The sequence below is a fragment of the Ammodytes marinus genome, assembly GCF_949987685.1.
Source record: "Ammodytes marinus genome assembly, chromosome: 24".
NCBI classification, from domain to species: Eukaryota; Metazoa; Chordata; class Actinopteri; order Uranoscopiformes; family Ammodytidae; genus Ammodytes; species Ammodytes marinus.
The window spans coordinates 8,566,322-8,693,121 of record NC_137228.1 but is presented as its reverse complement, the minus strand read 5'-3'; the positions used below and the strand labels follow the sequence as shown (position 1 = coordinate 8,693,121).

Genomic DNA, 126,800 nt, shown 5'->3' with positions numbered 1-126,800 from the left:
TTTGTTTTCTTGTTCTTCCAACTTGAATGATACAAGTCATTTTTCATCGACTTTTTATTTTGATCTGCATCATTGACTTTATCTGTTATTCCAGAAATACCCAACTAACTTGACACAATTTTCTCCAATCATGTCACACAATTGGAAAACACCATCGTTGACAGGGAGTGGGTGAAATGAAACTGATCCACAAGCGTGTGTAATTTAATTGTCTTTTAGCTCCTGACGTATAACATAATAGTGGTCATGGTGATTGACTCCCATCTTTGGAGGAGCTGGGTGCTATTGTAATAGTGGCGTGTGTCTTGCTGACCTCTGGTCTCCACTTCATAAACCCTATTATCCAGCACGCCCCTCCTTCAGGCTTCTATTGTTGCTCAGTCAACTAGTCTATTACTGTCCCTGATCGGCTTGTGTGGAAGATGAGCATCCGGGCTGGGTGGGCTTGAGCTCATTGGGAACGCCATCATTGACCACTAATCATCTCCTCTGAACTGGCATTGTGGAGAGAGAGACATGTTTAGGGTCATTTCTACTGAAAGACGGTTAGTAATTTGAATTTGGCCAAAGCCCTTTTGTATTTTCCTGCTAGTTGTCTTATTATTTTAAGATGTTATTGGTCTCTGTGATGACACTGTGTGAATGCAGCCCAAGATGGGCTCCTTCTCCCTCCAGATCCTTTTCTTTCAGTGCTTTCTCCTTCCTTTTATCATTTTTGACAGAAAGATGTGATTTTTACGTTGCAGGCAGCACTGAGAGCTTAGCAAGGCTTCACAACTCAAAGCCAAAGAACTCAAAGTTTTACCAAGTCTTCAGACCCCTGATTCATTCATCAGGGCTTATAGTTGCATGGCAACAGCAAGAGCATATGTCTGTAGCATTGCTGTATAGAGAGACACGTTGACTGTGTGCCTTCACAGCTCATGCATGTAAATGTCCATTCAGCTCCCCAGTGGTCAGTCATATACTTATTTCAATAGAGGGAGATCAGACAGGTCAGGTGTCGATTCAACTTCTGACAGGATTAACTGGTGAAAGATGACACAAGCCATTGACTGTGTGTAGGCAGTGCAGCCCTGCTATTCATGTGCTCATTGTTTATAATTGACATAGTAAATATGGGATGGACATAGGGTTGCAAAATTCCGGGAATTTTCAAAGTTGGAAACTTTCCATGGGAATTAACGGGAATTTATGGGAATTAACGGGAATTTTGGGAATTAACAGGAATAAACGGGAATTTCCTCAAATTTAAGCGACCCACATGCACTAAACTCTCCTAACTATGTTATTTCAGTCCAGGCAAACGTTCTAGACAGTAAAAAGCAGTTTTTTCCACTAAGTTTTAATATATTTATGAACATTTAATTTCAAATCAGATTTTTTTTTACGTTTATTGAGACACCCAACTGGATATCTTATATTGATTTTTACTAGACCAGGCTTACAGAGGCTTAAACTGTGATTTTAAATATAATTGGGGAAAATATATTTTAGCATAATCTTGACTAAAACAACCAGATTTTATGCAAGTACACTTGGCAAATTGCACATAGCACACATCCTACTGCAGGGGTACTGAGGCCACGCCCCCTACATGCTCTTTGCATTCCTCCATCAAATGGGGGACATTTTACTTTATTTATTGAATGGGTGGGGTCAGACAGATGAGTAATATTTTACTCAACATTCATCTTTTTGTTGTTCAGTGAAATTATTGATTGTTCATAAAATAATCAAAACTTAAAGTTCTTCTTACAATAAATTTATTCAAATGTAATGTTTTTTAATTGTATTATTTTGCATGGATGTCTGCCTATGACCAAACATAGTGTTTAAATGTTTAGATTTATGTTTGGATATGAAAAAAAAATAATTTAAATTACTGCCATTTAGTTAATTCCTATCATTTCCAATTTTGAATATTCCCAAAATTCCCGAGCGAAAGTTCCCGTGGAAAGTTTCCAGAAACTTTCCGGTAATTTACCGGAAACTTTCCACCCCTTTGCAACCCTAGATGGACATGACTTCCTATCCACAGGCATGTTTTTGAGATTCCAGCTGTAGTTGAAGTGTTGGTAAAGTGCTTAAGCTATTTAATCCATTTCTGTCGGTAATGATTCTGTTTGAATAGGGTTTAGGTTGTTGAGAGGCACTATGGAATAACAGTGCTTATTTCAGCCCTGGGATGATCATTAGAGCCAAGAATATTGGGATGTGCGACTCACTCTAAACCAATGAAGTGATCAGCCCTCTGGCTTATTCTGGGTTGTATAATTAAATGACTTGGGCCACATTTAAATCTTTGATTTTTATTGATGGTTATATAGTTTTTATTAGTCTAACGTAAGTTTCTCCCCAAAACTGATGCAACCTTTAGCATGCAAATGTCACATGAATGCTTTGCGGCAGGAAGCTCAAATTGTTAAGCCACTGGAAAGATTTGCTTCATTTTAACGTCAAGCATAAAATGTTATTTGAGTAGCTTCAAGCTAAACTAGCAACACAGATAGACAGTAATATTTGATTTCACCCTTTTAGCTTCATATCGCCCTCATTATTTTTAAGGAACATTTGATTCTTTGATTATTACAGTGCAACGATACAATCTGTTTGTCAACATGACAGGAAGGGGATATCTTGTTTTCTTTAGTCTTTTTCATTTTAAAATGGCAGTGTCAAAATAACTTTGAATCTGTACATTTTTACAAAGGCTACAACTAAAGATGATTATTATGCATCTGTGTTTTTGATGAATCATTCAACATTTATCTATCACCAATACATACAAAACACAGGTCTGAGTCACCTGTTAATTGGCTTAACCTGTTTTTAAGTAAATCAATCACTTGCAGAGTTGTGTTAATTCCTCTCCGTTGTGACTTGGAAGGCCATAGTTCTGTAAATGGTTTTGGAGAGACTGTCGTTCAGCTGGTAAACCGAGGGTTCAAGCCCCCGCCTTGGCAAGCCAAGCCTCCACTCAGCTCAAGTCCTGCTTGGATTGATAAACTATCACATCATTGAATGTTTCATATTCCCGTCTGTTGTGTAAAGGAAGATATCATCAGATAGAAATGGTTGTGTCATTGAAAAGTTGTTTTTGGCCTAAACAGTCAAATATGTTCAGAGGGATATCTGTGCCAGACTGTAGCCTATTCAATCTAGTAATCTTCATTTTTTTTCGTGTACTAGAGCCCTTCTTGTCTTTCTTTTAAACTTCCCATTACAGTACAAGCTCCCTGGAGCTGCCCGCACACAGCAGGTGGTGGTTTAAGGTTGAGGCTTTCTCTCAGACTATGAGGCCAGACTTTACAGCATGGTTTAAACAAACATGGATCCTCTTCTGGCTCATGTAGAAGAAAATACTTTCTTCCAAAGCTTTAAATACTCCTGAGGGTATCACTGCTCCAAATTTCAGTTTGCAACCCGAATACTAATTTCCTCGCTAATATTCAAAGGATTGTTTGGTGTAAATTTGCATAAGCAAGCACCCTGAATAATTGCTGCTTAGACATTCACAGACTACAGTTGAACCGCACTGAACTTGTTAAATGAACAGCTTTGCACTTGAGCTCAGTTTGGGCTCGTTATTTCTTTCCATTTCAGAGCACATGCTTCCACAGATTTCTGAATGGACAATTGTCAGCTCTGTGGATATCCATAGGCATCACCACTAACTCATGATGCTGAGACAGATGCCGTGGAAGCTTGTCACTGTATGCCACGGATTAATGTTCACAATGGCACGGCAGATAAGATACAATTTACGTCGCTCAAGAACTGAGGAACAGCACCAATAGTTTACCTGCCTGACAAACTCATACAGATTGGGTTTCTGTACCCCACAGCTGTACAAATGTGTTTTCCCAAATGATTTGGACGGATTACCTGAGTGAATGATGCTAGGTTCTTGCCACAGTGAAGAGTAAAGAAGGTTTCTGTCAGTAGAACAGTACTGGTGCTGTGGAATGGACTACAGCCATAGATATGTCCTTACTCCTGTCCCTGCTGGGGAGAAACAGTGATACAAGAGGACATTTGGATCACGGCTAACATGTTAAAAAATGAACCTTACTTCCAGTCTTTTGTTTTGCATAGAGCAGAGAGTTTTAATAATCCAGGGAGCAGTGTGTAAAGATTGCCACTTTGGGCTAATGTTTGATGACGGCCGCTGTCGGATGTGAGCCATGTGTGGGCGTTTTGTATGAGCACTCTCTGCACAGCTGCAGTGATGTCAGTACAGCATGCAGCCTCTCGGCTACCGTGCTCTCTCTCTCTCTCTCTCACACTCACACACACACACACACACACACACACACACACACACACACACACACACACACACACACACACACACACACACACACACACACACACACACACACACACACACACACACACACACACACACACACACACACACACACACACACACACACACACACACACACATCCACTCTCTCTCTCTCTCCCTTACACTTCTCTGCTCTCTTATGATGCCTCTAGAATAGCTAGTTTGCTTGGCTGAATGGTCATTTAATTTCTTTTTATTCCACATGATGAGATTAATTGCATTCTAATTTATTCAATTAAATAGCAGCCCAGGCCATCTTTTACTTGCATTACACAGCTGTTGTAGAAACAGCCCTAATTCAGGAATTGAATTCCCATGCGTTTCCCTTGAATTGAACCCCATTTTACAAATGGGGTGCATAAAAACTGGCAGGTTCACCCCACCCCACCCCACCTCATTTCTTATTGGCTAAATTAGTTTTATTGACAGACATTAGATCAGTGCCAACATGGCCTTAACCCTCACTGCATTATTATTATTTTTTTTTTAAAGATATTTTTGGGGCATTTTTATGCTTTATTGATAGTGCAGAGAGACAGAGGTGAAATGGGGCAGAGAGGGGAGTGACATGCAAAGAAGGACCGCGGGTGGGAATTGAACCCGGGTCTTTATATTCCTGTTGTTAGCTTGCAACCTGTGACTTAACTCCCCCAAACTTTTAACAGTCAAACGCATATCTGAAACTATTGTGAGGTTGGTGCCAGGGGGTGTCAGAACCCAATGAACACCCTATAGTTCCTAGGCCTTTTGTTTAATAGGCCTAACAGCTGTTACAGCACATCAAGCCAGGAGGTCAAAGGTCTGAGGCCTAGTCAGTTAATCAGGATTCCTGTGGACTCCTAAGGGAAGAGTGGTGTGTTTTATGGTGGGTCCCACAGAGTTCACATGCTGCCTGCGTTTGTTTGTATGGGTTAATCATTACAGCAGATGTGAGAAAATTGTGAGGGCCAATCAGCTGCAGCTCCCACACTCACAGACCACGCTTTAGCTGGAGAGCTTTTACTGTTGGTTGGTGTGTGTGTGCTTCTCCAGTAGCATTGGTTTCATCTCTGTGGATTACATACTTGGAAGATGTGGAGACAGCTGTAACACTGCAGGGGTGTGGGGATGTGTGTGTGTGTGTGTGACTCAGTGGGTTAGGACAGGAGTTAGAAAATTTGCAAATGTCTCGGCTTTCGGTGTCTGTTCCTGCCACTTTATTACTTATTTAATCTCATACTTGGTGCTTTGGCATAATAACACAGTTTTATACACTAGATGTCTTTGACTTTTCTACATGGACTGTGTCATGTGAGGAGCGCCACTTGTTAGTATGGTGCTTGGACTGTTTGCAAAAACTCAGTTACAACACCGTGTTATTTCACAAGTAGTGTTCTAATGATTATTTGAATGACTATTGAGTCTGCTAGTCAATTGACAAAAAGAAAATATCTCATTAAAAAGCTTATGTCATATTTTTCTTATTATATAAATGATTAATTAATGTATTGATAAACAATAGATACAATGGACAAACTCCCAATGAGAAATATCATTAGTAATCCTTAGCTTCTTGGTGGGCTTTGATACATTAGAACGCACTCTTTACTAGAAGTTGACGAAGTGATTTGAGGCCACTGACACCCAACACTTCACAGTCCACTAGAAAAACAGCAGCTGTCACAACCTAGCTCATGAAAGGAAATAAATAAGATTTAAAGCCCTTTATTTATTAGGCAAGCCTTTTATAGATCTCCATCCCTGTTTAAATGTTAAGGTTCATTTCTGGTTGGTCTTTCTATCCTTGTTCTGTTTTATGTTGTAATTTATATTTACTGTATTCATTTATTATTTTCTTTTTTTCGTGTGTAACACACTTGGCATGTTTTAGCCTTATAGCTTCCATATTGTATATAAGGAAACCCACATCCTTACAATATATGCCACCTCATTTAAGTTGCCCAGAAATAAACCTGGTAGGGAAGGTCTCCCTTTCTCAGGTCTTTATTTTAGTTTTTACAGCTGTGCTGCACACCGCTGCTCTGTAATTCCAACTGGCTCAAGCACGCAGGCCGTGGAGCTAACCACCCTCTAAAAATCTATAATATGCTCAAAAATGGCAGAATGTCTGCTGCACTAGGCACTGTGTGTGTGTAGGTGTGTGTGTGTGTGCTTATATGTGTACATGTGTTTCTGGTAAGTGTTAAGTAAACTTGCGTCTATTCCTGTGTTTGCAAATGAGTTTCAGATTTGTTTGTGTATGTATCAGCTGGCATCTGTGACTAACTGAGCACGTGTGTTTGTATGTGTGTTTCAGAGGCCCCTTCAGCGTGGTTCGGCGCTGCATCAACAGGGACACGGGCCAGCAGTTTGCGGTAAAGATTGTGGATGTAGCCAGCTTCACCTCCAGCCCTGGCCTCAGCACAGAAGGTGAGAACTTTCAGCAGACCTGCTTTGAACTGTGGCTGCTATTAAACCTAGGTGTTTGTTGTTGTGATCTCTTCGCACCAGATGGGTGGAGCTAAACCTAGTATCAGCACAAGAGAGGATAGTTGTCATGGATGTTGTTAATCACAGAGATTTCCCTCCTTTAAACAGACTTACTTACATCTTTCTAATGTTTAGCACACTTGTTTTCTGTGCTCAACCCACCCACAGTGCTCTCCCTTGCGGCTTAAAACTGTAGGAATAATGTGCAAATACTCTCTGGCTCACATATCAAGCACCCAGGAACACACACTCTGTATAATGGACACACAAATAGATGAAGCATAATGTCACACAATGCTGCACCCAGATGAATTACATGTTTGTTTGTTTGTGTGTAAGGGTTGTGGTGTGTATTAGTTATGATGGTGAGTGTGTGTGATATATTGAATCATGCAATGTCTCACCATGTGCTATTTTGCTTGTCATGCAAAGGCCTATTTGTGTGTGTCTAAAGAGAGGAGAGAGAGAGAGAGCGACACACACACACACACACACACACACACACACACACACACACACACACACACACACACACGCACGTGTATGTGTGTGTGTGTGTGTTGGCCTTTTCTATGTGCCATCTGTGATGCCCCAGTGAGAGATTAGCCTGGGAGCCAAGCACAGCAAGACAAGGAAATAACCTAAGGGAGGAGAAACGGTACAAGGAGAGATTTGCACCTGTGTTTCCCTAAGCAAAGTCTGGTTCCATCATTTTGGACGTAGTATGTTACCATTATCCTGACTGACACTACATTGATTTTTCCTTAAAATTGAATAAAGATAAAGAGTTTGTCTTGTCATAGAAATTCTGAACAGTTTGGAATATTTTAGTATATGTTCACCCCATGTCAGTTGTACGACGTATCATTAAAACGTAGTAACATTCTCACCAAAGGTTAGAAAATACAAAAAATTTGACACTCACATTTCTGACATTTTAAAAGGCATACTAGATGAAATAAGCAAGGGGCCATGCAAAATGGGAAGGAAGCGAACTGGAGTGGGCCAATGGGACCACACACCTTAGCTTATTTAAAAAAAGAATCTGCATCTCCATAGATATACGTGAAAAGCTATAAGCTGAGTAACAAACATTCATAGTAATCTATGAAGGGATCTGTGGGTGTGTGAGCATGTGAGGGAACAAATGATTTATGGTGTAATTAAGAGTTTGAGTATATTGAAACAAAGATGAATATAGCAGGTGCATTATTAATCAACATTTATGGGTATTGAAATTCAGAGAGGAATACAATAGTGCAATTGCAGCGTTAAGTCAGATAAGTATTGTACGTTTAGGGGATACACATATTGGTAGTGTAATTCATCAGTACGCACACCGGCTAATAACCACAGCACATGACAAACCCTCTTTGACTTGTCAGTGACTTCCATGAATTAGTTTTGCGCTCACACTCTTAAGGTGTACATCCGAGATAAGAGGCAAGATCTTAAACCTCAAAACTATGTCATAAACAACTAAAGATTGCATCAAAAAAAATCTAGTTACTTCCATGAAAGCATTGATTGGACAAAGGCCCAAGTGAATGGCATTGGTTTCATTCAGACTGTTCCAGGCCTTTCTGGCTCTCTCTCTCTCTGGCTGAGTGCTGGACACTGGGCATCATTGTTAAGATCTAGAATACGTTCCCGATGAGACGGGTCAAGGATGAGTGTAAAGGGGAGAGAGGGAGAGAATTAATGAAAGCAAAGGAACAGTAGAATGGGGGCTCTGTAGTGCAGGGGACACAGCGTCATTTCTCTGTGTTGCATAATGATACTGGACTGTCACGACACAATGAACACACACACACACACACACACACACACACACACACACACACACACAACACTCAGTAGACTTGCAGATGGGGAGTGGAGTGCGTAAATGAGGTTTTTATGGAGTGAGGAGCTCAACAACAGCACGTTATGTCTGTCAGCCTTCCTCAGCAGGCTGTGTCGCTGTCTTTGCCGGTTGTAGATCATGCTATTGAACATTGGGAAATGGGCACCTCCTTTTTTAATAGAGAGAACACTATCCAATCCTGCTTTGGCCCTCCAATGTTTTTCTTTAAAGAGACAGTCAACACCGAACCCAACATTCATCTTGTAATCATATTTGCAGTGTCATCTGGATGTGGTGATAATGCTGATAATGCTTGATGAGTGCCATACAGACTCTTGTTTTGAGAATTGAATTTGTAGTAATATAAATAAAATGCTCTGTTACTCCCTCTGGTGGTCAAGTTGAGACGTGGCAGGTCTGCTGAGGCGTGGTGGAATTCTAGCCATGTCCTCTTTTGCTCTCCTTAACTTTGTCACCAAGCGACGTGCAATGACTTAACAAAGCACAGACAAACCTCAAATGAGCTTCATTTGTCCAATAAACATCAGGGAGCTGTCTCACCCAAAGGTCACTGATGCTTTTAAAATGATAGTTTGGTTTGTATCATTTGGTGAATTCCCATCATCATACTTTTCCACTTTTCAATGAAGATAGAAAACGAAATAAAAAAAATATTCAATCACTCTAAACGAGACAGCTGCTAAGGCCCCACAACATAATTCTACTGAGACTATTTATGCTGTTGCTGTGGTTATTCAGTTGGTATGCCACTAACAACATTTTGTGCCACTTCATCATTTTCATCAGCATTACAAATTCTTATTAGAGCGCCCCACCTCCTCCGTTCATAACTCTGTGTGTATTATGTTTGGGGGAAAAGCCATTTCTCTTACTTATGTGTTAAACTGTTGAAGCAGGTTTGTCTAAAGTGATTGGAGGAGATTCAGAGCGAAACACAGACAGGGACTTCTGTCCCTACTGAGTGAATGAGCAAGAGGAAGTTCACAATGAAATATGCCTTTTTGAAAGCTAGATGTGTGTGGTGAATAATTCATAATTGACAGTGTACCACCCTTTTTGTGTGGAAATGTTCCCTCACAACCTGTAACTGTATTCTAATTATGCTGGAGGGAAATTCTAATGTCTGGCTGTGAACAGTGTCTCACCATAGCCCCCCTGTCTTCATCTGTCCCTCCCAGATCTGAAGCGAGAGGCCAGCATCTGCCACATGCTCAAACACCCCCACATCGTGGAGCTGCTGGAGACATACAGCTCTGATGGCATGCTCTACATGGTCTTTGAATAGTAAGTCAAGCCCTAATGCGTGATGTAACCAGACATGTGCCTTTCACACCATCTTAAGCTTTTCTATCTTTCACTTGTCTTTACCAGGGCAGAACAGACCAGTCTTATCCAGCACCACAGCTCAGGTGCATCTAAAACAAATTTAATATCAGGAAAAGTTATCTTTTTAAAATGTATTTTTACATAAAGATAAATGTTTCAAGCCTCCTTTTTTAATATTTGGATGATCATGACAGATGACATGGCTAGCGTGCTGCTATGTTTTGCCGCTTGCAGCTGGATTTTGTTATGTTTCTACTGTAAACCATAAACTGCTAAATTAAAACAGAAAAAATATCTTAAATATTTCACTTTATGTCTAATGAATCTAGAATACATTTTTTGAATAAAATTACAGAAAATACATTTTCCGTGATATTACATTTTCTTTAGATGCACCTCTGTATATACTCATTCTATTAATCCACTGAATGTACCTTTTTTTTTTCCAAGGGTCGAGAACAATAGATTAATGGTGTGTGTGGTTACTGGTTTATTTAGAAGGAAAGCTAACACTTCTAAAAGTGATGTGTTAAAGCTCTGGAAGCAGACATTAGACTCATTTCATTCAAAGCATTATTGGTCAATTCAAAATCCACAGGAGACATTGGAAATGTTGTAAAAACTCATGTTCTTAATCAACTGGTTAGAAGCAGACATTAGACTAATTTCATTCAAAGCATTATTAGTCAATTCAAAATCCACAGGAGACATTGGAAATGTTGTAAAAACTCATGTTCTTAATCAACTGGTTAATTTGTCTCTGTGTGAATTTTATGGTGCAAATGTGTATCCCACATCTTCCCGGAGGGCTGAAAGTGCTTTGATAAGCACTTTTAAATGGCGATAAGAAAGGTGCTTTACAAATCAATAAAGAAAGTACAATGCCTCTGTCTTAATGCCAGTGGCAGCAGCAGCTCATATCATTTCTCTCTGATGTATGTCGATTTATGCACTCTGTTTTCAACACTATTTTGCGAGTTGCCCATTCATCTTGTGTTGTGTAAACTACTGTCTATAATCAGCCTTCTTGACCCTCCTCTTGTTCCTGTTTCTCTCTCTTTCCTCAGTATGGATGGAGCAGACCTGTGTTTTGAAATTGTGAAGCGAGCGGATGCTGGCTTTGTGTACAGCGAAGCAGTTGCCAGGTAGGACACACAGTCTGGTTAACGTGGGTGCTAGCATGTTTTAAAATATTAATAAAGCTAGAATACAAACAACACATTGCAAGTGCCCTCAATGATCTCCCTTCCACCTGTTCCTGCCTTCTGTCCTACCAGCCACTACATGAAGCAGATTTTGGAGGCCCTTCGGTATTGCCACGACAACAACGTGATTCACCGCGATGTAAAGGTGAGATATTTCCCAGTTGTTACCCAGATTTAACCACGGAAACCACTAAATGAGTCTCTGAAAAGTCAACGGAAATGTCAAGGGCAATACATGTGTGTCACACTTTTTTCATATCTTATAAAATACACTGTTTTGTGTGGCTTTAGTACGAACGGGTTACAAGTGAAACGACCTGGGAAAACCTCTAGTCTTGCAAAGCACTGCGTCATGCTTGTCCGCACTGCCAGTCAAGTGCTAGTCCAGTCCTTTTAAGAGGTGCTTATAGTCAGATTAGCATCAACCAGTGATTCCAGCAGGATAAGCCCTCTAACACTGGTGACATACACAACCACACCAGATGGAGCGTTCCTCAACCAGGCTCCTGACCCACACAACCTCTAGTCCCCAAAGGGATCAACACAGCCAGGTTTTCACTGTACAACTAGCATGATAGCTGGTGGATCAAATCTAGATAAAATAGTCTTTGCACTGGTATTTGTTTTTACTTAATGTACTTAAATGCACTCAGAACAATTGAAATAGTCTATACAGTTTTCAGTCCAAGTTAAATTGACTGATCTGAATAAACAAAATCGTATAAATGCTACAAATGTGTTGTGAGGTAAAAATATTAATTTTAACATGATTTATCAGATGCACCCAATCCATTATTACCAATGTAGAAATGTACTTCTTGAAAAGTTTTAGCACTCTCACACCCCTGATAGAAAGTGCAGATGTATTCTTAGAAGAGCTGTGGTCACAGTCGTCACTGAAGTGCATCTCCTCAGACATTACTGTATTGTTAGCCTTTTAAGCCAGATTTAAAACAATGATTCCAACTGAGCACAGATGTTCAGAATCTAACAGCTAGTAAGAATAGCTCAGAGTAGTAAAAAGAAAAAACATTTTATTTATTTTTTATTAAAAGATGTAGGTATTTGTATAAATGTTTTGCTCAGTTTTACAGAGAAGTGGGCAACCAGTCCAGCCTATGTTTGAAATGTCAGATATTTACTTCTGCAATGTTGAGGCAGGCCCCTGCTTTCTGTGCTCACTGTTGGCCAGTAGGTGGAAGCGTAGCCAACCCTGTTTGGCGGAGCGGGGAGTTGATGACACAGATACTTGTTCTTGGAGTGGCTGAGGGCGTGTTAGCTAAAGCCATGGGCACGGAAGGACGCCTGAACTCCATCGTCGAGCTGTTAGATGTGCCGTCGGTTAAGAATAAAAAGCGGTTCCCACACCTGTTACCCAGGGCTTGGAGGGCTGTTTTGCGCACTGAGCCCGATAACATAAAGTACATGACGGGATCCAAGCAGCTATTGAAGGCAGAGAACAACAGCATCACCTCGTTGGTCCGGTCCACTAGTTTCACGTAGTCCGAATCACATAGGGCCGTTGCACTGAGCTGGGCGAGGATGTAGACGGGGCGGAAGGCGTGATAGGGCCCGAAGCACACAGTGAACAGAAAGAGGACAAAGAAGGACTTCTTGGCGATGCGTTGGTACTTGTGCGCGTTTGGAAGGTCCGGCTTGTCCCGGGAAACCCTCAGCAGCTGGGACGCGATCTTTGCATAGGAGACCACAAGCATGATGAAGACCAGCCAGAAGAGAAGCACCAGCACCCCGTTGAAGTAGGCCTTCCCTTTGCCTTTGTCATTGCGTTTCTTGAACTGGAAGCATTGTTGATTGTCCTCTCTGTCTTCTTGTTTGGCGATCATGGGCACCAGCGCCAACAGCGACAGACCCCACAGAGCCCCGCAGGCCATCCAGCTCCACGGCAAACTGTGTCCCCAAAGGGTTATCCGCATGCCTCTCCGGGCCCGGCTCTTCCCCTGCAACCTCATGTATCTGTCCAGGCTGATGAGTCCCAGTAATGTAATACTGATGTACATGTTCATATAAAACAAGTTCCCCACCACCTTGCAGACTACAGGTCCCAGAACCCACTTGTTCCCATTCACGTGGTAGAAAATCCTGAAGGGCAGACACGTCAGGAGAACCAGATCCGCCACAGCACAGTTGATGAGGAACACTCGCACAGAGTTACGGCTTGAGTGTAGGAAAAGGAAAACCCACAGCGCAAAGAGGTTACCCACAAGCCCAAAGAGGAAGAACACAGAGTACAGCAGGGCAAGGGGCACACGCAGGGCCTCGTCATTAGACCGACAATCAGTCTGGGTTGGAGAGGCGGTAGAAGGAGAGAGAGAGGTGAATGATGTCATGGAAACACCGGTGGAGTTAGACCATGCAGAGGCTGAAAGAGTGAAGGAGAAAGGAGAGGTAGAGGAGGAGGTTGTCATTGTGTCGGAGGAGTGAACACTTCAGGGCCGTTGATCATCAGGCTCTGAAAAAGGAGAAGAAGAAAAACAACTGTCAGTTCATTGTTTTAGTCTCTGAATAAAGACAGAAACAAGCAGATTTTAAATCGTTTAATCTAAAGATATGGAGAAATAAAGACCCCTCCGTTCACTTTAAAACAGTTCCAAGATTTAATGAGTAATCCAGACAGGTGAGTAACATGTGGGCTGTAGTTTTAAAGGTCACACATGTTGTACAGTGCTTGAAATGGAAATAAGTTATTTACGTAATGCCATTCAAATGTTTAAAAAAAAAAAAAGTACAGCAGCATAGAAAAGGGTAGCTCAAATATGTTGATAAATGCACATAATTCTCAAAAACTATTCTCTTTTCTGCACTTCATAGATTAGTATTTTTTACCAGTGGGAGCCGAAGTCATGACTAATTGAAAGTGTCATGCCTATTTAACATTCCGGTCCCATGGTGTTACGATAAAGCCGAGGAGTGTAGATGCACACGCACGCTCACACACAGACACTCTCTGACTGCTACACACAGATGTTTGGATTAAGGCATGACACTCACCATCAATATATTCCTTCCGTGAGAGATTGAGCCCAGCTGCAGTTTACATGTGTGGGAAAGTGCAGAGAGGTCTGAGAGTGCAGCAGTCCAGTGAACTCTTTCCCTCCATCAAAATGTCATTTGTTTAAAAACTAGAGTCCGATATTATAAAACAGCAGTCTTCACCTTTTCTCTTTTGTCTTTAAATGAGTCATAAATCCTGCAGAGTCATTTTTCTTCACAACATCCCATTGACACTGTCTGCTCCAGCTGTCTGTCCCTGGCTCCGTTGTCTCTCTAGCTCTCACAGATATGATTGTGCCGATCCCCAAGTCTCTGCCTCTACTCTCTCTCTCTCTCTCTCTCTCTCTTTCTACCCGTCTCTCTTTCCCCCCCTGCGTCTCTGATGTCACACCGCATCCTCCACGCCCCTCAATTCCCCTGTTACGAGAAGAAATGTTAGACTTGTCAATACAGGAAGTCAGCCCACCACCACCACCCCAAACACCGCTCGCCCTCGCCCTTTTCCTCAGCTTCATCTGTCACACAGCTCTTCTCAGTCCTGCCCTGCACTGTCCATTTCAGAGTCAAATTACTTCTAGATGCAAGAACACTACATTTGAAAAGAATATATTCCCTCAAAGGGAGGTGGGGTGATTTTAATATTGCATGCCCAGATCTAACATTAATCCTATGCATGCACCCCAGGCAAGATTAATGTTAGATTATGATTGTTCTATTGCCTCAACTGAAGTATTGATTACGGTTCCATAAGCATGTTTTTCTGCACTCCCTTTGGATTCTTATCTGTCTCTTCAAATAATCTGATATGAAATAAACTTAAATAATAGTATTACCATGACAGTTCCTCTCCCTTTGTGGGGCACAGCGAATATTTTATCACAATTCTCTTGTAGTTTTTGTTGTAAATTGCGCCACAATTTCAACTGATAGAACACAACAAACACCTTTGCTACAAGGCTCTCTGAGATCTATTTTTTATTTTCCAAAAATCACTTAATGTTCATTGCCCCTATGCGCGGACTAAATCCTGTGGTGGGAACCATTTCGTGTCTGTATCGGCATCATAATAAAATTGCGTGTTGCCTTGTCATTGTGAAACCGAGATTCACTAACCAGCTATTGAACATATGGGATTTGCACTTTTGCATAGAAAAGCAATGCTCTGCACAGTTACTGTAGATTGCAAATGCATCAAAAGGTCATAATCACCTTGATAGTTTGTAGATGTTGTGCAGTGCTTACAGTTGAAATACATGGACCATACATCTACTGTTTTAATGATGTATTCCTGTCTTCCTCCGTAGCCTCACTGTGTGCTGTTGGCCTCGAAGGAGAACTCTGCTCCAGTCAAGTTGGGAGGTTTTGGAGTGGCCATACAGCTGGGAGAGTCTGGTCTAGTAGCTGGAGGTACAGTAGTTTCACATCTAGTGAAAGAATGGAACATTATCTATTTATACATTTTAAATTGAATGAATCATCTTATTCATTTACAATTAGCTTGCTTAAAATGGAAAATCCTGCAGGGTAAGGGTTACTGTGGTAACAAGATGAGCAATGTTTTAGACATGATTAAGTACTTTCCTTTGGGATTTTGTCCGGCGCAAGGATATGCAGATTAGGTGAATTCTAAACTTTGCGTAGATGCGGATAGGGTTTTGTAGTCTGCCTTTCTCCCAGAGGATGGTAGGATAGTCCCCAAGGCCTTAGCAGGACAAGCTGATTTAGATGGATGTTATACATTAAAATAATTAACCATTAAATCGTTCTATCTACAAAGTCATTAAGATGTAGATATTCAGAAAAGGAGTGATTTTAAGCGGCAAATAGTGTGCTGGTTTCAGCTTCTCCAGTACATATGGAGAATATGCTTTCTCTGTTTCATGTCATTGTAACTTGGATATCTTCGAGGACTATTGTTTGCAGACGTGAAGGGCTTTTTTTCACAATTTCTGACAATTGTATTGAAAAAAAAAAACATGGAACATGTTTAGATGAATCCTAAAAAGTACTTACATATATGCATAGCCTGTGTATCCTTATACCCTTTACAACCAATTATCTCCCCAGTTTTTCCACCATACTTCCATTTGACACTCTCAAACCCTGCTCTGTCCAGGTCGAGTGGGCACTCCTCATTTCATGGCCCCCGAGGTGGTGAAGAGGGAGCCGTACGGCAAACCGGTGGATGTGTGGGGCTGTGGAGTCATCCTGTTCATCCTCCTCTCTGGATGCCTGCCTTTTTACGGCACCAAGGAGCGCTTGTTTGAGGCCATCATTAAGGGCAAATACAAGGTTAGACAATGTGTTCACCACTGCACCACAACTTTAGCTACAGTTAAGCACATTAGTAGGCTCCTGTCATTGTGCTGTTATGCGTGTCGACATATTTAGTAACATATTAGACTGAATGACCCCAGGTCAGATCAAGCATCTTTAGTCTTTCTTGTTCTCAGCTATTTCTGCGGTTACCTCTTCATACGTGTCCCTCATTTGATGTTTTGCACTTGCATCAAACGGAGAACAGTTAGTTGCTTCTCATTGTGTTAGCAGAAGATATTGAGATAAAGGGTCTGTTTGATGTTTGAGCTGAGAGAATGAGTTTCCTGCTTGCTGCACTACTCTGCAGCAGATGCCTTGACTGCAGGCAGCTTGATGGACGACCCTGTGGTATCTTCCATCAAGCTGCTGTTGCTAAGTGGATAAATAATGAGGTCGACCAACACTGCAAGCTTGCTGTTGCTATAACATTAGAAACAGTGATATTCTAATCAAGGATGTATAAATATTCAAGCATATGTATTATAATTCTGTTTTATTTCTACTTACATGAAAGTGTGTGTCTGTGTGTGTGCATGTTAAGATGAACCCGCGCCAATGGGCCCACATCTCAGAAAGCGCCAAGGATCTGGTGAGACGCATGCTGATGCTGGACCCTGCAGAGAGAATCACTGTCTACGAGGCCCTCAACCACCCCTGGCTCAAGGCAAGGAACACACACTCACACACAACCACACACAACTGCTAGTAATACATTCACAGCCAAGGAGCTTACACTGTAGATGTTGCCAACTTTAGAAGGATAATATTATTGTTGAACATTATGTTTTGTGGTCATGTGTAACATTTACAAACCCATAAACAGACATTTAGTTTGAGGCAAGGCAAGTTTATTTATATAGCACAATTCAGACACAAGGCCATTCAAAGTGCTTTACAGGGGCAAGATTAAAATACACAATACACATTAGAAAAGCGAATGAATAAGACATTTAAAAGCATATTAATAGAAATTTGGATATTTGGTTTGTAAATGGAACAAACTTTGATAACTCAGAGTCACCTTTAGACCACCGGCGTTTCTGATACTTACAAAGAAACACTTCCTTCTGCTCGGAACCACAGCGCTGCTTTCACATCCGTTCTGTGACTGCTCTGATGTGTGTGCGTGTCATTGTGTGTGTCTATGGGCCAACTTGTACTTATGAGGCTTTCTGTTTTGTGTGTTCAGGAGAGGGACAGGTATGCCTACAAGATCCACCTGCCTGAGACAGTGGAGCAGCTGAGGAAGTTCAATGGCCGGAGGAAGCTGAAGGTCAGCACTGTGTTTGTGTTACAGACTCGATACAGTTCAATCACATCAGATAAGGGGAAGTGTTTCCTCCTCCACAGTGTGCAGCTGCACCTGAGGAATGACCCACATTCATTTTATCTTCAGATGCTTTTTAAGTTTCTCAACAGGCCTGTGTTAAGGCCATTCCCCTGACCCAACATCCACAAGATATTTCTCACAATGTCATTTAGGATAGTAAGCATCTGGGAGAATTCGGTATATTTATCAATCCAAATTAAAGATATTGCCATTCAAGTTTGATAAACTTAAATGAGGCGGGCTATGCTCTGGTTCTTATGACACAATAAGTATTTTGAACCAATCACAGCAGTTCTCTGCCAGAAAGTTCTATAGGAACAAGGGCTGTTGCCATGGAGACCGTTTGATACGGCCACACCCACACATTCCTGTCAAACGTTTTAGATGGTAAAATATGCAGTTTAGCCTCTCAGTTTGTTTATTTTTTGTAAAAGCTTATTGAGACACCTAACTTTGATATCATGTATTGAGTTTCACTATTTAAGACCAGGTTTCCAGAGGCTTCAAGGCTTCATACACACTCTTATAATTATTCAATGTATCCCTGCACATCATGGGACTCCATTGGGGCTTTATGTAATAGCTGTATTATCCCTACTCTGTCTCCCAGGGTGCAGTGCTGGCGGCCGTTTCCAGCCACAAGTTTAATTCTTACTATGGCGACCCCCCAGAGGAGCTCCATGACTTCTCAGATGATCCCACCTCCTCAGGTAATTCACACAACAGAGCCCTGTCCTGGTAGCCTGGAAATCCAGACCCTGATATCTTGAACGATAGAGGGTCTGGCCATGATCAATAGTAATTTCCAACTCAAGGGGCGGATCCTACTCGTGCATTTCAAATGCCACTGCACGCAGTTGGATAGCACTACAACCAATCAGAGCGATGCACAAGGTGACGTAAGCCCCTTTCGTTTAGCGAACAGCTGTTAAACTGTTAAATTAAACGTTTGCCGCTGTCGGTCGGCAAAACAGAACATTCCACTTACTTGCTAATGAAAGATTTGAGTGCCGTCTTCCGAGGCCAAACTCAACATATCCGCAGCCATCTTTGATGTTTACTATCACGGCTTCGACGTCGCATGCACGTCACTGTCGTCATCCGGTTACGTCCTCCCCAGAGTACCATATAAGGGGCTCTGGCGCGCCCATATTAGATAGAACCAATTGAAACCATAGCCAGATTTCTGGTTTTCTTGATAAAGCTTCAACGGATCCAGTGTCCAGTGTCCTCGTGTCCAGACCAACACACGCAGCAAATTTAATTTGCCAGCGCCTAGTGGCAGGTCTGGGAATGCCAGGCTACTGTCCTGGTTCAGCTAGATCCAGTTCTTTCCAAATGTCTCCATAACAGACAGATGTAGTTACTAGTATGTGCAGGTAGAATGAGCGTACAAAGAAGATCCGATAATTTTGAATTTTCAAATGATATAACCTTAAGGAATTTATTGTGCTGTGTAGGTTATATAGTGTCATTTAGATATGGTGTTAAGGTAATGTAGTAACTAAATGTTCAAATTCAAATCTACTTAAATACAGGTGCATCTCAAAATATTCTAGATTCATTACATATAAAGTGAAATGTATGTATGTACCATTTCTGTATTATAAATCCTTTTTTTGTTACATGTGTTATATTCTAATATTTATATTTTGAGATACTGGATTTTTTTCATTCCATGAGCTGTACGCTATAATCATCTAAATTCAAGCAAAAGAAAGTCTTTGACATATTTCACTGTATAATGAATCTAGAATATATTACAGTTTCACTTTTTGAATGAACTTTCCAATGATATTCATTTCTTTGAGATGCACCCGTACGTCCCCAGATGTATCATGTAAGGTCAAAGATGAAAGGTACATCTGCACCGAAGAGCACGTTCACTTTCTTGTTTTCTCTCCAGTTTCTATTCTAGTTCTTTCTGCTCTATAGTAATATATAGTAATGTGATCCCCAGCTGTCTGAGTAGGACTTCCTCTTGTTTGGATGAAAGCAGATGTTGCCCAACAGCCTCACTTCCCTGTCTCAGTCCCTGACTCTCACTTCCTCGACTAGAAGGCTGCAGGCCGTCACTGCCCTTATCTATCAAGCACACATATGAGCAGGGTGTTACTACATCACTCAATGGATGAGTGCAAGGAGAGAAGATCTTAACATGTTCTGCTCAGGTTTCCATGGAGCTACTGCAGTCACACATACTGCTAGCAGCAAGTCCTTTTCTGCTGAGGGAGGCAGTCTGTTGCAGTCGTGCTTCCGGCTTTATTTTTGCCTTTGTAGACCTCAGGAAAAGTGTTGGTTCATATACAGGTGCATCTCAAAACATTAGAATAGCAATGAAAGCTTCATTTTCTTTCTGTAATCTAATCCAACAAGTGAATCTTTCATACATCCTTTATTCATCACACATGAAGTGAAATAATCTAGAATAAACATTCTTTCCAGAAGGTCGATATTTCTGTATAATATGATGAATCTGGAATATATGAATGTTTCACTTTATGAATGGATTCATCCATGATATTCTAATTTTGGAGACACACCTGTACTTGTGTAGTATAGTAGATGCTTGGCAGATTATTCCTAGACCTGGCTGCTTTTGCTACTCTTTCTTCTATCAGTTCTCTGCCTTCTCCTCTACCTGCCCTCATGTTTCTCTCTCTGTGTCTGTCCTTCTCCCTCTGCTAGTGAGGTGTAGCTGCTGTAAACCTCCTCTAATCTCACCCTTTCTTTCTTTGCCGTTGTTTTTTCTTGTGCTGTGCTGTCTCTAGGACTGCTAGCCGCTGAAAGTACGTATCCCCCTCCCCACCCATAGACCGTTGGTGTGTGACATCATCATGACATCATCATCACCGCCACCATCATTACAGTGTGCATTTTCTTCTTAGTGTTGATGTGGACGGGTCTTCATCCTTTTTAAAATGGCTACTTCTGTGTCATCTCTTCTGTCTCCATTTGCTTTAATGAGTGTGCTTTAAATCCAGATCTAAAGATGATCCTCTGTTTACATGCATATCCATTATTCCAATATTAACACTATATTTAGGTTGTTACTCTGAGATATCATTATATTAGCATTTTGTCATTTGTAAGCTTAAGGAAGTAGTTTAACATGTGTATCCCTAAATGAAATGATATGTTGCATGTAAACAGACCTCTATCAATGTTTTAACATCTTAAACAGCATGGTTTCTCTTCTGCAAAATCTCTGTCACGGCCCATAGTAATAGTTGAATCAAATTGTCATTTGTTCTGTTCTCAAAGCTCATTATAAGCACAGCATTATACATGTTTGTAATTGGGATCATTTGCTCCATATCCATCTTTCGTGGGTTATTCCATTGCTTGTGTCCAGTCTCTCGCTGACCGAACTCCGGCAGTGTTTGTTGTCCTATTCCAAGCCAGAAAATCATAAAAATTGGAGTCGCTGCAGGATTAAAAAAAAGCTTCAAGGATGGTGTTATTCATAGTCTGTAAATTGAACACATTAAAAGAAGGATTAAAAGACGGAGGCAATGCCCTGGTTCGGCTGTGGAGGCCTTGGAAAGCTTGGAACATGTTATATCATCTCACATACCACTAACACATTCGGTGCTCATTTAAGGATCAGCTTGCGGGTACAAATGTATCGGTCAAAGCTGGTCTCTAAACGGCCGTCATTGGTAAACCTGATTTACTCTGACCACGCTGAATATCATTTAAACACATCACTCCCTCTCACCAAGGAGCTTGTTCACTATGTTGACCACATGTTTTTAAAGACCTTTTATTTGATGTGTTTTTTTTTTATACATACAATATGTGTTTAATTTGTGGAAACGCAACACATTTGGCCTGAGAACTTCTAAAGTGATGGTATATCAGATATGACTCCTTTTTCTGAATACTTTTTTTTTTCCAATTTTTTATTTTCCAATGTTTTCGGGTGTACTGCTCCTAACCCCACATCCACACTGTGACTATCTGAAGTGACTTTATTCTGATGTTTTATTGATGCAATGTACGCTGTGTCTCTGGTTTTGCTGCATGTGTGGGCGAAGCAGCAGGTACTTGGGGTTACAACAAGTTCTGAGTGTTTGTGTGTGTGTATGCTTGTTCTGTGTTTGTGTTGTATCGTTCGTCTTTCTTTTTTACTGTTATTTTTTGCCTATGTCGTTTTCTTTGCCTGTTTGTGGATGTGAAACAGGAAGCGTGTTTGTGTGTATGCGTCTGTCATGTTCAGTGTTTGCATTCTGTGTTGTGTTGAATGTTTGCAGGGACTGCTTGGTGTAGTGCATGGGATTCAGTCAATATCTAAATGTTCTAACTTCTTCGTGTGTGTGGTTTTGTGTTTGTGTGTGCGTGTGGTTTTGTATGTACAGGGGCAGTATCACAGGTTTTGGACAGCCTAGAGGAAATTCACGCTCTGACTGACTGCAGTGAAAAAGACATGGACTTCCTGCACAGTGTCTTCCAGGACCAACACCTCCACACCCTGTTAGACGTGAGTGAACCACAGTAGCGGAACCTCTTCCTCTGTAATGCCAAAAGTGTCCAGTAGGTGTCATGACTGCTCAAGAGTCAGCATACACTCGCTATTTGAGCCCTCGGCCTGCTATCCTGTACTCTTAGATTTGTTTTCTTGTCACAGTGTGCTTCTCCAATTGACTTCTGCAGTATCAATGTTGCCTCATTATATGTCGGCTGTTGTTTATCGTTTCAGCTTTATGACAAAATCAACACCAGGTCGTCCCCTCAGATCCGAAATCCTCCAAGTGACGGAGTGCAGAGAGCCAAAGAGGTGAGGAACGCGCTGCTCATGTTCAATGTATAACAAGGGACAATTGAAATGACAACAGTCATTCACAAACTGGGCTTTTAAACCACTTACCTTTATGTTTTATAATCTATGATGTCGTCATTTAAAAATGACGAGGTTGATTACTGTCTCCTTCACCAGGTACTGGAAACCATCTCATGTTATCCAGAGAACATGGAGGCCAAGGAGCTCAGGAGGATCCTCACACAGCCACACTTCATGGTGGGATGTTACAAAAAACACACACACACAGAGCAACATACACATTCTATTTCTTCAAGACAGGTTCATATATTTTGGTCTGGGCATGTAGAGCATGCTTGTTGGTGTGTGGGATTAGGAGGGGTAGGGGTCTTTTGACAATCCACATAACTCCCTCAGCCACAAAGCTGCTTAGCACCTGAGCTGGTGCGAGGTATAGACACCGGCAGGGGGAAAAGAACACAGCACATTATCTCTTCAACTGCTTGTGTCTGAGGGGCCTCTGCGTGGCTCCATTGTGGATATACAGGAACATTTGCATCAACCGTCCCAATACCACCGGGTTTGTCAGATGAGTCTGGAAGCTCAGACCTGGGACAAGAAGAACTGCTTGGCAAGATAGAATTGATGGACATGAAAACTGCAAACTGAGGCAGAGGAAATCACTGGTGGATTTCCTGTAAAGGTACATCTTTGGTGCCTGTGACTGATTGCCATTAACAAATGAGCGCAGCTTGTTTTGCGGCTGCCCTTTTCATCTCAGTTGATTGTAATAGGATGCAAAGGTATCATAACAAATGTATTATTATAATAATTTAATATATCTTATGTTTTATTTTAAGAAGTAGATGACTAAACTCTTAGCCTTTGTAAGTTGTAGACTTAATGTTTGTTGTTTAACTGTCACTTAAAAAAGTGGGCATCAGCTAAACTCATTTAGCTCAGTGAGAAGCTCGAGGGGTTGAGGTGTTTCGCTGTGCGGAATCAGACCATGACACTCTCTGGTGTTGTAATGCCTCAGGTTAGCTTCAATCCAATTACCCCAATTGCTCTCTGACCTGACTGGCTGGGTTTTAATGTTGCCACAGACAACGGTGCTACTAGCAGAATGGGTGGTTAAGGGCTTATGCATGATAACCGACGGAAGGAAACACATGTCTCACCTCTTAATTCTTTCACTTTAAACCTTTTCCTGTGCTAATTTAATAATGGCACATGCAGTCACTTTTTTGGCTGTAATGTCAAACTGTGGTTTGAATCCATTGTTGATGCTTTCTTAGACATCCTCTTTTTAATAGCCACACTCATGTTCACCACAAGTCCAAAGGTTTAAAGTGCCAGCTCTTACAGTCCTGCATCATCTGTGAACATGTTGATGAGCAGATGTTAATATTTGGCAAAGCAGCTAGTAGGCACGCTGTGTCATTTACATGATTAGTACCCAGAGAGGATTAGCGAAAGTCACACTCTTTCTAATGGGGTAGCCTTCCACTCACATACACAGCAGTGATACTGTCTGTGTATAACCGCTTGTACCTTCCTGTGTGTTTTCCAATAAGTGGTCATTCACCCATAAGCCTTTGTTCCTCTTTTCCAGGCCACAGTTCCAGTTAACTTTGCTTGTTGCCGCCAAACTGTGTCTACAACATTGCCTTGACTTGCAGTGTCAATGGTGGCTTCATTCCCACTGGCTTTATCAATAGAAACAATTGTAATATGTGCATGTGTCCTGACTGTCTATGTCCCCTCCAGGCTCTGCTGCAGACCCACGATGTGGTGGCCCACGAGGTGTACAGCGATGAGGCCCTGAGGGTGACTCCTCCCCCCACCTCCCCTTACCTCAACGGAGACTCTCCTGACAGCACCAACGGAGACATGGACCTGGAGAACGTCACCAGGGTGCGACTGGTCCAGTTCCAGAAGAACACTGATGAGCCCATGGTGTGTACACCCAAACATTGAGCACATCCATTCACTTTGCCCCTTCATCCGACCAGTTGTTCATTGACTATGTTTATAACAGATCCAGACAATTACATTTTAAGCGATCATTGTGTAATCAGTTAGTTTGCCAACCTTGGTGACATAGGAGCAACTTCAAGAAATTGATCTCCATACAAGGCGTGTGTGAAGACGCCCTAAGTTGACACTTCCTTTACCCATTTCACATGAAAAGTATTCTAATAAGTTGTGCACCATTAGAAGAAAGTGTTCCTTTTACCATAAATTAACTCTTGAAATACCAGCAGTACAGCTCCGTTGTTACAGAAAAGGGAAATAGTCCACTTTCAGTAAGATGAAAGTAACAATAATGCATGTTTGATACTACTCTAAAAACCTCAGTGACTCTTGTGTTAAACAAGAGCTAGACAAGAGGTGAATACAGCTGGCCTCTCAAAAATGGATCTTTCAGTCTAATCCCCCTTAAAGACTCAAAGTTGAGCCATCTGGTTTATTGTGGCAGCCTTGCTCCCAAGCAGGACCACAACTGTGCATTAGGGTGCCATTGGAATCAGGGCACAGTATGCTATACAGTAGTGTGCTGTACTGAGACGATGCTGTATGTGGCACCACACTGTTCTGATCAGTGAACCATCTGTTTGTCTCTTTCAGGGCATTACTCTAAAGATGAACGAACTCAACCACTGTATTGTGGCCCGCATCATGCATGGTGGAATGATTCATCGACAAGGTATGCATCCATATAAAACCACTACTCTATGTGCAGCATTACATCACAGGCACATTGAGCCATTGCTTTTGTGAAGTAGGTGAGGAAATGACAGTTGAGTAATTATAATAATGAATGGGATAATGTGTAATGAAACTGTTCCTTACATTATAAGGACTCCCTTTGGAGCCATATTTCTGGCCTCTTTGTGTAGCGCTGATGTTAAAACAGCCAAACCCTCATGTGTAGCCTTTGTTAATTGAATATTTGTGGGCTTCAGGGACTCTGCATGTAGAAGATGAGATCCGAGAGATTAATAGCATCAGCGTTGCCAATCAGACGGTAGAACAGCTCCAGAAGATGCTGGTAAGTCACATACATCACACTTTCCATGTTTGGACTGTGCAGGCAGATTTTCAGTCTGCAGCTTTGTCCTGGGCTTAAATGACTTTTACCTTCTCAGTTTCTTTATGCTATTATTGTTGGGTCTTTTTCCCCTTAAAAACATGCATCTTTTATTTTGTCCTTACAGAAGGAGATGAGGGGTAGCATCACCTTTAAGATTGTACCAAGTTACCGGTCCCAGTCCATGTCCTGTGAGGTAGGGTATTACAAACACACACACACACACACACACACACACACACACACACACACACACACACACACACACACACACACACACACACACACACACACAGGTATAGATTTTTTGTATCTTCAGTAGGGCAGTAAAACGTTATATTTTGTATTTTCTGTTGCAGAAAGAGTCACCAGATTTGTCCCAACAGTCACCTGCAAATGGTCATGCTAGCGTCACTAGCTCCATCCTGGTACGTATCAGTTTCTCCTTTCCAAGTAGCATCAGGTTGGCAGAAGGAAAATGCATTAAATATGTATTTTCTGCTGCTGTTGTTGTAATTTGTAATTTTGTTGAAGATCTTACACTGGGACAACACACAGATAAATGATAGCTATTCACAGTGTTAAGGTTCATACCAAAAACTACTTGATTTGACATACTCGAGTTTGTTCCATACAAGAGTACAATATAATGACAAATGCATTATTAGCTCATTTTGTCTAGTTTTGAATGTGTTGGTTAGTGTGCAATGCTGTGCAACAAATACTTACACAGAATCTTGTCATCCCAACTAGGACCTTCCATCCACGATCCAGCCCAAAGGCCGTGTGGTGAGATTTTCTAATTCTTTACTCCACAACTGCAACTGAGTGCTCCTTCCTATTGCCTTACAACCTGCTACTTTCATAACAAACTAACACTCATCCCAACTGTCCAAGTCTGCATGTCTGTACTGATGTCTGTGTACACTCATAAGTTCCATTTAATCTGTTCCTTTATTACGTCCCAATGTCAGGCCTCAGCTTTAGTCTGCTTTGGCCTCCCTCGAATGTTGTAAAGGGTTCCTACAGTTAAAAAATAAACGAAAAGAAATGTTTCGGAACCCTTATTTATTTAGATCACAACATCCTCTTTAAAGCATTTTTCATTGTTTATTTCGGCCATTTTTGTCTGTTTCATGGGTGCGTGAATAATCATGCTCCCAAATCACACATACACAGTAAGCATAATGATTACTCATATCTTTCATTTAGCATCCAAGTATGGGTCCTTCATCACACCCTCTGTTTATGCCCCCTCCCCCAACGTTTTCTTCTGCATGATATATGTGTAAGTGTGTGTGATGCTCTCAACCCCATAGATCGTCAAGTCTGCCATCAAGGACAAATTGTCCATCAAGGTAAGATGTCTCTAAGTGGACTCTTGGTAGAAGTAGACCCCAGCTCCTCCCACCCCCATGGCAAAGTTTGGTTCCTCATCATAGTGGTGTCCAGATCCCATGCTAGCTGCCCAGGCTTAGTCTTCATAGCTGGTTCGTCAGTGGACATAAAAGCCAACACTGTGGATGTATGCGCCGTATAAGCTGCCAATAACAGGGATACGCCCCCAGGCAGAGTTGTGGTAAAGGGCTTTGGACCATTTCGTCTTGCTGTTCATTTATCCAAGTGTCTGCGCTCTTTCCTGCTTTTGCTTACGCGACCCTGATTTCCCTCTTGCTGTCTTTTCATCTTTTACGACAAGTGTCAGAGCCAACTTTCTGACTGCTTATGATTTAGTTGCTAGTCTTCTTTCATATGGGCAGCTTGGCCCAGCATACTCTTTCCCATGCATTCTCCTACAACCTCAACACTATTCCTTGCCACTGTTTCTGCACCTGACCCATTCTTCTCTCACTGTCCCGCTCTTCCAGATTTATGTGCGTGCTCAGTTTGAGTACGACCCGGCAAAAGACGACCTCATCCCATGTAAGGAGGCGGGCGTTCGCTTCCGGGTCGGTGACATCATTCAGATCATCTCCAAGGACGACCACAACTGGTGGCAGGGAAAGCTGGAGAACACCAAGAACGGGACTGCTGGCCTCATCCCCTCGCCCGAGCTACAAGAGTGGTGAGAAGAAGCAACACTATTCATCTGTGCTTTATTCACAGCACAGATGTGAATAAAGCACCTTACATACACTATGGCTGTCCTATACTACAGCCCTGCACCAGGGTCAGTTTAAACTGTTTGCTATTATATTTTCTGAATTGTATGTGTTATATTGATGGGCATATATAAAAATCTTCTTTCTTCTTAGCACCACTAATTGAACATTATAACCATCTATGTCAGTGCAGCTAAACAGCCCTAATGTTGCTCCTAGCATCTTGGTGCATAACTATACAAAAAATTTACGTACTCTTCAGGTCTTGTAGTATGTAGTCTCTAGTATGTATATTAATGTAAAGTCACACAGACTAGGCAAGATCGTTTACCAGATCATGTGTTGTTTTCAGGCGTGTGGCGTGTATAGCCATGGAGAAGACCAAACAGGAGCAGCAGGCCAGTTGTACCTGGTTTGGCAAGAAGAAGAAACAGTACAAGGATAAGTACCTGGCCAAGCACAATGCAGGTAGGTTAACAAACACAGAGGTGACCAAACTAACAAGCATTTCATTTGATAGTTAAACAGTGGAACTCAAAGCAAAGAAGAGGTACTCCATCTGTTTGTGCAGTTGACCCTAGTTAAAGTAGGCAATCCACTCTCTTATACACTTGAGAGTTGCACTCCTACAACCCGTGATTGAATTTGGAGAACTTTAAAATGTGGTGTTTTGATTTCCATGGTATGTGGGATGAATAGTCCTAATATTCCACCCTTGTGTAACTGCTGCTCGCCTGTTGCGTTTTCCCTTCTGACAGACCTCTCCTACTTATGTCTCAATTTTCAGTAACTAACTTTGTTGCAATTAACAGCTTTTGATGTTTACAATTTTTATGTTATGGTGTTTTTTTTTTGTTGTTAAATTCTTTTCTGGTGTCTTTTTTATTAACCCTTCCACTCCCACCCTTTGTCCATATTTCATGCTGTCTCTTACCCAATGACATGGCTGCATGTAAGTAACTCCACACAGCTGGCGTCCAGCTTCTGTGTTTTCCTCCTCCTCTTTCTGCCCTCTTCCTAATGTCTCTTTGACTTTTGAATGGCGGCTGCTTTGTTTGGAAATATTACCAATGTAATCAAAATGGATAAGAATGCTAGTGAGCTTAGAAATGTTTGTTCAAGTTGTTTGACTCTCCATAGGTTTGCTTGGGGCACATAGCGTCATCTGACACCTCAGCTTTAAATATTTCAAAGCCATCTGATTGAGGCTTCTACACTTGATTGAAGCCACAGGGACAAAACATTGGAATTGGATGTTAATCTCAATATAACTGACATTGTCTGTATGCCCTCTGATTGCCAGTTTATTAAGAGCACCTAGCTTAAACTAATGCAGTCGGATACAACAGTTCTCTTATGAATCCTAACTTCATGTTTCGTTTTTTGTTAAACTATTTTTAGAGAGGTGCTGAATCAACGTAATAGTCATGTTAGTCTGAGCATGTGGTGCTATTGAATTGTATTGCATGATGCTGAAGTATTCTAAATAGTTATGCCAATGAGTTAAAAAACACCTCTGCATGTAACCCAATATATATGCAATTCAACCGCAATACAGCCTCCAAAGCTCAACAGTATGACCTTCCTGAAGTGGATTTCTATGTGTACTGTTCTACCAGACTCTACTAGGTTTAACTAGGTGTACTTAATGAGCTATTTTAACCACTTGCTTCACAATTGACCTACGGTTAGTCCGATTTGATTGAAGATTTCAATATAAATAGACGTTATTTTTTTGACCCCTTAACTAAACACAATCCACCATGTTAGCCCCTCAAAGCTGAGGCTGTGCTAATCGAACGTTTCTCCTCTGTCGTGCAGTGTTTGACCAACTAGATCTGGTGACGTACGAGGAGGTGGTCAAACTGCCGTCATTCAAGCGAAAAACACTGGTTCTGCTTGGTGAGTAAACGCAGCACAGTAGTCATTTGTTTGTGTGGGACAGGGAACACACAGTTTGCACCACTGATTTTGTAAATGAAGATTACATTAATACCTGATATCACGGTACAAATAAGCAAAGCATGGACAGTTTTTAACATTAAAGACTATCACTAAAGTATCACTAGCAACTAAGTCACTGTTTTGAAGTGTCTCTTACTGGATTGACCAAACCACTGTTTAATTCAATTGTCTGTGGTCTTTTAATTCAGGTGCACATGGAGTGGGCAGGAGGCACATCAAGAACACACTCATTACCAAACATCCTGACCGCTTCGCATACCCCATCCCTCGTAAGGACACACACACACACACTCATTTACACACACTTACACTCACACACTTATACTAACATAACTCCTGAAGTCCAACAAAACAGCGTGAGGTGGTTACATGTCATATCGTAAAACATTCTCAGTTTAAACAAGATCCATAAACTGACACATCTTAACACTCTCAAATCAGCTAGTCAATTGGTTTCAAGCTCCGGTGTTCAGCTGTGAATAAAATATTAGAAAAAGAGGAATGTACAAGAAACCAACGGTAACTAACTGTGCTGTGCACCCTATAGATATAACTTCACAAATATTAGAATACTAAGCACCATTTTCTTTCAACAACACTGCACAAGAGAGAGCAACATTAACAGGTCTGATTCAAGATGTCAACTGTACTCAGTAGTAAGCGTCATATACTGTTTTACCGTGAAAGAACAGAGGAGGACCGTATTCTATCAACTATTATTTTCTAACTATCTTTCCCTCTGTCTCTCCACTCAGACACGACTCGACCTCCTAAGAAGGACGAGGAGAATGGGAAGAACTACTTCTTTGTGTCTCATGACCAGATGATGCAGGACATCAGTAACAACGATTACCTGGAATATGGCAGCCATGAGGACGCTATGTACGGAACCAGACTGGAAACTATCAGGCAGATCCACACCCAGGACATGATCTCTATCCTGGATGTTGAACCACAGGTAACTTGGGACAAGAAATAAATACATTTCTAAAAGAAAATTCAGATGCACAGACCGTTTGACATGACAACTTCATGGTTATAAAAGAAAAAGAAAAAAGTCCTGGAGTCAGTTGTGCATACAAATCAAAACAACTGGACAAGTTTGGATCTAGCACCATCTGAATTCACTGCAATCGCATCATTGGAAATGTTCCAGCTGCACAAGGACAATATGCAGATGTATTCAGCTGCCCCACACAGCATCAGCATCAAATACGCCAATTAAGCAGCATATTATGAGCAGAGGAAACAAAAGCTATGTGATTTAGCCAAAAAACTGTTAACCACACAGCTTTAACATTACATGAAATTGTTAAGAAATAATGTGGACCAATATACATTGCCTTTTTATGAGCTCAACCTCTTGTTGACCAATCGTTTGGTCAAATAAAAATAGGCCAAATTCAGATGCAAAATACATTGGATAAAACACAATGTATTGAGGAACTGCTTTAACTGTCCATCTCTTCCATCTCATATGTTGCAGACGATACACATATGGAAAGAAAGGGGTTTATTAGGTGTTGCTGTGTTACTTAACCAGGGCCTCGCAGCGCTTTGAACTGATATGAGCTTTCATCTGTGAACAATTAAACCAAACTAAATGTTTCTCTCTCTTTCATCAGGCACTAAAGATCCTCAGGACAGCTGAGTTTGCTCCCTATGTTGTGTTCATTGCAGCTCCCACCATCACCCCTGGCATGACTGAGGTTAGTGAGGTATAGTCACAAATACTTTCTTCTTTCCTCTCCCGCTAATGCTAGTTTTTGCTGTTATTTGCACTTACTAACTTTCATTAACTTTACTTGCAATACCACTGGCATTGTAAACATAAAGTCTAATATGATTCCACAATATAATGAGACTATATTCTCTATTTTTCTTCAATCTTTTAATTGTAAACTGTGGTATAAACAACTTCATTAAAGCCACAAACCAGTCTGTAATTGGGGATAGGTTGCTCAGTTGACTTTAAACAAATCCAACCACCTTAACATCTCTTACTATCATCCTTTTTGCTTTGCTCAATGTTTCTCTCACTGCCCGTGCCCTGTCTGCTTTAAGCATGTTTGTATTCTTTGGCATGCCTATTTTCATTTGCACTCAAGGTTCCAAAGTGGTGCAGGAAACTGCCTGTAAGTACTGTAGAAAAGCCTGTCTGGCATCTGTGTTTGTGTAGCTCTAGTTGTCTAGCTCTTCATTCTTATTCCTCTCCATTGCCCCATTCCCTCCTATAATCCTCTTGATGTTGTTTTCGCTATTTTGATTGCCATTCAGTTTTTTCCCACAGTCCGACAATAGCTGCCTCGCAGGCTGAAATTTTAAGCTGACATGCCTATGCTATATTTAAATAATCAAGAGGTTTGAAGAAGACCAGTTGTTTACTTTTTGCCTGTCGTTTACACTTGGCAAATGAAAGTGAGCAACTAGCTTGGTAGCTATTTGTCTGACAATAGAATGTTGTAATCAGCTCACTCATTAATCAAGAGAGAGTCTCAGTATGTTGGTCTTATTTAATCAATGGGGGAACAACAAGCCAGATCAACAACATCAAAATGATACAATGCTGATCAATCTGTTGCTGAGCAGAAATCTTTGAAGCTGTAAACCAGACAACGGCCAAATGTTATATTTTGCCAATTTATATACTCAACATGTTACAGCTGACTCAATTAGAAATGAGCTCTTGCAGTTTTAAAATTGCACTTCCTATCACTTGGCTTATTATGAACATATAGCAAGACTGTAAACAGTGATTGAAGCTCCCTCCGTTTTCCCCAGGACGACTCTCTCCAGCGGCTGCAGAAGGAATCGGAGATGCTGCAGGTGACCTACGCTCACTACTTTGACCAGACCATCATCAACAATGAGATCGATGACACCATCCGACTGCTGGAGGAGGCTGTGGACCTGGTGTCCACCACTCATCAGTGGGTCCCTGTCTCCTGGGTCTACTGACACACACTCCACCTCTGATCCAACATGGATGCTAAACTTTGCTCTGGAGTCCCCCTCAATCCCCTCAGTCTCTCTCATCACAATCATACATTTCTGTAGATAAACTGTTGGTGAAAAAAAAGAAGGGAAATGAAGAAATGAATGACTCTGACGCCTCACTACAGAGACTTCATCCTGCCCCCACCCCCCTTTTCTCAACAGCCTCAAAGGCATATTGTTGTGTACATATATACATATATATATAAATGATAAAAAAACTAAGTGAATATGGTTCTGTCCTTATATAGTTGAAGGGTGGGAAGTGCAGGGGCAGTGTGGTAGATATTTTGTACTTTTCTTTTGTAATCGATGGATGGGTGGTAATATTGGAAAGGCAATAGCGAGCATGACCATTAAGCAGTCTTATGTGGGTGCCTGTGTGTATGTGTGTGTGTGTGTGATGACCTTTTTAAGGCACAGTACTTGTGGTACTCTTATGTCCTCCTCTGAAACGTCCCTTAATCATCTCGGCCCCTGTGACAAACAAGCCGAACTTTGAAGCACATTAGAAGCTGCTATAGTGGCGACAAGTTAACTCCCTCAGCTCCAAATGCAAGTTTGAGTGAAGCAAAAAGCACAGGAAACTTGGCAGTTTCTTTCTTCCTCGCCCACGCCCAGCCCTTTATTTATTTCACTGGCCCTCTGTGCCTGTCAGTATGTCGAAGGAGCACACTGCATCCCTCTACGCCGTCTTTCCGTGTGTCGCTATAGTCGTACCATGCTTTCCTTCCCAGCCTCTGACGGTCTTTGTTTACATCTCAGTTTGCACAAAATGGACAATGAAGAAGACGTGTACTGCATCTTGTCCCACAGTTTTGATTTTTGTCTTACCGGCCCGCTCTGGCTGTGTTCAATGGAACTGGAATATGCCTCTTGGGGCCTGGAAAGCTATGAAGAAACCCTAACATCCACCACCACCACTGGCTCCTGAGCTGGAAGACAACATAATACAAATAAAGGATAGACATAAACTGCCTTATCAGAGCCTCGGGGAAGAAGTCAGTAACACCTATGCACACCCCTGGTTTCTGCCAGACAGGCTACCATGACAACCATTCCCTTCTTCCCTCACACTGAAATAGTGAGCCATGCCTGGTAAAATGAACGCGTTCATGTCTGTGTAGGAGGGGAGGGGCCTCATCTAGGTGGGATCAATCCAATCCTAGAGCCACCATTTTGGAACTGTTATCTGTTGTCTTTGAAAATATAAGGAGTATTCCTGTTTTGAGGGGGAGAAAATAACTCTAAATTTTGTGTGTAAATGTTTCAGTGGTGCGTACGTCATACGAGTGAATTTATCAAGAGCCAGTGTATATTAATCCTTAAAAGAAGCTCGGTATGTGACATAACCTCTTCAGGCTTTACCTGAAGTGGTACAAAGCTGCTCCACCTATAGTTACTAAGTATACAGAATACAGACACATTAGTTAAAGGGTCTAAACAAATGAGTGTGGTGTGGCAGCTGTTCTTCCACTCCAGGTAATGTTTTTTTCATTTTGAGTCCTGTGTAAATTTCCCCTGCAGATGACAAAAGCAGCTCTTCTGTATGAAATGTTGTTCTTTTTTGTTATTTCATTTTTTCAAAAAATATATTTCCTTTTACGTGTTTAAAGTAAACCGCCTCGTCTTCCTTCTGTTACTTTTCAGGTGTGTGTGTTAGAGAGAGAGAATGTGTGCATGATAAAGTGTGGTTGTAGTAATGATTGATGGCCACAGGAGGGCGCCTGCACTCACGCTCTGAATAGGATTTAACTGACTCCATAAATGTCCGTTGGTGTAGTACCTCATTGTGGCCACATGAAGGAAGTAAAGAGGCGTCATTATAAAGAGATGTATGTCTTATTAAAACAAGTTCCTCTCACTGAAAATAGACAATGAACACTTCTTAAACATCGGGCAAATATACATATATAAATATAATCTTAATTTTTCCTTCATAATATGCTATGCCAGCCTAGGCTACCTAGCGCTAGGCTATGCTATGCTACTTTGCGCAAATGCCAGGTCCTCTGTAAAACTCCTGCTGGTCACATTGTTTGGGCCCATAACCCCTCATTTTTACCTCTCAGAAAGTCCCAGTTGGGGAAGCAACTTTCCCACAACTTTCGTATCCAGGCACTAGTGTTGCCAGCAGGACTTGAACCACAGTTCGTAGTGACGATGTTTGAACATGCACCGCCTCTACCTCCCAACGCTCCCACACAGCGCCACGAACCTTTCGTACTGGAAGTCTTTCTCGGATATGTAAATTCGTCGATGCCGTTTAGAAGTAGTAGTGGTGATGATGCTGAATTGATGTTCAAAAAGAATCGAAGTGAAGAGAGAGCCGTTGTGGAGCTGGACTTGGACTTGGGGTTCTAAGTCTCGAGCTGGGTTGGGGTTCTGGGTCTCGAGCTGGAGTCTCGAGCTAAATCTGTTGACACTTGGGGTCCGGCCTTACAATACAACAGCAGGGCTTAGATTCACCAACTGGTTATCATTCAGTGACTTATTGTACTAGGTTAGCATTCTGTAAATTGTAGTGTATTTATGCATTAAAAAATGTAGCTCTATGAATACAAGGAAAACAATGTGTGGCATTGTGGTATGAACATGTACTCTAGCTGATATGAACATACACTTATGTTGAAATGTAATGATATGTTAATGTATTACCTGCCATAGATTGGATGTCATGCTGATCTGTCCAAGGATTCGTGCCCGCTGTAAGGCTGGCTGATGAGGCAGGTGATGAGGAGGAGGTAGGTTTTTGTAGCTTGTAGCCTTCGATGTGAAACATATACTTTTCACTGTTTGTGATGCTTGACGCACGGCACGGCTCATGAGAAAGATAGGCTCAAACTGACGCACAGCCACGCGTCGTCGATAATAGTAATGCGTTTATCTTCCTGTCTGTATTATGAGATGATTGTAGGTCTTCTGCATTTTTTTTTTTTTTTTTTTATATTATTTATTTAATACAGGGACAGTGCATATTATCAAACATTTCTGTCAATATGCCAGAATTAGCCAGAAGGCTATTTTTCATCTGCAGTCCCTAGACAGATGGTAAAAGTCACCGTAAAAGAAAATAACTTACACATTTATATAACACAACACACCTATAGTAAAACGTACTATTAAAAAGTAAGTAAAGTAAAAAGTACTATTAAGCTAAAATATACAATAAAAACACAGCAGAGCAACAATCAGACAACAGCAGACAATAACATGAACAGGTTAATGATAATGTAAACAGCTCTGGTTATCAATGAGCCATTTCTTTAACTGGCATTTGAATGACCTATATGGGGTCAGATTTCTGATGGCTATGGGGGTGAGGTTCCACTCAGTAGCTGCACGAACAGAGAAAGAGGTATGGCCAAATACACTCTTCCTAAAAGGGATAACACAATCTCCCCTCGCTGATGCTCTAGTTCTGCTGTGATCAGCTGTTCGGATGTTGACAAACTGATGGAGCGGAGGGGATGATAAACCGTGAATGATTTTATAGACAAGACATAGATTTGAATAGTTGACCATGTTTTCCCATTTGAGTAATCTGTGCTTTTGTAATATTGGACAATGATGAAATCTACAAGGTTTCTTGTCCAGGATTTTAACAGTTCGTTTGTAAAGTGATTGTATAGGTTTCAGGGATGTAACAGTAGCTTGTGACCAAATGGGTAAACAGTAAGTGATGTGTGAGAAAATCATAGAGTGCATAAACATTTTTGCTGCCTCTATAGACATTTGATGGCGAATGTGTCTAAAGTTCCTGAGGTTGAATTTGATTCGGTTACAGACCCTTTTTACATGTGATGTAAATGACAACTTTGAATCAAATAAAACTCCCAGATATTTATATTCGGATACAATCTGCAGCCTTTCCCCTGAAACCAAAACATTCGGCTCAACATTTAACATTTATGGTCAGGTTTTTCCTCAGAGCTTTTAAGAAGAGTGCTACAGGTTTAGTTCAAATAAATCCAATATGCCAGTAGTAGCGCTAGATCTGCCAGCACTCAGCTGCCAGTCACAGCAGACAAATATGATGGTAATTATATAATTCCTGCCACTGAGGTGCTGTTCAAACGGTGAAAACGCAAAGATTTTCCCTTTTACATTTTCAAAAGTTTCCATGTATTGATTTGTATTGAACGCAATTGATTTGGAAACTTTCATCATGCCCACTGTTGCGAAGAAATTGGGCCGAAATCGCTGTAGTACGCATGCCAAACCAGTAGTTGGTGGTTACACTTAGCCTAGTAGAAAGCGCTTCCGGGACAATTTGATGCATAAAACCTTACGGTAATTGAAAATGAATGCCACTAAACTTAATGATGCGGTTGGTGTAAGCTTAGTGTAACAAGTATTGCAAATGACAAGCTTTCTTTTTTCACCTCGCACTCAGCATTAGTATATTATATATATATATATATATATATATATATATATATATATATATATATATATATACTGTATATATTTAATAAAAATATATAAATAATATTTTCTAAAACCTTATCTCTGTTATCTCAATCTCTCTCTCAGACCTGAGTCCAGCTGGACAAAGCAGAGCAAGAGGGCTGTCTCCTCCATCCCCCCCCTGCGGTGCACTGGTTCCTCAGCCATGTATTCATTTACAGAAGCTTTGTCTGCATATTTTCAGGTGATCGGAGATGGCAGATAAAACATTAGATGGAACCACAGAGCAATCAATTTCCGCACAATACCCAAGCAAACTAAATGCATATAATCCAATGGAAAAGCAGAAACCATTCCGATGCCTAGCCCCTGAAGAGGTGACCTAGAGTGATGGTGGTCTTCACCTGACATTTGTTCAAACTGAGTGTCTGTCCTCAGGCTGGAATGCATGTCTGGAAACGCAACTCTACCGTCAACATAAACACCATACTGTGTGCAACGCTCACAAGAACTGTAGCCACCATGACCTTTGACACATTTTAAAAAAGCTCTTGCTGGAGTGTCACAGATAAACGCATCTGGAAGTGCAACATGTATGTATATATATATATATATATATATATATATATATATATATATTACATATACACCTATCATGAACACATTTGCTCTGGGTAGTTCTAATATGACACTTATACACCCTCTGTTGTGATTGGTCAATCATAGCATTTTTAGGTCAGTTATTTCTAGCTGTGTGTGTGGCAGAGAGCTGCACTAACAAAGACACTAGCTCACAGCCAACCAGTCACAAACACACACCCCAGCACTTCTTTCATGATTTGCTTTATAAATGACTTGCAACACAATTGTGATAAGTTAACATGGCACTTATTTATCATCTAGAAACATACACTCACTTACTTATGCTCTCACACATAACAATTTATGTTTACTACAGTCCATAACAGATATGACACTACACTGTATCTTCAATTTCTAGATAGCTTTATTCTCCATGCTAGATAGTTTGAATTGAACCAACTGTCCTTTTGCAAACTGACAATTGATTTTCTCTTAGACAAACGGAACTTGAATCCAGCTCTGCGCTTTGATCGGTAAGTTGGATTGTTATTTTTGAAAAAGACAGAAGGGCAGCTAATGATTGTGGATGTGGGCAACTGCTGAGCATTCTTAGACGTTTGATATTGTTTATAACAATTAGGACTAACTATGATGTACACCTGGCAATGCTTCATTTAGTCAGTAAATATTTTAAATAATTACTGTATATATAACATTATTAATTCTCTGTAAACACTAAGCATATCTTTCGATAAGGCATATTGAAGGGAAACTATAAATATATATACTATATACTATAACAGTATGTTGTCAGTGAAAGCACATAACTTCTCTCCCTCTCTCTCCCCATCTTCCTCATTCCTCCTCCTGTCTCTAATTGCAGATAAGCTCTGTTGGTGAATCTTTGAAGACTCAGCAGTAAGTTCCCACACAGCAGGTTTCTCCCCAGAAAAGTTGTTAGGCATGGTGGCAATAATGCTGCCTGATTTGGTGAAATTGTGCGATTATTAGGGCTGGGAAGTATGACAGTATAAGTGTCTCTACTGGGGGAGATTTTACAAAACTGTTTATACAAGGAAGAGAAAAAAAGTTAAACTCGCCAGAGGCAGCTGTCCCTACAGTATACCGCAGCGCCTGCTAATTGAAGCTCTCCACAAGTGTCCACAATCTCTTAATCAATCTACTAAGTGTGAGTGAATGAATAAGGTAGACATTATTCTTATGCCAACTGAAGAAGACAAACTATAATTGGGTCTTTCAGCCCCATTGCAAATGAGAATTTGGATCAATAAGCAGGAAAAAAAAATAGCATGATTTGACGATTAGTTTACTATAGGCAAAATTCGACCAATCAGATTCGATTTTGTACATTTTTAGTGGAGGACAGCCCTACTACACATATGTACCTGATGAATGGTTTACACTTTAGATTAGGGGGATGAAGAAAGGTTTGTAAAAGACTGATTAATAATTTACCAATGAATGAGCATTTCATGATTTGCTTTATAAATGGCAACACAATTGTGTATATGTTAACATAGCACTTATTTATCATCTAGAAACATACACTCACCGGCTACTTTATTAGATACACCTGTTCAATTGCTTATAAAAACAAAAAGCTAATCTTCCAATCACATGTCTGCAACTCAATGCATTTAGGCATGTAGACGTGGTCAAGACAACGTGCTGAAGTTGAAACAGAGCATCAGAAAGGGGATTTTAAGTGAATTTTAAAGTGGCATGGTTGATGGTGCAAGGCAGGATGGATCCATGCTTTCATGTTGTTTACGCCAAATTCTGACCCTACCATCTGACTTTCGCATAGATTGGATTTCATGCTGATCTGTCCAAGGATTCGTGCCCGCTGTAAGGCTGGCTGATGAGGCAGATGATGAGGAGGAGGTAGGTTTTTGTAGCTTGTAGCCTTCGATGTGAAACATATACTTTTCACTGTTTGTGATGCTTGACGCACGGCTCATGAGAAAGATAGGCTCAAGCTGACGATACTAGTAATGCCTGTATCTTCCTGTCTGTATTATGAGATGATTTTAGGTCTTCTGCATTTAACATTTATGGTCAGCTTTTTTCTCAGAGCTTTTAAGAAGAGTGCTATAGGTTTAGTTCACATAAATCGGAGGGTGTTTGACATATATCCACTTGTTTACATAATACCGACGTTACTTCCTCAGTTGCGAATTATATGGAACTCTGCAAACTATATATATATATATATATATATATATATATATATATATATATAAATAAATAAAATATATGAATAATATTTTCTAAAACCTTATCTCTGTTATCTCAATCTCTCTCAGACCTGAGTCCAGCTGGACAAAGCAGAGCAGGAGGGCTGTCTCCTCCATCCCCCCCTGCGGTGCACTGGTTCAAGCCCAAAGTTTTTATTAACTAAACAAACTAAACAAACTCCACCACACTGAATGAGGGCATCCTGCAAAGTTCACTGAGTTATGTGCAGTGAAGCTGAGGCAAAGCCACAACCGTATTTCGAAGGGGGAATAAAAGCAGTGGTTTTGTGAAATCCTTGACTGGAGCACTGGCAAGCTGACCAGAGAGTTTTGAGAGGATAGAAATTCCAAGCGATGTTGACTCTATGGGGTAGTTGAAGAAACATGCCCCTGTCTCAGAAGCTTCATACACAACATGAGTTTCTCCTCGGCAATGCACAATGTTCCTTACAATCACAACTCCATACCTGCAAACTCGTCGCTTTTCGGCGAAAATCGCCGTTTAGAATCAAAATATATGACCCACGTGAATCGTATAGATCCGAAGAGTTTTTGTTTCTGGGAGGGGGGGGGGGGGGGGGTAGCGGCAGCTGCCAGAGAAGTCAGCCAGCGCTTCCCAGACTGGACTGTGTGGGCGAGTTACCGTAGTGTGAGACAAGGGAATATCGTTATCTTGGCAATAAAACATCTTTGGTAGACGTCATGAGTATTGTCCAATCAGCGTTAAGATCGGGCACAGTAAAGCATCACTGCTGCCGCTGTGTGTTCAGACTTTAGAATTGGCTAAAAGTCTCAATCAAAGCCCTTTTGATAATAAAAAATTAGAGGCTTTGATTAAACACTGTCAATGCTTCAGAGGTTAATGTAACAGCCTACTGAAACAGAAACTATACGGAGGGACGCAGCTCACTGTATTTAGTCGCGCTGTCAGTTTGCCGGCATGGCTCTCTGTTAGACTCGAGACATAGAAAAAGATCGCGGAAGCCGTTCCCGTAGACAAAGTTAACGGGCAGGATATCCCCGACTGATTTCATCCATCAAACCACAGAGTTTTTTCTGAGCGGCGTCTCACTCGCTCACTGGGTCTCCCGGGTCCCGGTGATTTTCACCGTCACAGCGATCGACTCGCTGCTTTGCTGGGGCGGAGACTTTGTGTGAAGGTGATTTAATAGTGATTCAATAGTGGAGAACTCTGGTTGTGTGAATGATATTTAACAATAGCCAATCGTTTGGAAAAACACCCGACCCCCCTAGAAGGGACGAGTGTTTGTCACCTTTTTCACCTCCTATGAGTTTGCAGGTCTGAACTCTGCCCCCCAGTTCAAAACAATTGCTACCACTGGTGTTTGTGATTATTGTGGCTTTGCCTTTATACATTTTATATTGAACACTCTGATGCATGGATAAATCTGTTGGCATTGGTCCAGATGCATGGGGCTGTTTTGGTTCAATACCTTCAGGCATTTCTCTTGCTATGTGGGGAAATAGTTGCCTTTCATACACACGCCTGACAATCTGTTGAATAGGGCCCTGTGGTCTTCTCACCATTTTTTTTAACTGTCCTAAATAATTTTCAAAGGGGAAACACGAAACTGAATCGAGAGGGCCGTATTTTTCTGCATCGTCTGCTAAATGTATGAGGTTGTGGGTATTAACAAGAAATTTGGTCCCATATATCTTAGCGAAGTTGGTCACAAAGCATCTTAACAGTTTTCTGGTATAGCCACAGTAGTCTCTACACAGAGCAGAAACCATGCAATGCCTAGCCCCTGAAGAGGTGACCTAGAGTGATGGTGGTCTTCATCTGACATTTGTTCAGCCCCATCAGCATCGTTCTCCATACCTTCCTCGGCCTGCCCTTCTTGGTCAATGGAAAAAAACAAAGTAGACTGTAAGTTGAGATTGAGCAACGTAAAGGTTTGAGTAATGTTCGTGTTATAGCCTTGCATCATACCTTTCTTATTGAACTTCTCTTTAACGCAGAATCAAGAATCCAATGTTTGAATCGGATGAGAGGGACAGTGACTGCAGGCGGGATTCCAAACTACCAAACCCTCCTGTAATGCGCACCTCCCATGCTCTCACAATGTAAGAATAGTAATATGTCCATTTCAGTGTAATTCTTGGTAGGATAACATAAGCGAGACCAGCCCTACAAACACCTGTGTTGTTGACTTATTGAAAATAAAACCAATGAATGAAATTAGTTACTGCGTGACCAAAATTCAGGATTGTCAGACAGTCACATATACTCTTTCCTCATTGTTTGTTGACTGCATTTCCCATTTACAGAGCTCGATAACTATATCAAAATTATATGGATTGCAAATACTCAAAAACAAGTAACCACTTTTAGAAAGATTCAACACATTTTGCTGTGACTTACATATTTGATTGAATAGGTATTTAAAACACCCTCCATCACCTATTTCTTATTTTCTGTAGGGGTTTCTGGAGAAGGCAGAAGACGATGCTCATCAGAAATGAGAGCAGGTAAACGTGAGTAAACCTAATGAACTGATTGTATCCTTTCCTTAAGAACCTCTGTCATATCAAACTCTCTTTCGCTACAGCTCTCAGCAAAGATACCACACCATCTTGGCCGAGGAACGACCGTCCCAGCACATGTGAGTGTTGTTGCATTCAAAAGAAGTAAAAAGGTAGAAAAAGATTAAAAAAATAAAACTGACACATTGAATTATTGTGATGTAATACTGTTCTTTTTCAGATTCTGAATGTTCAATTTCCCCCAGTTAAAGGGCTAGTGGGGCTCAGACAGTTCATATAACTTATAATGAGAGAGAGCAATGAATTAAAAGTACAGTATGAGGTAGAAATGTATCTCATAATTAATTATATGCCAACATTAAATCAATTTGATGCTCTGAAGGGACAATAATTGAAAAAAAAATATTCAGACATAAGCTCAGGCCACTTCGGGCTTCATATCCGAATACAGATACATATACAGATTATTTTGTTGGTTGAACAGATACAGATAATGACGTCTAAGCTGAAAGCAGAGTTACTGTGGTGTCTGAACACCGAGACAATACCTTTTTCCTTTGTGTTGATTGCGTCGTTGGTCTTAAATTTAATTTCCAGTTGGCATTAAAAATGTCTTCTATTAACTTGTGTTAAGCTGTAGGAACAATGATACCATAGTCACTTACTAAAGAAAATATTATTTAGACCACTAATTTTTTTGCCATCAAATTCAAACATAATAATCAATAACCTCCCCCTACTAATACTAATTCACAGTGTATGCAAACATTCTTGGCACTTTTGTTTATTTTATTGCAAACCAAACTATAAAACATAACATTTACCTTACAATAAAATTAATTATTTATTATTTCAATCCTATTACATTCCATTCAAACAATAATCAACCTGGGGCCGGTTTCCCGATAACGTCCTCTCTTAGCGAGCTACGAAGACTCCTACGTTATGACTTACCAAAGTTGTTTACCTCTGTAGTCGTGGTTCCCGAACGGTGTCTTAGGAGAAACACTTCTTACGTCGTTCGTACACTGCTGAAATCGGTTGCTCCGAGTTCGATTTTCCATTTCCTGCTCATTTCATGCGCAGCTGCATCTGTATGCTGTCTAACCAAATCTACCCGTGCATTTCTACTGTAATATAAAGTCATAAATTAGTTTGTTGAATCATCATCTGTGTTTTGGAACTCTTGTTTTATAAATAAGTATCTTTAAGAACACTAATCACGTTACTTGGTGGGTCAGTAATGAAACTGAAAGTAGACATAATATCGCCAATAGCCTATATAAATAAACAGACGGCCCAAACAGCGTCCAAATGAGCTAAAATCCTAAATACAATAAACAGTAACATGGCACACTTATTTTAAGGTAAGCTCTAATTGATTATTCATTCATTTTTTTGCACGTTTACATGTTTTGAGGCGGAGGATCCGACGCACTCTTGCCCGGGCTCAGCTGACAGCTCTCAGCTGTCAGCTGAGCCGGTGTGGAACACAGTGCGGAGGTTCTAGTGTTAACCATGTCGAACATACTACCATAGCCTATACTAATTTAAAAAAATATATAGAAAATATAGAAACAGCGGAGGAGATGAAGATTGTTTACAGCAATTATTTTCTTCATGAATGACTTGTGGCAGTTCCATGCGCAACAGGGATGTGACTCGTGTCCGTTTTACGCATGGTGCTTTACGGAAGGAAATGTGGGGGTTTGTATCTCGATGCCACAGCGATCGCAGGGACTTTCACTTGTGTCATTAAACTTATAAATCTGACTGTATTTCATATCACATTGAGACAGCGATGACTGTATTTAATAACAAACTGATAAAAACGATCCGACTGTAGGCTATAGTGTATCACTTATAAAGTAGGCCTATTTTCATATTGAGGGACATCGCATCCATTCAGTTAATGCTGATTGTCAAGTCAGTTAGATGACTAAAAAGTAGGCTACTTGTTCATATAGTTCTAACACTTTGTGAATCAGAGTTAATGGTATTCTGCTAAAATATATAATAGCCTAAGCATACTTTAAATATACGTGATATACACTATACAGTTGGATAGTTTTGAACAGTTTGTTTTAAATACAGTCATCGCTGTGTCCGTTTGATATGAAATACAGTCAGATTTATTAGTTAAATGACACAAGTGAGAGCTGAAACATCCCTACGGTAGAGCTAAGAAGGCTCTGAGGGCGCTCCAGACCAACCTTACCAACGTATGACGTACGAAAGAGATTCGTAGCAAAGAACGTTTCGGGAAACAGGCGAAATGTTAAGTAGGAACTCTACGTAGGGGTTACGAATGACGTAGCGTTAAGAAGGCTCTAAGAAGGCTTTGGGAAACCGGCCCCAGATCTTTCTCAACACTTGCTTTGTTTACTCTCTTCTAACAGATGACCATGTTGGCTCAAAGGGGTGGTGTGTCTCTGAAGGACTCAGTTTGGAGGCTGATGGGGCACCTCTTCACCAATAGATTTGCCAGGCCAATGAACTGGAAGGGGGTCTATGGCAAAGGAGAATTCAAAAACCTCTTGCTGATAGGAATTATCAATGGTAAATCTTGTTTGTCAATGGTTCTTTTGGAGAATGTGAGGAGTATCTATCATCTATAAAATGGCATCAACATGAAAGTTACAGTGGCTTGAAAAAGTATTCATACCCCTTGAACTTTTCCACATTTTGTCACGTTACAACCACACACGTACATTTATTTTATTGGGATTTCATGTGATAGACCAACACTCAGTGTCAGATTGGATGGAAAACGTCTGTGAACAGCAATTTTCCAGTCCTTCAATTGTATTTAGGTCTGGACTTTGACTGGGCCATTCTAACACATGAATCTGCTAGTAGTTGTCTTCCTTGAAGGTGAACCTCCACCCGAGGCTCAAGTCTTTTGCAGACTCGAACAAGGTTTTTCTGCCCTGTATCGGCTCCATCCATCTTCCTATCAACTCTAACCAGCGTCCCTGTACCTGCTGAAGAACAGGACCCCCACAGCATGATGCTGCCACCACCATGTTTCACGGTTGGATGGTGTGTTCCTGGTGATGTGCAGTGTTAGTTTTCTGCCACACATTGCATTCTGTCATTTAACTAATACATCTGACTATTTCACATCAAACGGACACAGCGATGACTGTATTTAATAACAAAGTGTTAAAAATTATCCAACTGTATAGTGTATATCGCATATATTTAAAGTAGGCTATTTGATATTTTAGCAGAATACCATTCACTCTGATTCACAAAGTGTTCAAACTATATGAACAAGTATTTTTTAGTCATCTAACTGACTTGACAATCAGCATTAACTGAACGGATGTGATGTCCGTCAATATGAAAATACGGAGACAACTGCCCTTACGCAGTCCCATGCAGTGCTCCTAAGTGGCCGGTGTGCACACTATTGAATCAGCCCTCCTACTCAGTTGCACACCATAAGCTGCACATTTTTAAGTGATTATATCTTTATTTTGGTCAGAGAAAACACTGCATTTGTATTATCTTCTAATAATTGTCCAACAAAGTCATCAGCTACCCGGCACAGCCTGCACTTCGAGTCCAAGCTGTTTTCAAATTAATTTGCGTACACGAGCTGAGAGCTGACGTGGGATTTGAGCGTACCCTACGCTCACGTCCAAATTGATAAATGGCGAGATTTGCGTGGAAATGTACGTACACCCATTTTTCTCGTCTACGCAAGGTTGATAAATGAGGGCCAATGTGTGGTGGAAAACTCACACTGCACATCACCCTGAACGTACTATCCCCAACGTGAAACATGTTGGTGGCAGCATCATGCTGTGGGGGTCATGCTCTTCAGCAATAAAGAAAGGAAAGTACTTAGAAATTAAAATGAGCTGTGAGTTTGTTTTTCGTATGTGAACTAAGACTCTCCTTCTCTCCCTCCCTCCACTGCTCCTGCTCCATGTCAAGTTACATGCATTTCCCATTACACGGACATTGCACAAGATCCAGTTTCTGGCTGGTGGTGTTCCGTCTTTCACTGCCTTGGTGACATTGATCAGGGCTGGTGGCCACCAGCATAATTTTCCCTCCTTCCCGCCTTCTAACCACTCGGATGGAATGATGTCCACCTTCTTGCAGCCATCAAGGTCTTAACCTTTTGTTGCGCTGTAGTTGGCGGTGAGTGATGCTTAAAGTTCGAGGTCCTGTTCTTTGTTGCCTTTAGCTTTAATTTATTTACTCTTGTTACCGGTTCAAATACCGTAGCAAAAAGATAAGTCCTCCTGTCATCATTTAATTCTCATCAGGTATTGTTTTCCCCATGAGTTTTCTAGTTCAACTGTCAGTTGAACTAGAAGACTAGCATACAAGACTAGCATACACAAAATATAATGTTAGACTAACACTTTGTTTCCACCCCTAGGGAAAGGCAGAACACACACATCTGCACTGGCACGTAAGTATAGCAAAAGGAACAATGAACCTTACCAAGACCTTTTCTAATTTCTTATACATATATTTCACAAGATATATATATGTATATATACAGGGTTGCCGCGGATCTTGAAAAGCATTAAAAGTCATTAAATTTAAGTTTCAATATTCAAGGCCTTAAATGTCTTAAAAAGTCTGGAATTATTGGGTGGGCGGCATTAAATTTACTCGGGGGCAGAATTAATGAGCTTGCCTTATTTGTTTCTTTCTAGTTTTCTAGTTTAATTGTTAGATTTCTATGTTTTTATTTTATCGATGTTTTATATAGGCTACTTCAAAGATATCCGGCATGTCCGACACCTACGCTAGAGGCAGTACGGCCGTGTGAGGCTGAGTACCGCATTTAAAACGTAGAAGAAGAATGTGTGTTCCCTGCTTTCGAATTTGAAGTCGGCCGCGGTAGAGCAAAAAAGGAGAGAACGACCCAGCGAAATGCATGCTCAGCTATTATAAATTCGGTGAGAGGTGGAGGGAGGACGACTGGCTGGCTTTTTTCACCCCGCGACCGCGACCACACACTGCCGCTGCTTGTAGGTGCGCAACCACACGTCCGCTGATATAGGTAGGCTACTGTCGCAAATCACACAACACGTTGATTGTGTTTAGTAAACAATGTTTATGTATCTATATTTATAAATAGCTGCTCATCAGACGTTCATTCAGCTCATTCAGGTCGCGTTGACTTGGCGTGAGCTCATGGAGTGAGACCCGGGTCTTTCTGTCACTTTCTTTCTCTCCACTGCACTCCCTTTCTGACAGCTAGATAAAAACTATTGCCGATCCTCCCATCAATCGCAGATAGTAGCCTACATTTCTTTTGCCAATCGGTACATGTAGCAGCTCCCCATTAGCCACTAGGCTGCATGTCGCCAGGTGTGTGACGCGTGCCTATAGCATACAGTTGACAGTAAACTTCGAATGTCCACTCTTCTTTTAGCGATTTAAAAGTTTACTTTATTTACTTTAAAACAAATGACGTTTGACTTGTAGGCTATATCACTACATTCGGTACAACTGAGCTTGGTGCGCACGGTCAAAAACTATTTGCCTTTCCGGCATGCAAGCCCCGGCTGGTGTGAGTGCACCTGCTAAATAGCCTATGCATCCGGTACAGCCCTGCCGCCAGGCGGTCGAATTGGGCATAGTGCAATACAATACAAACAAACAAGAAAGAGGGTCAATGGCTCTTACACTGGGCCCCTAATTGTTAGGGCAGGTAGACTTAACAATTATACAATGTCACAATAGAGCCATAAAGAAAAACCATAAAACAAAATGTTTACAGGGTCGGAGGTAACTAGCACATTGACAGTCAATTAGACATCTGAGGCTGCTTGTAATAGGCACAGCTAGTTAGTTACAGGGGTTTCGAAAACATTACTCTTTTTCTTTGCTTTTACTGCGGCTTTGAGATTTCTCCCTTTTTGTTGCCTTGTGTTTGCTTTGTGTTGGAGGTCCATCGCTCCCTTCTTGGAGCTTTAGCAGTCTCATCCTTGCCCTCCTCTTCCTCCACAGCGGACTCTTCCTCTTCCTCCGTCTCCCACTGCTCCTCCTCTTTTGGCTTCTGGACAGCCTGAGGACTCGATTCTCTGGGATGGTTGGTATTTCTTCCGGATGAAGCCAACTTTTCTTGTTTTTACAGGTCCTTTCATTGAAGTCATGCATGTATTGGTTGTCCAGTAGTTCGGTCAGTTCACAAGCAGAGATCCTATTCACAGCCGCTACCATGAGACCAGATCTTGGGTCAGTTATTTCGCTGTCTTTCCCGGGACCGTTAACCACCCAACCAAGCACAGTTTTCGTTGCGTAAGGGCCTCCTCCATGGCTGTTGACAATCTTCCAGGGCTCTAATAACTCTGGGGCGTTGCTACCAATCAACAAGTCAACGTTGGCGCCTATGCGAGGGACATCAATGGCTGAGAGGTAAGTCCACTTTTCCAGGTCTTCTGGCGTGATGATATTGTCCGCTGTAACAGGCATCTTCTTTTGAGTGAGCACATCAGGTAGTTGGTAATAGCACTCCTCGTTAAGACCAGACACCTCAAGACCAGTGAGCGAAAATGCTGGAACGACCTTCTCCTGTCCCATGGTGTGTAATAGGAAGTTTTGACGTCTGCCTCCAATATCCAGCTCATGCATCAAACTTTCTGAACAGAAAGTGGCAGAACTGCCAGGATCCAAGAATGCATAGGTATGCACCACTCTGTCTCCTTCGCTAGATTTAACTTGGACGGGCAGTATGGGTAAGGCGTACTTGTCTTTTCCGGCCCCTGTATGTCCACAAGTTCCTTGAGACACCTGTTCCTCATTGGATGGCGGCCCCTGTGCCTGTTCCAAACCTGAGCTCGATGTCTCCCTCTTGATATGAAGCACAGTGGGGTGGCTACGACCACAACTGTTGCAGGTAAGGCGCATTTCACAATCCCTGCTCATGTGTCCAGGACACAGGCAAGCAAAGCAGATTCCTTTCTCTTTTAGGAAGGAGATCTTGTCACGATGTTTCTTATTGCTTAGTTGTGGACACTCATCCAATGGGTGTTCATGAGAGCAGCACACACAGGTGCTGGGATCCCTTGCCTCGCTCATGGTTGGTTTCCATGGGGCATTTGCGTCAACTCCTGGTTCGTCTACATAGTCCACCCGTTGTACTGTGGTAGCGAAGCTATTCCCTCTCCTGTCGTTCCTTTGCAGCGACTTGTTCACGCTCCTCAGGTCAGGTTTCTGAAATGCAGTGTCTTGAATATCACCAAAGACAGGGTCAGACTGTATCCTGACTTCACGCTCAGTAAAGGTGACAAAGTCTGTGAACCGTGCCCTGCGTTTGTGCTTATCTAACACATTGTGTGCAGCGGTCCTCCATCTTTCCCTTAGTTTGAATGGCAGTTTTGACATCAGTGTCCTCATGGTAGTTGGTGTATCCATTTCGTGCATGTATTGAAGCTCCCCCATCACGTTACAACAACCACGCAAGAACAAGGAGTATGCCTGCAACGCCTTAACGTCCTCTGTTTTGACTGCAGGCCATTCCATTGCTTTCTGTGTGTATGCAGCACCAACCTTGTATTCATTTCCGAAGTGTTCATGTAGCAGCTGTTTTGCTAGTGCATAACCGGGTTCAGGAACCAGATGCTGACAGCTGCGTACGAGTTCCCTTGGCTGACCTCTGGTGAACTGCTCCAAGAAGTACAAACAATCAGCTTTGCTGGCTTTAGCTTCCACACCCTGCTCAAAGGCTCGAATGAAGGGTTTGTAATCGAGTGGGTTTCCATTAAACACCGGAATGTCTCTAGGTGGTAAAGACAGTGACTGTTGTTGTTGAACGAGAGCTGCCGTTATCTCATTCTGTCGTTGCATAATGTCGTAGATGCTTCCAAATGATTCCTCGGTTTGCAGTTGTTGAGGTTGCGTGAAATACTGTGGTGTTGGGTCAAAGGGAGCATAGTGGGCATGCGTTGTTTCCGGCACCGTAGGCTCAGGTTGATAGCATGTGTTCACATTGGCCTCTTGGTTTGGTTGAGATGAGGTTTGTTTCCCTTTTTCCTTAGGATGTGCACCCAGTGGTAAGTGATCCATCCATGTTGGCATTTGCTCCTTTTCATGCCTTACTGCTGCAGTAGGTTCATATTCGTTTGCCATGGGGTTGAGAGTGTTCCTTTTCAGGTAAGAATTCATGCCATCCTGGCTTTTGGCCACGCTGCTGCTCTCTGAAGCTTGGAGAACTGCTATTTTAGCATTGGAAGCACTGATTTCAGCTGCTAGCTTCAGCTGTTGCCTTTTTCTCCTTAGCTTGTCTTCTTGTTCCTCCAGCAGGTGTGTCTCTTTTAGCGCTGCCGCGCGTACAACTAGTGCAGCGTTCTCCGCCTCTGCTTTAATGCATGCAGATGCTATGGAGCTAGTACTTTTCCTGCTGCCAGAGCTGTGATTGCTATGATGCTCACTAGCAATATTTGACATACTGTCTTCTGGTAAAACATCATCATCCTCATTTTTATTCATTTGATTTTTGGTTTCAACCTGTGATGACCCCTTTTTGTCATCATATTTATTTCCACCTTTGATATTGTGTGTCAACCATATTTGAACTCTGTCAGTGAATTCATTGTTTGCAATCATTTCTGCTTTGAACCATGTTTCGTGTTTTTCTAGCTCATCACCATGCAGCAAACCCACAAATGACTTATGCAAAGATTTAGCCTCATTACACAGAGCGGAAAATTTGGAAAATGTGCATTTTACCTCGGACTGACAATCCTGTTCTTGCAGTAATTCCTCCACAACCTTTCTTAAATTACTTGCTTTGTTTAATTTAAACTTTCTTTCAGTTTGTAGTTTTTCAACTTTTTCACAAAATGCTTTTTCAGTCATTTTTATAACCCGTTTTGGTCTGCCTGTGTCATTTTTACCAGTTTCATCACCGTCTTTGAACGCCCCAACGTCATTCGCGTCATCAGCGGTAGCCGCTGTAGCCTCGTCAGGCAAGTTCACAACATTGTCAGCATTGTTTATGTTCTCCATAGTGGTGTTCACGCGCGAGCACGGAAGCGAACAGAGTAAAGTCACAGTTTTGTTTTTTGTTACCAAGCTTGGATTTACGTCCAAAATGTGTGCACACAGTTAAATGGCCATTAAGTGTTCAGTAGCGCTACTCGTACCTCGATACCCAGCTGATCGGCTTGCCTTTCACCGGTCCGGAACAAAGGCGGTCGGCGTCCCTCCTTCGATCCCGAACAAAGGCGGTCTGCGTCCTTCCTTACCCACGGCAGGGCAACTCCAGTCCGGTAAATAACCTCTTTACACGCGAAGCCAGTACACGAAGATGTTTAGTCCACTGGTAGCAAAGTTTTTGACTAATGTAGCAGCTCCCCATTAGCCACTAGGCTGCATGTCGCCAGGTGTGTGACGCGTGCCTATAGCATACAGTTGACAGTAAACTTCGAATGTCCACTCTTCTTTTAGCGATTTAAAAGTTTACTTTATTTACTTTAAAACAAATGACGTTTGACTTGTAGGCTATATCACTACATTCGGTACAACTGAGCTTGGTGCGCACGGTCAAAAACTATTTGCCTTTCCGGCATGCAAGCCCCGGCTGGTGTGAGTGCACCTGCTAAATAGCCTATGCATCCGGTACAGCCCTGCCGCCAGGCGGTCGAATTGGGCATAGTGCAATACAATACAAACAAACAAGAAAGAGGGTCAATGGCTCTTACAGTACAACTCTAATACCCGCGGTTTATTAACCTGAACGCCTGCTTGTTTGTTTGTCGATTTCTGTTACCGCGGTATTGGTATTATTTTTTCATTTTAGAGGTCTTAAAAAGGTCTTAAATGTCTTTAAATTTGAACTTTAAAAATGTGCAGATACCATGATATATGTGTGTGTGTGTGTGTGTGTGTGTGTGTGTGTGTATATATATATATATATATATATATATATATATATATATATGTATGTGGTATAGTTCATTATTTTTTAAGTGGGGTTGTATAAGGTACGTGTGCATATTTATTCTGTTACCTTATATAGATGGTTTGACACTTTAAGGAGTTTGGGGGAGACATCACTGTAGCAGAAGTCAGTCTTGTACTGATGCAGACAGGGCCAGAAGCCAAACGGGTAACACTTTATAATATTGTTCATTAATAATTATGAAACGATGATTTACAAAACAGTAATTTACAAAACAGTAATATACAGCGGGTGAAATATGTACTAAACAAGCTTCAACAAGCTTTTTTTCAGCATTGGAGTCTTGCTTGGTGAGATCACATACAGGCCATGGCAGTGGAGTGCATTACTTACTGTTTTCTTTGAGACAACAGTACCTGCTAATTGAAGCGCTCCACAAGTGGTCCTTGGCTCTTGGACATAAAAAAATACTTGAAACCAACTCAATCTCTTAATCAATCTACTAAGTGTGAGTGAATGAATAAGGTAGACATTATTCTTATGCCAACTGAAGAAGACAAACTATAATTGGGTCTTTCAGCCCCATTGCAAATGAGAATTTGGATCAATAAGCAGGAAAAAAAATACCATGATTTGACGATTAGTTTACTATAGGCAAGATTCGACAGCCCTACTACACATACAGTTGTGTTCAAAATAATAGCAGTGTGTTTAAAAAAGTGAGGCAAGATCAAAATCCTTATCATAGCTTTTATTTCCAAACACGCAAATGCATTGGAGACATTTGACAAATGTTTCTTCATATTTGGAGTTGGAATAGAATGTGCAATGTCCCCAATCCATTTGCATGTATGGAAATAAAAGCCATTATAAAGATTTTGATCTTTACTCAATTTTTTTAAACACTGCTATTATTTTGAACACAACTGTATGTACCTGATGAATGGTTTACACTTTAGATTAGGGGGATGAAGAAAGGTTTGTAAAAGACTGATTAATAATTTACCAATGAATTGTTAATGAGCATTTCATGATTTGCTTTATAAATGGCTTGCAACACAATTGTGATATGTTAACATAGCACTTATTTATCATCTAGAAACATACACTCACCGGCTACTTTATTAGATACACCTGTTCAATTGCTTATAAAAACAAAAAAGCTAATCTTCCAATCACATGTCCGCAACTCAATGCATTTAGGCATGTAGACGTGGTCAAGACAACGTGCTGAAGTTGAAACGGCATCAGAAAGGGGATTTCAAGTGAATTTTAAAGTGGCATGGTTGATGGCGCAAGGCAGGATGGATCCATGCTTTCATGTTGTTTACGCCAAATTCTGACCCTACCATCTGACTTTCGCAACTGAAATTGAGACCCATCAGACCAGGCAAGGCTTTTAGCGTACCATTTTTAACATTAACATTTTTTTGGGCAGGCATTTACATTTGGCGAAAAACTGTTTTCTTTCTTTCTCTTAAACTGAAAGAATAATGCTGACTTCTGTTTCAGCGGCATCTCCCCTAAAACTCCTTCAAATGGCACAGCCAGTGCTAAGTGGTTTTCCCACTGACCATGTGTAGACCTTTATTTAACCTAGGTCATTTATGATTATCAGAGGAAACATAAGGCTGTTTAATAGATATTTAAATGTTACTCGTAGCTGCTTTAACATGGTGTTTACTCTGTCAACACAGGAAGATGTAGTGGAGACGTCAGCTGAATAGATGCCGTATCACTGCGACCGACTAAGAGGTGGAGCAGTTGATCAGAAGGTGGCTCCATCTGGCTGGAGACAGGGATGGAGGACGCCGTGCCAGACAGCGAAATATTAATTCTGATTAATGAACAAATTAAAAATCTAAACATGATTTACATTAATTCAGTCTTTATTATGTCAGAGAGTCACACTGAGACCAAGGTCCCTCTTCTTTTTGAAAGACATAGGCTACAATCAAGATAACTTATACTGTATTCATACTGACTGGGTTTATTTTATTTTATTTACATTACAATTACTGTATAGTGCAAGGTTAAAGAAAAGGAAGCTAGCCCATCTAAGAAAAAATGTGGTAGTTTCCTTCAGTCAAGATCTGGTACACAACATAGACATCTGGGGCTGTATTCACAAAACATTTTAAGGCTATGAGTAGTTCCTAACGTGCTGATTTAGGAGTAACTCAAAAATAAGGGGCGTTTCACTCCTAATTTTAGGACTCCTAACTTTTTAAGATAAGTGTAATTCACAAAGCATTTTAGTGCTAAAACTAGCTCCTAAATCTATGAAAAGCTAAGAGTCCTTGAGAGGACTCCTAAGTCACAGACAACCATTTGATGGCATTTTGGAGAGATTTAATGCTAGTGAGCTTTACAAAAGGCCTTAATAGCTGTAAGGGTTTAATGATCTTAGTAAAGCTATGTTTAGAAAGTATAGACACATTTATATTTATATAAAAAAAATATTTATTAAGTTCCTTTTCCTGCAGTTGCTTTGGGTTTACAATGCACTGAAAGTTACTGTTGGTGTCACGTTTGGGTTTAATTTCCTACTAGAGTAGGCCTATTTGTGCCGCTTCCATCTCCTCCGTTCCACAGGTCATAAATTCACTCATGGGTTTTAAGAAATGACTCCTTACTAAGAACTTTTAGTGCTCCTTAGGAGTACTCTTAGCGCTAAGATAAAATGTTTTGTGAATACGGCCCCTGGTCAGTTAAAGCATATGGTTAATTTTTCTGGCCAGATCTGGCCCACATCATGGCATATAAGGTGTTGTAAAATTATTAATAAGGTTGACGTGTGCCAGAACAGAACTGCAGATGTGGGCCATACAAGGTTGACCTGTGGCTGACTTGAGGAAGCCGTACTCGCCGGAAGTCAACGCCGTACTCCATGGCCAAATGTCAGCCAAAATCAGAATACTAATACTACTTGCCAAGTGGGCCCCATGTCGCTGAAACCAGATGGGTCCCAGATAATGTTACCCAGTTCCACCCCATGCCCACTTTGCCCACACACATCCCTTACGGGGCCCATAGAGTCAACCCACATGGGTTTCCCATCTGGGGCCCATGTTACTAAACACATATGGGCCCCACACACTTTGCACATGTCCACCCCATGCCCACTTTGCCCACTCATATCCCTTACGGGTCCCATAGAGTCAACCCACATGGGTTTCCCATCTGGGGCCCATGTACCTAAACACATATGGGCCCCACACAATTTGCCCAGTTCCACCCCATGCCCACTTTGCCCACTCATATCCCTTATGGGGCCCATAGAGTCAACCCACATGGGTTTCCCATCTGGGGCCCATGTTACTAAACACATATGGGCCCCACACAATTTGCCCAGTACAAGCCCATGCCCACTAGGTACCCATGTAGCCCATTTGTAACCCATGTGGGGCCCACATGGACATGTTGGCTGGGATACCGTAACTACAACCGTGTATAAAGCCAGACGCAATCACATAATACTCCCGGTTAAACCTTTCAAGATAAACCGTTATAAAACTAGACACATTTACATACATTAAATTCCGGTAGAGAAGACAACCTAAGTAAAACGCATTAACCTGCAAACGCCAAGATACACCTGTAGGCTATTTCTCTCTTTAAAGCAACTGCTGCCACTCCTGCGTATGTGTGCGTGTGTGTGGGAGCAGTGACGTGCGTCACGCTGCCCGGTTTGATCATAAATTAAATCGTGCCTCATTCCGAAGAAAACCCCACCACGGATGTGTTTTAAAGCAACAAATTAAATCAAAAGGTGACCTCTGTCTTCACAGTGATAAAAAAGGACAAAACACAACCACCAAATAATATTGTCAAAACTGACTTCATACCTTATGTTTATTGTGCTGTTTTCTCTTGTGGTGGAAATAGACAGTAAGCTGAAAAAATATTTTTAACAATATCCATTTATTGATATATTCCAGAAATATTCTGATATGCTGTATTTTTATTACAACTTTGCACACACCCACACCCACACACACACACACACACACACACACACACACACACACACACACACACACACACACACACACACACACACACACACACACACACACACACACACACACACGCGTTAAAGGGAACTCAGATTCAACAGTTCAGTGGCTGTCCGTCTCTACTTATTTCAAGTATTTGATAAGATGTGTGAATATAGTTTGAGTTTTAGATTGATTTGAGATACAATTTTTTTTGCTTTAAACCAGGACAAGAAACATGTACTTACTGTATTGTCCCTGTTATGACATCAAACAGTTTGGATTTTAAATCCTCTAGAAATAGGACTAGGGCCTACTTTTTACTTGGAAAATAAGCTAAATATCTGCAGAAAGACACTCCTTTTCAACTGTATACAGAAATAGCACACGACCTCTGAATCCAAATGGTTACAATATTTTCACACACAGGTTTGACAAACCGTCAAAAAAAAAGAAAGTTAAAAACACCACTGACGTATAGTAGAGGGACACAGCGTATAACGAAACACTCACAGTGCGTTGGTGTGGATTATGGCACATGGACTCTGTTACGTGATGTACCATCATCATTATTACATGTAAAAAGTCAGTCATTGCAGGGAACAAATGAGCATGTTTAACAAAGAAATGATGTGTTTAATCCTAAAATAAATTATGTTTGCGATCTTTTAGGTAAGTGTTGATATTTTTCTGTTTAAGGCATGGAATGAGCAACGAGGAAACAGCGAAATTGACTGCATCGCTTCATCGCAGTTGCAAAAAAAAAAAAAAAGAGGAGCCTGCAAGCGTTAAAGACAACACACATTCACAGAAACAAAAAAAAGGAGCAGTGCAGCAACAATAAGGACGAATGGACAAGAGAGTGTTTAGTGAATGCTGGATGCTTTTGCAGAGTCTGACCACTCAAGCACAAGAGAGGAAGATAAAGTCTTTGGTCACAAATAAAAACATAGTGCTGAGACACCAAGCAGCACGAGACACGTTGCGTAAATTTGAAATGCACACCCTAGCAAGTCGACAATGGATAAACATCATCGATTTCTCAACAATGACAGAGAAAAAAATAAAATCAATGAAATACCATTTCCTTTAAAGGGCATAGTTCTGCTAAATATTTGGATTGAAATAAAAAACATACACTTCAAATAATCCTTTACAATATAAAATCTCTAATTTCCTGTTCCATATAATCACATAAATTATTTATTATAAATATAATATGTGGTATATTTATTGTATATCATCTACTTGATTTAATGAAAAGGACCTCAGTTTACCCATAGCTTCAGTATAATGTTTATAACACTTTGTACAAGTTAAAGCATCTCCTTTTTTAAATGGAATTCATATAGATATAAACCTACACAGTATAATTTTTTTTTAATAATTGTTTTCAATAGCATTATTAATGCTTTGTATAACATAAACTATGATTAAAAAATAAAACTTTGAACCTCTGTGTCGAGAAAACAAGCACTAAGAGTATAAAGTTTACATTCAACCCTCAGGGTATGAAACCTGCGAACAGATCATAATTTCAATATGGATATTCAATGAGACATATTTATGAGGAGAGAAATGAAGTTTAGAAGAGTGGAAAACAGTAGGGGTGTCCCCCCGACTAAGAATTTGCATAGTCGCATCAAATTGGTCGAATCTCGCCTATAATCATGTTTTTTCCCCCTTCCCGTTGATCAATATTCCTATTTGCCACATTGGCTTCAACTTTTTTTCCACACCAGACAAAAACACACATATACCGTTTGTCTTCTTGCTTTGGTGAATACATTTTATTGCGACTTAGTCTACCACACTGAGGAGATTGATTTAAAAAGCTCATGAGTTACTTTCTCCTTTTTATCAACAGTATACTAGTCTGATATTTCTACCACAATAGGCAATGTATCATGATTTATTGGGAGAAATCATCAGACATTCAGCACCCCATATGGCTGCTCGTATCATAACCAAATTGTGTGACTATACGACGTTGAGATTGGCAATCGAATCGGACCCCTTCCATCGAATTATCCAATAGTCGACAATTCGGGATCACCCCTAGAAAACAGCAAAACTACACTTCTCCTTTCTGTACATTTACGTCGTTTAGAACATTTAGATAGATATTTGATTATTTCTGTTTTACAATGTGTTCGCCCTCCCTGTAAGCCTGCAGGTATCTGTGTGGCATTTCGATAGAAAAATACAATCTGCCCGTCAGCATCCCCGACCGACCTCAGACGTGGGACTCATCCAGGTCCAGGTCTACGGGAGAGAGGGGCAGGGCGGGGGGCGTGCCCAGCAGCAGAGGAGTGAGCAGAGGGTTCTCCATGCCGTCGTCCTCGCTGAGCTGCAGCAGAGTGTCGCTGCGCGGCAGGAGCGCCGTGGTGTCCTCGTCCCCGGGACTCTCTCTGATCCTGGGCCGGAGAGGGGTGGCTGGCTGGGGTGGAGGTGGTAGCAGTGGTGGTAGCGGGGGTGGTGGTGGGGGGCCGGGGGCCGGCGCTGTGCCTAGCACAGGGAGTGGCGGAGGCAGGGGAGAGGAGGTGCGGGAGAGGGGCAAAGGGGAGCAGGTCCTGGAGAGGGGCAGAGGGGTGGAGGGCCGGGAGATGGAAGGGGGAGGGGAGAGGCTGCTGCGGAGGCCCCACAGCTCGCGCTTCTCCTTGCTGCTTATGACCGCAGGGACCTGGGGTGGGAAAAAACCCTTTTACTCCTGAGATACCTGTCCCTATGGTAGGTATAAACTTTCTTTAAAAAAATTTGGATTAGTTCTCAGTTTCATGGTTAAACTACATATATTAATCCGTATGATGACTTATTTAATGATGTTCTTCAACATATTTCTTTGGGTCTCCTAAGGGACAAGCAGTTCACATTTTAACAGGTACTTAGTGTTTGCTGTGCAGCTCCTACCGGTGTGTGAGCAGGGCTGTGCAGGTCTGCAGTGACCGTGGCTGAGGAGGCAGAGGGCACTTCCAGTGTCTGGGACTTTGAGAGAGAAGGACTGGCCTTCCTGCCCTCGGCCGGAGGCTCTGTAGCACTGGGAGTCTGCTGCTGCTGCTGGCCTTGATTCTCTGTGAAGGTGACTGACCTCTTTTGATCTCCGTGCGCTGTGGACACACATGCATGTATGTGGTAAAAACAGAGCTAGTGGCTAGTCGCCATCACAAAAGCACCAGCTAAGAGGGTGGAGGCAGGGATGGGACATTAGGATAGGCGGGGGGTGAGGGAGGGAGGGAGGGAGGGAGGGATGCAAGACAGACATGCAGAGCGCCCTATTAGGGTGAGGTTGCAGATTACAGGGGCGGAGAGGAAGGGTTAAGAGTCGTGTCTCACCTTCACAGTCCAATAAAGTTTCTTTATTTCGAAAAATAAGGCATGAGACAGAACAGAACAGTGAGAAAGTCAGTCTGGTGACAGGTCAAACAAACAGCATTGGAACAGACAAGAGGTAATGAGTGGGGATGATGTGTCACTTCAATTCAGCACAGACACTTTAAAGGTGGAGTCAGCAATTCTGGAGAATGCTTGTTGACAAAATGACTTTTTGTCAAAATCAGTGAACATCCTGCTACCTGTTCATACCCGTGTGTTCCATGAAAAAAAAAACTGGTGTTAATACACAGCCTAGCTATGGCAGGCCCCCTTTGTTTACATACCCTTTCATTACAGAGCCTAGGCTACCTACACAGGATTTATTTTTCAGCAAACACAGTACAGACAGGTGAGGAAATATTTACTGAATTTGCCAAAAAGTGATTTTGACAACAATCGTTCTCCAGAAATGCTGACTCCACCTTTAAATACAGTGTTTGAGTGGGAAATGTTACTGTCTAGATTTGGCCTGTTGAGTGATTGATCTGAAGTGCAAGGTTAAGTTAACTTTGTTTCAGTGAGTGCCTCCCAAGCTCTCATGGTCACTTAGCTACTAACACACACTCATGTTAGAGTCAGACACCCTGCACCACACACACACATGAAGGCATGTGTGCTGTTACCAAGTGGTTTGTTTTTGGGCTGGATGCTCCTGCGTGTTGTGGAGAGCCTGGCTCCAGATCGACTACGCGGTTCAGTCTTTGGAATGGACAGCAGGGGGCGTCGCAGCTGCAGTAAAAGTCACAATCAAATGCAGAGTTTGTGTGTGTCTTCATGCATTTTTAAGCAAACTGTTAGGCAACTAATGCCCTGTATGCATGCACTTGATATATTAGTAAGAAAGTTCCTTGAAGATCTATTAAACAACACCAAATGTATATTTATCCATATGTTCCTTGTGTGTGTGTGATACAGAAATAAATGTGAAAGACAAAGCTGATTCTCCACACCTGTCTGAGGCCTCGGTTCCGTCCCAACGGAGGCTGGATCAGGAGGTTCTGCTGGCCCGGCTCACTCTGCACACTGGCCACCCTGGGTCATCCAATCACATGGACACAAACACACATTTGCATTCACTCAAATATACAAGAACAATAAAAAAAGACACAGAGGAACATGAATGGACCAAAAGGCCGCTGAGCCAAACGAGATGTCCCTTCTGTTCTAACCATTCACTCACTACATGACACACACAGTATGTTACAAGAAGACGTCCAATCAAAGGGCGGGAAAAAACAGAGCTGCCATGATTTATACACTGAAAAACACAACAGGGGACAGTAAGGGCTGGAGCAGCAACAATGGCAAAATACTCTTGCGTGAAAAATTATGATTTCATTTTACTGGTGAGAAATAAAGGCAAAAATATATTTAGAAATATATCTGAAATTTGAAGTTCTCAAAAGCAAAACTGAACAAAACTATAAAAAGTGTTCTTAGGATACGGTTGCCACCCCAGTTCCCCCTTGCCCCGACAGATTGGTATCCAGAGTCGGACGGACCAATTTGATCAGCGAGAAGCCTGATAGACATGTAAAACAGAATGAAAACACCATGGCACGGATGGGACAGAGGCTTGACTTCAGTGATGACCCTGAGCTAACACAGGAGAAACAAGAGGGCCGAGCTTCCTGGCCTGGATTTTTTTAAAGGGGGGTTAGGATAGCACAGCAGATGAGCTGACACGATGAGGGGTCAGTGTGGAGCTCAGTAGGGTAGTGGGAGGGGGAACAGAGACAAGGCACACTGGGCCCAACACAGAAAAGAGCGAGAGAGAGAGACACATGTAAGTGACAAGGGGAGAGGGGTGAGGAGGCCAAGGCGATTTGATTGGATGTGGATGAAGAGGCCGTTTCCCGAGGCGGTGTCCCCTTCCCCAGCTGGCCAACAGATGCAAGAACGCACCAATGGGACACACACAGAGAGAGAGTGGCCACTATACCTAGAGAGGTTACCCTCCTGCAGAAGGCCCTGGGACTCATCTAGCACATTGGGTTCACTGTAAAAAGGGGGGAGGGCGAAGAATGGGAAGTTTAGGGAGTGTCATTTTGAGATCCGCCAGCCACCACCCAGGCTCCGACCGCAACTCTTTTTTCTTACCAAGATAAAGAGTCTTAGCTACTTGGCAATGCTGCTCTGAGACTGTAGAGTGAAAACGTTACAAGTAAACAGATATAGACAGAGAAAAATGACCTTTGTGGTTGTGTGATATGATTGGTTGATGCTTTTCAAGGTATTAAAAGGTGCAGTGTGTAATATCCGAATATTAGCATCAAATGGAGAGATTTCAGGTTGCAACCTACCTTTGAATCCCCTCCCTTTCAAACAATTACAGAAGCTACATTCGGCTTTCAAGGACAAGAAGCTAGTAAAAAGTTGCCATTATGGAAATTATGGTGGAAAAAATTCTAAATATTATTAGGACCCGTTAAGGAATTGCAGGGAACATAGGACCCTTTTTCAGAAAAAAGTGAGGCCAAACAGAAACTATGATCTGGTTTTTGGTTGTGCAGTATTCAGTTGCCTGCATGCCCCTAAAAAAACGCCACTTGTCTAAAATAGAAACTAAACTTAGAGCCTAGTAGTACATGTATCTGTCAGTGTGTCTGTGAGATGTTACCTGTGGCTGGGCAGCATGGTGGTGCGTGGGACCTCGGGCTGCGAGGCGGCCGAGCCTGTGGCGTGGCTGGAGAAGCGGCGCTGTGCTATCCCTCTGGGCAGATAGGCCTCGTGCTCACTCACCACACTGGGGATGCTCATGGAGTCATCTGGATGGGGGAGGGAACGAAGATGAGGTGAGTTCAGTTTGAATTCCCCCCCCCCCCCCCCACACAAAAGTCAAAACGTGAACGCAATATTAAATTGAACTAAATTGAACGTTTTCTGACTCTCTTCGTCGTCCTCGTCGGTGCGGCTGAGCGTGTCTTGGGAGGGCTGGCGTGACGGCTGGCTGTCCTGCTCCCACACTGTGCCGGTGCCCGTGTTGGAGCGCGACATTGTGGCCAAACTGAGGCGATAGGCTGATGTGGAGGTGCCCACTGTGCTGATGGACGTCTTGCCCTGGTAGGCTGTTTGGGTTGAGGCAGGCCAGACATAAAAGAAGACACAGGTCAAGATATTAGAGGACTCAGTTAAAAGTGGCTACTACAAGGAACTTTCAGGTTTTGTTGATTATAGCGACCCCTTTGGACAAAAAAATATTTTTATTTTTATTTTTATTTTTTTTTGTATTTGTTTAAGAAACTGAGTGAAAAAGAGAACGCAGGATAGTAAAGTGACTATATGTGACTTTGTAAGATCAATTACATTAAATGAAGTAGACGGTTTTAACCAAAGCAACTTAGACTTAAAACATTAAGTCAGCGGTGTTACCTATTGAGTAATCCAGCTGCTTGACAATAAGATGATGGTGAAGCAAAGTAAACTGTTATGTATTACTGTTTACGAAACACATTATGTCTGCCTGCTGTTAATCGGTTAGTCTGTGTTGGCAGGGATTCAGACCCAAGTTACGGAATTCATAAAAACAATATAAAAATAGCATTCTTTTCACTGGTCTCATTTTCTGATGATTTATGTTCATCAGAGAAAAAATTACACTGTTTCATAAACATCTAAAGGTCCTCTGAAAATGTAGCGTTCATTATGAATACGTTTTTGGTTTCTGACCTGAGCCGCTGTGCACAGCCTCCTTGAGAATCTTGAGTTCGTTGTTGAACTCGGCGAACAGGGAGCTCTTGCAGAGCGGTCGTGGGATGAAGCGTCGCTCCAGCTGGTCGGCGATGTGGTGACGCGCTGTGATCTCCTCCTGGGAGTCAGCGGGCTGCGTCAACAGCTAGACCAGACCACAGCAGTGTTTAGGAGTGAGGCAGACAAAGACACGTGGGGCAAATAGTGCACAAGGAGAGCAAACGCACAAATGAGTAGATAGTTCATTACCTTGCACTGTATGAAGGGTCTTAGCAGGACAAAGATAGGGATGCGGGTTCGGACTATGAAGTCAATGAAGTCCCAGAAGGCCAAGCCGCCCACCTTTCTCAGAGCCATCTCTTTCACCTGCAGGCTGAGCCGGTACCACTGGTTTCCCAGCGAGCGCTCGAAGCAAACCAGCACCACCTTGAGAGCTGCACAGGGAAGAGGATGAGATAGGGAAATGGGGGGACAATCACACATAGGCACGGCACGGTACGGGTCAACCAGGCCAAGTGTGAGTGCAGCCCTCATTCATTCGTACCCAGATACGCAGCCTGGCTGGTGGACTCGGCCAGTCCCTCCCTGCGCAGGTCCTTGCCCGTGTCTCCCGGCGTGGAGCAGTGAGCGGGCGACGTGTCCAGCATGAAGTTCTTGGTGCGGGAGGTGGAGATGATCCGAGGTGGCAGCAGGATGTTGATGACTGTCTGGAGGAGCAGGAATATCTCAGGCTGCTCCAGGTGGGGGCTATCTGCAGATGGTAAGGACAAAACAGACCCATATTAAAATGCGACTGAAGCGATCAGGTTCATCCGGTAAGTGGTTGCAGCCTATACGCTTTCACCTTTGCTTCCAGAGCCCACAGTGAGCACAAATGGAATGAGCAGGTTGAGCAGCATCCCCTCTCGCCTCTCCTGATTGGTGAACGGTGAGATCACATGGCTGAGAGGAAAGTCCTCCTTCAGGGCCTAGGAAGAGATTCAAAAAAAAAAAAAATGGTGGTGACAAATTAGACAATGGACAATAAATGTTCAGGTTTATTAGTATACATAAAAGGTTGAAAATGAACATATAAGGGTTTATTTTACTAAACACTGTCCGTATATATCTCCTATAAATCCATCTTTAACTAAAACAGTATATTTGATTTATATAATGAAAAAAGGCATTTTCTAAAATCTACTATCTTACTCAAATTGTAATACGAAAAGTAATTGTTTAAATGAAAGTATTCAACTGGCAAAGTTGCCTGATGATATTTGCGTATAGGTTACCATTTGTACCCCATTCAGAGGGTTTCTCCTTAAGCTGAGGCCTACCTGGATCTGTAGGGCCACCAGTCGGACCACTGCCGTGCTGAAGGGCAGCGGGGGGGAAAGGTACGGGCTGAGGTGGAGGAGAGGAAGCCCATCCGCCACACTGGAGGGGCCGACCACACCCATCACCTGACAACACACAAAAAGACTCAAATAACAGTCATTCTATGTGTGTGTGTGTGTGTGTGTGTGTGTGTGTGTGTGTGTGTGTGTGTGTGTGTGTTTCCATACCAGGTTGACACAGACATTGATCAGCGAGCGGAGGTGTGGCAGGAAAGAGATGATTGGCTGGCGCTGCAGAGTCAGGCAGATCCCCTCGATCAGACTGCTGGCCGCCTCCCACTCCACCTGTCTCCTGGAAACCATGCAGCACCACCCCACACCCAAAGCAAATTGTCATGAATTTATAGGGGTAAAAAAAAAAGCTTTAGTGCGTAATTTCTGTTGACCCCCCCGAAGAATTCTGAGTAATTACAACAACACTGTCTACATGAGGAAAGCCTTCGGTGATGGTGCATGGATTTTATAACTTCTGCTGTACCTTTTCTTAGCAGAAGAATCAACAACTGAAACATTTACTGGGCGCGTCTTGGTTTTTTTTCTGAGCTCCTGCGCCAGTGTCGGGGGACGACACTAGTTTGTAAACGCTGCCATACTGAGAAACACAAGGAGAGTTTTGTGGAGCTGATACGGCAACTCAACTCATATGGCAATGGCTTGACACTCATTGACTGACATTCATTTATACGAAAGAGTTATGCACTATAGCTTTAAAACCCAAACGCCATATTTGGGTAATGTTGGATGAAATGAAATCTATCCGTTTGATCTCACTTCTCAGCGGCGTCGTTTGAAATGAATTGAATGTGGCATAAGATCATTATTTTATGTCGAGAAATCTTTAAAGCGGAGGAGCAAACCATATGCTGAGTGTGATACCGGGGGAACACTTACCTCTCTTTTGACATTTCCCACCACATACCAACTGACAACAAATAGAGTATACAGCAAAAGCTCACAAACATAGCCAGCGAAACAGTGCAGCAACAGATCCTAGTGTGAAACAAACACACACCTCGCAAACAAGAAAAACACACCACAGCAGCAACTTACGGTACAGCACCCAACGGCAAAGGCAGCGCTTTTACAGAGGACAGAGTGCCAAGAAGCCAGTCTATCTACTGGACACACCACGGCGACCGGGCCCACAGCACGATACACTCACGGAGAGAAAGATAGTGGGAGGCTTTTCAACAGACCTGGTGCATAATGCCTGTGGGCGAGCGCACCTGAGCGTAGGCATCTTGTGGATCTTGTTGAACATGCGGTCCAGCCTCTTGAGGATGAGGATGAGGGCGGGCCGCACGGCCTCAGACGACCAGTCGGTGATGGGCAGCATCTCCATGATGTAGCGCCGCAGCCCTCGGCTCTCCATGGTCAGCGTGTCGTAGGGCGCCAGCTTCAGCAAGGCATGGGCAATCTCCGCCAGCCTGGGAGAGAGAGAGAGAGAGAGAGAGAGAGAGAGAGAGAGAGAGAGAGAGAGAGAGAGAGAGAGAGAGAGAGAGAGAGAGAGAGAGACAGAGACAGAGACAGAGACAGAGACAGAGACAGAGACAGAGAGCAGGGGAATAGGGTAAATTTGTAACTTAAATAGATCATGAAACTTTGCCAGTTGATTTCTTACATTAAAACAACAATGTTTGTAATACAATTGCTTCAGAAATGTTTAGATACATTTGCAAATGTTGGCGACATCTAACTCAGTAAGCGTACCATTGCATTCATGATAGTGCTGAGAATGATTATAGAAAGTGTAAAACCACAAAAAAAGCAACTCTCATTCACTCAAATCTTTCTACGATTTTTATTTTTAGTAAATTCGGGGAGCTGAAGTTAGCTAAAGAAAGAGAACAATCCACTGACGAGCTTGTATCAATAAGTCTAATACAATACGCCTTGGAGTCAGTCACAGGTAAATCTCCTCACCTCATGTGGGACTTGATATCCAGCAGCTCCAGGGCAATGACCCGCGGCTCACCGGCTACGTTTTGCAGTATCTTGAGTCGCGGGCCGCAGTGTTTGTAGAACTCAGTGCAGATGTTTAACAGGGACTCCCGAGGCCGGCGGAACTCCTCCCGGGCAATCCGCTCGTCCAGCTCCTCTCTGGGCATGCCCTGGCCCTCCTCCAACAGGTGCAGGTTGTCCCTGGACCACAAACAAGTGTCAAGAAAGGTGCTATACAAATGGATAAATGTAAAATGTAAAAATGTCAAGGGGAATTCAGTCTTTTTTGACCGATAGAACTGCACTGTAACATGCATCTTTTAAGGCAGTGTTGTCTAGTCGTGAATTAAATTTAACTACATTTTCTACATTTGCTAGTGGTTCAGCTACATTCATACTTGAATACTGATTCAAGTAGTTCAGATCCTTTTTTTTGTTGCCTATTGTTGTGTAGTTAACTAGCCTGGAAATCCAGACCGACATCTAGAAAAATTTGCTAGCGGAGAGTCTGGATTTCTGGGGTAATAGATCATTACTGAAAATACAAAAATGTTAGGGCCAAAAAAAGGAAAGGAAAACATTTTAGTTTGAATTTGATCATAGCTTCTCTAATCAAACCACTATTGAAGAGCCCCGGATAAAAAAAATTATTCAGATTTGTTTAGTCAGTGGTAGTTTGCAAAACTATGCTTAAAAAGTAGCTTCCCCAACACTGGTTATAGTCCTGACCTGGTGTTGACCCCTCCTGACATGGCGTGGTTAGCTGCAGTGCCTCCTTTATGGCCCTGATCACAGCGGGACAACTGGGGGGCTGTCATTGGCCTGCAGAAAGATACAATTATGAGGATTGTTAGCAGCTTAAAAAGAGTTAAAGGTGGAGTCAGCAATTCTGGTGAACGCGTGTTATCAAAATAATTTTTTTTTGTCAAAATCTGTGTATATCTCCTCACAATCCACAGTGAAGTATGCACGCTGAGAAAAACTGCTTTCAAAACACAGCCTAGGCTCTGTAAATTGCCATGTAAACAAAAGGGAGCTCGCTGTATCTAGCAACATGCCCGTTTACAGAGCCTATGCTGCAGATTGAGTCTTTTTTCATTGTGCACACAGAACGGCGAGGTAGCAGATCGTGAGGATATATTCACTGATTCTGACAGCAAGCATTCTGCAGAATATCTGACGCCATGTTTAATGCAGCTACAGAAAAAAACAGATTTTTTTTTAGCTAGGTGCACAGCAGACCTCGTGAGTGTCTCGGAGCTGTAGAGGAGGGCCTGCAGGGAGGTGGCCAGAGCAGCGATGGCAGCGATCTCATCCCTGGCAGCCGAGACAGACTCCATGGTCACAGTGTTGCTCTTGAGCTTCTGCAGGTGGCAGGGCACCAAGGCCTCCAGCACCATCAGCATCTGTAGACTGGACAGACACACAATGTTAAAGGTGCAATGTGTATCATGTATTGGCATTTTTCAGAGCCGACTTGGTAGAAATGGAATATAATTTTCACAAGTGTGCTTTAAATAATGTATAATCGCTTGAAAATAAAAGTTCGAGTGAGATATCTACATAAGAGTGGGGCTTAGCACCATTGAGGTCGCCATTTTGCACCGCCATGATTCTACAGTTGCACAGAATGGACAAACTAAATGGCCATATGCATTTTTAAAGTGGGTGTCCTGGGGAAATGCACCTGTTGAAAGATGAAGAAGTACTATAGAATAAATAACTAAATAGATCTTCACTTCATCACTAAATATATTGTGGAAAGACTTGAGGCAGTGGTGGATGATGCCATTTTACATAACTAGATTATTGTCCTTGAAGGCCACTGTAGCTTCTGTTATCACTAAATATTCAGATATTATACACTGCACCTTTAAGAGAATGAGGAAAATATGCTGTTGTAAAGTTTAAGATAGTTTAAGATAATAATATTCAATATGTTTCCGTACCTCCTGAAGGACTCTGGGGCGTAGGCGACCACGGTGACGCACAGCTTGATGGCCTCGCTTATGGTAAAGGCCAAGTCTTCGTTACCGTAGCAAAAATCTGCAACGCCAAAAGTAACAGTTTGGGTTTTGTTTCTACAACTCATGCATGAAAAGACACTCTGCAAAGTCCATAACTTCTTTTAAATGGCTTCTTTAAACAATTCTATTTGTGAAAGCGTTTGACTTGTGATTTTCTTTATTCTTTTTTTATACCAATTGTATTTCTTGTCTGATTTATTACAGTTTATTCTACTGTGTCTGTATTTTTAGTTTTTTCCCTTTGTTAAGCACTTTGCATCAGCATTAAGAAAGGTGCTATACAAATACTATATGTAAATAAATGTAAAATAAATGCTTTTACACACTGAAACTTAAGACCAGTGCTCCCTTCTTTGACTTACCTTTTGCGCCTTTGACAAAAATAAATAAAAAAAATTAAAGAAAGAGCAACTACAATACGTGTGTTCCAGGGGCTTACCTAAAGAGCGTAATGGTTTCTCAGCCTTGACCAGCTCCAGTGCATCCAGGGCATCCCGGGTCTCTCCCTCCAGAGAGGTGAGCAGGTCAAACAGACACTGGGCTGACACGCCTTTAGACAGGCCGGTGCTGGTACTGGTCTGGGAACAGTTATAGATAAGTGAAAAAAAATTAAACACACACACACACACAAACGTTAATATATAATAATGAATCATCTATGATATAACCAAAACATTTGAAGTGTGTTTGAATTCTTTTTTTTTTTTATTTATTTCTTTTTTTTTTACAGTCAAAGAAAGGAAAATGTCTTACGGTGAACTCCAGCAGCGGAGCCACACTAGCGAACAGCTGCAGGACGAAGGGTTTGCGGTGCAGGATGTAGAACTGTCTGCAGCAGAACTCGATGCCCTGCCTCAGTAAAGGGTCGCTCTCGTAGTCAGCGTACACCTAGCATTGAGTAGCAGAGAGGATGGTAGATGAATCACAATACTAGACTGGATATCATTTTTTGTCTTACCACTTTCCACAAAATGTAAAACATATTTTTTAAATGTTTTCAATGTATTAGTGTTTTTACCATACATGTTTTGGATACGGCCTTTTTTCATCAACTATTGTTGCGATAATGGCCGTTAAAGATGGTTGTATAGAAGAAATATACAGATGCAAACAGATGAGTAGTAAAATAATCGGCTAAATATAAATGTTGGACCTTTTATTAATACTATTAAGAAGACATGTCATGCAAGTAAAATAGACACAAATCTCAAAGTTGATCCATGCTTGTTTTCACTCATTTGACCATACCCTGGATGGACCATACCCTGGATTGATTGCAATTCTCACCTGCAGCATTGTCGGCAGGATCCACTGGTAGCCGCTCAGAGAGAAGAGATGGTTGAAGTGCACGGCGGTGTTGATTGCAGTGGCGGTGTACTGCCTGAGGAGGGCGCTGTCCTCCGGGTGCAGCAGCAGGGCTCCGTTGAACACATTGAGGAAGAGCATCATCTCGTCTCCCCACGGGTACTCACTGGGCATGCCCAGAAACATCTCCTCCAACAGCTTGATCCACAGAACCTTGTGCAGGGTGTCCAGACCAAACAGCTCCTTACCTGGACCAGAAAGATGATGGCAAAAAAAATATAGTTAATTTTTTTCATCACAAGTGAGTAATGATATGATTGGGTTTGATTGAAATGTATTTTAAACATTGTACAATAAAACAGAAAGGGTCATACAGAAAATATTATTACACAAAATATAAATCTTAATGACATACATGATTGACAAACACTTAAGGATTCCTTTAACATGTCATAAGAGTAGAATCATTTCTTAAATAACATTTGAAAAACATTAAGCGGTCTTGCATCGATGGCATACATATCTTCAACTTAGTAAAGATTACCATTTGTTCAAACAGGAGACACTACTTCGAATTCGAATTTTCCCTTTTTGTTTTGTTGTGTCAATACAATTATCTAAAATGATACTATATACTTATGACTGACAGAATGTATTTGATGTTGTTAAAATTGAAAAAAAAAATAGAGAAAATATATAAACTCATAATTATTCATAATATAAACTCACATATACAAAATAATTATATAGTCATTATTGATATCATGTATTATCAAAAATATTAATAATATATTTAAATATAAATACGATCTTTACATTGTATTATCAGATACATAAATCCATAAAAAAAATGAAATTCAAAATAAAATAAAAATAAAAAAACAGTTTGGAGTCTATCTGACCTAGTGGCTCATTGAACAGCGAGAACTCTGCATCGATGGCTGTCCGTGGGAAAGAGGGCAGGCGGAGGAGGTCTTCTTGCAGCAGGGAGACGTGGGACTGTTTGTGCATAGCCGGCATGTGTTGTGTGAGGGAGATGAGAAAAAGTACCCTCCCCACTTCCTCTAGTTTACGGGAAAACACCTAGACACAGAATGAGGAAAAGGTTAGACACTCTGACTTACGCTAGCATTATTGTTAATTCATTCGATGCATATTGTAATGTAGGGAATCTTTCCATACCTGTTTGTGGATGAGCTCCTGGCCTTTGTCAGGTAGCATGTGGACAAGGTTGAGCTGTGGCGAGACTGATCTCCGGAAGGGGTAGATGTCTCTCACGTATGTCTGCAGGGGGAAACAGAATTAAAAAAAAAATAATAATAATAATTGCATTTTTAAAGTTGCTATGAGGAACTTTTAAATAATTCTGAAACAGTCTAATTTTTTCTCTGATGATTATATCAGTGCAAAGAATGCATTTAATATATAGTTTTTCTTAATGCCTTTGTCATGGGTACGCTCACCCAGGAACAACAGCTGGCGTAGTAAAACCACTACCGCTTTTGTCCATAGGGGGTACAAGAATAAACACAAACTGATAGTTCCTCGGAGCACCTTTGATATGATTCAATGCTTGTAGATAGCAGTTGCTAACAATAAAAGGGCTTTAAATCATTGAGTAAATCTGAAATGGACCTTGCTATAATGGATGAGGTTCCATCGTTTGTCCATGAGGAAGTAGTGTGCCGATCTGGCTTCGGGAATGTTGAAGAATTCCAGGCACTCCTGGGGTGGCAAGAGAAAATATCATAAATATATTCATTTTCCATGTAACCTGAGTATTACCATATCATACTACCATAACCCTCCCCTCCACAACAGGACATTTCCTTATACTTCTTTCTCTTGTGTATTTATTTGACAGCCAGTTAATTTTCACAGTCTGATTTGTTATAATAAAAACCAGAGAAGCTCATAAAATACAATGTATTGTAAATGATTCCATCAATAGTTTCTAACTTTCTTTTTGGCTTGTGGAAAATTACAAACAAATATGGTGTTACCTTGAGCAGTGCTTCAAACTGAGTGTCTTCATGGACTGGGAGCTGTGTCGGGATGTCACATTCGTTCTGCCCGTGCACCACCAGTGTTTTGGTTCCTGCATTGACAATGCACAAGTACACCTTTAATTAAATTTGACATATTATTGATGTCCCCTTTGTACAGACAGTTCAAATCTCTTTGGGACCCCTAACTAATCAAACCATAGTGATATTGTCTGGCTGTATCAGTAGGTTTACCTGGCATGGATGCAGTGACCAGCAGTTTGACTTCACACTGCTCCTTCTTCATGGTCTGCTTGAGGTCCTTGAAGAAGAGCCCCTCCACGTAGCCCACCACCTCCCACAGGAAGGTCAACGTGGCTGAGATGGCGTCCATTCCCCACTCGCACGGAGTCCGCACAAAATACATGATCAATCCCACCTGGTAAAGGGGGGTTTTGATTGAGAGACATTATGTTGAACTTAAGAGTTATGAAGATAAATGACAAATAGAGAAAAAGTCAGTTCAATTACCAAGTAGTTGAATAGGATATGAGAAGTCTGGGCTGGTAGGTCTCCGATGTTGAGCAGGAGCTTCCTCAACATATACATGAGCTCATCCTGCCGTAAAACAAGGAATACAAAGGCTGGTCACATTTCACATTTCTTACTTTTAAGCTTAAAAGGTACAGTGTGTAGTAGCGGCGTATTTTTCGCGGCATCTGGTGGTGAGATATTAGATTGCAATGTCCAGTTGTCAACCCCTACCGTTTGGAGAATTTACAGAAGCTACGGTGGCCTTCAAGGACAAAAAGATATTACTAAAGATGGCATCATCCACCACTGCCTCACTTCTTTTCAAAATATCAAGTGATGAGGTGAAGATGTATTTAGTTATTATGGCTCCCATGATATATAAAAACGCATTAGGCAAGGGATTACACACTACCTAAAACATCCTAATGAATATTTTATTCCATTCTTACAAAGACTTCTACGAAAAAACGCTAATAAATTCTACTCACTGAGCCTTTAAAAGTCACTTCGGATCCTGTTTTCACATACCTGTCGGTTGCTCACTGTTAGTTTTTCCAGGAAGTGGCGGAGGACCAGGGCCGGATCTTCAATCAGGCAGTTCCAGAGGATTTGTTGGGCAACGGCACTCACTGAACAGACATCCAAGAACAATACTGTCATACTGTACCGATTGATTGCAATGCATTTCTAATTTAACAGTGTCAAATGTCACATACCAGCAACGCCGTCCTCTCGAACCTCCCCGTCCTCCATGAGGTGCACTATGGGTAGGACGGCGGCACAGATGCATGCTGGGAAGACGGCTTGGGGCGGCTGTAACATGTGGTGGGTGGGCGTGTGCTCCGTTGTTGCCTCTTCATCTGGCAAACACATTTTTTTTTAACTTATCTAATCTTAACTTACACAATAGAGATGGAGGGATATAAGCTTTTATCGGTACCTTCAGCGCTGGCCATTGAGCGTACGGACCACATCGAGCCCCGGCGGAAAGAGTAGTTCCTGTGGGAGTTACTAGAGGCGCAGGAGGGGCTGACGGACAGACGGCGCGATGCCAGGTTCACCACTTCTTCTGCTGGCGGGATCAACGTCCGACACGACCACAACACACACACAGGAGAAACAATATGCTATCAGGACACAGAGCTTAGAGAGGCACCTATGTGTGTTGCTGTCCTTGGTATTATGTGCAAGTTGTCATGAGGCTAAAACTATAACCATACAAAAATGCATCATTTTATTAATTCTAAGGCAATTTATTTAGTTTAGAACTGTTGATGTGAGTTCAAAAATATAATAACAGAATATCACAGGGTGCACTTGCAAATTCACATTTTATTTTGTTGCAAAAACTGTGCAGAGACATAAGATTAAAAATTAAAAAACAATGGCTGCTTCTCAAATGTAATGTAATGCTTCTTAAAGTGACAACGAGGAACTTTCAGTTTAGTGAGCGATTTTGTAGAACGCTTGTTGTCACTTTTTTAAGATATTTTTGTTGGCATTTTTATGCTTTATTGATAGTGTAGAGACAGAGTTGAAATGGGGCAGAGAGGGTAGTGACATGCAGAGAACGACCGCGGGCTGGAATCGAACCCGGGTCCGCTGCTGGACGAGGCCCATGGGGGGGACGCCCTACCAACTGAGCTAAGGGCTAAAATCAGTGAATATCTCCTCACAAACTGCTACCTGTCCGTATGCAAACAAAGGGAAAGGGGCCCTTCATCATAGCTAGCAGCATGCCCATTTACAGAGTCTAGGCTGTCTATTAAAACTGGATTTTTATACACACAATACAGATAGGTAGCGTATTGAGAGGAGATATTCAGGGATTTTGACAAATGCGCCTGGTGCTTTGCTTTAATGTGTAAAGGCTTCATATATAAATATGACTTCAACTTATACTAGAAATGATGCCAGTTTTTGAAAGTAAAGCCTGCATTTATGATTGAATTACCTTTTTTATGTCAATCTTTAATGTGCGGTGTGTGTTTGTCCTTTTTACTGTGAACATAATAATTGATAAGGTAGTAAATCTCTCTACAAATACATGTAGGCCTATCTGTTTCAGACCTTGTAAGGGGGGTCCAGCCATTTGTGTTGCCAGGCCTGGTTCTATATACAGTATATATGTCTTAGCAGCAGCAGGCCCACCTTCTTCCTCCTGTTCTGGCGGGGGGCTGCATGTGGGCTCGTAGCAGGACTCCTGGGCTACGGGGATGGCTGTGATGATGCTGGCCTCGCGACCCAGACGTCTCTTCTCCTCCTCCTGCTGCAGGTTCTTCAGTATGTGCTCGGCCCGCTGGTGTGAGCGTGACACGGCCCGCGCTGAGAAGGACTTCTGGAAAGGGGGGAGGGTGGGATGGGCGTGGAGGGGGGGGGGGGTTGGCATAGGGTCAAACGGCACAGAGGCAAAACAGCGGGTGCACACGTACAGAATATTCAGAAAATGAGGGGAGTGCGACAAATCATTACAGAATTGACAGTTTGAATGTGTCAGGATTGGAACGTGTGTGCACAGCTAGTCTAGGCTTACATCGGAGGAGCATTTTTTGTTTTGTAAATGTAGAATGACTGGACAACACGTTAATACAGTAACTCTCCTCCAGCACATTGATCTCATGCTCTGATGCTATCCCGAGCATCATGAAGAACACTGTTGAAAGTGTTGAATAGAACAAGGGGTTTCAAATCAGGACAAATTGTGACACGTGATAAGATGTATTCAAACTGGAATTGGGAGAATTTACTGTATCTTGTGTACAGTAAATGCCTCACAGCATTCGCACGAGTGCTTCATACACATACATATCCAACTGGGCTGAAAAACGCATGATATGGAAAAACAAACACAGCAAAGTCATTCTCATCCAATGACCATGCATCAACGGCACGACACACACAAAATGTCTGAATGTCCGATGCATGCTGTTAGTTTTAGCTTTTTTCTGACATATCGGAGCAAGTGCTCGGACACTTTTTTGGAGTGTGGCGTGTCTCACTGATCAAGATGCAACTATCTGAAATGGCCCAAACAACTGGCCCCATTATCATAATCATGATGAAAACCTACACATCCCCAAATGGGCTACAAAAATAAATTATATCAAAAAATACTTAAATGGAGAGAATTTTTTTTTGCCTGACTTAAATGATCAGAGGTAACAAGATGCATCAGCACAAACATCCGGACAGAAATACCAACTTACTATGGCATGGACTGACTGAATTAATGTGGAGTACTAAAAACAAAGACAGTCGATAGATAAATTATAGAACAGGTGCTCGAAAGGTCGTCATCAAAATCTAGTCAACATATTTTGATAATCATGCTTTTCAACAACAAAATTAAAAAGACAAGAAAGTAAAAGGAAACACCAAGAAATCTGATCTACCACTTCAAATAACCATTCAAACTTTGAAAATGTATCACGTGTAAGTTTGTTCTTAAATGAGCAGATTTCTTGGTGCACATTGCGCTTGCATAGCAGTAAAAGAAAATGTATTTTAAAGCAGTTTAAAGTGCATTGTATAGGTTTTTGGTATGTTGTGGGGTAGAAAGTGACATGTTCTTTACAGGTTATAGGGTTTAAAAGTCTGGTTCACCTAAATTATAATAAAACGTGTGAAAAACTCAAAAACCTGGACAAATTAAATGGAATCAATCTGAATGGCCAGATAACACTTAAAGTATGAGATGTGTTTTTGTTTGTGAAGGCACATCCCTGGGGGTCATTTTAAAGTCAGTATGACTCAAATGTGCTATGGCTGCATATTTAAGTCCAAACTAAGTATGTGCATACAATTAAATTAAATCATACTTGAAAAATAAAGTGTCACGTAGGTAAATCAATGCATACAAAGCAAGCCATGTTAATGGGAGCTGGAACTTACAGACTGGTCTTCATTGATGGGGTCTTGAACGCTGCCTGTGTTCTGGGGAACCCACGGAGGGTCAAATATGGGGACACAGGGCATGCCCAGTATAGGAGACGGCAGTGTGAAGTTAATGCTGGGTGGAGGGATCTGAAACAAAAGATACATTTATAGTAGAAAAACTGTCAAATTGGCCTTTTTCCTTTTTTCAAGATTTCTTTATCAAAAATGGACACACAGGTTAACATTAACAACATCATAGCAATGTGCCAGATCTAGTCGTACCGGGAACATTTTCATCTGCGGTCTCTAGCAAGTTGGTGGCATTAAAAGAAAACACTAAAAACAATACTAAAAATACAACACATGAGCACATAACAAGAGCATGAGCATAGATACATTCTAGACAAAGACAGCTGTCCCTTTGCAAGTTAATGGCATGTGTAAACACAACACATATGCATAGGATAGCAATCCATCACGTAGCACATCGAAACAAATAAGCATTTAAACCCAAACAAAGGCACCAAGAATATATTGGCAAAGACAATGATCATAAGTGCACACAAAAACACATGGGCACAGACTACTAGTACGTACTATGTGTTTTTTGAAGCACATTTGTCTTCATTTGAGACCAATGTGCTCAACTAAATGTTAAAAAGAAAATTAGAGAAATGAGTCTTGGAGGAATCCATTATTAACCTTCCTGGAAAACGTTTGGAAGTGGAAACAGGGGTTGAATATACAAATAGGACACCATTCCTATCCTGTACCTTAAAGATCTGCTGGGCTCCCTCCTCCATGCGAGGCCACACCTGGTAGCGGAAGCGCCACAGTGTGTAGAACTTGAGGATGGAGTTGATGCGCTGGCAGGCCTCCTGGTGGTGGAACTCTGCCATCATCATCTCCGTCACCGCGTCGGGGACTTTGACCGCACACAGCAGGAACATGGCGGCTGGGGGACATTCCAGAAAGGACATCAGAATAAAAGAGGCACGTAGTATGGAAAGGGCTACCCCCTACCACTTAAGATTTTTAGCACTTAGCAATAAACTTGCATTGCCCCCCCAGGTCTGGTCTACAGCCTTGTTTGTTTATTGTTAATTTTCTTCTTTTATTTATTTATTTATTTGATTGATTGATGGTGTTGTGGTTTGATCCACTTGTCAAAAGGGACCAGGGATGGAAATTAGCTACTGGCTTCAATCTAGCATATTGCCACGTAAATGTTCATAAATATGCAATGGTCCCTGTTTTAAATAAACAAAATCGGAAAAATCGGAAAGTGGTTAAGGTAAAAAGCCGAAAGGATGGCAAAAAGTGTGATTTGACAAAAGGACAGAAATAGACTAATCATACCCGTTCATAACCTTAAATGAGGGACTTTTGAAGGGCAAAGCGACCTTGATAGGCGACTCACCAGCAGCGGCCGCCATATGTTCATCCACACTGAGCAGCAGCTCCCAGGCCGCCGGCTGGATGTCTCCGTACATGTCCTCAGTCAGGATGGGAGCCGCCTTGATCAGTAGAGAGAGCGGGGCCGGGGACAAGCTCATCACCTGGGGGAAATAACAAAAAAACAAAAAAATAAACATACAGGTAAGAACTGATTGACAAACCATGTTACATTATGCAGTAAGAGGAAGTGTGTGAATACACAAATAAGGTTAAAATAATCTCTTCTTAGGTAAGTACGTACGTTATTAGTAAGTTAAGTTAAGTTATCTTTATTTGTCAGTTGTACACGAGGCACATTGAAATTCGTCTTTTCGCATATCCCCTCTCAAGTTACCACACTTCGGAGGGGGTCAGAGCGCAGGGTCAGCCGCAGTACAGCGCCCCTGGAGCAGTTTTTACTAGGTAGGTAGGTAAGCATGGAAAATTCACAAATAATTCAAATTCTGCTTTTTTTCACAACCAACCATGCAGCATGCTGGAATGATTACTTTACTGTCTATTCATTTTTTTTATGAAGTGCAAGAAAAACTCTGCTTGAAGAAACTCTATACTTCACCTGGTTGCGGATGTACTTGAGCATGCCGGTATCCTTCTTCCCTTCTGTGTTGGGGCCGTTGGGTCTTCTCTTCATGGACGGGGTCCTCAGGCAAGACTTGTCTGAACACTGAACACAGGCATGGGAGGACTTTCATAAACTCACACCACCACAAAAAAAAAAACTACAATACGTTTAAAAACAGAATAGATCTAGTTCGTAGTTGTGTGAAAGCCCACCTCTTTGGTCTTCTTGGCCCGTGCCCCGATGTTACCATTGGAGTCGCTGTCCTCTCGCAGGCTGTCCACTGTCTCGCCGTAGACCAGCTTGATGGCGCGCACCAGGCGGGCGCAGGAGCGGCTGTGGTGCTGGTAGCAGCGCGGGTGGCAGAAGTCCACGTGGGTGCAGATGAAGCTCTGCTGGTTGCATAGCAGGATCATAATCTGCAGAGAGAGGGGGGAGTGAGTGTGTTGGAAGGTAGAACACACATATTAAACACTAACATACATATCACAGCTTTTCTCCATCGCTTAGCCACGCTTGAATGCACAAATGTGTTCAACCAATTGACCAAATCTGTATAAGGACGCACATGGAGCCAGGACATGTTGCGGTGGTAGTTTTCCTCTGCTCCTGCCGAGCCCTGGCCTTCTGGTTCAATGCTGGGTTCACTGGTGCTAAAGGGGCTGCCTGCAACAGCAAATGACAACATGCAAATGTTTAAGAAATAAGCCATTTTATCTTTTAATAACAGAGCGACATGAGGACATGTGGAATTGAAGGCATATGTTAACAACGTAAAGCTATAGTGCTTAACTTCTGTCATACCCACAAGGAATTTTGACAACACTGTCGGCACATGTACATGAGGTAATCCTTAAAGATATAGTGCGTAACCCTTGATTACGCATGGATTTTATACCTTGAGCTTGGATGTAGCTCACATTCATTTATACTGTATGAAAAAAAAGTTACGAACTGTAGCTTTAAGACAATGCACATGGGTTTTGTTATATCACCTATGTCAGTGACAGTGTCCCTGCTTTGCGTTTGGGACAGCAGCCCTTCGTCGTTCTCGGACTCTGAATCCTGCCGGGGCATCTTGGTGCTCTTGAGACTCCCGGCGCGGCGTATGGAGGACAGGGAACCGCCTTTCTTCACCCGAAAGCTGCGGGCTCCTTTGATCTGGAGCAGCCGGGAGCCTCCGATACGGATCTTGCGGATGGGCGCTGGGGAGGAGGGCAATGGGGATAGATCATCTGACTCATTAATAGTTATAATATAGCAGACAGAGCAGTGAGTAAAACATACATGTCTGTGCATGAGCCCGGGGCCTCACCTTGGGCTTCCTGGGCTTTCTTGTCATCGCAGGCGGTGTCAGACTTGAGCGTGTGGCTGCTGCTGTGGAGCGAGTCGTGGCCGTCCTCGTCGTCAAGGATCCCGGCGAAGCTGATCTTCCGCTCGTATCTGTGGCGACCCAGCTCGGGGTCCAGACGCAGGCGGCAGCTGTCCAGATCCTACAGCCAAACATCAAATCAAATTAACAACGCGTATAAAGTCGTTCACAACAAAGGTTAAAAACTGGCTAAAAGCAAAACAAGCCTGTACCCATTTTTAGCATACTTGCGTAATGTGAAAATCTAGTACAGTGTGTGTGTTGTTGTATGTGTATTCTATTGTATTCTGTAGTGTGTTATGGTTTTAATATGTTGATCAATGAAGGCTTTGTATGTTGATTAAGTTTAAGGGACACAGGTAGTACATAAGGGAAAGCTATAAACTCTCTGTGCAGGACATCAGTTCAATTCTTTTTTTTTGGAACTTTGTAAAACTGCATCGTCCCTATTCAGAAATAAAATGGAAATAAAATAAATTTTTATGTTCCAGATTATAATGTTGCATTATTTTGAAAATATACATATAGGACTACACATTCAGTGCTATTTTAATTTATTATTTTTCTTACTGTCTACTGATCCATTTTGATTAACAATAGCTTGACAGTGAGGAGAGAAAGTGCACACACGATGGGACACATTACTACTGACCACGAGAGGTTCGGCGCGCGGGCGAGGTAAGCAGGGGAAGGTCTCTCGCAGGAAAGTGGTGATTTCCAACAGCAGTTGGCAGGCGGCCATCTTCAGAGCAAAGGGGCAGCCGCATTTGGTGGGATTGACTGTGTCTTTGGGGATGGGAATTGATAAAAAGAAATGAATAAATCAATCAAACAATCCGGTTGAAGGATTAAAATATCTTTGTCTTGTTCTTGATGTTTTTACATTACATGACACACATTTGTGCAATGATATTCATAGAATATTTTTCAAAAAAAATTCTAATTTGAAATAGAGTATAGAATATATATATATATATATATATATATATATATATATATATATATATATATATATATATATATATATATATATATAATAAATATTAATGAAACCATGTTCCCTAAAGAGGTGTTGTTAAGGCATCGGTCATCCTCTGTCACTCACTGTCGTCTAAATAATCCTCTTCCTCGTCTTCTTTCCTCATTCGCCGTTTGGTCTCCTCGTCAAAAATATAACCCAGGATATTTGCGGGGCTCTCGCTGTCAGAGTGACACAGTTCACTGAGCCTTGTACCGATGGCCTGAGTGGATAAAACATATACAAAGCCTATCATGTAGCCATATTATAAATCAATAATCAATAGCCAATGAGATGCTTTTTCAGAGATCTTTTAACTCACGTCTCCCCACTGGCAGAACTGTTTGGCAGCGTTCCACTGCAGCTTCTGGTTCCTCTTGTTGCCCACGACAGGGGACCGGCCCCTGGACAGACCCCTCTTGGTGATGTTCACGTGGTGGCCCTTCATCCACTCCGGCCAGTTGCCACGGTTACAGCGGTGGACGAATCGGGCGCATTCAAGGAAGAGGGAGGCCCGCGCTACCACTGGAGCTTCCTGAAAAAAAAGAAGGAAAAAAAAAAAAAAGTAGACGATAGATTTGAATGTCAGGCGTTTTTAGGACATTAATGCTATTACATGTTTGAATGTAATGAGTATTAATAAAATAAAATAAAATAAAATAAAATAAAATAAAATAAAATAAAATAAAATAAAATAAAATAAAATAAAATAAAATAAAATAAAATAAAATAAAATAAAATAAAATAAAATAAAATAAAATAAAATAAAATAAAATAAAATAAAATAAAATAAAATAAAATAAAATAAAATAAAATAAAATAAAATAAAATAAAATAAAATAAAATAAAATAAAATAAAGCTCTGCAAGTTTACTGCCAGACAGACGTTTCGGCCGACTCCCTTCCTCAGCGTGCATTGACAATCACTCAAAAACTTGAATTATAAATCTCTCAACCCAATCACTGCAACACATCATACACATACACATCATCCCATTATCACATTCATTCCAGCAGGGGGAGTCCCAATCAATCACATGTAGGTTCCTCACGTTTTAAAAAAATATATGAATGAACTATGGATTTTTACATTAAAAAAATCATTATTATATAGGAAATTGTTTTTCTAAAAAAATTAATAATATCTTTAAAAAAATTGTTAAAAAATAAATAAAAAAACATACCAGGTCTAGAGCAGCAGCGAGGATGGAGGCGTCAGGTATGGTGCCCGGTTCACAGCAGTTGAGGAGGAACTGGAATCGCTTCATGCCCTGTCGAATAGCGCCCAAATTCACCACGTTCTTGTTCTTCATGGCCTCCTGGCTGGCCGCTAGACGCTCCTGAAAACCCTGGGGACCTGACGGAGAGAACGAACAAAGGACAAGAAAAAGGAGGAGAAAAGATGGAAAAGAAAAAGAAGAGAAAGGAAAGAGAAGTATAACAGAACAAGTGAAGGTCATTTTATTTTATATTTTTACTAGCATATTTGGGTGTAACTAGAAATTACATATAGACATTGCAAGAGCCACCAACAAACGAAGCCGAGTGGGAGATGGACACACAGCCATCGACCTTTGTAACACTTGGATTTACTGTGTGATCTCATGGGATATACTAGTGTTTTAGTAGTGGAATAGTTTTTTTTTTATTATCTTGAACTGTCCCTCGAAATGTGAACTTTAAGCTATAGTGTGTAACTTCTGCCGCCCCCATGAGGAAGTCTGAGGTATTATCATCAACTAGCGTCATCAAGAGCACATGGATTCTTGGGGTTTTTCTGAGCTCCTGCGCCAGTGTCGGGTGGGTGGGGGGAGGGGGGCACACCGGTTTGTAAATGCTGCCATACTGAGAAATACAGAGAGAGTTTTGTGGAGCTGTTAGGCTATATCAACATTGTGTCAACTTGTTTGGCGATGGCTTGAACTAACCCTGCATTCGTTAATGTGAAAAAGTTACGCACTGTAGCTTTCATGCACATTTGATGGTGAGGCAATTTCCAGCTCTCATGGAATGTGTTTTTTTTTTCCATACGTATAATGGGATATAATAAATCACATTGAAATGACAAGTGTAACTGCAGCCGTACAGGAGAATGCTGTGTGTGGACTGTATTCTGTTTGATCACTTCACTGAAACTCAGGCATTGGAAAATACCACCAGACATCACCACAGAAGAGATGGAGAGAGCGCCGACAGCGTCATGCTTTTCACATAGCACAGAAATACGCTCTGCAGTAGAAAGATGGTTTCATAGACGGACAGAAGGGGGAGGTAGAGTAATACAAGACACAGACGAAGTGTTCTACTTTTTCATTGTTTCTGCCAAAATCTGCTGTTCTTCGGAAAAAGGACGATCGATTTTGGAATATGCAAATAATAAATAAATAACTCAAGCCAATTGTGACCCGAGTCCACTCCTCTTCATCACATCTGAATGTCTGGCCTTGTCGTCTACAAAATGTGACACGTAACAATCGACACGTGTGACGATTTATGTAAAAGGAATGTGTTGCATTTCCAAAAGTCAATGAAAAACGCTGCATTGATGCCACTTTTGGCTTGAACATGCATGGCAATCTAGTTGGTTTCTATTTATTGTAGAAAATGTACCATGAAAGCATTTTATAAGCTACATTATTAGGTTTAAATAGGATTTTACAATGTGGCTTTCAATAAGACAGGGCCTTCTGTCAGTTTTTGTTCATCAATAATCATATTATCACCAATAAATGCCATTCCAAAATCAAAACCACTTTGTGAAAATTGTTTTACATAGAAAATGTTACATTAACTTTTAGATAACAGTCAGAAAATTGGTTCTGTTTATGATAATAACATACATTATATGACCAGCAATGATTCATAATTAACAGCAACCACTGTGGCACTAACGGTTTATAACTGTAAGCTACTTCTCATACCAGACCCAGTGAATGCTTTTAATCTTATCGTATATTGTAATTTAAATGTTTCTATTTGTGACAGGGTGATTGTGTTATTTCCTTACTTAAATGTTTGACATTTTTGCCTTAAAGTGACACACAACTGCATTGTTTTACATGAACTTTTTGGAAGCAAGCTTGAAGATCATGCCAATCATTCTAATAATTGAAAAAATCTTCAAAAAGAATATAATGCATTTGGTCTAACAGTGGCAGGCAGCTGTACGGCAAGAGCTGACATGGAGAATGGGAGGACGGGACAACAGACCACGACTGGCGAGGCTAGACAAGACACCACACGGAACAATACAGAGGCAGGGCCAGAGAGAGAGAGAGAAAGAGAGAGAGAGAGAGGACTAGACAAAAGGACGATGGGGGCGTGGGTGGGGGGGGGGCACCCCAGGGTGGGGGGAGGTCTACCATCTTTCTCTTCTGTGTGGTGAAGCTTGGATGGATTCCTCCTGCCAGACCTCCATTTACCGAGCCGCTTGAAGAAATTCTCCTCCTCGTCCCTGCCGAACTCCGGCCCCACTGCCACGCCTTCCGACAGCTTCACAGCGCTGGTGAACTTCACCTGAGACACACACATAAAATATATAGTCTGGCAGGCAAGAGGCCAATTCAAATAAAAACTAACACCAACAAAAATAGAAGGAAAAAGCTCAGGTTTTCTTACAGGCAATTGGTGCCAGACACCCACATTCAGCAGATTTTCTCAATAATTAGTTTGTTTCATATTTGATGTAATCCATTAAAAAAGGTAAGTGTTGCAATAACGGTGTGTTCAAAGAATTTACAGAAGCTGCCTTCAAGGACAAGAAGCTAGATGGGATAACCCACCACTGCAACCACAACAACAACATGTACATACTGTATAACTGTTTCTAAAATCATTTAAAAAAATTGCATGAAAAATGACAAATGAACTGTAAATACACTATGGTACCTTTGAGCTCTGACGTATGAAGGACAGCCGGTCCACTGAGCTGATATCCAGCAGGTCCTCCACACCGTCAGTCAGGCCAGAGAGAGACGAACGCTTCAGCCAGTTGCCTGAAAAGAATTGAATAAAATACAAAATGCACATGTAAAACCCATACTATAGAGCAAAAGGGACGGTGTGAGTCCACAAATGTACTGCACACACTGGGGTTATGAAGACAAATACACACACACACACACGGGTTTAATGACAGCATTTGCTGGTCACATACGATAAGGGGATTTAAACTCACAGACATTCAAAAACAGTTACAAAAAAAAAGGTACAGAACTTTGATGCTTTTAATAAGACAACTTCAAGGACAGACCATGGTCGAGAGGCATTTGCAAACACACTTTCATGTTATGTTCAAACAGAAGTAGATACCAGATGGAGGAAGTGGAGAGTACTGTCCTATAAAAAGCAGAAAGCAGTTATAAAAGCAGTGGAGCTGAGAAATAAGTTGTCAGAAGGGATGGCAATATGTTCTACTAAATATAATTCTACATATAGTACCTATGAAATGCACACTGGGCAGCATTTGGAGTATTTTGTTTCCGGTTGTTTAACTAGTTTGTTTAAGAAAATAAACCTAATTTTGAATATCTCCAGTTAAGAGTTTCCTAAGAAAAATTCATCATGGATTAATTCATATGAAAATGACTGTAATGAATTTACCTGAGATTTATCTATTCATAATACCTATAAATAGTAAAACTCTGATCAATTAGAGTGGGGTCTTAACTTTTTTCAGAGCTTTCTGTGAAGAAAAAGTATATGACAAACTGCATAAAAATGTCCAATTCTGCAGCGCCCTTAAACCATCTCATAAACAATTTGCAAATACAATTAGACCCAGGTCCTGAAACAGCGTGCACACTGGGAGAGATGACCAACACAAGGACAAACATGACAGGAATAATGCGTGAAGATGGTTCCCACATCCACATACGTAAGACAGAGAGAGTGAGTGGAAGGCGAACGGTCCCACGGCATGCTGTGGGCACAAAACAGACCAAAGAGATGAAGTGACATGGCCTCTCCAATGTTCGGACGCACAAAAAAACACAAGTGAATTTCAAGGTGACAGCTGGGACAGCAAATGCAATGAAGTATGGTCACGGAAATACATACTGTCACTCAATCTGATTAATGATAAAAAAATAATGATTTGGTAGCTTTGTTTTCATTAAATGTATATTTTTTTTAAAGGTTGGATTCAAATCTGTGTGCCAATGCAAAGGGGAGTTTTATGTAACGCAAACATTGGTGATAGTGATAGTACCGCTCCGGGGGAAATTCTGATTGTCATTGAACGACAATGACAATCAGAAATGTTGGGTTGAAATTACCTGATGTATTTTTGAGTTCTGCCTCTAAAAAAGAACAATTGTAGGTTAAAAAAAAAATTTGGAGGGGGATTATCCTGAGGCGATGTGCTGAATTATGATCTGCAGCGTTCTTACCGATGGGCAGCTTGAGTTTCTTGCGTAGCGAAATGCGCCGGGACCTGGAGCGTGAGCGGCGGTCGGTGGTGGTGCCGGAGTGGGCGGTGGTGCACTCCGACGTGTCTTGCTCCGACTGGCTACTGGTGTCGCTGGCCGCACTCTGCGACTTGAACATCTTCCTCCAGAAGTCCTTCCTGCCAAGGAGAGCACCCGGGATCTGTTCATCACTGGAGGGACATAGGTGGGATTTGAATCTTTAGCATTTAAAGGTCACATATAATTCTAATGTTTAAGGTTGAATACGATAATTTGGGATTCTACTAGAAACTGTTTTCTCGGTTTAGTGTGCAAAAAAAAAAAAATTTATTTCTCACAGTGCCGGTGCTTAATTGGCTCTTTTCAGCCTCTGTCTGAAACGCTCCGTTTGAGAGCCTGTCTCTTTAAGCCCCGCCTTCCAAAGAGCCCAGTCCGCTCCGATTGACCCTGAATCTGAAACTGCGAGATTGAATCTAACTGCTAGTTTGATTCAGGGGGATCTGGGGGTTTTGGCTTAACATAGGTGGAGGTAGTGTTAGTTGATAAAGAAAGGGGCCTGGATTCTCCCCCTATGACATCACGAGGGGAGATAAAGATAGAGGGTTGTTTTTTCTCAGCATTTGGGAATCTCTAGTCACACCGGGAACCCATATTAATGTTGAAAAACATTATTTAGGGGTGACCTTTAAAAAAAATTACAAATGTGTTAAATTATTTTGTGGTCATTTTCTGTACAACACTGCGACCTGTGTGTTTATTGTGAAAGGGAGAAGGAGCAACATGAAGAGTTTACAAGTTTTTTCATTTTTCTAAGCAGAAAGGTGGAAGCCTGGACTGGACACACAGTACATGGTGCTATATGGAGAGGCTGTGAGGTGGACACTCACTGTTCGGGGGTCTGGGGGGGTCTGCTGGAGATGTAGCTGCGACACTCATCTGCAGCACTGGACACCTGACCCTTCTCCCCGGACACACCCGCCTCTGACCTACACACACACACACACACACACACACACACACACACACACACACACACACACACACACACACACACACACACACACACACACACACACACACACACACACACACACACACACACACACACACACACACACACACACACACACACACACACACACACACACACACACACACACACACACACACACACACACACACACACACACACACACACACACACACACACACACACACACACAGACAGAGCACTCAGGCCACCTGATTTAAACACCGACTAAACCCTACTGATGCAGTAATGGCTGAATCCAAACGTGCACGCTTAAGCGGCCTTAATTAAATATTATATACTTGAAAAAAGTATTTCGGTCATAATATGCATCCAATTATTCATATAGGACTATGTAGATAGAAAAGATGTAAAGCATATCAATATGCAATTTATTATCTTAACTCTGAAGCCTGAATGATGGGGTCAGGTAAAACAATACTTCCACAGCAACAAGTGAAAGATCTGTAGTCTGTCTATTGGCAGTGTGTACGACGTAACAACAATTCCAGAGGGGGCAGGTTGGGATTCAGCCCCATCTCATGCTAGTGGATGTTGAGGACTAGAGGACCTGCAAACTGGGCAATCTTCAACCATGTCTAGCAATCCTTTAAGCAGAACTTGACCATGCAGGAAGTATGCAAAATTAGAAATAAAAGTCATAGGTGGTCTCATCTTTTTTTTAAAGGTGATGCCCAGTACTGCTACAGCCACCTCTTTTTAAAAACAAATAAACAACATATCAGTCACTCAGGCCAAAAAAATAAACAGATGCAGACAGGACAGAAATAAAACACAAGAAAACAAAAAGACAGCTAGCGGTGATGAGAAGCGTAGCTCTGATTTGGCATAAAGTCGGCATGTGGTTTTGGACTAGGGACACAACGTGATGTAATTGAGAGCATTTCTAGGCCACCGATTGGGCTGCTACCTCCTGGGGGCGGGCTGTTTGCTCTCTTCCTTCTCTTCAGGTTTCTTGGTGGTGGCGACCTTCTCGGCGCTGTCCAGGAGCGCGCTCAGTGCCACCCGGCGGAACACATTCCCATGAGCCTCCTTGATGAACTGCACCAGCTGGCGTATGTCACAGTACAGACCCTGGTGGGGGAGTGCCAGAAACAAGTGAGATGGAAGGATGTGTGTATGTCGAATGGTGTGTGAAATCGGGCCTAGACTCAAACTGACTTTGCAGTTAGCGTCAAACAAGACGTCCCTGCGTTCCCTGCATTTGACCACATGTATTGGGACATCCTACATCTTTTTCTACCATACTTTAAAAGCAGGGAAGTTTGGGTATTGGAATGCAGCCTGGGTGCATACCTGGATAGTGTTATATGGTGTAAATGAGCTCCAGCTTGTCAGTGGGAGGCCACTGAATCCGTGCCATAACAAACCCAACCTTTAAAAGTGTGCCAACTTCTGCCAACGTACACAAGCCAACGCCAGCCCCTTGAGGCTTTCTAGGTGTCACAGCGTGGTCTTACATATCATTTACAGAATAAGGTGTTTTGGTAAGATGAAAAATTCAAATAAATGGTTTAATATATGGATAAACATATGTTGCAATACATTTAATTTGGCCATAATTGTTTGAATGAGGTATAGTGGTACTATAGTGAGATTAAGTACAGCTCATGGTCAATTCATCATGTATGACACAGCGCATTAACAAAGGCAGAGTAAGTGATAGTTCTTTAGGCTCAGTTGGAAACGAGCCATCAATTATTCAACTGCAAGATGAAATCGGATAGTCTGAATCCATATATGATATATAATGGAAGAAAGTTGATGACACATTTAAAATATACGTATATGTTTCATACAAAGCACAGGCCTATATGCTACTGTAACTACAAAATCCACTATGATCTTGGACATTCTCAACATGGAACAGTCGGTTGGAAGATCACATGGTGCAAAACCAAACTTGAATACTTTAGCTGATGCCGCGGAAAGTGTAAAATGATTACTATAACGCATTATTTGTCTGCAAGTCCTCTGGGTTGGAGGGGTTTGTAGACCTGTTTCATCTCGTCGTCTGTCTCATATCTCTGTTGTATGTTTGCTATAAATCAATAAATATTTGATAAAAAAAAAGAAAAACAAAACTATGATCTTGGTTATGACGCCACCCCGCGGTAATGTTATTGGCGGTATTGCGGTTATTCGTCACAGCCCTAGGAGACAGCAGGACTGATGATCACACACATAGCAGCACTCACCAGGTTTTCGGGGCTGTGCAGCTCGTGCGTGGTGGACGCACAGCGGGTGATGAGTGACTTGAACATGCAGCCCACCACCACCGCCTCCATAGTCTGAGCCACCGACTTGTTGTCGCCCGTGGTGAAGTTGTTCCCAAAGCCCGCCTTGTCTGGAAGCAACATGGAGGTAGCGGTTCACACAGTGGATGGTTTAGTCACAAGGAAAGGGGGGGGGGGGGGAGGGGAAGTATTGACAGCTGACCAGATTCGGTATTAAACATCGAGCCCCGACAACAGAAAGGGGAGTGGTGGACGGGGGCAAAGGAAAAGGGTCCATAAAGCTTTATGTGGGAGAAGCAAACTGAAAAGGATTCTGGGTAGGGGGGTAAGGAAGACATGCAACTGACTAAGGCCTGCTATAAATACATACAGTACATACAGTAGCCTGCTTGTTCTCTTGGGTCCAGTTAGTTGATTTTTTTGTCTATGCAAAATAAATACCAGATTTAAAAAAGGGTGGAGCCAGCGATTCTGGGGAATGCTTGTCATCAAAATCAGTGAATATCTCCTCTCCTAAGCTGAGTATTAACTATTATTAGTATTATTAAGAGATATTCTTCAGGGCACACACAGTATGTACATGAGGAGATATTCAATGATGTTGAGATAAAAAGGGATTTTGACAACAAGCATTCTCCAGAACCGCTGTCTCCATCTTTAAATCATAAGTCTGGATTTTGCAGGCGAGTTTTTTTCATTTGTCGGACAGAGTGAGGGGTGCAGCGATGGAAGCGGTGTCTAGGGAAGGCTCTGATCGGGTGTGGATATTCATTTTATTGCTTTGTGTTATTAGCTGTTCATTGGATTATTGATCGTGGGTATCTACCGATGTTTCTTTTTTTCGCCCTCCTGGACCTCTCACCTGCACTGCCGTACTCTGCAAGAGAAAAGAGGCGGGGCACAAGTTGATTGACATCAAGGCCAGCACAGACATGAACGTACAAAAAATAAAAAAGGACCTGGCACCCCACCCTCCGGAAGGAAGGAGGCGAACTGGATACGTAAACACACACACACACAGATTGACACACCAAAAAACGAGGGTGCCCTATTCACTTTGAGAATTAAACCAGTCATCGGTTCAGTAACTTGCCAACGGTATTGTGTACGATATTATTGCTGCGCTGATTGTAGTAAACTGAGCACGAAATAATTCAAATTTCAGTACAAAAACTGAATTGGCATATACTACAATGTGTCTCAATGCTCAGCAATAAAGCCGCCGATTGAGCAGAGATGCAAAATGGGGCAAAGCTTTGGATTGGCAAGTGTACAGAATGGATGAGTGAGTGAGTAAAGGAAGACAGGAGTCAGGCTCGTTGGAAGTGGATGGAGAAAAAAGAGGGGAAGATGGAAGCAGGAAGGAGGACGACAAGTGGAGACAAGTGGAAGGAGGAAAGGGGGAAAAACAGATATATATAGAGATAGCGCTGGAATGCAAGGTCGAAGTGCGGCGTGAGACAGCGGTGGTGCAATTCAGCTTTGTAAACCACACTAGATCGTGACTAAACCTTTTAATATGATACTTCTCTATAATGAAATAGCACCAATGTTAGACCTTTAGTTGTAATATTATAGATTTGAAGGTTATTAGGGTTATATTTTTAAACTAAAGAAAAGTTAAAGGCAGTTTAGTTGAGCTTACCATCTGCACAGTACAGCAGACCCAATTCATTCCTCAATTAATTGACAGCCAATTTGAAAATCACTTAATTGTTTCAGCAATTTATCAAGAAATAATACCACACATTCACTGCTTCTGGGTTCTCAGATCGGAGGATTTGCTGCTTTTCTCCATCATTCTAAATTCAAAACCTTTGATTTTTTTCTACTGTTGGTCGGCCAAAACAACACTTTCAAAGAATGGACTTGAACACCCAAAAACTAAATTCAGCAATTTAGGATGGTAAAAAAACATCCTAAGTTGCAGCCAGCCCTACTGCACATACTATTTACTTTTTGCTGCATCAGTCCTAACCTAAATCGTATCAGCAGTCAAAACCAGTGTTGCTCAATACCTAATGCATTCCCCGTTGTGAATTTGCAATCAGCGCAGATGCTTTCTCTGCGCGCTAACGAGGTGCGTCCAGTCTCCCTCAGAAGAAGGCCCGCCACATACTTACTGTCGGTGATGGGCTCCATACAGAAGCCCAGCAGTGCGTGGAGGAAGTCCACAATGTTATTTAGAGAGTCTTTGTTGACGTACTCGCGCATTGTCTGTCGGAACTGCAGCTTGTCAAGTTTATACAGGCTGGTCAGGCAGTTCTGCGCCTGAAAAGATAATCATAGGAATACATATTAGGGGCAAAAAAAAGCAATGTTTTGGAGGATGGCTTGATTTTTTTAAGAATAACTCAGAGAATGAGAGAATGAAAACGCAATATGCTACACTGCAGGCAAAAACATAGCTTTAAGAAGAACTGGTCAATTTTGTGATTTTTGGCTATTTGTAAGTCTTCTTTCATACTTGTATAAATAAAAGGTCAAACACATACAATTAGGCGTTTATTTGACTAAACCGTTAAGTTTAGAGTTAAAAATGTCCTTTTCACATGCAGTGTTCTGGCCTTAAAAGCCCAGCCCAGCACCCCGGCAGGATTCATTTCAGTGTCATTAAACTTTTAGCCCGCTAAAGGAGCAATACGGTCAATAATTAAAACACATCGGGCCGTCGCAAACTGCACTGATTTGTGGAAAGTGAACACATACACAGAGTAAGGGGCGGCTGAGTGCTGACCTGCATTCTGAGGCGATCTCCGGACAGTCCGCGGTGTCCCTCTCCACACCCGTACGCACAGCCCAGGGACTTGACTATCTTTATCAGCATGGTCAGAGCCAGGCGGTGGGTGGTCAAGCCCGAGCCCTCTTCCTGTTCATGGTTAACGACACACACACACACACACACACACACACACACACACACACACACACACACACACACACACACACACACACACACACACACACACACACACACACACACACACACACACACACACACACACACACACACACACACACACACACACGTCAGTGTATTATCGTGCAATGGTGGCATGGAATTCATTATCAAGTTTTTTGATTTCAGAAATAAAAAAATTAGACAGACAGAAGCTAATACAAAAATACAGAATACACACCCACCTTCTTATCGTTCTCCTTGTTATTCTTCACGTCATCTTTGCTGCCCTGCCCGCTCCCTCCACCGCTGCCCCCTCCACCACTGCCCCCTCCCCCACCACCACCACCACCACCTCCATCCCCCCCTCCCCCTCCGCCGGCCCCAGGGAGAGAGCCTCCTCCCTGGGCGCCGCCTCCTGCTCCAAGGCCCTGGCCCATGGAGTCTTTGGCGCGTGAGTCCTGGTTCTCCTTGTCCTCTGCCTTGGACAGCTTCTTGCCCATGCCTGGCACCACGCCCAGCTGCAGCAGGCAGTCGATGATGTTGAGCGCCACGTCGCAGATCCTGGAGCTGATGTCGTGGCTCAGGACGGCATATAGAGCCCGCAACACCGCCTGTAGGAAAGGCAGATGAGAAATTGTTTAGATCCATCAAAAGAAAAATTACAAGGAAAAGCATACAATTCAATTCCCCCCTCCCTCCCCCCTCCACACACACGCACACACACACACACACACACACACACACACACGCACACACACACTCACAGTGAGGTCCAGCATGCCGTTCTTCAGCACAAAGTTGTTGGTGCCCTCGATGTTCTCGCCTTCCTCCAGACAGGAGTAGTTGATGCAGGAGTCGGTGAAGCTGCGCGGCAGGTTGGCACAGGCCAGCGGCTCGATGGGGAGCTCGGGCACCGCCGCCGGGTTACACAGCTTCTTCATGTGCTCGGTGAAGAAGTCAGCATAGCCCACGTTAAAGGACGCCACTGTGGTGTTGAACGCCGCCATGGTGATGGTGGAGATTTGAGACCGCACTGTGGGAGGGTGTGTGAGAGGGAAGAGTTGGACGCTGGACGATAGTTTTTGCACCACGTAACTTTGGGTGTGTCAACAGAAGAGAACATTTTCTAAGGTATACTCTCATAACTGAATAAACAAACATACCACACAGGAAAATGTGATCCCTGGGACACTGTTTGAAGTTAGAAAGCTTCCTGAAAAGTTACTGTTTCACTGCAGCAGGGCCAACAGTTTGCTTTACAAGCATGTTGTTGTCTTATGTTTGCTTCCAGGTGCCTCAAAATAATTTAGTTTTGACTTATGGTGATATAATTATTCAATACTAGGAATAACATGTAGAGAAAATGTGTTTTCGTTCGATTTTGTCTTTTTTGAACTTTTTCAACTGCAGCATCTTTGACTTTAATTTCTACTCAATTTCTCTATACCCCCCCCACCCCCCAAATTAACCTTTTAAAGCTAGTGCGTAACTTCTGTCTCCCCAATAAGGAGATTTTCTGAGTAATTACAACAACACTGTCGGCGCATCTACATGAAATAAGTCCTCTGTGATCGTGCATGGATTTTATTCCTTCATTTCCTTTTCATTTTATTCTAGAGATCAAGTCAGAATCAGCCCTCTTCTATAATTATCTCTTTCTTTTGTTCTCAGTAAACCTCTATTGAGAATGAAATTATCTCTATAAAAAAAAAAAATAGCATGCATTTGAAGCAGTGTGCCTCGGAGTCTTAAAGCAGCTCTGTTATTTGTATGTAAATTAGCATTGTCACAGGAATATAACACTTATATAATCCTGTCCTATTTCTGCTCGGCAGGTCTCTGTGGAGCCGGCAGCATCTGCTGTTTAGTGTAGCTGACGGTTTGCGATATGATTGTTGTTTGTATTTGTATATTTTCATAAAAAAAAATTAATGTTTGATACATCTCATGCACTGTGCCAGCCTCTGTGGGACTTGCATGGAGTGTTTTATATCAACTTGGATTGACCTCAATCACTGCTGCATTCTGACAGTACTTGAACTTTCCTATCAAAAAATAGTTATTTTCTGTTTTACTTTTCCTGATGCTAACATACAAGATCTTTAAGTCTATGGGAATAAATAATAGCCTAAGATTCCTATTGGGTGTGTGTGTGTGTGTGTGTGTGTGTGTCTACAATTCGGTCCTTGTTTAAGATAGCCCTGTAGGCCCAGTTTAATTTTGAAATTCCTCCTCACCTTCTTTGACGGTGTTGTCTCCGTGGCTGTTGGAATGGTCGGGCATGTCTCGGAGCAGGGAGTGATGGGAGTGCGAGTGTTTGGCGCTCAGGCTGTCTGCGTCGGCGGCCATGTCTGAGCTGCCTCTCCGTGTGAATTTGCCTAGAAGGTAGCGCAATGGAGGAATATATCAGGTTGAACTAGGAACAATGCTGAACTACTGAAATATGTAAATAGAAATTAAGTTAGGGATTATTACTATGCCTCCTCTAAAAAAACAATATGTCACCAACCTATTGTGCATTGTGGTGACATGCAATTTTGTGGTGACATATTTTGTGGTGACATGCGGTGTCTTAGCCTACCCATGATGGTGGCCTGCCAGCCTGTGCGGTCCAGCGCACGCCGGTCGTCCCCCAGGCCCGAGAAGCTTCCGAAGGAGAAGTTGCTGCGTGTGGGGGAGACGTCCAGGTGGTCCTCGTGGAGCAGGAAGGGAACGCCCATACGCCGCTGACGCTTCTTCCCCGCTTGGTGGTAAGGGATGGAGCCCTTTCTCTCACGGTCCTCACGCCGGTTCTTGAACTGAAAAGACAGGCATTCAAAATGTGTTGTCTAATGCTATTTGTATTTATTTGGGATAGTTGGTGTAGTTGAGTTCTGGTATTCTTACTTTAAACATGTAAGACTAACTATAAGGCATGATACTGCAGGCAAAAACAATGTTTTTTAACCAAGGTCAATTTTGAAATGTTGGTCTATATTGTTTCCATAACATGTCATCTGACATTTAGGTGTTTATTTTACCAAACCTTATCTGTTTGCGTCTGTTTAGTTTTCCTATACAACCATCTTTAACGGCCATTATCTTAACACAAGATTTTTATCAATTTAAAACCATGCCGATAATGCATTTTTAAGGCCTGTACATAGTATTTTTTTATATATAAAATGAAAAAAGGCTGTATCTGAAATCTGTTTAGTTAAACCTTTGGACACTAATATGTTGTGAAAATTAAATTAAATTAAGTTTTATCTAACATCTAGATTGTTGGTATTCAAAGAGATGAAAATGTAAACAGGATAAGTTAGATCTTTACCAAATTGCACATTACAATTAAAAAAAAAAAAAAAATTCACCTGCAGTTTCTCGCCTTAAACTATGAGCACACTTTGTCACATAATTACAGTGTCACATCATTGAATCAGTAAAGTCATGTATGCTTTTGACCCAGCTAACTACAACAACTTTAAGATGTGTGGCTCTCACCTTCTTGAATATATTCATGCCCAGGTCCGAGGCGAGGTCGGGGACTGCCGATCGACGGAGGTTGGTCAGAGAAACCTTGGCAAAGGTCTCTGAGCTCAGAGATTTTCCCTCTTCGTTGCATTTCAGACTCATATCCTGCAAAAAACAACAGAGGATACAGGTCTAAATCTAGTCAAAAGTACCCATGGCACTTAATATAAGACCCAAATGACCTAACAAGAGACAACAAGAGACTACGAGACAAAAGTTCTTCCTATTACTAGTAACTACTACTGCATCTAATTCCGAGAAATCTTAACAGGTGAATTCTCACGTGTGCCATTGGCAGATTGTTTTTGAACTTATTACATCTCAACAAGTGTTGTATATGTATGTTCAGCAACAGTCATATAAAGACTTTTAAGTGTCAAATCTTTTGTTGACCTATACCTGCGTCTTGTGTGTGTTGACCAGCGATGGCGTGGCTGCCACCATGGAGCTGCTGCGCGGGCGGGGCAGAGGAGTGAGCAGGGGTTCCGGGGGTCTCTCGGGCCTCTCCTCCAGGATGTGTCTGAGCCGCTGGAGGTAGAAGAGCAGGGCCCAGTGGACGCCCTCCTCGGTCCAGTGGGGCTGTAGCAGGCAGCGCAGCACCGCCACGTCAAAGTAGGTGGCGTAGCGCGCTTGCTGGGCCAGGGACGCAGGCAGGCCGGCAGGGGCAGAAGTCCTTGACAAAAGGGGAGGAGAGGGGTTTTTAATAGCCAACTCTCATATACCCTCGAATTCGGTGAAAGACACTTCAGTCCGAACAGACACGGATGTGATCAGCCAACATGATGTCTAAAGGAAGCTAGTCGTTAATCTGTGTGTGTGTGTGTGTGTGTGTGTGTGTGTGTGTGTGTGTGTGTTGAAAAGCGCATTTAAAAAAAACTAAGACATGGAATATATGGTTATGGAAGCAAAGCAATTGTGGAAGGCAAATTAGGAGGTAATTTAGAGGAATTAGAAGTGAATTGGCAACTCAATAGTTATACCAGGGTTCATGAAGGAATGCCTTTAACATAATTTTGATCCTTGTCAGCACTGTTACACACCACAAACTACATACACAACAATCACACTATGTCAGGGCCTTTTCCTATTACGGTATATATGTCATCAACTCCTTGCCACATCGCTTCATTAATAATGCATTAAAGGAGGATGGTAAACAAGGGCAGAGCCGCCCTGCAAGCATCAGCCTCTACAGTACGTGAGTCCACTATAAATAAGCTGGAATGAAGGTCAGTGGCTGGTGAGCGTATAAAGCGCTCCCATACTGTGGAGAAGCATAATGATATACCATGAGAGAGAGAGAGAGAGAGAGAGAGAGAGAGAGAGAGAGAGAGAGAGAGAGAGAGAGAGAGAGAGAGAGAGAGAGAGAGAGAGAGAGAGAGAGAGAGAGAGAGAGAGAGAGAGAGAGAGAGAGAGAGAGACAATGTAAGGCATTTAATCTTAGCCACTGTAATAAATGGAGCAGGAAGAGATGGTCGATATCTACATGAATCACTCGGAGAGTGGACAGCGCAGGGAGGCTGTATCATATTTCACTGTCTAGCCGACGCACACACACACACACACACACTGCCTACTGCTGTTGTGTCAGGTTGCCACGGAGACCGAGTGACGACAGTCACCCCAGGCCCCTCAGAGAGAGAGAGAGAGAGAGAGAGAGAGATGCAGCAGGCAGTGGTTGCCATGGAAACTGCCTCAGCATCGACAGCACAACAGGATGAGAAGCTGCATTAATCACAGAGACCTAATGGCATAAATCATTATATCTGGTAAAGAGGTGTAGGAGTATATATATATATATATATATATATATATACACAGTATATATTTATTAAATATATTTATATAACCTGTGACAGTGTCTAATGAGAAGATCTGAAATCAGAGGTACGTCCTCTCTAGATCCCTAAAGTAGGAATCCAACAACTTGGAAGTGCAACATAAATTCCTTCTCACAGTCAAATGCTATGAAAATGTCACACATCTATCTTGCTGTACAGCTTATCTACATTCACTTCTCCTTTCCCTGCTAACATTTCTTGCTTCCTATGCAGCGCGTTTCAGACACGGCAGCATACATATTCCAGACCACAAACACTTGAAAGCTATAATTAATCCTTCATTATTGAGAGTGTGCTACGAAACAATGGGATATTACAAATCTCTCTCTGCTCCTTCGTTGCCATGTGACTGCTCTAAAACCCTTTGGTGTTTGAGGATATAACTAGTGTCGGGGGTGGAGGAGGGGGCTTATTCTGATCTGCAGTCAGTTGCTGGCTGTCAGAGGGATCACCATAGAGAGCATGACTTGTTTAGATTGAGATGAAGCTGGAAGTGGTTCCAGGCGTTGCTATACACTTAGATCTTGGACCTCACGTTAGATCTAGGTGAGGATAACACTGGCCGAGTTTACATGCACAGCAATACTCCAATATCAACCCGGATAAGATCATATTCCGACCAATACATCGCCATGTGAACAGCTCTTCTTGGCAGCAATTGGTTTGTAATGTTTATTGATCTAATTTAGTTTGGAAAGATACCATTTCCTGGTGGTTAAAGCTGCCTTGTCTGTGCCCAAGCGAGCACAGGTTGAGCTTTAGTCTGGCAGTGCAGTCCAAACAATGCCAGGCCTGCAGTGGGCCAGAACCAGATCTGGCAAGGCCTTGTCAGGCCAGGGCCAGGGGCACTGCCAGCATTAGACATGTAGCACATTACTTCAACATAATTACCCAGGGTTTGTGGGCAAATGTCAGATGGATCTAATGCACATGCAATACAAGGCTGTGTGTGTGTGTGTGTGTGTGTGTGTGTGTGTGACAGTACCGCTTAGGGCGACAAATTGCACTGTGGAAGGAGGAGCTATTTGTATACTCTCACAAGCTATCGTAGCAAGCTGTGCTGTGTGTGTGTGTGTGTATGTGTGTGTGTTCAGTGTGACAGCCGCCGCCGGGATAAATGTTTAGCTATCAAGAAGATGATGCCACCAGCCCTGTGTCAGTGCGGCTCACATTACGAATCATTGCACCGCTTCAACCAGCAATGGCTTCCCGGGTGTGTCACGGGAAAATGTATAATGTGTGAAAGCTTTTGTGAAAACAGTGTATTTATATAATGATCGGTATGAATCTACTCTATGGTTTTCAATGTCACTCACTTAAGATTCTTTTTAGTGAAAACCATGGGCATATTCTGCTGCATAAGACAATCTCTACTTATCTCTTATCGTGTACATCAACAGCACACCAATTAGGTAATATATTTCTCGATATTTCCTGTGAATTACAATTATTTGGGATTAATCAAATCAAAATTCATATTTTGTTTAATCCATTATTGTGTATATGCACCCTTCTCGGTGTCAAATTTCAGGCTTGACAGATAATTACTTTCTTGCACATTTCAGACATTAACAATTATGAGAAACTGACGGTATATTACAGCCAAAAATGCAGAAATGTTACTGTAATTGTGCGTGATTCTGCCTTTAAGCTCTGCTAGGTAATGCACAGTTGTAGTTTGTACACTTGTTCTTCTGTATTTCTCTTGTTTCTATTGAGTTTTTTTCAACATCACTGCAGCAATTTTGCACAAACCATTATTTACTTTTAAGTGTGAGATCAGATGTGACCACACACTTAGGAGGAAAGAGAACGTTGGGTTTAAAAGTGTCCTTTGGGATTTATCATGTTCACACCTCCCATCCGTAGGGGCGTTTTTGCATTTACACTTTTTATGACACCTCTACCCCCCTGCTGCTTTATGGCCGGCCCGAACGCGCATTAAGCCTGAACACAACCCCCCCCCCCCCCCCCCCAAGTCGAAAAAATCAACAGCGCTTACATAACCAAATGCATTTTTTTCCTGAGGTTTAAATTGATTAAACAGTGCTCACTTTTTCTTGGAAGGGCCCTTGACCGGTGGGGCTGGGGGTTGCGGCTGGGAGGAAGGGCCGCCTTTCTCCACCGAGTTACCACGGCGACAGCTCTGCTCTCCGGCCGAGGGGGAGGAGGAATCCGATTGGGTGGCTTCGCAAACCACCTGGAATCCCTGTTGGGTGGAGAAGGAGATGGACTGATGTTGGTTTGAAAGACAGAGACAAACTAAAGACAGGCTGATAATTAAAGGCTCATGAGGGGTCGGGGGTTGAGGGGAGTCTATGGTAAACCTGGCTAACTATAGCTAATGCTCCCACATGGCCGGTGCTAATGGAAAATTAGCAGCTAGCCTCAGGGGGGATGTTAGGAGAGAAGCATCTTGCCCCTGAACACATTCAATCAACAAGGGGGGGGGGGATCTGGCTCACCATGGGACCAGGGTTGCCAGATCCACAGGGGCTGCACTGGTTGTTGACTGGGGAGTTCCTCTTGGCTGTGTGAGACATGGCGGGAGCAGATTACATGTGTCAATCGCGATACAAATACAAACAGATGAACTCTTGAAAAGGCGCAGTGTGTAATACTGGAATATTTACTGGCATATAAAAAGGTTCTAATCAAAAACAATTACTGAAAATACAACTGCCTTCAAGGAGAAGAGGCTAGTTTCGAAAGATGGAATCATCCACCATTGCCTCAGGTCTTTCCACAATATTATTTTTTTTCCTCATCCAACAGGTGCATTTCCCCAGGACACCCACAATAAAAACACAAATGGCCGAAACATGGAGGTGCAACATTGAAGGGTGACCTGCTCCTATTTAGATATAAAAGGCTCATTCTAAGGAAATAAAAGAAACAACAACTTCCATTTTCAAGTGATCATACACTCATAAAAATGTACATACAGTATATGTATACTATTTTCCCCATTTCTACTGGGTCTGTTCTGAAAAAATGCCAATAAATTCTTCACACTGCACCTTTAAAGGTACATGTATGGCTGGGAGTAAGGATTTAGTTTCACCTGTTACAATGTTTCTGACGGGTTTGATGAGCGCAGTGAAGGCAGGGATGTCGGGCTGCCGGTGCTCCCACATCGGCTGCCAGATTACCAGGCCGCTGGCCAATCGGAAGGTCAGGTCCGACTCCTAAAAATCAAATAAAAAAATTTAAAAAATACAAACATTTAAAATCTCATGGATAGAGAAAGCATTGCTGCACATTTCACCCTTTGTTTCTACTATCCAATCACAATCTACTCAAAGCAAGAAGCAACATGTAAAATTTAACTTTTTAAGTAAACTGCTATTATGACATGATCACTCACAAGCAGCAGTAATCTATTCTTCAGTTAGGAAACACGGTGCTGTCCCAAGAGTACTGTAATTGTGTCCTTGTATCTGTTTGCATACACAGATCAATAACCATATAGGGTGACCCTGGGTATGTATGTGTGTGCTAGTAGAAGGAGAGGCAATGGAGACAGTAATCATTTTAGAAGGAAACTGATGTTCATTCTCTTATGACATTGAACTATTCTAAAAAAGGAAAACGTTGTATGATCGAAAAGACCCAGGTTAACGTCATAACTAACAATGTTTCATTCATTACTATGTGCATTTATTTAGTGCTTTCAAATTCAATATCAAGTTTAAATATCATAAAATGAAATGTTATGGTCACTGTCCTGCAACTAGTACTTTAATGTACAATATGACTTGTCACAGGATATCTATTATTTCTATGAGGCACTGTTTCTTTTTTAAATGTAACACTTTGTGCTTTTATATTCTTTTATAACACTTCATTTCACTTATTTTGTATGATTTTTTATCATTTCTGTAATTGTGGAGGAAGCTGGCAAAATAATTTCCTTTCGGATAAATACGTGTCTATGTTATCTTATCCCTTATCTCAAAACGTCAGAGTAACAATGAAAAAACTCTGTGTATGGGATTTCTCTTCCATGACTCCAGGGCAGTACCACATTCGTATGACCAGGTATACGGGTTTACCTTTATCCGATGAATGAGCGGCGCATACAGGAAGACAAACAGCTCCACCGTGGCCATGCTCTTGTGGAACAGCTTGGTGCGTGTGTGCTCGTCGTCCTCTGGTGGGGAGCCTCCGTGCTGGGGGCCCGACGACCCCCCTAGGGCAGAGCCAGAGCCTGGAGCCCCCGGAGCCCCTTGCGCGCCAGGGGATGAGCCCTGGTTCCCCACTGGCTGGAGGAAGGCACTGCTGCTGCTGCTGCCTCCGCCCCCCGCCGACCAGCCATGGCCCAGGCCCGCCTCGTGGTTGCACTCCTGGGCCGCCTCCAATAGCATCCAGTGCAGCGTGTGGAGCAGCTTGGTCTCGGCCACGCCCAGCTTGTCTTGGTGGCCTGCCGGAGAGGGATTTAGGGGTTAAAGGAGAAGTAAGTGATATTTTGTTGTCAATATACATGTTAAATCACTCTATATACATACAGCAATCATTTAAACAGTATGCACAGTTCATAACACAGGTCTCCCAGTCATTCAGCTTTGCAGTAATTGCCAGATAAATTGTCGAGTATCCCGCTCGTCTTTTTACGCAATCAGAGCGCTATAAAGAGGCGAGTCTCTGTGCCCCGTGAACGATGACTCGCTGCTCTCCATCGCAGCACTATCTGACGAAGACGGCTGCGTGTTCATGTGGTGGTGACTTAAGGACTTAAGGGAGGGGACTGCTAACTGCAATGGCTGACAGGAAGTTAGCTAAAAGGGCCATATCGCTTACTTCTCCTTTAACTTTGAGTGCTGCTGCTTAGTATGGGATGAATGGGTGGGCATGAAGCAATATAGTGTTTGTGTGGTGGTGGGAATGCAACAGGTATCACACTGGAGGTATATCGTTTAAAAGGTAATTGCATTAAAAGGAAAAATGTGTAACATCAGGCTACACGATTCAAGGAATTTTGGCACATCTACTTGAGGTAAGCCTTTGGTGATCGCACATGGATTTTATTCCTCATGCTGTGTGTCCAGGTTTTTCTTTCTTTGCAGTAGAATCAACAACTGATGTGTTTCGTGAGCGCATCTTGAGCTAATGAAAAATAATCCAGTGTTAATACACAGCCAATATAGGCTCTGTAAATGGGCATGTTGCTGGCCATACGGTTGGCCCCCTTTGTTTACATTCCAGTTTACAGAGCCTTGGCTGTGTATTAATACCATTTTTTTGAGCGCATACACAGCAAGGTATATATATAAAATACATCCAGACAGTAATACACTACCCGTCAAAACATTTTATTCACTGTCTTAAATTCTTGTTCCCGATAATCCAGAGCTGTGGATTCACTAGAAAGCCTGACTGCCCTGCTATGACTAGGAGAACATCAGTTTTGTGTTACATTGAATCAGGATAGCCTGGGAAAAGCCTGTCAACTCAATGTGTGTAGCATACGGTCCCTTACCCAGCTTATTCCTGTTTGACAGCAGTATGGAGGTGCAGTGGAGGACATGGGGGAGGGCGGCCTGCACTAGCTCCCATCTGGAGATGCTCTGGATGGCCTCGGACAGGGCCGGAGACAAGCCGTGGAGCTTATTCTCCACCAGCACTCGCTCAAAGGACTGGTGCGGGAAGGCAGCCAAAAGAGAGGGAGAGAGAGATATTAAGCCTGGAACTAAAGGGGCCTCTCTCTTTGACTACCTAAATGTCCCGCATGGCTTCAAGCAAGGCAATGCTTATGGGAGAGACACAGTGGCAGCTCTGTTTAGATCCAAAGGGGATTCGAGGAAAGCGTCATTACGGATATGAGTTTCCGTAAACGTCTGGCTCCTGGGTAATAATAGGAGGAAAGCATTGGGGGGGAAAAACTCATTTGCTAAATGTAAAATCAAGAGCCCTTTACTAGATTCACAGGTGAAAACTGATTAGTGGGAAGTGGGAGACAGAGATTGTTTAGCCCTCATCAGACATATGACATGGCATGGCATTATGAATGAACTCACCACACAAGAAGCTTCATACTGCTTCCCCAACTTAGGACGCAAGAAAGCACTGGAAGATATGAAGAAAAAGACATGGAAAACATGCTTAATGTACAAGGTTTTCGAAAAGGTGTAAAGGTTGGTTGCACACACACACACACACACACACACACACACACACACACACACACACACACACACACACACACACACACACACACACACACACACACACACACACACACACACACACACACACACACACACACACACACACACACACACACACACACACACACACACACACACACACACAAACACACAATAAAATCTCCAATGTCAAACTATAGGCTATTTCGTTTCACAAATGAAAGAGAATTACATAAATATATAGCCTCTTTTCAACACAGAACACATTTTCTACACTTTTATATAATATAATGTTTAAAAAATATAAAATATTATAATATATATAGGCTAGATAAATAAACTGATCATATAATTCAAATTGTATATATAAAAAACAATATGCAATACATGACATTTTGCAGACACATTAGCATTTACAGTAAGTCATTTCACTGCAGCCACAGATGATTTAATAAGATCAGCTGGGTCAATTTGCTTTACAGGTGTGTGACGTCTCCGTTCAAAGATAACCTTGCAAAAAAAGGGGGTCCCACACATACACACAGCCCACCTTCCTCAATTAAAAAAAACATCCAATGACACCTATACACGAATTCTTCTTGAAGAAAATACATCTATTTTCAGCCTCTTCTACGGCATTAAAATAATCGGCCGCCTTTTCAGGTGTCAGGCAGGCAGTGACTTTGACACACGGCTGCTGCTGTCAAAACCTCCTTCAGATCCTCCCTTCATTTTTTTCTCTCTTTCTTGCGGCAATGGTAAAAGAAACACCTGTTATCAATGTTCCACTGATGCACTGTCTGTACTGAGGCCACTATTGGTCCACTACTAACCTGGTCTGCCTCCACAGGAAGGTCTGGATGGGGAACGGTATTCCTTTCCCGCACTCGGGCTCGTTCTCGTCCACGCTTTTCCTCTTCACCATTTTTTATTTGGCCGATATTTTGTCGTGCGACCACCGGCGGCTCTGCCCAGGTGACCAGCAGCGACGCACTAACTCACGACATGATCGGGTTCGTCCTGCGTAAAATGGCTGCAAGTGTCGGTCGGTTGGTCGGCAGCAAATAAGGATAGAGTGAGTGTGTGAGAGATAGATAGAGAGAGAGAGAGCAGTGGTGATGGTGTAGATGAGGTCTGGTGGGTAAGGTGGGGGTGTTTGAAGGAGAAGGAGAGAGCGTTCTGTTTTCCGCACCTCCCCTCGCCGGACCGCTATACAGCTGATCGGCGTGCTAATTGTACTTGCGGCGGAGCTTAAAGACGCAGCGTGTAGCCTATGCAGCAGCTGGCCCCAGATGTTCTTCTCCAAGTCGTCAACCCTCTTATTTTGTTTGGCGCAACATTACGACTATAGGCAACGCTGCATTATGCATGTCAGAACACACTTTGTTGCATGCATTGGTTGGTGCATTCACCTGCACTAAAGGGATAATCCGTCATTAGATTGTCAACAGGTGGTTTACCCAACCCATGTGGACAAGGTGGTTTTGGCTATGAAAGACAGCACAAACAACGAATCTAGGATGTTTAATTGAAAGAAAAAGTGCTTGGATCCTATACTGAAGTAAAAGCAGTGTACAATGTTGCATTACATTTCAAAGGTGCAGTATTTACAATTAGAAAGTATAACTACAGATGTACTGCCAGCAACATGTACAACAGAAGAGCATATTGAAACATATAGGCCTATATCCTCCTGTATGTTGTTATGTCTACATTGACCAGCGATTTTATCATTTCTAGTCGACAAATCCTTACTGATGCATCATATTTTATAGGATGGTCATATATATATGAATTCAAATATATAAATTCAAATGACACATATATGTGTCATTTGAATTTGCAAAGTTAATATGATAACTACATGTCTTTGACTTTAAAAAAGTGCAACATTTGCTTTGTAAAATGCAGTGTAGTGGCAATAGGGAATTCCCATTAAAACAAGTTTCAACAGTGATATAATGAAATAAAAAAAACATGTGAATGCTTCATTTTCCAAACTGCAAATGTTCTAATTTGTAAAGGAAAAGCTGAATAGTACCATTTTAACAAGATGTTAAGTTACTTTGTGACCCGCCCTACTGACCACAGCCACTATCGATAACTTCACACATTGAACCTGTAAAAAGTCAATAAGCACGTTCTACTGTATGTCGTGGGTTAATTCTGTGCATTGTGTGCAAACACCTTTGGGTACAAGTATCAATAAAACAGTATATATTCTGGTCTTAAATTCCCATTGGAGGAATAAACACATAGGTTAAGTCACACATAGGTTTTCTTTCATTTGGAGAAAAATGGGATATTTTGTTATTTTTTTTATATGAATATTATCCCATCCCCCACTTGGCTATGATACACTAGATTTATATGAAGATATTTCACGATATGACTGATTATTATTCTAAAATAGCAAGATGACAGGGTGGACCAACATGTGATAGGGCTAAATTTCTGCAAAATGTAATGATAGAATATGACCCAATGACACAGGCAATGAAACACTGTAACCAAGAATAAGCGATATTATACACTAATGACCTAGTGTGTATGTGTGGCCATACAATTGTACTGCATTTTATCATTAACAATTTATATTTAAAATGATTGATACACATTAGCCTCTATCACATCGAGATACTATGCTGGAGATACATTGATAAACATGTTCTAAGAATTTACACAAGAGACTGGAGTGGAGCGTTTTTTTTCGTTTGTTGTTTTCTTTATTTCTTGTTGTCATCATTCATCATCCTGTTGGAGCATGTGTCATCAGTACGTCTCAAACATTGCAAAGTGTGCACACATCTACATGGTCTTTTTTTTAAATACACTTACACAGGCAAAAGGAAGGGGAAGAGTTGAAGAAGCACAGAAAAACAATGGAGGGGCAGAGGAGTTTCACAATGATGAGCAGAGAATATGCTACAACAGTTTATTTTTTTAAATTCTTTCATATGAATTCTAACAGCTGCAAGTTGAGGGGTTACTCCCATTCTTTTTTCTTTTTTTTTTTTGCTTTCACTTCCTGTAAAGTAACTGGTTGGATTCCACAAAACAGAAGGGGGCCAAGGTATAGGTAGCTGCTCTTTCAATGGAATGTTTTTTTTTCATATAAAGCTTCATAATTTCCACTTGTCGACCCATTCAAAACACATCGTACAACCCAGTTTTTGCAAAAGGAAGAAATGTCACAGGGGCACTGGGAAGGGAAGGGGGGGGGGCTTTAAAGGGAGACACTGAAAAGTTTAAGATTGCTCCAAATAGATCCCATTTAATTGCCATGCCAGCATAACAGCATTGTCGTAGCCTAATAAAACAGCAGAGCTAAGGTTAAAACAAAAACGACGAGAGCAGCCCATTGAGAGATCTATTGGAAAGCTAGCCTTTTTAGCGCTCGACTTGACAATAACTGCAAAGGTTATCCACCTTTTAAGTGCTAATAAGCCAGTGCAGCCACAGGGAACGTACAAAAACTGGAACAACTTCCACTACAGTGACATATATTTATATATATAAAAAAAGAAAACATAACACAATTTGTCCAACAATTCAGCACATACCAGGAAAATCAACAATGTAAAAGCAACCAACGGACAAACAAACAGAAATTCATGTCGTTTGACTTTAAAAAGTCAATTTTTTTTTAGCAGACATGCTCATTATCAGCCATTCTTTTGCAGGTACGCTTAGTTACACGCCATGTTTCTGCAAGTTAAGTCCCTCACGCGGTTGAATCTTTTTTAAGACTAGCGTCTAGCATCTAGTAGTTACATCTTGCATTCAGTACCATATAAAGTCTGCCTGGACATTACGCACAAGTTCCCCCTTCCCTTGACATTTAGTGGAATGTGATGCTTTTTCACACTCAAAATCACTGTACAATCGTAAAAACCGCCAATAATGCCTTTCTTAGACAAACACATCCACTCCGACCTTAGCATTCAGCCTAAAAACAAAACACAAAAAAAGTCCTTAATTAAGTATTTGAGTGAATGGAAAACAAATGGAATGAAAGTGTGTCCACTTTTGGAATAAATCTTAGAATTCATTTAAAATCCTACTGGAAAGGGCCGTTTGTGGACTAGACCAGCTACAACTGTGGGTGGGGTCAAGTGTGTGTGTGTGTGTGTGTGTGTGTGTGTGTTTGTGTTTCTGTGTGTGTACTTGTGTTTGGGGTGCAGTAGAGAACTTTGGGGTGGAGACTGGGGCAAGTAAATAAGACCAATTGGGGGAGAAGGAGGAGTAAATGGCGTGGATTATTTTCGCATGGTGGTTATTCGAAAAAATTCCGGACGGACGCAAAGAGGGGGCAGCCCGCTCATAAGCCCTGCTTGGCGAGGGCGATGGTGACGTCCTGGGCCAGTGTGGAGAGCGCGGGGGACTCCAGCATGTCGATGCTGCCGGCGGAGGACAGACGAGGGGACGTGCCCCCGGCCTCCACGCCCGGCGTGTGGGTTATGACGATCTCGGCGCCGTGGTCCACCCGGGCTTTGGCGGTGTCGCGGAATGTGAGCTTGTGACTCTCGATCTCGATGTTCCCGCCCCCCGGCATGTGGCTGACGTTGCCCATGGAGCCCACCTTAGGGGCGGCCTTCTCCTTAAAGTCCAGCTTCTGGTTCTCGATACGCACGTTGCCTCCCCCTTGCATGACGGAACAGGGACGGCACAAGACACGAGAGAAAATGCGTTAAACCCCCTGGAAGAACCTGGTCTAATATACACTAGTAAAAATCCATTTTCCAGAAATATTTAATAATAGAATTAGTTGGGTGGACATGATTGGTCCAAGAAACGTATTGTGTCATGAGAACCAGAGCATAGCCCGCCTCGTCTAAACTGAATTTCTGTCAAGTTTATCTTAACTTAAATGACAATATATTTGATGTCAAATGCATGTTAAATATGTCTTTTCAGATGCTTACTATCATGAAACCAACTGCCCAAATGACATAGTTAGGAAGGATTTTGTGGATGTTGGTTTCCAGGGGCTTAAAACCCACTCACTTGTGCATTTCTCCTGAGCAACACACTCAGGGCAAAGGATATCCATTTGCACACTGCAGTGCACAGAAGGGACACTGTGTACACTAGTCAATGCATTTATCTTCAGTAGACTTGACTACTGTAAAAGTGTCTTCGCAGCTCTCAGCTCTTTACACTGGCTTCCTGTCAATCAAATAATTGATTTCAAAAGACTGTTTCTGGTTTATAAAGTTTTAGGGCCAAAATACATGTCTACATTATGAAGAAATGCATCCAGAGCTCTCAGGTTGTCTTGGATAGGTCAAATGTCAGTCCAGGGAGTCAAGACTAAACTTTTATTATTAATCTTTTAAATGCAATTTATTCAAATTTTTACCTATAGTTCTTCCTTTTGTTTTTATTATGCCTTGAATACAATTTCAATATTTTCTCATGTCTTATCTTTCAATGCATATGTATATACCCCTGTAAAGCACTTTGAATTGCCCTGTGTCTGAATTGTGCTCCATACATACATTGGCCTTGCCTTGCCTCAAAAAACAACACAGTTGTATCACATGTTGCTCTACAAAGCAAAATAAATGTTAAATACTTAAGGTGTGAAATGCTATTATTAATAAATATCGGGAAATACACAAAAAAATTAAAAAATTAAATAAAAAAAAATCCATCAAAGTGATACATGGGCACAAGTATATGCAATTCTTCAAATTACCAAAAAAATAAAAAGAACAGTCACCTGGTCTGTGGCGGATGTTGGACATGGAGCCACATTTGGAGGTGATGTGGCTCAAGTCGATCTTCTTGGTCTGGATTTGGATCTATCATAAAGCAAATGTCAAAGCAACAGGAGTGTACGGATTAGAAGTTATAAATAGAGCAGTGTCAGAGCAGACATTCAACAAACACGGAGCACAGGCACTCCAGGCAACAGCTGCTTCAATTAAACTTTATTATCCATGGGTGATGTGAATTAGATTGAGTATACACACAGTTAAAAAGACACAGTGGTGCTTGTAGAGTTCTGTTTACATAAGGATTAGACATAGTGTGTTGTGCGTGCTTAAGGCAAAATATCAAACATGAGATTTTTGGTTCAATTCTGAGGCACAATACCAGAGCTACATAGAGAGCGCTAATTCACAAACATGTTCATATGTCCACTCACGTCTCCTCCGCCTGCCGCGTGCTTAATCTTGTCCATGGAGCCACATTTAGCCTGGACGTGGCTAAAGTCCAGTTTGACACTCGGAATCATAACCTGGTAATGAAAAAGGTGACTTTATTATTATTTGTTCATTGTAGCATCCACATAGGAAATCTCAAACTGGATTGAGGTGAAGAGGGCTTTACAAATGGCCCACCTGCTCCTTCCTCTCTTTCAAGACCCCAAAATAATCCTTTAAAAGTGTCCCGATTTTAAATCCAACACGCTCACTTCAGCACTGAATTATAGCTTTTATTGGTGGGTTTTTTTGTGCAGTGGTTGAAGGCATTTTTCAAAGAGCAGGTAATCCATCGAGTCCTGGACCTTTGTTGGACATCTGAATGAGTGTAATCCCCCCAAGTGCAACATCCACCATCATCATACAATACACAAGCAAAATCACTTATAAGAGGGTTTTAGTCAACTTTGCTTCTTGTTCAACACATGAGTACCGTGCAAATGTGTTGCATTTTGAAAATAAACCTGTCTTTAGCTTGAATGAAACAAGCCAATGGCAGATGAACATGTAAAAAGTAGCACGAGAGAGAGAGAAAACAGCTGAATAACAGAGAAAATGAAGAGAGAAATAGAGAGAGAGATAGAAAAAGAGAAAGGCGTACATACATTGCCTCCTTGGGGGGAGTGCCTCAGATTATCCTTGGAGCGGCACTTTGACTGAACATGACTGAAGTCCAGCTTCTCGTGTAAAATTTGAACCTAAAAGAAAACAATCCAATAAAAAAAGAAAAAACACTATATGTGCCTCGTTGAGATGAAGTGTGCAAATGAAATGAGTGAACAAAAGTGTCTCCGACATGCATTTACATGTGTTTACATTCGCATTGCTAAAGTGCATAGAGCTCTGAGAATAAAAGGCATTGTGGTTTCTTGACAATGTCCTATTCCCCTTTAATATAGTCATACAGTTGAATCTATGTGAAAACACTTTGAAAAAAATCTTTAGATCTTAGTTTGATAAATATTCTCAGAGCTGCTTAGGAGGCTGGCATACTCTCATTGGCCAAGTTAAACATTTATTACCAGAATATATGAAAAAGACAGTAACAGAGGGGGGTCATTCATATAATAGCCTAACAATTTACAAATAAATATGCCAACCTTATATATAAAATATATAAGGTTTATTTATAACAACCAATGAGGGTAGTTCTGCCAAGTGTGATATTTTGTGTTGTCTTGCATAATAAAAAATACATATTTTTCTATAATTGCCTATCCCATTTTTGGAAGAGCCAAAGTTAATACAAACCACACACACACACACAGATAGACACACACACACACACACACACACACACACACACAAAGAGGGCAAAAATGAAAAAGAGGAATTGGTTCAGGGGAAAGACACCCGGGAGCCCCGACAGCAAACCTCTGTCTCCGCTCTACACTGAGCTGACCTGGATTTTTCTTGACAGCTTTTCCTCTTACCGACACACACAGACCGTTTGTACTATCTATTGCAGCAAGGTCGACCAATGACAATACAAATTGCAAATATAATCAAATACAATGACCATATGTGGTCCAACAAATATTGTTTTAAGGTTTCACTAGAGCTGAAAAAATTGTCTATTTATCAATTCATTTAAACTGTATAAGACCAATTAACGTTAAATTATTGTCGAAAAATGTATCGATGAAAAGTGAACAGATGCATTAGAATAATCGATACTGAAAATATTCTTAGAAATCAACAGTGGCAGCCGTGTGTTGTACAACAGCTTTTTTAAAGTATTTAGTAATAGTGGAGAAAAATCACCCAAACTGTTACTAGAAGAGCCTTTTTCTATATGTGAATACAGAACAAGACAGAAAACATGTATTTTATGTCAATTAAAATGCCAAATGACATTTAAAAATGATTTGAATAAAATAAAATGGCATGTCATTATAACATCTAAAATGTCAGACCATGCTGCTCTTTCAAGACGTGCGTCACCAAGTTTCATTGAACATTTGTCCCCAAATGAGAGCGGACAGAATGACCCCCCCCCCCCCACACATCCATCGGCGGGGTTTATCAAAAGCCTCAGTCTCCGTCATACTCCGGGAACATTAAGACTGTCTGTAGCCTTGGTTATAATATGATTAAAAGAAAACGCCCACTCTATTTGCCGACCACACATCTGTTATGATCACTCAGTCTTCCTCAGTTCAAGAGAGGTAAGCATGTTGAAACCTGGCTCCCTTTCTCTGCATTTTAAGGAAAAAGTGATGTGAGGTTATATTATTTTCATGTGTCCCTGATTGCAATTCTGAATGAATAAGTCAACAAACAACTTATAGACGAAAGCATATTCCCCCATGTGAAAATAATCCTGCAAGTTGATGGCCCCCTCGAGAGGATCCTTGGGCTTCTTAAGAGGGTTAGCATTTTTTTTATCTATAAAATGGGATTTAAGAGAGATTTGAGAAAGGTTAAGGAGAAAGGACATAGGGAAAGTTATAGTGAATAGGCAGTTTGGGGGGGCAGAGAATGACGGTTGATCCAGACTGACGTAATGACAGGGAGAGGACAGGGAGAGTGATGGCGTGTGATGGGGCTTTGAAGGCAGACCGGACAGTGAAGATGTGACGAGAGACATTTTAGCACATTTCTACAAACTTACAAGGACAAGAGAAAACCAATGTTTTGAACTCTCATTTTTGGTTTTCTTTTACAAATGTTCCTACTGTTATTATTTTCTGACTATTTTTAGTGGAAATCTATTTTATAGCAAGATGAAATTTTATTCTGAAAGTTCAAGTTAATGATCAAATACATAGGTAAATGATCCCTTCTGCTTTGTTTTTGTGATGCTCCTACTTGTTTTTATACAACTGTACTTGTCTATTAGAAGCACATTGAATTGCATCTTGTGTGCATGGATAGTAGTGTATGTATATCAATGTTGTAGAGCTAAGTGTAGCAGTGATATCAAATATGTAGTATCTAGTGTAGGATATATTCTCATTCTGGTCAGTCTTTCCTTTTCAGACAAATCAAAAACATGTTTGTTCACATTTCAAGGTGTACAATATACCTGTACTGCCCTCATGTGGCATCATTGGGTACATGCATGACACTTAAAGGGTTACTGTATAATCCAGAAAACATGAAATATCATGTCAGTTAAATACCTATCTATGTTAATCTAATTTTGTTTAATTGAGGTCATTTATTTAGAGATCCTGAGTGTGATTTTACACTAAAAAGTCAGCGATTGTGAAGAAAGTGTGTTGTCAAATATCTTATCAAAATCCGCTATCTGTCCCTACTGTGTGCAGGCTGAGAAAACAAAATCCAGTTTTAATACACCGCATAAGCTCTGTAAACAGGCATGTTGCTAGCTATGGTGGACCACCGCTGTTTACATACCTCTTTACAGACCCTAGGCTGTGTATTAAGATCCACATTGTTTTCAGCACACACACACACACACACACACACACACACACACACACACACACACACACACACACACACACACACACACACACACACACACACACACACACACACACACACACACACACACACACACACACACACACACACACACACACACACACACACACACACACACACACACACACACACACACACACACACACACACACACACACACACACACACACACACACACACACACACACACAGGGGAGATATTCACTGATTATGCCAAAAAGTGAATTTGACAACAAGGGTTTCTCCAGAATCGCTGACTCCCGCTTACAAACACACACCTAAATTGTCCTGTTTGTGTGTGTTATACCTGTCCGCCTTTGGGCTGGTGCTTGAGGTTGGACGTGGAGCCGATCTTGGACTTTACATTCTTGAGGTCGGGCAGCGGCTGGTTGAGCACCTTGAGCTGTCTCTGGACCGAGGACGGGGACTTGGGCGGGGTACGGATCACTGCCACCTTCTTCTCCTGCAGCACGCTGAAGGACTTGGGCGTGTGGCTGCCGGGCGTGCGCGAGCCCGGCGTGCGGCAGGAGTAGTTGGGGGGAGTGCCGGGCGTGACCGCGGTGGAGCCCGGGGTGGAGGCTCCGCTGCGGACGGATCGGGAACGTGCCGAGTCTGTGCCTTTAAGAGACGAAGAAAAATATATATAGCTGGATATTATAATAAGAGAAAACGCCCCTTCCTTGGAATCACTTCTGACAAAAGGAGGAAGAAAGACAGATTGGAAAAGAGAGAAAGACAAGGCAACAACATTTGAGCAAAAGATGGATTGGAGTGTGGTTCAGATGATGACCACCAGAGATGGAATGTCATTATGACTCGTTTACACAGAGTTTTGTGAGTAGTACATGTACTCAATTACTGCCCTTAAGTACAGGTTTGAGGCACTTGTACTTTACTTGAATCTGTTCTATTACGTGCTACTTTCTACTTTGACTCCGCTTCCATTCAGTGGGAAATATTCTACTTTTAAATCCACTACATTTATCTGATTACTTAAGTTACTTTGTACTTTACCAATCAAGATTTTAGCACACAAAACATATGAAGAGTTTATAAAATGTTGTAGGACACATACCCAACACTGACAAAAATGTATTGGCCATTGTCTATTTGATGATAGTCATTTTAAAGTAAGGTAGGTAGCCTATCTCTACTCTTACTCAAGTATGTTTTTTTCCCGAGTAGGCCTACTCTTTGAACCACTTTTGACTATAAGGGAAAATGAGCTTTCACTGCTGACTTGTTGGCGCCAAATTAGCTCAGTTTCCACAAGACAAACAACCCAGGTCAAACAAGAGTGTTTGGTGAGGACCATGAACGCACACACAGGCAGCTGAATTGATTTAACGCTGGCGGGTTGTTGCTTGGATACAGGCGCAGGATAATGTCTAAACGGCAACCTGCTGAAGAAGAACAGGGAGTGGCGACCTGTTGTCATGGATCCCACCTGTTCCTAAGGTAACTGCAGGTTTGGAAAACTTAATATATTAAATGATATTTGTATTAAACTGGGACAAATATTGGAACACAACTAAATCAAAATGCATGCTACTGCACCTTAATTCTGACTGGATAACTAAGGTCCTTTAAATGTTAATAGTGTTTTTGAAACCTGCAGACAACCTTAAGAACAATGTGTTGCCAAGATGAATGAATGCTTTGTCTAGGGATGATGCTCCAACAGAATTTAAGTCATTATACTGAAACTAAACACTGTAAAGATGAAGATGTTAGGAAACTCAAGGCAACTGTCTTCCATATGTTTTTGAGTTTTGAGGGATTATTTGTGGATTGTTGAGATATTTTTGAATTCCAAAAAGTTGTGGCATCTCATCGAGTTATTCAGACAGTCTAATAATGTTTGAATCAACATTTTGACAGACTTAGTTTTGTTTGTTATCTGTACAAAAGATCAAATCTAGGCTGTTTTCATTCAATTGAAAAGATTTCTAACGTTTTAAGCTTTAACTCAAAAATGTAGTCAAGACAGTTGTCTTGAATATTTGGGTTTTCCTAACTTTTTAATGTTTACATTGAATTAACACTGTAATTGATGACATCATTGATGAGGAGGGTGCTATGGCTCTAACTAGGAGCTACTAGGTGGACTATCGACCATACCTCTTCCAGACCTGCTGTCCCCTCTGGACTGGAACGCTTTGAGAGGGGAGAGGCAAAAGGACAAGGGGTGGGGAGGGGGCAGAGAAGAGCAGGGCAGGAGGTGTGAGGTGGTAGGAGTCAAAATGAAAGCAAATCAGCCAAAATAAAGCGATTGAGGAGAGTCATTAGTAAAAGTGCAAGAGCGTAAAGAGGCCAAGTTAATGTGGGAGGCAAACAAGCTTGAAGGTTCTGCGTTGCACGTGGTGTGTGTGTGTGTGTGTGTGTGTGTGTGTGTGTGTGTGTATTCTTACAGGTTGGCCTGGAGGGGGTGCTGTTGTCTTCCTGTTCAGCAGCAGGGATGTGGCGTGTCAGAGACTTGGCAGGCCTTGGCAAGGACGACCTCTTCTCTGGGCTGCGGTAGGCTCTCTCCTAAATTAACAAACACACACACACACACACAATATATTGTCAGGACCAAGGGCTCGGTCACATGCAGCGTGCACACAGGGACATTGGTTTTTCCAGCTAACCTCTACGAATCCCCATTGTCCTTCCTTCACTTTACCTGCTCTGCCCATTTTTGGTACAGAGGGGAGCGGCGGGCACATGCAGAGGAGGGGCGGGCCTCGCACAGGTCCGCCTCCACCAAGGGGCTCCGCTTTAGGCTACAGGCGGAGCCGGCGCGGGTTAGGGACGCCTTGCGCTGCTGCTGGACTGCCAGCTTTAACAGAACGGCCCTCGTGGGGCTCTGGACACCAAAGCAGCACAGAGAAAGCATGCAGGGTGGTGGGGGATGATGTGCAGGCATGTCGGAAGAGGTGACAAACAGATGGGAAAGAAGTGAACTGAGATGTTAATAGCACAGCACTAATGAAGTTAAAAGGTGCAGTGTGTAGTATTGGTGTAATTGGGCAGAATCTAGTGGTGAAAAATCTAGATTGCGACACCTCCCTCTGGAAGAATTTACAGAAGCTACAATAGCCTTAAAAGACAAGAAGCTAGTTGCTAAAGATGGCATCACGCACCACTGCATCAAGTCTTTTCACAATATCAAGTGATGAGGTTGAATACGCATAAGGCCATTGAAATTGTCAGATCTGTGCTACTGTAGAAACAAGGCGGTCCAATATTGCGCGCTCCGCTCCTATGTAGATATAAATACTCATTCTAAGGTAATGAAAACAACAACTTTTATTTCCAAGCGTTAATACACTAATTAAAATATTTTTATGAATATTATATTCCATCTTCTACCATCTACTGTCTACTATCCTGTTCTAAAAAACACCAATACCTTCTAAACAGTGCTCCTTTAAGGCAATGATCAATGAACACAAATGATCTGATGGAGATGTTTACCAAAAAAGGTCATAAATGAAAAGATGAAAGTTTTAGTCAGAGATAGAGAAATGAAAAACGTGTAGTAAGAGGTGTAAGATGAAAGCTGAAAATCGGGATATTTGATGGGAGCCTCTTTGCCCCTGTACTGCAGTCCATAAGGGTTGCTGGTAAGCCTACAACTTATTTAATTACAATACTCACAGATCTTCTCTGTTGAGGACAGACGCAAGCATGCAGGACAAAACGAATATGCACACAGACATACATTCAGACGTGCAGAAATGAAAAAAAAAGCAAGCCAAGCCCCATGATTCAAAACAGAATATTATTGTGAAATATATCTGTTTGCAACAATAAAGTATAATACTATATGGTTTAACAGAAAGACAATACAATGCAATGCACAAAGTGAACAAATTAGCATGCAAATGATGTGTGTCGTACTGTAGTTCATGTACTTACAGTGGTCCTCTCCCTGGACTGGTGGGCCACACTGAGGGGCTGATGGCTTTCCATACCTGGAACAAAACAGTCTTGCTGTAATGACAGATGTAAAACAGCAAGGGGAGACATTTGCGAGAGTGGATTTTCACACACACATACACAACACCCAAAACGCATCCATACATGTGCTCAAAAACGGAACTTTAATCTGGAGCAAATAAGTGTGTAACTCCACACACACACATTGTAGTCACTCTTAACTTGCGTTCATAGCTCTTTGCACATCAGCGAACCAAGCACCAAACCTTCACAGAGCAGCCATTTCCAGCAAAAAAAAGCGATCAGGAAAAGAATGAAACCGAAGCAGCTTTGTTCATTCATCAAATAACAATCACAATTTCAACTGGCATCAGATAGCAGAAATAAAGATGAATATGAGGCCAAGTAGGAGTGAGTACTCCATTTGAGACAAATATAAAATGAGAACAATAAGAAATAAAATACAAATCAGTTGAGCTTGAAAAAGAAAAAGACCAACACATGTCTTAAATATGGATAAGCAGAACATGATGTTTGCCAGCTACATTGCACCTGCTTGATTCCCCAACGAGCCATCAATAGAGAGAGAGCGTCGACATTTTCTGAAACTGTATGTTTGCAGCAACAATTCAGACCCAACATAGTTAAACCGTCTGATTCAATTTCCAGCGAAATCCGGGTAAAAAGGTAGTTAGTAATGTAAGTTTTTCATAGTTTTTTCTGTATGTTAATGAAGCCAGCTGTTTGCACTCTCTCTATCCACGGCGAAGATTCCCGGTGAAAAGTGTTCACCTGTGACCTTGCGTCTAGCAGAGCCGTGAAGCAGAGTAGGCCTAGGATGTCTGGCTGCCGCTTTGGCTACGCTCTTTCGAGATGGAGAACGACATTGGAGGGCTGACACCTTATTCAATTCAGCCCTCCTCACGCCTACTAGCAAAGAGGAGAGACAAGGATTATATCAACATGCAAACCTTGGTAAAATGTACTAGGTTGCATAAGTGACATTGCTGCATTGTTAACAGTGTAAATGCAAATGCACATTGACTAAAAATGAAGCACATTACAGTTTGCTTTAAGCTAAACAATACTTCTTGAAACCAGAAAGGGAACCTTTTTTCTTCTTAATCTCCTCTCTTGGTGGATGGTGGCTGGGTACTTTGCGGAACACTTTATTCTCAATGGTTCCTGGGCGGCCCCTTCCTCTGCCAGGGGCCCGTTTAGCGGGTCTGTCCACCACAGGTGTACTGGTAGGACTCTGGGTCTGAGGAAGGGCTTCGATTTGCTCAGTCATGATACTTTTGTCCTCATCTGCAGTGGGGAGGGAGTAAAAGAAGGCTAACTCTCCACATTCCCAGCTAGGAGCTAGTTTCGAACACAATACAGACTATAATTTACTAGCAACAAGTTTAAAGCTATTTTTTTGGTATAGAAAAATTATTTAGACATTTAAAAAGGTGGAGTTTACTTTAACATTTATTTGACAAGTGATTGGTTTATTCATTTTTTACAAGCTCTGGGTACCTTGTGAGTCCATCCAGCCACTGTCTGTATCTAGAATGGAGACGTCCATGGTGGTTTCATCCTTAGCTTCCTGACTGGTCTTGCACAGCACATCCAAGCTCTCTTCCACTTCCTGACCAATCTCGATGTCCTTCTCCCCGTCCTCTGCCCCATCCTCTTCTTCCTTCGTTTTCTCTTTTTCCACTTCACCTACCTCTCCAGAACCAACTTTGTCCATTTCCTCCTCCCCTTTTTGGTCTTTGTCTACCAGTTCACACTCCTCTTCCTTCTTTTCATCCCTATTGCTTTGTTGGTGTTCTTCCACTCCATCCTCTCCCATCCCTCCATCTATGCCAACTTCAACAGGTTGATCGTGGTCGGAACACAGAGATAAGTGCGAGCTGTCCGTCGCGGGCTCCCCGTCGTCACTGATTATGGCACTGTGACTCCAGTCTTCCGCTCCAGACTTGGGGTCATCTTCCAGCGCCGGATCGCCTACCGTCAGTCTCACCAACTCTTTCTTTTGCTCTTCTTTCCCAAAATCCTCCGTCATCTCCAGAGGCTCTTCGGCAATCTCAATATCCTCATCTTCATCTACTTCTTCCTCTTCTTGTGCTTGAGGTATAATGATGATTGCGGGAGAGATTTGGGGCTTTGGTGCACCTTTATCTAGAGTCACTACCTGTACCTGGATTTGGACATCTTTCTCATCTCTCAAGGGCTTTTCAGGGCCCAAATTCTGAACAACTGTTGAGGTCTCTTGCTTTTCTACGCTATCTAATCTTGCAGGTGTCTCGTTCTCACTTTGAATATTCTCGTCATCTTTTATTGTGCTCTCTTGTAAAGGCTGGGATGATGCTGGAGGTATACCTCTGTTTGCAATTTCTGTTTCATCCTTTCTTTCTTCTGACTCACCCTGCAATTCTTCTTCTAACTCTGTCTGAAACTCAATCTTCTCAAGCTCTTCTTTTGCCTTCTCTGAAGTGACTTGGGTATCATCTGGTGACCAGGTTTTTTTTGAGGTGGTATCATCTGGGGACTTGGTGGTGTCAGGAGTTGGAGGATCTTTGCACCTAGTATCTGTGAGATTGAACGTAAAGGAATGGTCTGGTGGGATGGGAGAAGCTTCTCTGGAGGGGTCTCTCTCAACATCGACCTCGGGGATCGCTTGGATCTTTATGTCCCCAGGCAGGCCAGTCTCCAATCGAAACTCAGTCAGTCTGTCTTTCGAAGAAGCCATTGGGATTCTTAAGCGATCAGGTTTTACTCCACTTGTCACAGCTTTTTCGAGAATAAGGGTAGCCTTTACCGGTGAATCTTTCTTTTCAAACACTGGTTTTTGAGAGATCTCAGGGATAATTCCTTTTTGATCTTGGTGCATTTCCTTTTGGACACCTTCAACTTCTGTGGCCTCAAGCTCCTCCTCGACTACACTCTCCATAGAAGGGAAACGCTGGTGCGGCGAGTCCACAGGACTGGGTACATCAGCAGGAGAAGGCATGGGCCCAGAGTACTCACTGAAGACACAGTAGCCCAGTTCCTCCAGTTGGCCTCCTCCTCCCACCACTCTCGAGCTTTGATCTCCTAAGGCGAGCTTGGCCAAAGAGCTCCCGACCAGAGCCGGCACTGACTTCCGTCTCATGTGGTCAAGCTCCCTCCTCTCCAAAGGCAGCCGAGGCAGGTCTCCGGCCAGGTCCAACATCTCAGAGAGGCTGCCTGAATGTTCCAAACATTTGTGCTTATCAGAGGATACAGGCATTTCTGCTTTGGTGGGGGTGTCTTCGGATAATTCAGTGTTAGTTGGGGTGATGGAGACAGCCGGAGGAGACTGGCATTGGTTTGCCACAGATAGTGTTGAAACCTCAGATTCGTCAAAGCTTCCGCTGATTGGACTCAAGCTTTCCGAGAAGGCCCTTGCCCTCTCTCCTGCTGAGTATCCAATGGTTATGTTGAGGGAAAGTCTTCTTTGTTCTAACGACACCTTAGCAGGAGGTTTGATGGCTTTCCCCAATTGTTGAGAGTCAAGCTTCTGCGCGATGGTATGAGTTTCTTCAACTAACTTTGTCTCTGCTGCGGTGCTGAGTTCATAATAGCTTTGGGTTTGTGACGACTCCTCTTCGTGTTCTTTTGAGGTTGTCTCAAAGTAGCTTTTTGCTCCTGACTTGTGTTCTGCAAAAACATCCGCCGCGGCTTTTGACTCTGTGCCAGGACCTGGACTTGATTTGACAGTCTCTTCCTTTTGGTCCATTTTCTGAATGTCAGTCACTGGCATCTCATGCAATTTAATGTCACTGTCAACATCTTCGCCCTCCTGATAGAACCCCCCAACAGTTTCTGGTTCATCCTTGCTTTCATGCATCGGGGCTTCTGATTTGCTTGGTAACATAATTCCCTCTGTCAGTAAAGGTTGTTTTGATTCTTTTGGTGTGGACTCTCCCATTAGGTGGCTCTCAGTGGCCTTTTCTACCACATCCTTTCTGTCTTGGTTACCCTGCTCATTTAAGGACGTGTCAGAGAGCTCTTTCTCTTTCAAAGAGGTGGAGGGAGGTTCCATCGAGGCAAGATCTGCACCTCCAGCTGTTGTGCTTTCATCTGCCTCCTGCTTCTGATGTAGCGACGCCACCATAGGCTCATCTCCTTTCACATCAGACTCACACGATGTCTTACTGAGACACTCTTCTGGCTGGGCTGTGAGTTCGAAGAATACTGTACAACTTTGTGCTGAGTCAAATTCGCTAAAAAAAAACTCTGCCGGAAGCATCCACAAAAGCTAGCCAATACAGTCAAGCCGAAGGCCTTCTGCACATAGATACAGAAGCTCTCCAGCAACCAAAACACACAGCACAGTGTATTTTGCAGCAGGCCACAACAGCACAGGGGGGGTTCACAGCACCTAAGATAGCGTGCAGAACTGCAATGGAGGAATGAGTTGCATGATGTTAGATGACAAGAAAAAAATGCACACATACGCATTGCATTCCTATTGCAATACACAGGGATTGACGAAAATGGTCAACCTGTTGATATTCCCTAGATAAAATTGTTTAAGTACATGTAATAGGGGTGCATTCTTGATTCAAATAGCCTTTTAGATAAGGATGGTGTGACACGTCCAATGGGGGTGGATCGTAATGCCCAAAGTGTGTTCTTAGTAACAATAGGAAAACACAATAATCCTTCACTTTTGGATGAAATGAAAACAACATTGAAACTCAAAGCAAGTGGTATACAGTACACATTACTTAAAAATACATTCAGGACTGATTCATGATGCACCCATACAGGTAGGGTGCACTCAAAAGCACCAATTCGCACACAATATTCCAGCAAAACCCACATAAAAAAAAAAATACAGACGGCTAATTCTAGAAACACTTATGTCTAACAGCGCTTGACAGTTTGGACAATGATATTTTCATTTGCAATGTAGCTGGCAATACAAAAGTTCACAAATGATCAACTACTATGTGGTTGATCAGATGTTCCAATGTTGCTCAAATGAAAAGCAAATGGGCATGTTTTGCATGAAAAAAAGCACAAAATCAAAATGCTTTTTCACATGATTGTGCACAGAGCAACTTCAGGTATTGAAGCATACGGATTTAAAGGCAAAAAAGCTGCAGGAAGGTTGGCAGCAAAGGCCGAGATGCAACACAGTTTATAAATCAAGAGTGGAAAGTCTGGCGAGCACAAGAGGGTCATTGAAAATAGGTAATGGATAGGCACTCACTCCAACACGCTTTCATAGTGAAAGGATGTACCATCACTCACACATACAGCACACTTACACAAACTGTATGCAGGTACACACAACCCATTAAACCACACACACCTTTTAGTGACGGGATGTGTTCAACTGGATGACTTCCTCCATTGAGGACCTCAGGTGTCTGGGCCTGCTGGCAGCCCAAAGCCTGGGGCTCTGTTATATAATCTGTCTGCTTTAGGAGCAAGTCTCCAGGCTGCTCATATGCCATTTCCTCCGGGTAACTATGGGGCTCCTCCTCTGGAGCCTCCTGCTCCACCTCCTCAGCCTGCAGTTGACTGACAACCTCCTCTATATACTCTTTGAGCAGGGAAGGGAGACACATAGATGAGACATGGAGGACAATCAAACTGGGGTTACAAGACACTTTCAGCTCTGATGGAAATGCATGGGATGCAATCAACACCTTCTAGTCTTGATAGATAAATAAATAACATGAATGTTAAAAAAAATAAGTTGGCTTTAGAATCAATATTTAGAGCATTCTTCTACAGTACAATTTTAAATATCATTTTAATCTATTTGCAATTACCGGTAGTCTTTTTAGAAGTTTTTATCCCATTTTTATAAAACAAACCTAAAACTATATAAGAATGTGTTCTGTTTATTAAAGATACAGTGTGCAATAAAGCTGTAATAATTGGCATTGGCCCTAAACCTAAGGCTATGTGATTCTACATTTTTGTGATTGCATGCCACATGCACGGAGGAAATGATTTGAAAACAGACTGCGCTGTTGTCTGTGAGTAAAGAGCTGAAAGTCAATCTGTGGTTTTCTCCTTGAGAAACTGACGGACACAATGAGCGAAGGAACAACACAGGAGACGTTTGGAAGGGGGAAAGCAGCTTTGTGAGATGGAGGGCTCCAGTGGCAGGTCATGTGCTGTAGCATAAAAGGAAGGACAGATGTTTGCGTTGTGTGGCCCTTGTATCGTAGGGTTGACTCCAATAACATACTAGTATGTGTTAGCAAACTACTATTGAAGTAGAAATGAGCCATAGTGTGAATATGAGAGTGCCATGCTGCAGACTGCTGAAAGGTGATGTGACTATCTGTTGACATGCAAAGCGACAGTGAACCCTGACAAGAGGAGTGTTGGGACTAAGCTCTTGGGACTTTATATTTCAAGGTTGTTTCTTTGGCATCTCCTATTGAATTTAAATTTTTTAATTCATTTTTTTTGTACCACTCACACCGCCATTCACACGCTCATCCAGAATGATCCGAGCGTTTTCAAAGTGTGTTGTGGGTGTACCTTGTGCCACGGGCCCAATCTGCTCAGCGGATGGAGAGGGGGGAGGGGAGGGAGGCAAATTGGCTGAGTCATCCACTGCGAAGGAAGAGAGAGAGAGAGCGAGAGAGAGAGAGAAAGAGAGAGAGAGAGAGAACACGGGGAAGACAAGACATGGATGGGATGAAGGAAATGAAAAACCAATAACCGTGCTGACCTTATCTCTGCAGGTGGCCTTTTGAGTTTCGACACAAAGCTGTGTGTGATGTGTTTGATCAATCCCTCCTTTTTTCATCACTTCTTCTCAATACACCTTCCGCTGGACCTCTCCTCTTTTCACCTTTCCAATTTCTTGTCCTTTCCTTGTCCATCTTTCCATCTTTCCCTCTTAAGCCTCGACCTGGCATCCCCTTGCCCCTTGTTTCTGAGTCCTAACTTAATAGATATGATGCTGAATTTCATTCTTAGAATTAAATATCTTTCAGCATACCAAATGATTAGAATTCTTTTTTTATCTGATGTACTTTACACTTTTAAGTGACCCACAACCAAGTGTCTTAAAGGAGCACGGCAATTCTATCCCCTCTTTGTTCATGTTTGAATGTGAAACAACTGGATCTGTTCCACGCCCCTTTAACGGGCATTGACTACAAATTCCTGGCACCGTTGAGGCAATCCCATTTATTTACCCACAAGCTGCAGTGCGTGTGTGGGCAGTCCAATCGATGCTATTGACCCATTGCTGCATGCACATGCTTAGACACACACACACTCACACTAACACACAAACCACACACACACAGCTAGTAGCTACCTGTCGTTCCAGGGTGTGCGGCCGCCCCGCCATGGTATCCGTTCTCCCTGTATGCAGAGCTGTAGGCGGAGTAGCCGTTCTCGCCGTTCTCCTGGCCGTTTGGGGCCCAGTGCTCCTCTGGCTGCCGTCCGTCTGCCATGCCGGGAAAGGGGACGGGTCACCTGATTGAGAAAAATGTTTATGAATGAGGGACAATATGTAGATCAAAGCTACATATGAGAGAGGAGTCAGAATGTGAAGCCAAAAGAAGCAGCTCTCTCATTATAACATGATGCAAGCTGCATGGTGAAGTGCTCAAAGTAGCCACCAGAGGGAGTGAGGTGCTACGTTATTCCTCTACCTTCTCAGCCGACCAGTCTTTGGTCTTTGTCTCAGCATCCACGTGCTTACATAGGAAGGAGAGCTTGACAGAATATCACTGCACATGCTATTTATTTTTCTTTATTCCCCCTCTTATAAAAAAGGTGGATGTGTAACCCAAAGGCTGCCCTGCAAATTCTGTTGGCTTAACATTGGCAGTGTGACATCATCACATGCTCAAATAACACCACCGATCCAAATCACAAAACAATGAACAAATTGTTAAAAAAATTATTCAAATGCTCAGCAAGTGAGACCGCAAAAGGCAAATATGCTAAGGCGCACTGCAGCGGGCAGCTTATGATAATGGTGGAAGAAGAAGGGGGGAAAAAAGAATGTGAACACACCCTTCATAAACCCCCCCCCCCCCCCAACCACCGATGAAGAGGTTGTAACCATGGCGACCAGAACAGGTCCAGCAGATGGGTTTGTCAGGCTTGCCCCATTCAGGCAACACAGTGCTCCACACACACACACACACGCGCACACACACACACACACACACACACACACACACACACACACACACACACACACACACACACACACACACACACACACACACACACACACACACACACACACACACACACACACACACACACACACACACACACACACACACACACACACACACACACACACACACACACACACACACACACACACACACACACACACACACACACACACACACGATCAAGTGCATCACATGACAGACAGCAGCACTTATTAGCAACAAGCTCCTTTCCACCAATTATCATAACAAAAAGCCTTTCCCAGATCAAGTATGCACTACAGTATCAACAGTCTAAATCAAGCACGTACCCTCATAAAACCGGCTTCCCCCCCCTTTAGAGAAAACGCATTTTATAATGTTGCTTATTAAACAAGATTAGCATGGGGCCCCGCCTTGCCTGGCCGGCTAGCTAAGTAGGTTCATAATAATCAAACAGCTGCAGCTAATTTCATCATCACAAGTTATCACTGAGACTGCATTTCCTCATATATGCCTTTCCCCCCCCACCCCCCACCAGCATCTTTAACAGAGTTGCCTCATGGCAAGAAACGCTGCATGAACATATTTGATTATTTTTTTCACACAAGAAGAGCAAGTTCAAAACGATGCACAAATTCTTGGCAGCTCTGGTTCAGAAATATTAGCGTAAGCCTTTGTGAAACAGTGTCATTCCCTCCCCGAGTCCCTCTCTCCTCTCCTCCCCTGCAGCCCTGCATGACGACAGCCTTTCAGTGATCAGGGCTAATGTCTGCTGCAGTGGGTAGACGTGTGGATCAGAGGAGAGAGAGAGAGAGAGAGAGAGAATAAAGAAGGAGAAAAAACCTACTGACACTCATATATACTGGGCCAAGCCGTCTGAGACTGAAAATCTCAGCCCAGGGCTCAATCGGAGGCCAGTCTCGTCCCAGCTGTTGCTATGGAAGAAAAAAACTGGTGCGCAGACAGCCAGATAGAGAGAGAGAGTGCTGAC

At 42.2% G+C, this 126,800-nt stretch overlaps 4 protein-coding genes and 1 long non-coding RNA gene across 8 annotated transcripts in view; 2 read left to right on the top strand and 3 right to left on the bottom strand.

The window, feature by feature from the left end:
* The window catches only part of LOC307269710 (peripheral plasma membrane protein CASK), a 36,428-nt gene extending 2,028 nt beyond the window's left edge, over positions 1–34,400 (top strand). The window contains exons 2-26 of one of the 4 annotated variants that reach the window (XM_080052721.1): positions 6,651–6,763; positions 9,869–9,974; positions 11,084–11,161; positions 11,294–11,366; positions 15,538–15,640; positions 16,350–16,525; positions 17,094–17,216; positions 17,742–17,825; positions 18,493–18,592; positions 22,244–22,365; positions 22,585–22,662; positions 22,822–22,902; positions 24,415–24,603; positions 25,276–25,354; positions 25,614–25,699; positions 25,866–25,934; positions 26,098–26,166; positions 26,492–26,527; positions 27,607–27,803; positions 28,193–28,308; positions 29,662–29,742; positions 29,994–30,074; positions 30,561–30,763; positions 31,431–31,514; positions 32,587–34,400. In XM_080052721.1, coding sequence (XP_079908847.1) covers positions 6,651–6,763; positions 9,869–9,974; positions 11,084–11,161; positions 11,294–11,366; positions 15,538–15,640; positions 16,350–16,525; positions 17,094–17,216; positions 17,742–17,825; positions 18,493–18,592; positions 22,244–22,365; positions 22,585–22,662; positions 22,822–22,902; positions 24,415–24,603; positions 25,276–25,354; positions 25,614–25,699; positions 25,866–25,934; positions 26,098–26,166; positions 26,492–26,527; positions 27,607–27,803; positions 28,193–28,308; positions 29,662–29,742; positions 29,994–30,074; positions 30,561–30,763; positions 31,431–31,514; positions 32,587–32,763 — 2,704 coding nt within the window. In that variant the 3' untranslated portion in view covers positions 32,764–34,400. Of the gene's footprint in view, positions 1–6,650; positions 6,764–9,868; positions 9,975–11,083; positions 11,162–11,293; positions 11,367–15,537; positions 15,641–16,349; positions 16,526–17,066; positions 17,217–17,741; positions 17,826–18,492; positions 18,593–22,243; positions 22,366–22,584; positions 22,663–22,821; positions 22,903–24,414; positions 24,604–25,275; positions 25,355–25,613; positions 25,700–25,865; positions 25,935–26,097; positions 26,167–26,491; positions 26,528–27,606; positions 27,804–28,192; positions 28,309–29,661; positions 29,743–29,993; positions 30,075–30,560; positions 30,764–31,430; positions 31,524–32,586 lie in introns of all 4 variants that reach the window. The other 3 variants (XM_080052720.1, XM_080052719.1, XM_080052718.1) reach the window with 3 other exon arrangements.
* On the bottom strand, positions 12,400–13,665 carry gpr34a (G protein-coupled receptor 34a; the record flags this gene model as incomplete). Its single annotated transcript, XM_080052609.1, has 1 exon — positions 12,400–13,665. Exon 1 carries the CDS (start codon positions 13,645–13,647, stop codon positions 12,400–12,402), a length of 1,248 nt encoding a protein of 415 aa, XP_079908735.1. The 5' UTR covers positions 13,648–13,665.
* A 7,345-nt stretch (positions 34,401–41,745) lies between the features above and the next one.
* Positions 41,746–42,541, top strand: LOC307269674. Its single transcript, XR_013845508.1, has 3 exons — positions 41,746–41,940; positions 42,033–42,137; positions 42,495–42,541. It is a non-coding gene; the product is annotated as an uncharacterized lncRNA (long non-coding RNA).
* A 16,130-nt stretch (positions 42,542–58,671) lies between these two features.
* unc80 (unc-80 homolog (C. elegans)) lies at positions 58,672–104,974 on the bottom strand (the record flags this gene model as incomplete). The annotated part of the gene is made up of 66 exons (XM_080052681.1): positions 58,672–59,118; positions 59,346–59,542; positions 59,769–59,789; positions 60,431–60,536; positions 60,758–60,839; positions 61,750–61,806; positions 62,428–62,575; positions 62,696–62,875; positions 63,477–63,642; positions 63,747–63,931; positions 64,042–64,248; positions 64,342–64,465; positions 64,817–64,942; positions 65,045–65,168; positions 66,073–66,303; positions 66,800–67,018; positions 67,547–67,639; positions 68,060–68,230; positions 68,767–68,863; positions 69,284–69,422; positions 69,598–69,732; positions 70,132–70,397; positions 71,052–71,232; positions 71,332–71,433; positions 71,785–71,874; positions 72,153–72,247; positions 72,390–72,573; positions 72,666–72,752; positions 73,197–73,297; positions 73,385–73,528; positions 73,609–73,740; positions 74,820–75,006; positions 76,560–76,691; positions 77,318–77,499; positions 77,965–78,103; positions 78,559–78,666; positions 78,777–78,980; positions 79,130–79,227; positions 79,557–79,766; positions 79,877–80,054; positions 80,586–80,719; positions 81,039–81,174; positions 81,274–81,486; positions 82,136–82,308; positions 84,314–84,467; positions 84,840–84,946; positions 86,342–86,550; positions 87,247–87,345; positions 88,321–88,484; positions 89,609–89,757; positions 90,474–90,524; positions 91,771–91,918; positions 92,385–92,516; positions 92,792–93,160; positions 93,314–93,582; positions 94,787–94,927; positions 95,131–95,347; positions 96,033–96,167; positions 96,462–96,735; positions 99,958–100,112; positions 100,369–100,433; positions 100,968–101,091; positions 101,959–102,326; positions 103,383–103,539; positions 103,921–103,969; positions 104,883–104,974. 66 exons carry the CDS (start codon positions 104,972–104,974, stop codon positions 58,672–58,674), a joined length of 10,359 nt encoding a protein of 3,452 aa, XP_079908807.1.
* A 3,396-nt stretch (positions 104,975–108,370) lies between these two features.
* Positions 108,371–125,089, bottom strand: LOC307269869 (uncharacterized protein; the record flags this gene model as incomplete). The annotated part of the gene is made up of 13 exons (XM_080052951.1): positions 108,371–108,693; positions 109,775–109,856; positions 110,204–110,296; positions 110,867–110,959; positions 114,022–114,332; positions 116,126–116,243; positions 117,618–117,673; positions 118,431–118,568; positions 118,749–118,946; positions 119,160–121,826; positions 122,971–123,195; positions 124,161–124,235; positions 124,951–125,089. 13 exons carry the CDS (start codon positions 125,087–125,089, stop codon positions 108,371–108,373), a joined length of 4,518 nt encoding a protein of 1,505 aa, XP_079909077.1.
* Positions 125,090–126,800: the final 1,711 nt, after the last annotated feature.